The 144,179-nt window shown below is 40.5% G+C and overlaps 1 protein-coding gene across 2 annotated transcripts; it reads right to left on the bottom strand.

Moving 5' to 3' along the window:
* Window positions 1-55,064: 55,064 nt before the first annotated feature.
* ATP10B (ATPase phospholipid transporting 10B (putative)) lies at window positions 55,065-126,238 on the bottom strand. 2 transcript variants are annotated; one of them, XM_032794353.1, is made up of 22 exons: window positions 125,952-126,238; window positions 124,774-124,968; window positions 107,244-107,448; window positions 102,242-102,327; window positions 98,699-98,805; window positions 94,576-94,707; window positions 92,529-92,656; window positions 90,718-90,970; window positions 87,395-87,630; window positions 78,227-78,415; window positions 75,974-76,595; window positions 75,348-75,454; window positions 74,010-74,136; window positions 72,286-72,470; window positions 67,489-67,804; window positions 65,750-65,826; window positions 65,101-65,226; window positions 63,527-63,727; window positions 61,711-61,791; window positions 61,283-61,387; window positions 60,540-60,727; window positions 55,065-57,098 (listed from the first exon to the last, which is right to left on the bottom strand). In XM_032794353.1, the coding sequence occupies exons 1-22, from the start codon at window positions 126,224-126,226 to the stop codon at window positions 56,597-56,599; spliced, it is 4,443 nt and encodes a 1,480-aa protein (XP_032650244.1). In that variant the 5' UTR covers window positions 126,227-126,238; the 3' UTR covers window positions 55,065-56,596. The 2 variants fall into 2 exon arrangements, with proteins under 2 accessions (XP_032650244.1, XP_032650243.1); XM_032794352.2 differs by lacking the exons at window positions 124,774-124,968; window positions 125,952-126,238 and adding an exon at window positions 122,842-123,573.
* Between the last annotated feature and the right edge of the window lie 17,941 nt (window positions 126,239-144,179).

Raw genomic sequence — 144,179 nt, 5'->3', positions numbered from 1 at the left:
AAAACAAAGTAGTCATTAAGCACCTCTGCCATTTCCACATTTTCCATTATTATTTCCTCCCCTCATTGAGTAACAAGTGTGACAAAGTTCCTCCTCTACCTTGGTGGGTCCTGCGCTTATTGGCAGATTTGGTCACCTCACAGATTCATCCTGTGAGTTGGGAAACAGCCCAGAGACCTTCCCCTCTGGTAGAAACCACAGTCCAGGTTAATTCCTCCTGTGTTTAATCAGGAGTTGGGAGGTTTGGGGGGAACCCAGGCCCACCCTCTACTCTGGGTTACAGCCCAGGGCCCTGTGGACTGCAGCTGTCTAGAGTGCCTCCTGGTACAGTTGCATGACAGCTACAACTCCCTGGGCTACTTCCCCATGGCCTCCTCCCTACACCTTCTTTATCGTCACCACAGGACCTTCCTCCTGATGTCTGATAACACTTGTACTTCTCAGTCCTCTAGCAGTATGCCTACTCACTCTCAGCTTCTTGCATGCCTTTTGCTCCCAGTTCTTCACACACTTCCTCTCCTCTGGCCTGACTGGAGTGAGCCCTTTTATAGCGTCAGAGGAGCCTTAATTAGAGTCAGGTGCTTAACAGCCTCACCTGAGTCTTAGCAGCTCATTTGCCTAAAGCAGCCCTGCTCTGGACACTCGGAACAGAAAACTGTTTATTCAGTGGCCAGTATATCTCCCTTCTACTACTCTGATGTTCACAACTGGACTGGGTTTATCACATAGGCTTACCCTTTCCTTGGTCTTCCTCTTGCTTCTAATGTATTTGTAGAATGTTTTCTTGTTACCCTTTAGTTACACAGCTACAATTTTAATGTTTGAATGGTTAAGTAGTTTGTTAGTTAGTAGGGCAGTGATGTGGTGCAATCTTTACTAGTTATTAGTTATGAAATCATCTGGTACCCGGGTTTAAATGCTGCATTTTATGAAAGGGAGTGCCAGACTTCACCTCTGTTGGCTGCAATCAGTCTACACAACCTCCAAACATCACATAGACACTCCCCTCACCAGCCTACTATTGATCCTCTGTGCACTGAAATGGTGGAAGGAACCATCAAATACAAGCAAAGGGGTCCCATTCAGAGCACCTCTGCCTTCCCAAGCCGTCGTCTCAGACACATCTCTACGAGTTTGGGGAGCCCAGTGGGAGAACTAACTGTTCAAGGTCTGTGGTCTCAGAGGGAGAGATGAATGCATATCAACCTCCTAGAATGCCAAGCTGTATGGAAGGCCTGCAAGTCCTTTCTCCGTTTAACATGGGACAGTCCATCCAAATCATATACTATCAGATATTTGTAAGGCAGCTACTTGGGCATCAGTTCATACATTTACTTAGCAGTATGCCTTGACAGAAGCCTTTAGATGAGATTCTGCATTTGGCAAAGCTGGCTTTCAGTAATTATTTTGTTAACTATTTTGAACTCCCACCTCCTTTGTATGATAACTGCTTGGCAGGCACCATGAGTAGAATGAGCACATGGACAATCAATTGAAGGGGAAAGGAAAGTTACTTACTGTGTACAATAACTGGAGTTCTTGGAGATATAATGTCCATATGCACATTCCACATTTCACCTTTCCATCCCCTCTAACACTGAATCTTCTCCTAGGGGTTCTGGTATATGGCAGTAGGTATGCTTTGGCCTTTTATTTCCTTGTGGCAGAGCACGAGTACTGAAAAGCACATACACGCCCTACAGTATCCACAGATTCTGCTAGCCCAAAAGACTCTAATCTCTACCACATGAAGTGCATGTGTACCGTCAGTGGAGAGTGCACGTGGACAACATAACTTGAAGAATGCTAATTATTGCACGTGGTTCGTAACTTTCCTTTCCTGTCTGCTCTGTGTGGATTCCCATGGCACTTCTTATAAGGAGACTCTTTGGTCACAATTTTTCTGTTCCCACTGGTGTGCTTAGAACTAGGCACTAGTTAATTATCACCCTGCACCCTAGGTGGGGCTGCATTTCTGTAGTGTGGTGCATGTAGTTTGGGAGGAAAGGCCTAGTTTCTAGTGATCAGATGGACTAAACATTTCATGGGGCTTTCTGATAATCCGTTCTGACCTACCCTTAGCAGAGAGTAGGGGAGTAAGAGGATGCAAGATGCACCTTTACGCCACCCTCTGCACAGGCTACCCATATCGAAAAACCACAGGGTCAACTGGAGCGAAGACTCCCTGAAGCTGTGACTCCTTCTCTCACTTATATGGATGGGCAGAAGTGGGAAATAGCTGGGACCTTGGCCACAGAAACTCAGGAGCAAGCGGGGGAGGGACCAAGGAGAGTATAGTGGCTTAAACCCCTCCTTGGTCTCGTCTTTAAAGGATGAAGCTATATATTGCCTCAGGGTGCAAATTGTAATGTTACAATTGGCATTCACAGAGCAATAGATTTTAAGGCTAGAAGGGACATTTATGATGATCTAGTCTGACCTCTTTTAGTTATTGTTCACCTCACATCTGGAATTGAGTCAGTAGCTTCATTCTGCATTTCTGTTGCCTCTTGTCTTTTTCCTGGCTAATTCTTTTTGCCTTTTACATCATTAGGCAGTATAGCAACAAGAAAAGTTGCATACCAGTCGCGACAGCATTTAATCTTATTTTGTAGTGTGTCATCTGTGTGAGGGATTAAAACCCCCACTGTGATAGAGATGGTAACAGATACTGAAAAAAGCACAACACGAGTCCATTCTAGTAGCAAATTAAAAGGACCAGCACTGTGATAATTGAGAATTACAGTGGTGATACATTCGCACTAACATGTAATGAGTTTCATCATAATTTCCCAGGTGGCATTAATGACAACCTATTTAAGGGTTTGAAACTTCCCTCAAATATAAATGGTTGCACAGTGTCACTACTTATCACAGCCAATGCCAGCTCTGGTGAGCAGCCTCCACCTACCCTTTAGTGTAATGAACACATTAAATGCAAAGGGGGGGGGGAAATCCTTTCCCTTTGCTCACTGCTGTGAAATGCTTGTTTCCATAATTAGCCAGAATGGTTGAAAATAAAGAATGCTGATTATACATGATGGGGCACCTAAATCAAGTTCTCCCCTTTGCAGAGTTGTACTATGCTGTACATTAGCCAGCAGGAAACACCTAAACAATATTATATTCCTTGTGTAATAGCCACCACCATCAAAACCTCCCACTGCATTGTGGGAATCTCTCAGAGCCTGTCTTCAAGGGATTATTATTGCATATGCCACAGACATGTAGGGTAAGCAAACATTTCAAGTTGATGAACTTCACAGAAGCCCAATAAATTACAAGAAAAATCTCTCAACCATAAAACTGCTTATGGCTAAAATGCTTCAGTTTTAACATGTCACTATCTCATAAAGCCAATCAGCCTCATTATTTTAGGAGTTGGTATGTGTTGGTATGGCTGCTAAAGGGGAAAAAGAGAGAGCAGGAGATGGTTTCCCCTCCCTCTCCTCCATATTTAGAAAATATAACATAAGAATGGCCATACTAGGTCAGATGAATGGTCCATCTCTCCCAGTATCATGTCGTCTGACAGCAGCCAGTGATACAGGGAATAAACAGAACAGGGAATTTTCAAGTGATCCATCACTTGTCATCTAGTTCCAGTTTCTGGCAGTTGAATATTTAGGGACACTCAGCACATGGGGTTGTGTCCCTGACCATATAGGCTAGTAGCCATTGATGGAACTATCCTCCATGAACTTATCTGACTGAGGAATGGCCTTTTACCAAACTTAGCCTTGCTGCTAACTTTGCAATACTTAAGTCACTTGAACTTCCTGCCACTACTACAGCAATTAAAATTGTAATTACTTATTCATTTTTATTTCAGTTGCAATATAATTACAGCCATTTAATACAAAGTGTAACCCACAAGTGAAGATATTTTGCATGTTAAATGTTATAAAGGTTGGTAAAGGTTGAGGTATTGATATTCAGCAGAACTTGACTCATATCATAAGTGCTACACTAAGCTACTGCTTCCATGCACCTCCTCTAGATTATGGAAACAGGTCCAGGGCTGGATTTTGATTCTTCAGCTTCATTAAATGGTTGTTTCAATTTGGTATTCTCTCCTTTCATAGCTGTAATCACTTTAAGATTTTCATCTTATAATATTCACTTATTTAACTGCTATTTTCCTGCCACATCTAAAGAGGAAAAGGTTTTATTTCGTCTATTGGAGCTGCATTAAAAGCAAAATAGTTAAATCATTTCTATAATTAGATTCTAATAATGAAAATCTTGGCTCACTTTAAATGGTATGGGCTAGGGAATGTTATAAAGCCATGATTATTACTGTGAAAGGTAAGAAGCAAGGAGTGAATCCTAACAATGCCTGAGAGTAGGTGAGCAATTCTGTTACTCCTTTCTGCCAGGCAGGAGGGAATCTGCAGTGATGTTGCCCCACAAAACATTAGGAATGTTCCATTTTAGAACTTTGGTGCTCTGTGGTTCTGCTTCCACCATGTTTATGGCTAAACACCAGCAGATGATGTTAAACAAATGGATACACAGTATGGAAAGGTGGTGCGAATGGCCAGAAAGTCACACACTGAATAGCCATATCTCAATCACTCCCACACACAGGAGGAGGGATGGAGAACAAAAGAAAAAGATTCAGTGGGAAACAGAAGAAACAATAATAAAAAAAACATGTGGCTAGAAAAAAAGGCAGAACAATGGAGATTGTCCAAACACACCCCTCTCATCTTTTTTCATTATATAGTGTTCTACTTAAAGTAATTAACTATTTATTTCTGTGTAGATTGTCTCCCCCATAACACTGGTCTCTCCTTCACTCTGCATCTTTCCTGAGTGTTGTTTAAGTCCCCCACATCTCCTTTCTATTCCAACCACAGTTCTCCCTTACCCCTTCCAACCCCGGAGGCCACTTTTGCTTTCTCCAACCCCATGCTCCATCAGTCTCAGCCCTATCAAGACCAGAATGCCTTTAATCCATATTTCCGTGGACATAGTACCAGGAAAAACTATCAAACAATTTTTTTTAGAAATGTGTGAGAGAGAATTAATGTTTTTATTGGTACGGTTTTTTTATTTCTATTTGCCTGTAAAGCCAGGCTGCCTTAATACCATGACCCCATGTACAGGCCTCAGTGGGAGGGGAAAATGATAACTAATACTTATTTAAAGGTGCATAATCCCAAATAGCTTTCTTCTAAACTCAAATGCAATGAATTTAAGATCCAAGATATCACTAACTCCCCACACCACTGGAACAGCGTGGAGAGTGGAAGGATTCCAGCCCCCAGAGGCATAGTTCTAGCCCTGATGGTACTCAGGGTCTTGCACCTTGGGCCTATGTTGACTGCGGTGCATCTCAGACCACATCAGTTCCATTGTAGAGGTGGAAATGCCACAATTAGTGGAAAGGAGGAAACTTTTAAAAAACTTTTTATTTGTTCATTATTAACATTCCATACAAGTATCAACAAATTCTTATTCATAACCCTTATTTAAGAGACCCATTTGTGTTTTGTCAACCTTTTTTTTCTGATAAATGGTGTTTAAAAAGCTGCAGTGGTTTGAGTTGGTGGAGTGTTAGAAGTAGTCCTGGAGGATATTGCATAGTGAGGTGGGTCAAAGTTGCACAGCAAATGCTACATGGTGTCACCTGTTTTCAAATGGAGATCACCATCATCTGTCTATTTTTGTTGCTTGAATCACTGTGAAAGTGAAAGGGCAGCAGGGTAGTGGAGACATGTTGTCCAGTCATTTGGCAAGGCTTATGAACTGGTTTGGGATCCTTAGAGATACCAGAAATTATCATTATAAAAGCAAGTTAATAAAACTGTCCGTGCTGGCACACCCTCTTCTGGAACCCTAATGCTACAACTCTGAGCCAAGCCAAACTCAATGCTTGCCATTAGAAATTGGTCCCACGTGCCACAAGTGACAGACTACACAAATGCCATCTGCCTAGATCTGAAATCATTTTGCAGATTACTGTCCAAATTAGTGGGAACTGGACTCATCTGGATAGCCCCTCTTCTCCCAGGAATTGTTCCACTCTATAAACTGTATTTTCATCTTGGTTTAATTACCACATTTTAGAGAACTTGAACTGCTAAGGAACCACGTAACTGAGCCATGAAACTAGTTCCATGAAGTGCCACTAAGAAACATTTTCTCATGATCAGTATAACATTTTTTGCTATCTCGTGATAAGTGGCTTCAGCACACACATTAGATGGGGCAGAAGGAGCAGGGGCAGGAAGGCTGGCCAAATAGCATGCTTGCAGAAAATTTAATTGCACCTGTATATCTATAAAATGTGTCAGAGGAAAATAAATCTAAGACACAGCTCCATTGTGTCCTTTTAACAAACAATGGGGGCTTAAGTCTTTTCTCGCTTGTAGCAGCTTACTCTGCTGTAGTTCCATGCTGTAGTTACTCCTGTTACGTGTGAGTGTGGGAGAAAAATGAGGTTCTGCATACACAACTGGCACACTGAAGCATTCTCTCCTGTTGCTTTTTAACACCCAGAGGAAAAAAAAAAACAACCTGAAAAAATGAAGGAAACATGAACTGTTGGATATTTTAATTGGTTTAAAACTGGCCCACATTAGGAGAGTGGATTGCTCAGGAGATTCATAATAGAATACAAAGAATTCCACTGAGTCATTTACTGGTACAAATCCGATGTAGGCAATGGGAATGGATAGGTGAGAAAACTGTGTTTTCTAGTTGTTTCCTCTATATGAAAGATTTCTTCAAATTTTGTGTGCATGTGCATGTGTACACAAACACACCATGCACACACTCTCCCATTCATTGCTCTCATGCCACAAATAGCTCTAAACTGCAGGATTGTAGCTTCTGAGGTTTTTCTGTTCCAACTTCCTACTACCCCCAAACAATGATGAAAAGAAAGACCAAATGTGAAATTGATATTAGGAAGGAAAGTTAAAATCTACACTGAAATCTACAGTTTACTTAACAATAAAACAACATGCTGGAACATCAAGTTGCCTTAAAATGTCCTGTTTATCATTTCCTAAAAGGAATGGGGCATTTATGGCCTTGATGATCTCTGAGACCTGGAAACTCTTCCACATCCTTTGTATGGATTTCCTTTAGCCTTTTAAAGCTTAATGATATGAATCAGTCATTACCAAAAGCCTCTACAAAAATCTCACGTCCTTTCTACTATGAATTCCACCCATCACTCAATTTTTAATCAATAAAACAACTCGAACCTTCACCCATAATTGGAATTGAAACATTTTTTAAGTTTGAAAGGAGAGAGTTCTGTTAAATTATCTTTTTTTTGGTCCTTCTTTTTATCTTTGTGCATCTCCATGTTTCTGGATTCTGGCCAGGACCAGAAGCAGGAATGACTCAAATAAGATATCTTGAGAAAGTCTACTCGTGTGCTATTTCTGGAATAGCCAGGAAGAGGAAGTTCCTGAAATCTCATGAGATAGTCATAAATTCCATCCCAGTTTTGCAGACTTGAAGATTTGGGTGAACAATCAAACATCAGCTCATTCCTCTGAACTGAACCTCTAGATCTTCTGACGTTCAACCATCTCTCAGTCTAAATGGAATTTCCCTCTCACCTTAAGACTTTTTATTCTCCTGCTCACTTCAAATTCTATTTGAGTCCTCTCAGAGTGGAAAATGACTTAGCTACATCAGACCTCAAGTAATATATAATCTAACTCAAATAAGCTATAACAGAAAACAATTCATGCTCATAAAGGCTCATAGATATCCTTGGCAATGGGATCAAAGTGTTAAGGCTTTGTGATAGAAATGGGTTTTAAGGAAGGATTTGAACGTGGACGTGGAGGGTGTAGGACACACAGCCACTAGCACAACAGCTGGCATGAAATGGTAATTTACATTTCTACAGTGCCTTCCAACCAGAGATCTCAAAGCTTTTTTCAAACATTAACCCTCCAACTACTTCAGTACAGTAAACATGTATCTTTATAACCATTTTTTGAGAACGAGAAGAATGGTTTTGTGTTTAAAGCACAGGGACAGGGAGTAAGGAGATCCGGATTCTGTTCCAGGCTTTGCCACAGAGTTACTGTGTGATCTTGGGCAAGTCCCACCGCAAGTCTGCCAAACAGACATGAACAGAAGACAGGCTTCCAGATTCCCAGTCCTGTGCTCTGACCTGTAGACCATGCTTCTTCAGCAGGGGTGAAACTAAGAGTGGATGAAGGAGACGGATTGTGCAGAGTGTCTGGGGAGCAGTGTTGGGAATTAGGAGAAGGTGAAAGTGGTAAGAGAGAGGCGGTAAAGGCTGGAGTTGTGCAGTCCTGAAGATGCAACATAGAAACATCAGTAAAAAGAACAGAAGTACTTGTGGCACCTTAGAGACTAACAAATTTATTTCAGCATAAGCTTTCGTGGGCTACAGCCCACTTCTTTGGATGCACAGAATAGAACATCAGTGATATTTACATATTAAGTTTAAACCCACTTTGCCCTTGTGACGTTATTGATATAAACTGGGACCATATAGAACATGGTTTGCAACCAAGGTCCTGTAGTGGCATCAAATCCTATGTAAAGGGGGTCATATAAGGTGTCTAAGACCAGGTTATGGGTTACTGGTTATGATTATGCTGTCTGTATCATTATGTAGTTGAAGTTATAAGTATTGGCTGTATACTGTCTGTATTTCAAATTGGTGCTGCAGTTCTGGGAAACACCCCAGACAACTTGGTGTTAGTTCTGCTTAGCCTGTTTGATGGCCCATTAAGGACCATCAGCTACACAACTGACCCATTGTGAGAAGGCAGATAGGCCTTGTAACTCAGCAAAGTATGCAGGAACTTGCCCATGTGACTCCAAACTCCATTTTGCTGTAATTTTCCACAGTAAGAACAAAGAAGTATTCTTACATCTGGAAGTGCCTATATAAGGCTGATGCCTCATCTCCATCTTGTCTTCAGTCCCGCTTCCTACCTCTGGAGGGACTTTGCTACAAGCAGAAGCTCTACACAAGGGACTGATGACCCATCCAGTGGGGATGTTCTTTCAGAGACTTGATTTGAACCTGCAGTTTACTCCATCACTGCTACAAGCCTGAAACTAAGAACTTTGCCATTACTGTATTGTAATTGATCCATTTTAACCAATTCTTGCTCTCATCTCTAGTCTTTTTCCTATTTATGAATAAACCTTTAGACTTTAAGATTCTAAAGGAATTGGCAACAGTGTGATTTGTGAGGTAACGATTGATGTGATAATTGACCTGGGTTCTGGGCTATGGTCCGTTTGGGATTGAGAGAACCTTTTTCTTTAATGGCGGTGTTGTTTTCATAACCGTTCATCCCCCGGACGGATGGCATTGGTGTGATTACTGGGAGACTGGAGTGTCTAAGGAAATTGCTTGTGTGACTTGTGGTTAGCCAGTGGGGTGAAACCGAAGTCATTTTTGTCTGGCTGGTTTGGTTTGCCTTAGAGGTGGAAAAACCCCAGCCTTGGGCTGTGACTGCCCTGTTTGAGCAATTGGTCCTGAATTGGCACTCTCAGTTGGGTCCCACCAGAACCACATCGTCACAGCCCTTAACATGTGTTCTAAAAAAAATTCACTGCCAAAGATAACAGTATGCAAAATAGGTATGCAAATTATCACAATCAAATACAACATTAATGAATACAGTACATTATTCACGGCCTCTATTGTCCTCTGCCCTGTCCCATAATGAAGGCATCATGCTAAATTATATTATGACAGTCACTTCCATGGCAAGACGCTGTGTGAAGGCACAGACCCAGCATTATGATTTCACCACTTGCTCAGGAAGAGTGGCTTAGCTGGGTGGCAATGGGAGTGAGCAGCTGAGATGCACACAGATGGCTATCACAGTTGCAAATGGTACATCTACATTGCAGCAGGGCGCATGCTTCCTACTGTGGGTAAACAAAAATGTCCTAGCTTTGCTCAAACTAGCTCTCCACAAATCACAGTGTAGCTGGAGGTAGCACTGCCAGCAGCTTGGGCTAACTGCCTGCGTACAAACTGGCCCAGATCCTTGGGTACATACTTGGGCAGCTATCCTGAGCCACCACCCATGCTATCCCTGGCTATGTTGCTATTTTTAGAGCACTAGCTCAAGCAGAGGTAGTGTGTCTGTCTACACATGCTGGGAAGCATGCACCCAGCTGCAGTGCAGATGTAGCCAAAAGGAACATGGAAAATTACCAGCCAAGTCCCCCTCCAGAGTAGTAAGGCCTGTCTTTGGGTTTGGTAGTTTTTATATTTTATGCAATTTTTCCTCAAAGATTGATTTCTGTGAAGTACCTCTGGGTATTTGCTAACAAACGCTGCTCTAGCTGCACCAGTTGTTTGCTTATATTGATGGAAGAAAGAGAAACCTTCTGACTAGAAATTTGACCTCCCCCTCAAATTTCTTCTCCCCAGGAGCAAAAATACAGGCAATACTGATACTTGGTTTGTAATTCAGGGCCCATTTCTGTACAGATTGATGTGATGATGCATAAACAATCTGCCACTGCTGGATGGATTGTTTACTCATGAATTCATTGATATGCATAGCACGATAGAAAACAGAGTGCTTCTCTAGGAGGGTATTGTCAGATAAGTTGCCACATTAGTCCCTACAGAGACTGATCAGATACCCGGAACCCCCAGTGACAGGCAGGCACCCAAAATATGGCAGTGCAGCAGGGCTCAGGCAGGCCGGGTGCCTGCGTGCCATGACCGGTGGCCCTGCACTGCTCCCAGAAGCGGCTGGCTGTTGGCATGTCTCTGCGCTGCCTCCAGCCTGGGCAGCACATGGAGACCCACTGCCCCTCTCCCCCTAAGTGGGGCACAGAGATGTGCCAGCAGCAGGGCTAAGGAGGGTCGCTGCCCGCTCTGTGTCTGTCCCTCTGTGCTGCACTGCTCCTGGAAGCAGCTGGCACGTCCCTGTGGCCCCTGGTGGAGGATGTCTGCGGCCAGTGGGAGCTGTGAGAGTGATGCCTGCGGGCAGCAGCGCATGGAGACCTCCTGGCCTCAGAGCCACTGCCAGAGGGGTATACCAGTAATTTTGGGAGCCACCCCGCCCAAGGTAAGCACCCCCCCACCCCTCTCCCACACCAAAACCCCTGTTACCCCACACCTAAACTTTCTCCCAGAGCCTGCTCGCCTCACCCCCCCCACACACACACACCAAACCCCTGCCCCAATCAAAGTACCTCACTTTATTTTCATTTACTTCCTGTTACTTACACAATAGGAGGCGGATGAAGAAAAAAAGAATGAAAAACAGGGGGGAGATAGGAAAGAATGTTCTTTTTCTTGGCTGGGTCCCCACGGGGACCCCCCAAAAATGAAGCTGTGCACAGGACCTGACTAACTCTAAATCCATCACTGCGCATAACTGAAGTTTTTAAAGGGCTTTCATTTTAATCCTTGCTGTGCTCTCCATGCTGCTATGCTGAAGTTCAGGTTGAGTCGGCACTTCTATTAGAAATTCAAATTTTCAGGAATTTTATAAGTCATCCATGAAAAGTTGCAGGCCAGAATGTAACCTTACAAGGTTTTCACCCAGGAAATGAAGTTAGTTTCACCAAATTAAAAACAGAAGTTAGTTCTGGTGGCTTTAAACTGACTGGCATGAGAAGTTAGTTGCAGATGCTCCTTGTTTATATAAGAGTATCTGCATAATGTTCACAATGAAATTTTGGAAACTGCAGACTACTATCACTGGGTGTTTATGAAAATTAATACAAACAAGCAATTCAATGGCGTATTTAGAAAAGGGGTTATTATGCCAGGTGCACAGGGGAACATTTTCTCTTGAATTTGTACAGCATTAGGTGAAGGGAACCTCCCAGAGGCTATGTAGGCTACAAAGATTCAGCACCCAAATTCCATCCAGATAATGTTTGAAGCAGATTACTATGACAATAATGAACAGGAGATAGTAGTTACTCTAAACTCTTTATTTGAGCAACCTGAAAGAAGAGTTGTCCAGATATCTTCTTTTCTGCAGAGCTCATCCTGAGGCATAGAAACACCCCATTATGAAGGGGTTATGAAGAGCCTGATCTTCATCCCATTAATTGCAACATTCTTATGAATTTCAACAAGAGTAGGTCCTAAAGGTAATCTTTAGAACCTAGCTCACTCAACATGAAGTGGGACATTCCCACATCTAATACTGCAAGGATAACCCACTCAAACATGGCTTGTGGTGAGCTCACTTTAAAGCTCAAGCTAAATAGTCAGTTAGTTTTCTTGCTACAGGAAAGTAATCTGTACATTTCCCTCGCAGAAATGCACCATTAAAACTGCACTGAAATTTGTACAGAATTTATGATGCATGTGATTGGATTTCTGCCATAAATAAATTCCCCACCACTGAAGCCTTCTGGGACTTTAGGTTGGTACTAGCTGCCACCACTAAAGCCAGTTGAAATTTTCTGTAAATGAATGGAGTTTCATTTTTTGATAAAATTCATAAATAAAATTTTTTAAAAGAGGGGCAGAACCATTTTCTCCTTTACTCACCCTTTACTTCACCCTCCCATCCTTTTTTTACTGGGGAAGGGCTGAAAAGTATGATGTATGCTCAAATATGGAAATCAAAGCTAGCAAATTATCTCGTCTTGGACACAAAGCGGTCTTATGATTTGAAGGGCCACAAGCAACTAGGATAGGAGATTCCAGTCCCATTGCCAGAAGGAGTTGTGGGATGGGGTCTGGCAGTGAGTTGTTGGCAACCACTTTTGGCCCTATTGAATGGGATGGGAGGACCACCCACCAGGCAAACATTTGCTTTGCTCTGAAAGAAGTCGGGCATGTTTGGGCAGTTTCTGGATTTGGATGTTAAATCTTTATGAACAACAAAAACAGGGCCTTCTGAAGGAAACAGTCTATTGATGTTAGCAATAGGGCTAAGCAAATGTTTTAAAAAAATACGTAAGTCTTTCTAAACTAATAGATTTGAGGCAGCGAACATCTAGCTTTCCACCTGCTAGCTTGACAGACTGGATTCAGACTTTAGATTGCCAGGCTCAGCCTACTAAATATCTCAGTAGATTTGCCATGAATAAAAAGAAGTTCTGTACATACCCAATCAAAACTAGTCAGCACAACTTGAGTTTCAACCATCAGATACTTGCAACTATTCCGGAATGACGTGCCAACCAATTATTAGCCACAGAAGTTATTTAGTGAAGAGTATCAAACAACAAAATACAAGAACTCTTACTTACAGAAATGTAGCCAACAGCAAAAGAGGCTTCATTGAGTGAACAGCATGGCATTTGCCCTGCTCTGTGCAGCATTGTGAGAAGAACCCAGAAGACCCTTAAGCTCTGACAGCAGTTGTCCAAACTCCTTTTGTGCCCTCTGTGCCACATGCCTGGAGGATGAACTCTGCCGGTCTTGTGTGGTTGATGTGATAACATTTTCATTTCAGTGGATCATACATAGCATTGAGCAGAAATCACTTCATGGCATGACGGTGTTTATATATAAAACACTCTACCCCATGGGTCGGCAACCTTTGGCACACTGCTTGCCAGGGTAAGACCCTGGTGGGCCGGGCTAGTTTGTTTAGCTGCTGCATCTGCAAGTTCAGCCGATCGTGGCTCCTACTGGCCATGGTTTGCTGTCCCAGGCCAATGGGGGCTGCAGGAAGGGTGGCCAGCACATCCCTCAGCCCGCACCGCTTCCCACCACCCCCATTAGCCTAGAGCGGTGAACTGCGGCCAGTAGGCGCCGCGATCGGCCGAACCTGTGGATGCAGCAGGTAAACAAATTGGCCCGGCCTGGCGAGCCGCGTGCCAAAGGTTGCCGACGCCTGCTCTACCCTTAAGGCCCATCCTAAAGGGACACGAGAAGTCTCTGTTGTGTGCATGGTTAATGCCAAAAAAATGATACCCTAGATGATATACCAAAACACTATAAGCTAACCATAAACAAACAAAAAAATTGTGTCAGTTTTTGTTAAATTCCAGTGACACTTCCAGATAAGACCCAGTCCTCTAGCAATGCATCCATGGGCCCTCATCACAGTTGCGCTTATGCTGATTGTACTATGTAAATGAAGTTTTTCTGCAAGTTGCAGCATTTGTCTGCTCACCTTTTGGAGCAAACTGCGTGTGTACCCAGACAAAGTCAGAAGGCTGAGTTCAAGAGGCTGATGGTGGGACTCAGCATAATCTTAGCTATCATAGGTGAACTGCCTCAATTAGAGGATGTCATCAGCACATCAACAAGGGACAGCACCGAAACTGCTGCTCAGCAGTTGATATGGCAGACCAGATGGCACGCTAATGATGTACTGTCACCTTTCAGCTGGTAGAAACATCCACCTGTGCCTCCAGGGGTGATATCTTCATTTGGAACGCTACACAATCCACTGGTTTGCTAATGTTAAGCAGCGGATCATGAGGATAAAGGGATGCAAATATCAAGCTAGAGACATGCTTATCCAATTAGCCATTTGAATGGGAAAAAACGATGTCAAAAGAAATACTAAAGGGTCAACGGCCCCATAAAAGACAGTAAATTCATGGTGGCATTTTGGGCTGATGCAGTCTCCTTAGCACAACCTCATCTCTTCCCCGACCCCTTTGAATTAGTTCCGCTGGTGTTAAGGCCACTGAAGTACAATGGGACTATTGTAAAACTACCTGAATGATGTTACTAGGAAGGGATCAGAACATTTATTTTTATAGTAATCCCTCCACTAGGCAAGACTAGTTAGTATTTTTGTGATGCTTGGTTTCTGAGGTAATAGTGACTTGGCTTGTAAATCTGTGAAAATAATTGATTTTTTTGGTTCACTGCAGATCTGAAAAAGAATTTTAAAGAATAGTTTCAGCTCGCCATGAAACCAAAGTTTTTCAGAATTTTTGGCAAATCAAAAATTTGGGAAAAATGTTTGGGTTGAAAAAAATGAAATGAAGTGTTTATTTATATTTCAGGTGGGGGTGGTTAACCAATTTTTTAAAAATTAATTAAATCAGATTTGGAAACAGCTTGTCAAGGTTCCTTCCCCACTCTGAACTTTAGGGTACAGATGTGGGGACCTGCATGGACACTTCTAAGCTTAATTACCAGCTTAGATCTAGTATTGCTGCCACCACTCACAAGCACTACTTTTCTTCCCTGGGTAGTCTTGAGAGACTTCACCAATTTCCTGGTGAACACAGATCCAACCCCCTTGGATCTTAAAACAAGGAGAAATTAACCATTCCCCCCTCCTTTCTCCCACCACCTCCTACTGGATCCAGATCCAACCCCCTTGGATCTTAAAACAAGGAGAAATTAACCATTCCCCCCTCCTTTCTCCCACCACCTCCTACTGGATCCAGATCCAACCCCCTTGATCTAAAAACAAGGAAAAATCAATCACGTACTAATAAAATGACTTTTAATTAAAGAAAAGAAAGGTAAAAGAAAACCCTCTGGGAGAGATTAGCATACCAGCTACTCTCACAGACAACAGATTCCAAACATAGAGGATGTTCCCCTGGGCAAAAATCTTAATACACACAAGAATACCCAAATTTGATAAGTCCCTTAATGGTACCAAGACAAATTACAAAGAAAATAAACATAAACCTATTTATCCCTTCCCAAAACTTACTACTCTGATAAAAGACTGGTTCCTTGATCTTTTTCACTCCGGCTGAAACTGAAACTCTAAACAAAGGAAAACTTCCCTCCTTCCTTTTGAAACATCTTGTTCTCCCATTGGTTCCTATGGTCAGGTGTCAGCTAGGCTAGGTGAACTTCTTAACCCTTTACAGGTAAAAGAAGCATTAATCCTTAACTATCTGTTTATGACACAGCTAGATTCACAAAACCTGGGATGTGGTACTTTCCCCCGAGTGGCCAAAGCATTTACTGGGGATGTGAGAACTTCATGTTCAGATCCCTACTCTAAAGCACCAACATATCCTTCTCTGCCTTTCCCTCAAGTCTTGAATTTAGCCCAGCATTTCTGACATTTTTTGATCAAAACAATTGAGATGAATTTGTAAAATGTTTTGGTTGGCCAAATGCTGCATATTTCCCAGGAGAAGGGAAGAAGTTGAGAGCTCTATTAATTAGCAATTGGATTTGATGCCATCATTTGGTGGTGTTACTCCACAGTGCCTCTAGCTGTGGTGATGCTGTGTCCACAATATTTACAGCAATGTAAGTATTATTGGTGAGACTGTTAAAAAAGACAAAGTGATGCACAAGCTAAGAGGGTCAGGAGGAGCATGACATCAGACAAGTGGAAGGGGCTGAGCTAACATAGGGCCTTGAAGGTGAAGACAAGTAACATGCAGTCAGTGTGGTAATAGAGAGGAAACCTTTAAGAAGATCTCTCACTCTCAATAGCTGCTGTTCTAAATTAAGGTCCAAGTCTTCATTTGGTGTTAGAACTCCACTGACGTCACTGAAGTGAGACACAATGGCTGGAGCAAGGGAAGCTGTGGGGTGGGACAGGACAGGGAAATGGGTAGTGATTAACATAAAGAGGGCAACCAGGGGATAAGAGAGACAGACACAGATGATGCAACAGGAAAGAGGGTAAGGACAGAGACACTGGGGTTAGCCACAGAGGAGGGATAAGTCTGGAAAGGAGGGACTTAGGCAATGGAGTTGTGTTTTATCATGGAGAAAGAGACTCACCCAGGAGGAAAAATATTTACATATATATATAGGAAGACAATTATTTGGTTTGCCTGGGCAGATATGGTATCATCAGCCAAAGCAAAGTGAATGTAAATATATGCTCCAGTGACAACTGTGGGGGTGCTCTTTAATGATTGTTAATGCAGTGTCTGGATCTGTCACTAATGTGGTATGTCTGTCCCATAACTGGGAGTGGATATTTCCCCCTAGGAGTTTGACTGGGTAGCAGATGGAGGACATCTTTCTAACAGTCATTTAAAGCTCATAAAGTTATTAAGACACCATGCCAGAATGAGTATCATTGGCAGGAGGATTCTCTGAAATATGAGCCTGGTGATCGGGGCTTCCACATTGCAAAATGAGTGGGACTTGGACCCAGGCCACAGTGGGACTTGGGTTATTCTGCAGGCCTGTGTGGTTTCCAATGCAGGTCAGAAGCCTTTGTGTGTGGCTAGTAGGAGATTTGAGGCTTAAACCTGAGTCTGAACTAAACTGAGTTTACTATGCAGTATAGACATCCACTTAATGACTCTTGCTTGCTCTTTTGTGCAGAGCACCAAAACCTGTATGAATGGGGTGAGACAAGTAGAGGGAACCATACTGAGAGACTCACAAGGGATCTTGTTCCAGTGTATTTGAAAATTGTATTGGAATGGTGATTGGCATAGAAGGGGAGATGTACTCGGTCCTGGTCTGAGAGTGGAAGAATCACAAGATTCCACCTGAGACAGGTAACGGCAGAGACCCAACATTTGAGTGGGTGCCCTCAGACAAGGGGACCCAGGTGCAGCTAGTCTTGTAACCATGACAACTCCTAACTGAAAATCAGCCTCTTCCTGGGATAATCTTTTACACATAAGGAATTCTAAAAGACTGTATTCCTCTCCAGTGTGCTTCATCATTTTAATTTGTAAATGCTTTTGAAATGCCTGTTATTACCCTCCCCAAAAGGTACAAATGATAAGTATTAAAAATATAAGCTGCTTTGATGTCTCCATAAGGGTAAACAACACAAAGATATTGTGTTCTATTTACAGAAAAACTAATAAACACAAAAAAGATGAACTATATAGTCATTATCTGTTGTAAGTTATTTTTCATTGACAGAGCTTCGTAGCTTTCTTAGTTAAATTCTGGGATGAAGAAAATACTTATAATAGTTGACAGTAAATGAAAGAAAGAGAAATAACATGTATTTTATTTAATGAAGAATAATGAGGACAATTCTAATCTTTCTATTATAGTTTTCAACAAGAATATTCTAATTAAAAGATTACATTCATGAATATGAAATTTTCATATTTAAACCCCAAGAATGCTGGCAATATATAGATGCTTAAGATATAGAGTAGGACTAACCAGAAAAATCCAATTCCAATAAAAAAGTGATTTTTTTTCATGAAGAATTTCACAAAAAAATCCTATTATTGACCAGTGTACATTTCTACAGTAATTTTCATCTAGTATACAAACTTTATAGACTTCAATCATTTTACCCACACTGAAATGCACATTGCAGACACACCTGTGGTGGAGTACAGTAGCTGTTTGATAGTATAAAGGATGGTTATTGTCATTCCAACCAGTTGTTCCATACTTAGGAGTTAAACTCAATTATAGCCTGACATGCTGATCTCATCTGGAACACCAGAAAATGAAGATCTCTTTCCATAGCACCTTTTTATGAAAATGTTCAGGGAACCTGACCCTTTGGGCATTCATACATCTGTACTGGCCTTGGTGTTTACTCCAGCTGAATACTGCTCTGTGGTCTGAGGTTGCAGCTGCAGCACTCAGCTTGTTGACATGGAGCTGAATTTGGCCACTCGTATTATTAGTAGCTGCTTGAATTATACACCATCCTTCGGTTTATATGTGCTGGCGTGCATAGCTCTGCCAGACCTTCAACGAGATGCCATTACTGTTAAGTCTGCCTGGAGAGCTTTGACATATGAAACCAACCTATTACATTATCAGTTGACTGATGCCACGTTCACAGACAGGAAACAACATACATCACTAACAAGAAGGTGTACTTGTATTCAGGGAATGATTCCTACTCCTGTGCTCCACAGCTGATCTCTCAACACCAGTTTCCTATGGCAGCTCACACATTCCTGGACAAGAGTCCTTTACCATGCATAGACAATCAGCACTGCCAGAAAGCTACAAACTATAATCTTATAGAGCAGCAGCATTGGCGGGAAAAAGACTTTAACATGCTAAATACATTCAGGAGTCCATCGCTGCACCTGTCTACTTGTCCACTTGATTGTAGATCCTGTACCAGGCTCAACAGGCTACTCTTTGGCTTGTCCAAGGTTACCACAACTATGCACTGGCTTTGCCTAGTTCCTCTCCATGCTGGGACTGTGAGGTAGAAGAGTGCCAAGCTCAAACTCTGGAAAGTGGTTTGCAATGTCTCTGGCTATGGAACCTGGACATTGAGCTCTGATGTCTGCACAAGAGGAAGCATATAAACTACATACATGATTAAGACATGAAGCGGAGAAGTTTAAAATAGTGAACAAAATCTTCAGGGGGGTTTAGGAAGGTAGAAAGTGACTTCCTAAATTGGCATTTTTCTGGATCTCAAGTTTAATACCCCTACTCTTGTGAAAAGTCACCTGGGACCTTTAGGCCTCTGGGTATAATTTTCAAAAGTGCCTAACAGACAGATTTTAAAAGATATTATGGAGTCTAGAGGTGCAGATCAGATATCTACTAGGATTTCCAAGAGTGCCTAGGTGCCAAACTTCGAGGGCCAGGCAGATGCACAGTCTCACACACACTGAAATAACAGAGCAGATAGAGCGACAGTACAAAGAGTTTATGACTAGCATCACTCATGTCTCCTGCTGTGGAACTCTGAGTGCCAGTCATTATTTTCCTAATTATCATTCTCCTCCTCGTCAGCAGTGGTTGTCATCCTGCTGTCTCCCAAGGCATGCAAGCTGGGCTACAACTTTTATGATGTTGCATTGACACCGACTGGGTTTATACATATTTATGAAGGTTTCAGCGCATTTTTCTTATTTGACCTTCCACACCTCACTAATTTTGTGGTGCCCTATTTTTCATAGGCTAAGTTGTTAGTTCCTCTTATACTCATTAACATTTATATTGCTCAATGTTAATGAGCCTCACAACTGGTTGTTAGCACATTGCTAATACTCTGTATCTGCAAAAAATCTCCAAAATACTCTAACTGGCTTTTTGCAGTATATATTGCCTAAAAACCAACAGTTTAACACAGTTAATGCAGCATCCTATCTTATGACAGCTTGTGATATAGGGTTATTGCTATCTTGTAACAATTTGTGATTTAGGGTCACTTAGTTAGTTGCTTTGTTAGTTTCTCATGTCAAGTCTTTCTTTTGGCCTGAGGCCTCCTTTGGCTGAGCTGAATATCTTACAGGCTTGAGGCCTGTAGGCCCTGTCTTACAATATTAATTAATACTCACATTTCACCTCTGTTTCATAAATGTACCTGATAGCTTTTATCCTTGGCTACATGAGATGAGTTGTCTCCCATCATTTTTTATCTTGCTCTCTAGCTATTATCAAGAAAATAACTGCCAGGACTTGGTTCAGGGAAAACTTCAGCCATAAGGGAGATGGTACTTTAAGAAGTATTTCTTAAACAACGTAGTTTTTTGAATGGATAAACATGCGCAACATATTTTTTCAATAGGAAAACACTGGAGCTTTCCTTTATTACATAGTTACCCACTACTGGGGAAAAAATGTTGGTGTCCGAGGGCCTGATCCATAGGTGCATGGCCTTCAATGGGAGTACTCCCATGTTTAAAGTTAGGTATGTGCTTAAGTGCTTTGCTGGACTGGGGCTTTGCCACCAACTGGAGCGTTTACTGCTGTGCATTGTATCACTAATGCAAACGTTCCTTCCAGCAGTGTTTGCAGAATCAGAGTCATACACAAATATCTATAACGTCTGCCTCCATTTCAGTGACCATTCAAGCCATGCAATCGTCTCCATGGTTTAAAGCTAGAACTGAAACCCTGGAGATAAGAGGTCAGTGAGAAATCTCTTGAGAATCCAAGATCTATGCAGTTTTTAAAAAATAATATTTATATAGTAAATAATTCTGAGTTTAAACATGATTGCAAATAGACTGGAAAGAAACACTCCCTTCAGTGCCATGAATCCTAATGTCTCCTTGGGTTAAAAAAAGAGTCCATTCTGCATAATGTTTTTCCACATTCTTGCTTTTTCATCATTGTGATCCCAATGCTCTATTTTTCTTTTTTTGCTGGTATTGAAAACACAGAAGAAAATACAATTTTTGTCTAGTGCAGTGTTTCCTAAACTTGTTCCGCCGCTTGTGGAGGGAAAGTCCCTGGCGGGCTGGGCCCATTTGTGTATCTGCTTTGCCCGCAGGGTCAGCCTATCGTGACTCCCAGTGGCTGTGGTTCACTGCTCCAGCCCAATGGGAGCTGCTGGAAGTGGTGGTCAGTACGTCCCTCGGCCCGTGCTGCTTCTAGCAGCTCCCATTGGTCTGGAGCAGTGAACCGCAGCCACTGGGAGTCACGATAGGCCGACCCTGCAGACACAGCAGGTACGCAAATGGGCCCAGCCCGCCAGGGCTTTCCCTGCACAAGCAGTTGAACAAGTTTGGGAACCACTGGTCTAGTGGGTTGAGGTTTAGTGTATATAATCAACGAATATTAATAGGGCCTGATCCTCAGATGCCTCTCAGTAGCTGCTCAGCACTTTTCAGGATCAGGCTTTTATTTAATTTATTTATTTTTGTATATCTTAAAATGTGCATTGTAGTGTAACGAAATATAAATGCTTTGGGCTCAATTATGACCCTCACTTAAGCACATATAATCCGTTAGTCAGGGTGGGTTATGTTTTCCCCTCTGTTCCTGATCCAAAGAGGATGTAACTGTGTTCCAGACCCTAGGTGCAGCGTCTGGCTCTGTACTTAGTCTCACACTTTCAGCTTTGGAGGTCTCTGATTCAATCCTACTTTGATGTTGGCCAAGGTGGTGGCCATTACACACACACAGAAGCACTAGTTTTGAAGCAGTGGCTAACACAGTGAACTTCTGCTCAGTGGACCTATGTTTTATTCCTGGCCTGCTGGGGGATCTTGGACAAGTCAGTTGATCTCAGTTTCCCCATCAGTAACATAGGGATAATATTACTCCATTTCAAAGTGCTCGTGATCAGTATATGACTGCTGTATAATAGCTAAGTATTTATTTATTATTATGGTTGCGATGGTGATTGTTAATACATCAGGATTCAATTTCTGGCTCTGCCACATACTGCTGCGTGACCCTGGGCAAGTCACTCGGGGGGTCAGATTTTCAAATCTACCCCACAATGGAGGGAGCACTTTTGAAAATCTGGCCCCAACTGTGAGCATTGAGCATTTGAAAATCTGCCCATGGGCTTTATCAAAAGCTGATCCTGGATCTTTTTGTTGTGCTTGACTTTCCCCCTCTAAAATGGGAATGAAAATAATCCCCTTTCAAATCATCGGTGTGTCCAAACCTGTGGTGATGGGGACCATTTGACGATGTGGATAAGGAGGGGAACTGTGCTGCCTGGTTGATGTACTGGACACTGTACCTGGCTCTCACAGATCAACATAGCTCACACTGCACAGGCGCTCCATGTAGGGTGACCAGATGTCCCGATTTTATAGGGACAGTCCTGATTTTTGGGTCTTTCTCTTATATAGGAACCTATTGCCCGCCCCACCCTTGTCCTGATTTTTCATATTTGCTGTTTGCTCACCTAGCTCCATGCTCCATGGCAGTCTTTGATACAAATAATGTGTAGAAAGGCCTGTATGGCATTTATCCCAGCACTCCAAGGCCGAACAGAATATAGCCTCAAAGGGGCAATTTGGGAGGGCAAAAGCTAACAGAGCCTGAATTTAGCCCAGTGTTTTCTCATTGAATTTCATAAATAGTTAATTTCTGTCCTCCTCCACCCCCACATAACCGCCCCCCCCCCCGATTTTGGAGGGTTGAGAGCGATGTGATATTAATCAACATTTACATTTACCAAAATGGAAAAAAAATCTGCAGGGGGAGTGATGATAGAAGAATAGGCAAATATGCAGGAGAAGGAGTTAGCAAACGGAGAGCATCTGCAGCTGTAATCTCAAGTGCTGCTTACCTGCCAGTCCCGGAATGTACTCATCATCGTGCACGCCTAGGGCTGCCTTCTAGTCAGCAGACTTGCCAGCCTGGGTATGGCACAGAGGAGACACAGGAAAAAAAGACCTAGGGGAATTATTTACATGACTTTGATTTCTCCACAAATCTAGCCCTAAAAGGGCACAGCTGTTGCTCCATTTGCCAACATCAGCAAGTAATTATGTAAAGAAAACATCATTGTACATTGATTCTGTCCCTTGCCATGTCTTTAAGACACCAATAGATGGACCACTTGGACTGTGTACCCTGATAACAGTAATGTGAAATGCACAGACCTGAAAGTTCTCCTCCTCCTGCTTCTGCTAAGCTTGTTATTTCCCCTAACAATAGAGAGAGACTAGAGTGATCGAAAATTAGCAGTAGAAAAATTGGCTCCTCTTTGTTGAGGAGATGTTTTAATTTATTCCAGAGCACAATGTACCTGAAGGCTGATAAGAAAAAACTTTGATATCATGCTTTAAAAAAAAAAAAAAAAAAAAGGTTACATAACCTAATATTCTCTGGTTCCTGGAGCAGTCTCTATTTACCTGCTTTCTTTTAATCACATTGAATTTAACAATAGGAGAAAATAGGGGCTATCTGGACTTTGGCAAGACTTCTTAAAAAAAAATTTAAAAACAAACAGTGGTTGAAGCTAATTGTTTTCTGTTTAATTTTCCTTTGTGCTGTTTGAGGGCCAGAGCCTCAGTAAATTGTTGTAGCACCACTGAAGACAAAGGAGCAATGCTGCTTTGCACCAGCTGAGAATCTGGCCCTTGAAAATTCAAATCTCACTTGAGAGCGAGCAACACTGCACACACATGGCTAGCTTTCCCACAGTGCTGAGTGGATACTACTGACATTGGGGGGGAGTTGTGGGTGCACTGGGAAATCAGGCCACTCTGTCAGTCTCACAGAGCCTGCATGCTGCGGGGAATCCTGTCTGACACTCTTCACCTTATGAGAGTGTTCAAAGCTCAAACCACAGCTCTGCTATGTGGGAGCAGCCTGCAAGGAGGGAGCACAGGCACACACTTGCATGCATTGGATCAGTGCACCATGTTGGCTCGCTCCACATCAGCATGGGTAGAAGGTGGGACAGAGCAAAATCATAGCTAGTGGGGACTGGCCTGGGTTTGCAGTTCCACTGGGTAAGATTCCAAGCTTTGCACCAATGAGGAGTATAGCACCCACGGTGCGATTCCCCTCTTATTCATGCTTTATAAAATCAATACAAGCCTCTAATTAACTTTAAAAAAATCCCCAGTCTGCCATCATGTTATTCCATGGCTCAACAGAACCTGCAATTTTCTCACTAATCAGAGGCCTCCTCTTGCCAGATTCCATTGCTGGGGTCACAAATTCTGAAAATTTCCTTATGAATGAGATTATGGCCTCGCAGATATTGGATTGTGAATGGCACTGTACTGTGAATCAGTCAGAGAGAAATGGAGCATTGCTGCTGTGAGTCTATTTGAAACTTTGGGAGCCAGTTAAATAGGAAAGAGACATTTCTTCCGTTCACACACAAATACTTCAGCAGTCTGCAATGGAGGGGGATAAATTCCTAGAAAAGGGCATGACAGCTGAATAGCACTTAGAGAAAATAGTACATTCGGTGAAGCATGCCAGTGTGCAGCTGCAAATCTTTCTGTCAACTATACAGGAAGCTAATGACTGACAATATTTAGCAAGGTTGCTTCTGTGTTTACATGCTGAACAGGTGCAGTAAAATGTGAAAATATCTAAGATTTCAAAGACAATTGATCAAAATGCACTAGACTGATTCATTTACTTAGTACCACAATGAGACCTTTAGTTTTTTGTTTGTTTGTTTGTTTTTTACAAGAAAGAAAGGATGTGGTTAAATTGTTCAGTTTGTTTCCAGACTTTAGTTCTGATTGTTTTAGATCAGAATGAAGTAATCCAGCCATATGTGAAGACAATGCCACTCACAAGAATGAATTTTTCAAGCAGAAAGGCAGGAGCCAGGAGAGCTCATAAACAGTGTTATCTCCCACTAACAGTGTTAATGCAAATCTTTATCATTTCATGTCTGAATATATTTCAGCAGAGGAGCCTGGAGGGAAAAGCAAGGAATGGGGTTTAAATGCAAAAACCCTGCAAAAAGCAATATAGGTTTTGTTCCTCCTGTTGTCCCTTAAGAAAGAGTTGCTTCCATGGAGAAATGAAATGAAGATTCCTCTGCAGCTTCACTGCTCTGTGACTAGGGATATCACTTAAGAAAAAAAAAGGGATTGCAGTTTTACTTGGCAAGAATAAATAAAGTCATTAAACATGGGGGGTGGGGAGGTTGTGTTGCATTCTGAAGGGCAGGGAGGGAGGGCTAGGAGGAATATACATGCACAGAAACACTTGCTTGGGAAGCTGACCGGACTTCTACTGCAATGAGATGGAAAGAGTCACTTCCAGTAACATCTACTGGTGTATTCATAACTCCCCTGGGCAGAGCACTCCTCTGTACAGAGCTCATCCAACCCATTACTTGCCTTAATGAGCCTTCAGAATTGGCTTTTCTGAGGGTATGTCTACACAGCAATTAAACACCTGAGGCTGGTTGGGATCAGCTGACTTGGGCTCATAGGGTTTGGGCGGCAAGGTTGTAAAATTGCTGTGTAGACATTCAGGGGACCCCATGTGGGGGGATAGTCCCAGAACCCAGGCTCCAGCCAGAGCCCGAACATTTATACTACATTTTTCCCCCGGCCGATTAAGCCTTGCAAGCCCAAGTCAGCTAACCTGGGCCAGCCACAGCCATTCTGTGGGTCTTTTATTCCAGTGTAGATGAACCCTTAATATCCCATCAGTTTTCCCAGTAAAGGAGAAAAGTTCCTCCAGTCATATCGAAAGGGTCATTTGTCTCCCACCTATGCTTTCACTCATGCATCTGATTCCCTCTTTTAAGGCCTAATCTAAAGGTCTTTGTAGTCAATGAAAAGATTCCAGCTGCCTTAAATAGCTTTGGATCTGGTTCACACTTCTCAGAGAGGTACTGCTGGTCTACCAGAGAGGAGCCACAATGAGTATCTCATGCAAGGCCCAGTCTCAAACTACACTCCACATTTTAAATTTCCCCTCAAACAAAACACTCACACAAACATTGTGATAAACATGCTTCTAGGCGATACTGGACTGTACATAAATAAACACTAATAGTGAAAACATTGACTCATTCTTTCAGAGCATTACATTTGTATCTATATATTTTTTTCCTCTGGCAGGATAAGAGAACAAGAATAATCCTGCAGAGTAAAAGAGCTGGAAAGTTATTCAGTACTAGGTTTTTTTCCACCAAAAAGGCTTTAAAAAATGAAGAAGCTTGACAATTTTGCAGTGACAGGATATTTTTCTCACATTACGTGATGCTAGCCTTCAAGGACACTAGCCTTCAACGGGTGTTTTTGATTTGTTTCCTGTAGATGCTGTCTGCTGACATATATTTCAGCTGATAGTCCTGCTCTCATAGGGTTTTTAAGGTCCCTCTTCTTGAAGTCTAGCTTCCTGTGTTTTCCCCAACCCCAAACTGTCTTGCAATATACACACACACACACACACAAAATTATCAGTCTTTGATTGTGCCCTCATCAATATCAGGTTGAAATCAAAAAAATAATAAACATGGATGAGGTCAATTAAACTAAGCAAGGGACATTCTATATAGTAGAGTCATGCTGTTATGTCAACTTTTAAATCAAATCTTGCACTAATTTTACCTTAACTCTACCAATGTGCTTTCTGAACCAATGCGTTTCCATAAACTGACCTGCTAGGCTGAAGATGTAATTTACAGTGGATTGTGGTACGGAACTACACTGCAGATGGCATTTACTTAAAAGACAAGTAAATTCCTATTTTTGTCTGCACGAGAACTAAAACTAATTAAACACTAGGCAGAGTGCTTTCCGGCGACCTAAAAAATACAATCAGTGACAACATCTGTGCTATATAATTTATTGTTTAATTTATATGTTTATTTGTAGACTTTTAAAATGTACTTCTCTACCATTACCAAGTAGATGTACAAAAATAAAACACTTTAATTAAATATCATTCAAAAATGATCCCACTTCAATTAAGAGTTTCAACCACAAACCTAATCAAAGAATTCAGTATAATTCTTCCACCAAAAGGGTTCTTCCTAGTCTGCCCCAGCAAAAACCTGTGCAAACAGGGAAACACTATAGTGTGCTCCTCAGGTCCATAGACTCAAGCCCTGTCAGACCAGTGGGGCTCATCACCTGTTATTTACATCTGTGGGGTAGGGCCTCAGACTTCAGCTGATCTCACATGCTGGAACGTAAGAAGGAGAGGCAAGTGTGACCTGAAGGACCTCTGTATTCACACTCTACAACTATTGTATTAATTTTTGTACAAAATATGCATTGTGAGGTATCGTTTGAAAACTAATAACTCATGGATCATTAATGCTCTTGGATGATGTATGTACACAGTGTGTATTAAGAGTTATGCATACATGGAGGAATTATGACTGAAGTGTGTTTAGACTAGGCATGTCGGAGGGTGGGGGGATTGATAAACATGTCTATCCTAAACAAAGGCTGATGGGTTTAATCTCAATTTACACATAAGCAGTAAACAGAGGCATCAAACTAACAAGGAGTGGAGATTGCAGGAAACAGAACAATTGGCATTTTAGCAAACATTACTGGGGAAAGAAAGAACGCAGGGCTTCCTTCACCATCTGACTGCATGTCACCTTCCTCACCGCTTGAATAAACTTTATTTTGAGAGTACCTTTTAGAAGAATCAATTTCAAAGGGTCCCAGGACTATAAAAGAAAGGGGCAGAGAACTCCAAGTTATCTCTTTAAGCTTAAGGATCCAGCATTCTGGGTTTCTGGAGGAGATTCTGAGAGGGGTATGGGTGTCAGCCACCATCTTGCTAGAAGAAGGTGAGAAAAGCCATCTTTAACAAATCCTGTACCTTGCTAGATTACATTTTAGACTTTTAGATGTGTGCTTCCACTTTTATTTGCTTGTAACCATTTCTAACTTTGTTTCTTGCACTTGAACTGACTGAACATCCTATCTTCTTATGTTAATAAACTTGTTCTACTATTAATTTAAACCAGCAATGTTGTGTGTGAATTACAGTGAATGTTAACTCCAGTTAACGTGGTAAGCTGTTGTGTTTTGTCTCTTTAAATGAGCGAATGGTTCTTATTAATCCGCTGAATGTCGCAAAAGGGGGCTGAACACTGCAGAGTGCTTGGCTTTGGGAAAGTTTTCGACTGATGGTGTATTGGGGTCGCCGGCAACATCAACCAAGTGTGAGACAGACAGGAAAGCGTCTGTGATAACTGCTGGCAGGCTGTTGGATTCAAAGTGGTTGAATCAAAGCTGTACAACACACAGAACATAAAGTGAATGCTGGCTTCTTGCTGTGTGTCCCAGGCAGGGAGTCACAACTAACAGAAGCATTTTGGGGAACTCGAGATTATAATTCAAGGGGTGACCCAACCTCTCACTGGTTTGAACTGTATCCCAGAATATGACAGAGGGTCCTTCTAAAGTAGCCAGGACCTAGTCAAAAAAAAATTGCAGGAACCCAAAACAACATCTTGAATTGCACTGGAAATCTGGAGTCTATAAACAGGAAATGACAAACGCATCTCTAGGTTTGCAAGATTATATAGGAAGTAACACATTGTGCATCTTTTATTGAATCCTCTACATGAACTGGGACCTGGAACCAAAGTGCAAATTTCTAAGCAGTAAACCAAGAGTGATTCATTTTCTCCCACAGGTCTGTTGACACTAGTGTCAGATGATGCCGCTGATAGGGAAAGGGATGTTCGTACTTTGTCCAACAGGTTGGCTGCACCCAGGTGGTGTGAGCACCTTAGAATAGCAGGATCCAATGTGCCTGCTTAAAGGCCTAATACCATAACTGGGAATCAGAACAGGAAGCTGCCTTCATAGTTGTCTAACTTTGCCCTTCTGATTAGAGAAGGGGAGTGAATGGCAAGAGGTTGATGGTTTGCTATGGATAAGCAGCCATAAGCCAGTTATTCCAGATCTTGTTGGGATGGAACATAACATGGTCATCTGCCAATTATTTAGTATTTCTGCTTTGGCCCAAACTAGAAAGTTTAGAGGCAACATTTTTTTAAAAGGTCAGTCAGAGGTTACTGATGAGGGAAATTATATGGATGATGCTAGCAAGTGCTTATAGTGGCTAACGTCTTACTTCACCAGCATCCTGAAGTGGAGGGGAAAAAAAGATGGTATTGGACCAAAAGGAGATTACAAGTTGCTGTGAATACTGGTACCTGCGATTTTAAAATTCACACTTCCTGGAACAGTGCTTGTGTACGTGGCCATAAAATGTGCTTTTATTAGCAAATCTCGTTCACTCAAATGTCTCTGGAAAGTAAACATAGAAGGGATACAAGCCCACGTGAAGTAAAATTTCTGCTTAAAACGTTCGTGAACGCACAGGGTCAAGGTTTTGTGGTATTTGCCTAGCGCTACCTCGATGAATGAGAAATAGTAGAAATATGCCTTCGTCTGAAATTCATTATTTGTACCTTCATTTTTTCAGACGTGTCACAGTTATTTACATGTTTAGTTACATACAAGGCAAACTGGAAAGCCTCATTCCCTTGCACATAGGTTTTAGGTTTCTAGACGCAAGGTTCCAATGTTAATGAAAGCATACAAATAGTCCTCTGAAACTGCAGACATATCAGCAATAGGTCTCTTTGGGACAGAACAATCAATCCCTATCATCGGTGTCAGTACAAGGATGCTAGATGCGAATTTTACCACACTTTACTGAGCTTTTATTCCTTCAGTCGTGAATAGCTGTGGGCTTCTCCTTCAGCTTTGGGAATTACATTTGCCCAATTCTGCATAAACCTGTACATCACAGAGAAAATGTTCTGCTGCAAAACTTGCAGAGCAGCTTTATACTCCATATAACTGCTGATTCAATGACCTGCACCCTATATTCTGCATTGCCTTGATAAATATAAGGACTTTCATCCACTTCGGTAGAAAATGCATTTTTTTTGCCTATACAAAGTATTAACGCTATTTAATGTAATAATTTAATGTGACTTCAGCTTCAGAGAACTTTCTTACTGAACCTGGCAGGTCAGTGCAGTTCGTTAGATCAAGTAAAGACACATGACTGTGTAATCCTTTGAAGAAATGGCGATATATTCTCTTTTGTTTCAAAAATATTAGCCAAAGTTTTACAGAGTTTCTCTCCACTCTTACCTTCTTTTATTGTATTTCATAAATAAAATACAAGTATCTAACAATATGACAGACCTGCTGTGAAAACCATTAAAATGCAGATCATCCCATCATGGGCCTTAAAACTTATAACCACATATTTATGGAGCTAATCAAATTTCTTCCCTCCAAAATGAAACACCTTTGTTCCCCATACTGAAAAGCCAATTTGATTATAAAACCAACACATCCAGTTGGCCTATAGTTACATTATCAACATCAGGGGTCCAGTGACTGCAGAGAAACCTAATGTTAAAAAGGAACACAGTGGAAAATTATATTTTATTACATGGGTGAAAAAAATGGAAGTCCATTCAAAGGTGACAGGAATATTTTCTATTACAATCAGAAGGCAGAAATGAAATCTCTGGATCCCCAGATCAAACAGATATTGAGACGATGCCAAATTATTATGAATTGCTGTGATTGATATGAATAAATGTGGCAAGCATGACTTTGGTATGGCTTGGTATGTCTGAATTTGCTAGAGGATTCTGGGAGCAGGATTCTCTTAGCATTAGATAAATGATGTGGAGAATCACTGGAGGTGCTGGAACTGCACTGAAATGGTTAAAATGGCTCAATCTAAGTGTATGTTTCAACACTGAACTTTGGAATGTCAGCAGGGAACTAGCTCACAAAGTAAAGGAAATTTAATATCATGCGATCAGTGGAATTGGTGCAAGCTGACCTGGGTCAAAGTGACCAATTTGGATGGCATCACGCTAAGAGCTTAAGGGAATGATTGATGAGAGGGTAAATGATTGAGCTTTGGTCTGTGTCTGCTTTGCTGCCCCCTTCCAAAATATTAATCAGAGTATACCAGTAATAAATGCCCACAAGGCGTATTTCTGGGACATGTGACTCCTTTGAGAACAAAAGGTATAAATGCTAAGTAAAGTAAATTAGTTTGATTAATTTCCTGATTAACATCTGAAGAAGTTTGTGACGCTGTGACAGAGGGCTTGGAGCAGCCTAGGCTCTGCTTCGAGGGACATTTGCGGGATTCTAGAACCAGAGCTATGCCAATTTACAGCAGTTGAGAATCTGGCCCATTGCGTGTAAGTCTGAAACATATTAAAATAAGCTGGAGGAACAAAGAAAATAGAAAAGGATAAAGGGAAGGTTAGGGTTAGAGCCATTATTGAGTTTATGTAAAATATTTTTTTCACCTTCTCTGCCGTTAAAGTAATTTTTTTTCCTTTTACACTCATGTTGGGTTCATCTTTTTCAGATTTATATTTGATATTAAATGTGTTGGGCTGCTTAGAGCGGTTATGGTTTGCCTGTTTAGACATGCCTGTAGGCAGATCCCATTAGCATGCATACTTTCCCCTACATTTGCAAAATACCTTCTTATGAGTTCTATAACCAGGAAGATAATTAATGTCTAGAACTGACTAGCATGGACAGCAACAGACATCACAACTATGAACATACATTCAGAGACCAACTGGTTTGTACATAGGGAATGAATATAGAGAGGAAACGTATTACAGAGCATACTTATTCGCCTTATTTTTATCAGAGAGCTGAGTGAGCATCTTTGCTGATTCTCAAGAAGTCCCTGGAAATTCCTTGCTTATTTCCTAATATTTTGGCTTTTGTGGCTTGTCTGATAATTCAAACCAAAACTGGAAAATCACCACAGGCAACATGGCCCTTTTGTAGCTGTTCAGCATGGTGATTAGACATTGGCTAACTTTATCTGATAGATAATACATTAGGTAAAATAGAGAAATGGTAGGAAAGTGGATAGATGATAGATTGATAAAATAAGCTAAAAAATATCAACTAAACCTTACGTCTACTCAAAATTAAAGCACTTCCTCACAAAATGTTTAGAGAGGGAACCATCTTTTAATATGGGGTCAAATTCAGCTTTGGTGCAATTGCCGTTGACTTCAGTTGGAACTGCATTGCTTACACCTTAGCTGAATGTTGTCCCTAGTCAGATAAGTGACACTTTCAATGGACTATTCACCCTGGTGTGTCTAAGTGATATCTGCTCATTTTACTGAGAGAAAACAAGTATTCACTCCTGTTAACAATACAAATCTGATAAAATCTGAGACCAAGTCTGCTGTTCAAGGGCTAGAGTGGTTCTCAACCTATTTACCACTGTGGGCCGCATATGTGGCCCACACTGTGTTATGGGCTGCATCCAATACTACCTCTATGGCCCTGAGAATGTCACCTGGGCTGCAGCTCTGTGCTGCATGTGGCCCACAGGCTGCAGATTGAGAATCACTGGGCTAGACTAAGTGGAATGCCTCCCTGTACTCACCAGGAGTGTGCTTGCTACTGCTAATCCCTTTCTGGGATTCAGCCACCGCTCTCTCTGGGCTGGTTCTAGCTTTTCTCTGGGGCCAAATCGGATTAATAAATAAATATCTCGTATGTAAGCAGTGCCATAATTTTTGTGAGTGGCAATTGCTGCAGTGCCTTAGGAGTGTTCCTGTGGGTTTTATGTGTGTGAGAGAGAAAATACCCATTGCTTCCACATCACTGGGTTGTCTCCAGTTTGCAGGGTTGAATTGTCCCACAGCATTGAATACTCATGGAGCAATGACTTAAAGTTTAGATTTGCTGCTTGATTAGGTCAGACTACTTTGGTAACATCTGTAACTTGTGATCTTCCATGTGGATGTGGAGACTGAGCAGCAAGAGAGGGGAATTCCTGAATCTGCACCAAAACATCCCAATACTGTTGGGAGGTATGATTAAGTCATACAGTCCAGTGCTGGGAAACTGGAATCCCCCTTGTTTGTAGATAATTTAATTCATAGATATTGAGTATCCTCCTCTCAACCAAAATCAATGGTTTTCATGTATAATAGTAGAAGTCCCTGCTCACCCTTTTGTAGAACAGGTGGAATTTGCAGTATTGGCAGACAGGAAAAAAATCTTGTGACTTGTAACCAGGAAGTTTGGAGCAGATGAAGTAAAGAGAATCAGTAAGAAACTCTACATCATTTTTATACAGCCACTTTTATGATTTACTGTAAGCGTTCTCAGACTGTCTTTATGAATCAGTTTTCATGGTCATTTATACGGACTGCATCTGTGGCTATAGCACAAAGATGACTACAAAACTAATTTCAGTTAACTAAATCCCAGGGAAGTTCACAAAATCTTGACAGGTATCTCTCACTTCTCAAACTTTGGAGAGCTCCTTTTACTATGTTAACAACTGTGCTAGTATTGGAATCTGACCTTTACCGTGATGCAGCCCATTGTTTCACTCTCTAGGCTGTCTTCTGGTTCCAAGATGGTTCTCCAGCACACTTCAGCAAGTGATTGTGACCTGGGTCTGTTGTTAGATCATCTTCGTTACTTGTCTGCTGGCAGACAATTCTTCCCAAGTTTGTTTCAACTTTCAGATTTATCTTTAAACGCTCTCCAACACTCTAGACTAAATCTGACAATTTTGAAGGCCTGATTGGTATTATCCAGATTACCTATGGATTTAATCACCATGGACTTGTTTATATTACAAAATATTATTCTGTTCAAACATGATTATGAAGAGGTGAGTTAGATAGCATGTTGCTGACCACAACTGATTGATTATTGTAGTATACAGTGTAGTTGTAGTCATGTTAGCCCCAGGATATTAGATAGACAAGATGGATTAGGTAATATCTTTTAAATTGTATTAAGCATTGTGCCAGTCAATTGTGGTTAAACCCTGGTGTATATGGATTTGTGCTAGTGAATTACGCTAAATTTATGTACGTTTGGAAAGTATATCCCAAGAGGAAGTCACTGTAATACATTCCAGAACTAGAATTGTTTATAAAAAGGTATAGGTTAATCCTAGCACTGCCTGTGACCACAGTAAATATACCACCATTCTAAGAATGGACATTGGCTTACATGTACAGGATAACAATTCTTGGAGTGTTTGAAAGACAGTTGAAGAAGGAAAATAAAGGCAGAATCCAATTCTATTATATCTAGATGGAGGCTTCACAGTAAAAGAGGTGAATTAGAACCACATTTTTTTACATCTGATTTGTGATGCAATATGCAGGAGGTCAGACTAGATCAGTGGTTCTGAAACTTTTTTTCATGGGCCTCTTGAAAATTGCTGAGGGTCTCAGCGGACCACTTAATGATCTTTCCAAATGTTGTTTGTACCGTTAGCTAACTATTATAAAGTGCTTTGGATAAAAACGCTATATAAAAAACCTTTAATAATAATTACCTTTTTGTTCTACAAATAAAGGCATAAACTCATATTTTCATATAACTAGTCTTACCTTTCTAATGCGATGGATGTGCCCTCTCTCTCCTGCTGTGGCACGCCCTGAGCTGGGGCTGGGAATGAGGGGGGTCTCTCCCCTACTGCAGCAGCTCCAGAGCTAGAGCTGAGAAGGAGGCAGGTCTTTCCCTTGCCATAGCAGTCCTCAAGCTGGGGCTGGGAATGAGGGTCATCTCTCCCTGGCAGCCACAGCCCTGAAGCTGGGGAAAGTCACCTCTTTCTCTGGCCACTGCAGCCCTGCAGCCCCTTCACCCCCTCTTCTCACCCCACTGCCCCCTCCCACCCACCTCCTATTCCCCCCAAGGCCACCACCTTACCTTAAATGTGCGTCTTCTCCAGGGTCCACTAATTAGGTGGGTGGCCCTTCATTCTCTTGTGTGCAGCCACCCAGGCATGCACCCGAAAGGGAACTATCCGCGGACCACCTGAATGGAGCTTGCGGACCACAATTTAAGAGCCTCTGTATTAGATGATCATGATGGTCCCTTCTGACCTTAAAGTCTATCAATCTATGAGTGACCATCTGTAGGTAAATGACACATCTATCGAGGTGGACAAAGTAGTCATCAATCATCTAGCCTACAAATCATAATGGTATTAATTGAAATGTAATTATTCCATCAAACATTATTCTGCCAATGACCTGCAAAGCAGAGGAAGCTATACCTGTTTTTAAATGTAAAGAATTTTATATACAGAGAGGTAATACAAGCAAAACTCAGTATCCCTCTCTTAGATGAAGACTTCTGACTTTTGTAGCTGGAAAAAATGGGGAATATTTATAAGCAGAGATGCTGGAAATGCAAATTTCTGCTTCCATAGGGTTTGGATATTTCAGGGTTATTTAATTTAATTCTTTCCATCACCTAGTTTATGGGTGAGAATTAATTTTTGGTTCCTTTTCTCCTGCACAAAGTTGGTGGTTTCTTAATGTCAAATGTGATGCTCATAAAAGGGCTTAATATATAAAATGTAGAGTGGTCAATTAATCAAAGTTAACTCACGCGATTAACTCAAAAAATTAATTTAAATTAAAAAAATGAATCACTATTAATCACAGTTTTAATCGCACTGTTAAACAATAGAATACTAACTGACATTTATGAAATATTTTTGTATGTTTTTCTACATTTTCAAATATATTGATTTCACTTATAACACAGAATACAAAGTGTACAGTGCTCACTTTATATTACTTTTGATTATCATTTTTACAGTGCAAATATTTGTAATCAAAAGAAATAGTAATTTTCAATTCACCTCATACAAGTATTGTAGTGCAATCTCTTTTTCGTGAAAGTGAAATTTCCAAATGTAGATTTTTTTGTTATATAACTGCATGCAACAACAAAACGTACAAGTCCACTCAGTCCTACTTCTTCTTCAGCCAATTGCTAAGAGAAAAAAGTTTGTTTACATTTACGGGAGATGATGCTATCTGCTTCTTATTTACCGTGTCACCTGAAAGTGAGAAAAGGCATTTGCATGGCACTTTTGTAGCCAGCATTGCAAGGTATTTACATGCCAGATATTCTAAACATTCATATGTGTCTTCATGCTTTCAGCCACCATTCCAGAGGACATGCTTCCATGCTGATGATGCTCATTAAAAAAATAATGTGTTAATTAAATTTGTGACTGAACTCCTTGGGGGAGAATTGTATGTCTCCCTGCTGCTCTGTTTTACCTGCATTCTGCCATATATTTCATGTTATAGCAGTCTCGGATGATGACCCAGCACATGTTGTTCATTTTAAGAACACTTTCACTGCAGATTTGACAAAATGCAAAGAAGGTACCAATGTGAGATTTCTAAAAATAGCTACAGCACTCGACCCAAGGTTTAAGAATCTGAAGTGCCTTCCAAAATCTGAGAGGGACGAGGTGTGGAGCATGCTTTCAGAAGTCTTAAAAGAGCAACACTCCGATGCAGAAACTAAACTACAGAACCCAAACCACCAAAAAAGAAAATCAACCTTCTGCTGGTGGCATCTGACTCAGATGATGAAAATGAACATGCATCAGTCTGCACTGCTTTGGATTGTTATCGAGCAGAACCCATCATCAGCATGGATGCATGTCCTCTGGAATGGTGGTTGAAGCATGAAGGGACATATGAATCTTTAGACATCTGGAATGTAAATATCTTGTGACGCCAGCTACAACAGTGCCATGCAAATACCTGTTCTCACTTTCAGGTGACATTGTAAACAAGCAGCGGGCAGCATTATCTCTTACAAATGTAAAAAAAAACTTGTTTGTCTGAGCGATTGGCTGAAGTAGACTGAGTGGACTTGTAGGCTGTAAAGTTTTGCATTGTTTTATTTTTGAATGCAGTTATTTTTGTACATAATTCTACATTTGTAAATTCAACTTTCATGATAAAGAGATTGCATTACAGTACTTGTATTAGGTGAATTTAAAAAACAAAAGAAATAGTATTTTTAAGTGCAAATATTTATAATAAAAATAAATATAAAGTGAGCATGGTAAACTTTGTATTCTGTGTTGTAATTGAAATCAATACATTTAAAAATGTAGAAAGCATCCAAAATATTTAAATATATGGCATTCTATTACTGTTTAATGAGACGATTAATCACACAATTAATTTTTTTAATCAAGCAAATAATCTTGATTAAATTTTTTTAATCACTTGACAGCCCTATTTGAAATACAATGGCACTTTGCGATCAAAATGCCTTCAGTTGAGGGGTGTAGATATTTTCACACACAAAATAGAAGGCTGTTTTTAAAAATCAGCCCTCAAATATCTCATGCAAGATCATACTGAAATGCTAAAGGGAAGTTTGATTTTTATCGGTAAAGTTATTTGCATTTATATAAGAAGTCTCATGACCTGATATGCAAGTAATTACTCAATAAAGCTGTTACACATAGAGCTCAGGCCTGCTCCTCAGCTGTTGTAAGATGGTATAGCTCTGCTGATGTCAATGAAACGATGTGGATTTACAGCAGCTGAAGGTCTGGGCCAAAATTGCTTAGCTTCTTCCCAGGGAGTAAAAGAGGACACAAGTGTATCCTCCTGCACATTGGGGAGACTTTTTTCTGTTCACAGGCTAGAGATAAGAATGGTAAGGAAGCATAATTTACTGTAAACCATGGAAACATATTACAAGATATTCCTGCTAGTATCTTAGCAACCAAGGAGAGTAATAGAGAAACTACACAGGGAAATCAACTATTCTTGGCTCACCTTTTTGTTTAATATTTCTTACATGTTTCTGGTATTGACGTTTTAGCTATGGTATTGCATGCCAGGGGGTGTTTTTTTTGGATGGGTCTTTGTTTCCGCTCATTGACTGATAGGTGAGGCCATCTCTGCATTCATCAATATGTTGGAGCAATTCTGCTGACACATATCAGACTGAATTTGGGAACATCAGAAACAGAATAGAATAATGCAGCAAAACCAGGACTAGCTATATGCTTACCAAATAAGTATCATGGTGGATGAAAAGCACAGTAGCCCTGATCTTGTTCCCACTGAACTTAATGACAAAATCGTCATTGATTTCAGTGGGGTAGTTGAGGACCTATTTACTGTCAGATCTGAAAACCTTTTATATGGTATTCTTCAAACTTGTTTCACACAATTTTACATAGTGCAGTCAATGTAATTCTGTATAATTGTGGTATATGGAACTTACTGAAAATTAAACGTTACTGACTTTTTTCCCCTAAATCAGTAAAATTAGAACAAATTAATTGATAATTATTTCAGGTGGTTTTTTTTTTTCTTTTCAGTACATGTATTGTGAAGATGTATTCAAGAAGGCCAGCTTAGAATCTGTTGATTTCCTTCAAAATTGTTCTATAGCTCTCTCTTTCAGTTTATAAGCTACTACTTGAGACACTGTTGGTCCCAATAGTCCTGCTAGATACAGGAATTTTGAAACAAAACTGGATTTGGAAAGCTGGACAAATAGAAAAATAATAGATTCACGTTAATGTTTCAAAATCAATTTGCTTTTCTTTTTGGGACCATACTATTTGGTATTCATGAATATTCAGAGCACCACTGATATTCATGGCAATGATCACAGATTCTGAAAGTTTTACAACTTGTTATAGGCAGCAGTACATTATTTGCTATGCACTAATCATTGTGTTTGTTTGGTTTTTTTAAAATTCTCCTATTAAAGATTTTCAGGAACCCAATGAGAAAGCAGGAAATATGCCAACATGATCAGTGACATAACATGAACAGCAAATAGTCAGTGAGAGTCATTTGTGCACAACCGTTTGAATATTATTCATCTGGCCTGTTCAGTGTATACTTCTGAATAATGAAAAATCTTGCAGAAATCAGAAGGGGTTTGCAAATTTATTCACAAACTCCCCAAATGCTTAAATTCATCACATTTTGTTCAACTAATACTATTCTACCTGCTCTAAGAAGTTGTGCTCCCATATCTAAAAGGCTCTTCCAGCTCAGAAAAAAAGCAAACAAAAGATTTATAATGGAAATTCCAGTTCAATATTGGCTTCTGCATAGTTCATCCATGTGTTTAATGTGGGATAACTCAGGAGTGTGACACACAGATGCTTCTGAACCTTAGTTGCACATTATGACCCAATAAGCCTCAGGCTGTGCATATGAAGCTCTCTTATTATCATGCACAGTGAGGTCTAAAGGTCTCATTATTTACTGAACATCCCACTCCAGGCACTTTCAGGACTGTTGTATTACTTGACTGGGAGATGACTCAAGGGCATATTTTAATTAGTATCTTGAGGTTAAAAAGGCAGTTTCTAGTTAACAGATAGATCCTGAACCAACCTAGAGGAATGTGCGTCAGTTGGAGCAGCGCTCCTTAAATCAGCCATTGTTCTAAATGGATAATATGCTGCTAAACACAGACCAAATCAAAGTTTGAGAAAATGTGTAGAGTATAATTTCCTAGAGATTTTAACTATCCAATAGATTGTGTGAATAATTGCTTCTTTCTGCTTCAGGCTGGAGACGTGGCAAGCACTACATTCATAGGCAATTATGGCAGGCGTCAGGAGGTCTTGTAAGGCACGCGACCGAGGCTCCAGTCATTTTAACTAGTTGGGAAGGGCACTAATCACCTTGAAATGTGCTGCCTGTGGTGCTCCTTACTGCGAATATCAAATGGAATTTCCAAATAAAACATGCATAACACAACCACTCCTGTGCCCACACTGAGCACTATGACTGTGGCACTACTGACAGCCCAGGGTAAAGTTCTAATAATGGACAGCCTTTTAAGGCTGTTTTAAATTTTTAATTGATTTAATCTTTAGTTTGCTTGGCCCGTTTAATCGGTGCGTTAGGTACACTGCATAGAGAAAAGATGAGTTACTTGAAAAAAGGTGGTATGTTGAAAATACCCACCCTACCCCAGGAGTTGTCATGACTGGATATCATTCTCATAAGTATCTATCCACTTGTTTAAATTCCACATCCGCTTTATGGTCCTGGTAAGATTTTCAGAAGTATCTAGTGATTTGAGATGCATTGATTTTTAGGTGCCCAATTTAAGAGACCCTAAAGGGGCCTGATTTTTTCAGAGAGGAATGTATAGCTTTCTGGATACTTTCTGGATAGCACACCCCTTTAAGGAGTGTCAAGCTGGATATCCACAAATGGAAACACCTTAGACAGTTAGTCACAACTGAAAATCTTGGCTCCAGTTCTCATCTTCCTTGCTTTCAGTGTGCTAGTGCTTGGCTACCTAGGGCTTATTTCTCTTTGTTTCAGAATATTATTCGATCATGGTGCCTATCAACATGATAACCTAACTTCTAGTCGAGCTATGAGCAACAAGGTCAGTACTGCTGCTACAGGCCACGCTAAAACTCTCAGGAAACAGAGGCCTTTCCTGTGGAGGTTCTGGACTATGGGCCTTCCTATTAGCAGATATTGTCTTTTCTCTTTTTGGCTGGGTGTTAGACTGGGAACCAGGAGACCCACATGCAAATCCCTGCACCTCAGCTGACTTCCTGTGTGACCTTGCGCAAGTCACTTAATCTTTCTATGCCCTACCTCACAAAGGTGTTGTGAGGCTAAACATGTTAAAAATTGTGCGGCATTCAGATGTTACATTGGTGCAGGACTGATAAGTAGACAGATAGGACACCAGTCAAGCATGGTGCTTACATATATGCTTAAATTTAAAGCAGTAGTGGTCCTCTTGACTCTTGCTCTAGAGCATGATATGAGACACAGCTCTTTGTGCCGGACTGAAATAAGGGACGACTCACAATTGGTGGAAGACTTTTCTTCCCTTAGGCACCTTAGAAAGATCCACAAGACTATGAGCTAAGTGGAAAAAAAAAGGAGTCGAGAAGATGCTCATCCTTAGGCAGAACTTCATTCAGTTGTTGAAGTAAAGGCTTAGATACTATAGCACTATACAGGAGCACCAGAAGCTCCCTAGAAGTGTGTGTGTGGGGCCACTGGCACCCAAACCATGGCCACTGCTTTGCCCCTTCCCCCAGGGCCCCGGCCCCACTTGCTACTCTCCGCCTCCTTCTCCCATCGCTTAAGGCAGGAAAAAGTGATGGAGCCGTGGCCCCTGGCGCCTCCTGTTCTAGTGCCCCTGGTACTAGACACAGACAGACGAAGGCAGTACTGAGATATGTAATTATCTTACTTAGTATATTCATGATCTTTATTAGAGCCGGTTGAAACCTGGGACTATATTTTTGCAAACTTCAGCAATTTTATGGAAATGTTTAATCTAAGTTTTGAAATCTGAACAATTTCAGTCTGCTCTAAATATTTGTGTGCTCATATATTTGACCTTTTTTATCCTCTGTGTGTTAAAGTTGAATTCTTTTCTTTCTTGAAATTGATTTGTTACTGTACTTGTGCTATTTCTTGTTTCAAAACAAAGTTCTGAAAAAAATAGAGTTAAAAATTACTAAAAATGATATAATAGCAGCTGGCCCCTTGTTAGTCTTAAAATGGAAAGGTGCTAAGCTATTTTCTATTGAGGAAGGGTGGTGCAGTGGTTAGGGCACTGGACTACTAGTATTTAGAAGACCTAGGTTTAAAGTCCTTGCTCTGCCACAGATATCCTGTGACACTTTGGGCCAGTTATTTAACCTCTCAGTCCCCCATCTGTAAAATGGTAATAATAGTGCTTCCCTACCTCACAGGGGTGTTGTGAGAATACACACATTGCAGATTGTGAGGCACTCAGACTACAGTGAGGTTGGCTTTATAAGTACCTCTGATAGATAGATCCCTTCTGGGCTTAGAGCAGGGGAGTTCCCTTCTACAATCTTATCCTGGTTCACAATCATACCTTCTTAACTAGAACTACCAGGGAATTCTGATGTGGATGTCAGATGCAAGTTTAGTGATGTGCAAGTGAGAAGCAGAATAATATTCACGTTAATGGTTATCTCAACACTTGGAGAAATCCCCTAGAATTAGCTGCTTGTAAATGTAAATATTTACCAATAATGTTTCAATTACTGTCAGGCTAGTGGATGACATCCATGCCATTCAGATTCTTTGAAGATTTGCAGATCAATACTTATGAGACACTAAAGTCTCAGATTACACCTGTCTATTAGATTAAATTGACTAGTTATTGTTTTAACAGCCTTTTGAAGAATGATAAGCACATCCTTAAACAACTGCTCAGAGAAGATTTCTTGATTATAACCTTTGAGTGAGTTATGAGAGGAAGCTGACAGCTGTCCTCTCTGGTTTGGAAACAATGACATTAGATTGAATGCTAATGGAAAATGCTACTCAAAGGATAAGCCTATAATATGAGATAACAAATGATGCCTTAATGACCTTTTTCGTTTTCTGAAGTGGAAGGAAAAGATTGGCATGAGTAATTAGCAGCAGAGGTAAACGCCTGTGTTATTACTTGAAGAACAGTTCAGTATTAACAGTGATGTTCTAGTGTGGAAGATGTAACAACGTCCTCTTTTGAAATTATTTTCTCAAGTCTTCTCTTGCAGGGATAAACACAGACGTGAGAATATTCAAGTTAATTTAGTGGGCCTGTGCTAGTAGAGACGTTTCTTTCTTTTGTTTCAGGGAAAACCTAGGAATAGCCCATTTTTCAGGGAGTAAACAGTGAGCAATAACTTAAATTTAGTATGCTATATAACAGTTCTTTTTTTCTCTTACACGACCCACTATGATGGAGATGGCTTTGGATAACACTTGAGAGCTTGAATGGTAAATTACCAGTAAGAACGTTCTCCATTTTTTTTATTATTAAACTGATTGCTTCATTTTTAACAAGACGCTGGATTTTCAGAGACCTGCTGCCCCCAGATGCACAAATATGAACTTACCTAACATCCTGGAGAGGCAAAGAATTCAAGAGTTCCAGGTAAACCCATTGTCAATTACTATGATAGACAAGAAAAGTACTCCAGCGGCTTTCTTCATTGCCAGAGAAAGGTTGATGTTATGAATGGATGGATGGATAGGTCTGATGCCCTAAAATAGACTACACAGGCCATTCTAACGGAACTGAACACTTTCTCTGAGTTCAGATTCAGCACAGTAGGTGGCAAAGAGCCTTTTAAACTTTGCACGGTGCTGAGAGCCTTATTCCCTGAAACACTAAGCTTCAGAGGAAAAAATAGCAGGTTGAAAGTGAAAAAAGATGGGTTCTATACAATGTTGTGTGTGCTGATACATGTATAGGTGTGACAGAGAGTGACTACTAAACGTTTCTGCTGTTTGTACACCTAGTTCCTAATTCCTTAGAAAGTTCTTTTTGCTGGGTCCCTAGTCTGTGTGTGGGGAGGTATCATTTAATTTATTTTTCAGTTGTTATCCTTAGCTACTGCTCTTTCTTTGCCTTCTGATTCGTATGCTTGGATGTTTTCCTTCTGCTTCTTTAGTCTGAAGAAGGTATCCAGACATGAAAGACAGGAGGAGAATGGTGCCCAAGCTAATTAACAGCTGCTTGAAGCCAGGGCAGGCTTTAGGAAGTGCTATTTGGACAATTTTGACGGGGCCCTGGCAGGGATGACTAAACACAAAAAAACCCCCACACATCTGGGGCTTGTGGGGCTTGTACTCACCGGGAGGTGCTCTGAGTCTTTGGTGGCACTTCGGCGGTGGGTCCTTCACTCGCTCCAGGTCTTTGGCAGCACTGAAGACCCAGAGCAAGCAAAGGACCCGCCAAAGCACCACCAAAGACCCGAAGCACCTCCAGGTGAGTAAAAATTGAAAAGGCGTCTCTAGCCAGGGAAGGGATTCTCACTGGGCGCAGGGCCCTCTTAGGCGCGGGTCCCAATTTGGGGCAATTGGTGGAATAGGACTAAAGCTGGCCCTGCTTGAAGCTATTGTTTGCCATACACAGTAACACATCTCAAATCATTGGCTATTTTGCTCCTGAAAATTTTGCTAGACTGCCAAAACAAAATCTTGAAAACCAATAGCCCCTCCACAGTCCTCTTCGGGGTGTCTTATTTCCTCATTAGCATCAGACAGGTGATTTCCCAAGTCCATAGATTTTGACCTGCTGGAAGATTTCTAGGACATGTATCACCCCAGTTCCATGCAGGCAGAAATCTCTTGTTAATTAGCAAACACACAATTTTACACTCTGACTGTTTCAGAAAAAACACAGAGTGTGAGGTGAGGGTGAAGAAAATTAGGAAATTGTTGTTTGAATTAACTTGTTTCTGAAGACCAGTGAAGAATATAAAGCAATAAGGGGGTGCTCCCCCTCATCTCCCTTCCTTCATCCTAGTGTAATAGATCTGTTAACTCTAGTTATTAGGGCTTCAGGGATGCAAGAAGCCAAAATGAAACTTTTGGCACTGATCAATGAACTATATTTGAGAAACAAACTGTGGTTTAGGCAAGGGCCATAGACAAAATCAATGCTAAGGTTAGAGGTCTGGTTTGGATCTGATGGCCCAATGATGTCAGCTGTTCTTGCACTAGTGGAAATCTCATGAGGTCAGTTCTTTTATGGCCAAAAATCTCACAAGAATAGCCATTCTTATGAACTTTTGCATGCAAATGAACCAAAAAAACAGACCACCCTCCATTCTGATCTTGAATATGCTGGGGAACCAAAACCATAAGGAATGCTTTGACACCAGGGCCTTGATTCCAAACCTGTCTGAAAATCAACAGGTACATATTCAGGGTTCCAGTTTTGACTCTCTTTTAAAATATTTGTATCTGTCAGTACATAGGCAATTTTCTATCTTTGTGTCTGTGTGTGTGTGTGCATATATCTATATACACCTCACATACTATTTCTATGTCATTTGAAGGAATTAGGGCTCAATCCTGCAAAGTTACTGCTGTGCAACTTCAGACATGTTGGTAGTCCCATTGAGGTGAATGACGCTAGTCATGTACCTATACGTGCCACATGTGTAGGGACTTGTCTACACTGGCAGCGGCATGTGGGGTATGTGTAGCTACATTCACAGTGAAAAGCAGGCTGCACCCACAGCGTGGTGTGTAGCTACACGTGGGAATGAAAAGCTCTGGCAGGCTGAGGTGGGAGCGGAAGGCAGCGGGACACTGTAGAAGCAGCAGGCAGAGAGTTGTGTAGGGTCTGGCATATCTTTACTGTGCTCACATAAGCAATGCTATTTATACCTTTGCTGGGGATGTGTGCAGTGTACATATGCTATATCCCACGGTAACTGTGGCCATAATCTAAGTGGCTGCAGCCTCAGGACCTCAATGAGCTAAAAGCAAATTTGAGATGATTGACTGCTTTACACACTTCCTCCAGTTGGATGGAATGAGGAGCAAACAGTAAAACTGAAATTTTTCTTTTAATTCACATCTCATAAGTGTTCGTCAGTTGTATGGTGTTGATTTATGCCTGTACATTTCTTACTTTGTTTCTGTCTTCGGTATCCGTACTGTGAAAATCAGGCAAACACTACCGCATATAAAATTAACTCCCGGCACTCCACCAGCCACTCACATCTGAATTCTGAAACTCCCCTAATATAGTGCCTGTGTACTGCAAGCCAGGGAAATGTTAATATAGACCAAACCATTCTTCAGTCAAAACATGGACAGCAGGGGTTCTCCTTATATGATCATCTCTCAGTGCTCACAAGAGGAACACTTTTACCAATATTGCACTGAGTGTACACGGTGCTTTACACAGACTTCTGTATATACGGATATTTTCCTATACATGTAGTCCAGGAGATGGGCATAGAAACTAGCGTAAATGAGAAGATTACAGCTCTGACTAATTTCATAATGTGTCAGATTCACTAACATATAATGTAGTACACACCAATAATATCACCAGGGATACTACATATTTTTATTTATGCTCATGAATATTCATACCTAATATTTAAATACATGATGTTTGTTTCTTCATTTGCTTCTACATGCAAGCAATCAATTAAACACACAGGCACGGGGGAGAGGAAAAATCAGAGCAAAGACTAGAGAGAGAATAAATGACAACCATATAGGTTAAAACCTCACCTCCCTTTAAAATATATTCCCTTCCAAATTTGCAATTGGATCCTAAATATTTTTTTCTTCTCCCAGAAAATAGTATTTGTCTTTATTCTTTGAGAACCTCCAGAGGAACATGCTATGAAGATAGGAAGGTTAGCTGAATATCTGGGGCGGGGGGACTGAATTTAAGCCTGACCCTAAGTTGCAGGTGAAATTTAAGTCATTTTGATGTCCATGTACTTGTTTGTGCCTGCAAAATTGTAGGTTATGAAGGAGGAGCCCTGGTTAAGGCTGGGCTGAGCACCAGTCCCCCATGTTTTTTTGGGCATCCAGCAATTTTGAGAGAGAGAGAGAGAGAGAGAGGAAATCACCCGTGACCCTCTTCAACTCCTCTCCCCAAGGTTAAGATGTTAAACCAAGTTATTGCCATCTCCTATGTGCATAGGGATGCACCTTATGGTCCTTCAAACTTAAGCTGGTATGGAATGTGGATCCTTGCTTAAGAATGACATCACACAAAGCACATTACATGGGTACTCCACTGTCATAAACAGATAGCTAAGGGTTAATGTTTCTTTCACCTGTAAAGGGTTAACAAACAACACCTGACCAGAGGACCAATCAGGAGACAAGGTACTTTCAAATCTGGGTGGAGGGAAGCTTTTGTGTGTGTTCTTTGTCTGTTGTTCTCTCTGGGTTCTGAGAGTGACCACACGTACTTACAGGCTCTCTAATCTTCTGTTCAAATTTAGTAAGTATAAATGTAGAAAGGTGGTTTAGTCTTTTTGATTGTTTTCTTTACTTGCAAATGTGTATCAGGCTGGTAGAATTTTAAATGTGTATTTTGCTGGAAAGATTTTATTTTGTATTTGTTCTGGGGAGGAGGCTTCTCTGTAGTATCTATAAGCTGAAAGACCCTGTAATATTCCACCTTGAAATTACAGAGATTATCTTTACTCTTTCTTTCTTTTATTAAAAGTTTTTCTCTTTAAAAGACCTGATTGATTTTTTCCCCTTGTTAAGGCTCAAAGAAACTGTATTCACCAGGGACTTGGAGAGAGAGCAGGGGGTGGGGGGAAGGTAAATTTCCTCTTTGTTTTAGATTCACGGAGCTTGAATCTGTATTGCCTCGGGGTGAGGGGGAAAGGGACATTCCTCCCTGTTTTAAGATTCAGGGAGTTTGAATCACAGTGATCTTTCAGGGTAACCCAGGGAGGGAAAGCCTAGGAGAGGCACTGGTGAGGGAAAGAGTTTACTTTCATTGTGTTAAGATCCAGGGGGTCTGAGTCTTGGGGGTCTCCAGGGAAGGTTTTGGGGGGACCAGAGTGTATCAGGCACTCCAAGTCTTGATTGGTGGCAGCGCTACAAGATCTAAGATGGTAATTAAGCTTAGGGGAATTCATGCTGGTACCCCATCTTTTGGACTCTAAGGTTCAGATTGGGGAATTATGCCATTACATCCACGATGTGCAGTGGCCTCTGGGTGGAGTTTAGGGATTTGATCTATAAACCACTAAATGGCCTTGGCTACCTAACAAAGTGCCCCTCACCTCTTGTGATATTCTGCAGGCTTGATCAATGTGCCACCCACCTTTATTCATCACCTCCTGCTTTGCATCAGGGGCACAAAGGACAGGACTAAAGATCTACTCCAAAAGAAATCCAAAATTTAGACTCAAGAAAACGAGATTCGTGGCCCCTGGGTTGCTGGACACAGCAAGGGTGTGGCTGGACACAGCAAGGGTGTGCCTGCTCAGATGACAGGGCATGTTCATGCTGGGAAACCATCCCGGCAAGCTCCTGTAGAATTAACAGATTAGAGGAACAAGATGGCCTCTAATAGAGTTACACTGAATTTAACTGCTTTTAATTGAGCCCTATTCACTTGACCTCAGTCTTATTGGTTTACATGTGTGCTTATTTGTTTTAAATAAAATCAGTACATGTAGAGGAGTTTGTACCTGATTTCTTTAGAGCTAAGTAGAATTGAATTAGTTCTACTGGTAAGAAAAGCAGCACAAAAGATGTGAAGCACTGGCTACACTACCACTGACCAAGCAACAGAGTCACCTATTTATTTAAAGGTGAAAGGACCCAGTGGAGGAAGGAAGGAGAGGAAAGAAAGAAGATGCTAATTGGAAGGCGATGGTGTCAAAAGGAACAGGCCAAAGGATTAGGAACACAAGACATGGAAGACCTCCGTCAAGGTATTTTTTCCCCAGTTTGAACTTTAGCATCCAAAAGTGGGGACCTGCCTGGACCCTTCTAAGCTTAATTCCTAGCTTAGATCTGATAGCGCTGCCTCCAGCCAAAATATAGTGTTTGGCACACTTTCTGTTCCCCCAAAACCTTCCCTGGGGAACCCAAGACCCAAACCCCTTGGGTCTTAAAACCAGGAGAAATAAACCATCCCCCCTCCTTTCCCTCTCCCTGGGTTACCCTGAGAGGCTAGACTGATCCAAACTCCTCGGATCTTAAAACAGAGAGGAATTAACTTTCCCCTCCACTCCTTTCCCCCCATCAATCCCCGGGTCTGGTGAGTTCAGACTCATGAACTGTTAGCATAACTGGTGAAAAGGAGGTAAAGGTTTATGAATCATCACAGTGATCAGTTATATAAAACTGTTTAAGAGAAGAGGTGAGGAGACAGAAAGACTGAATATATTTAAACAGAAAACCACTCAAAGACTGTGTTAAGACTGGCAAACAAGAGGAGCAGAGAATCGGAAATCAATGAACCAAAACTGGTGCATTGGATATTAGGCTTAATTGGTGAACAAAATAACAAGAGGATATGTTATCCCAGCCCTTGTCTTTCTGGTGCCCTTAAGAAAGAGATTGGGGCGGGGGGGGGAGCGGGAAAGGAAGAGAAATAAAACCTTCTTACCAACATTGCAGCTGTGGCAGAAGAATTGTTGCCATGACAGCAGTCCTTGATACTCCAATGGGGACATCTGACCCTCATCATGACAGCAGCGAGGACCCCAACGTGACACATGTGAGATCTCCCCTTGTGCTCTCCTCTCTCTTCCTCTCCAATTTTCTCGTCCTTTCTGCTTTTCATCTGATCCTGAAATAAACTGTACTACATGGCACCAGCATGGTGAGATGAGATGGCCCATTCAGCTCTGCCTGGCCTGAGGAGGACCAGTGAAGGACCTGACCAGACCAACCAGCTGATGTCCTTTGACTGGGAAGTAAACCAGGGTCCAGAGCCACACCCGTTGTTGCCAATTTGCTGGCTCAAAGTATCTAACCGTGACCGACCAGCCACACTGCAGTCTGAGAACATTAACAAAAACTGTATTTCCCCCTTTACTATCCTGTTTTTCTTTGACTTCAGTGTCTGTCGTCTTTGCCTAAAGCAGGAAAGTGACTATCATTCCTGATTCAGAATTGCTCAACATTAACCCTTTCTTCCACACCAGGAAGGACTGTTTGGTTGAATAAGAGACTGTAACCAATATTCACTGTCTCTAGAAAGGGACTTTGCTAGGTTTTGATTGTTTTGTATCAGTTATTTCAGTTTCAATGCTCTTTAATTTATTTTGATTCTTTTCCTTTTATTTGCATCAATCAATAAATTTCTAACCGTAGGCATGAATTTTATAGCGTATTTGCCATTGTACTATGCAGATTGAGGTCTCTATTCTAAACCCTGGACCTTGTTTAACACTGTGTAATGTTGGCCTGTGACTGGATTATGTAAACAGTTTTAGCCCATGTATTCCATCTAAATTAATAGAATAGAGAGCAAAACGGTGCTGAGTCGGCAGGGAGAGCCTGGTTCAGCCAGCACAAAGAGGCTGAGTCAGGTGGGGATCAAGGGGTTGTGCATCAAGCTGAGTGTCTTGGTTGATGGAGCAGAAGTCGGGGTGGCAGCAGGGGAATGGAAGCATGGAAGGGTATATAGGAGGGGTGTGAATTAGGCTGGCAAGTGTAGAAGGTGGATTCTTCTTTGTAACACTATGAGATTAAAACACATTAGGATGGTGTCCAGTGAAGGGGCCATTGTTGATATCAAGAGAAGCATTTAGGTCCTAATTCTCAGTTAGACCATCTCTGTGCTCAGCCACGTGCCTCCCATATTTGGGGGCGGGTGCAGGCCCAGGCAACCCGTGGGCCTTAGAGCATTGTGCTAGGGGCCACGTTCTCATCTTACCACACCCTGGCACGTCCCTCCCATCCCCCCTAGTGCAGAAACTTGGAGTGGGGTGGCAAATGCTGCTCTAGCAGCTCTATGCTCAGGGGGAGGGGAGCTGGCTTATACAGGAGCTAGTTCCTGGGGCTTTTAAGGCAACAGAGAATCAGCTCCAAGTCATTTTCATTTTGAAAGCATAATAAATTCAACCTGTTTTCCATCCCTGGCTTGTCTACGGAACTGAGAATAATCAAGTGTGAGATTATAATAGTTAGACAGCAAGTCCTATTCACATTTGGCTCATGTACTGATAATTGCTGAGAGTTCCAATCATCAGCAACGTTAAAAGTACTTTACAGATAGTGTTATTTGGTCAGCCCTCTATCTCCCACCCTCTGGGATCATTATCTTTAAGAGTCTCTTATCTTATCTTAGCATTTATATTTTTAGTCATCAGCATCGCTTGCAAGTATCTAATTCACACCGCATCCTGTCTTCAGTCATCTTCCCACCCCACCCCCCGGCCGCCAAAGCAAACAGCTTCGTATTTCTACAGTGCCTGGTACTGCAATCAAACAAATGAATTAAACATTACAGATGTAGCACACAAGTTGCAAAATATATGGGAATCTATCCTTTAAGCAAAACAGACATTCTTTGCTGCGGTGTTACACCCGCCTCTCTGTACAGAATATTACTGGCAGTGTTCTGCTGAACAAAAAACTGTGTCCTCCCCCCACCTCTTCTTCTTTTGGGCTTTTAATCCAAACAATTACAGCCAATATCTAGTAGGCCAAAGGGCACATTCCAAAGAATTGCACTAAGAGGTACAAGCACAAATTCATTTAAAGTATAACAGGAGGTGTGCACACCTTCATCCCCATGCACTTAAAAAGTCCCCATCTCTAACAGGATGGATGGCTCTTCTCTGATCATTGCAAGCAGCTTGGGGGTAGCTTGCATTACTTTGTGGATAGCCTTGTGTGGTAAGCGTCTGTCTCAAATCTGGACCTTAGCGTCCAAAATCTGGGTGCTTACTATGAACTCCCCCAAGCTTTTACCAGCTTGGATCTTATCTCCCTGCCACCATCCAAAGTTTTTCCAGGGTTTCGGCCCCCTCTCGGGTTCCCCAACCTTTCCTTGGGGGACCCCCTCTCTGGTCTCCCCAACTTCCCCTGGAGAGACCCCCAAGACCCAGAAGTCTGAGTCTTACCGAGGCAAGGGAAATACCTTCCTTCCCCATTCCCCCTCCCCTCTCAGCCGTTCCTCTCTGAGCAACCTGAGGGAGTTGATGAATACTCTTTACATCACAATACCAAGAAAACCTGTCTCCTTTCTTCCCCAAAGAAAACTCAAGCACAGGAAACAGAGCTATCCTACCTCTTTTCCCTATAGCTTTTTCCGCCTGGGACAATAGGAGAAGTAAAACCACAGAGCATAGGGCTCCCTCCCCTTAGCCGGTCACAGAGATAGACAGGCTCTGGCACAGAGTTCTATCCCCTTGCCTATACTAGAAAAAAAAACTCCCACAAGTTTTTAAAAAGAAACTTTATATAAAAGAAAGAACTTACATATAACTAAACACTGCATTAAAGAGATCAATACAGGGATATGGCTTATAAGAAAATAGGAATAAACAGTCTGATTTAAAAGATAGCCAATTTAAACCAGTCCAGCAAAACAACACACATGTAAATACAAAACAAAGCATATAACAGCCTATTGCCTTGCTACCTTTGTACTCACACTTTGGTAGTAGAAAGTTAGAAAAAAGATCGGAGATAGAAGAAAAGCTGCTTCACTCATAGCCGGGAGAAACAAAAGACTCAGAGTCCCCAATTCCCGCCCCTGACTCTTAAAAATCCAGTTTTCTGATTGATCCTCTGGTCAGGTGTTTGGTTCCCCTTTGTTCACCCTTTACAGGTAAAAGAAAAATTAACCCTTACCTATCCATTTATGACACCTTGTGTAAGTGAACACCTGCTCACTTATATAAGAGTGAGCTGGTCACTTACATAAGAGAAGTCACCTTCAGTTTGTCCCATAGGTAACAGTGCCTCCTCTACGTGGCTTCAAGCATTGATGTTTGTGCAATTACTTTATTATCATAAAATGTCACAGACCAAAAGAAGATTATGTGGCAATTTTAATGAGACTCATTTATTTTTAATATTTTGTGGCCGAACTAAATGAAACAATGAAGTTGATATCAGCAGCAGGCAAATGAAAATGCTAGAGACCCACTTTGCTTTTCGACCGTTCACACTATAACGGATGGTGTGTGTCCTGAAAAGGACTCATTTAAATAAGCCACGGTGCATTTAGATTCATGAAAATGAGCAACATCTGTCAAGCAAATAAAACAGCCCCAGGGGAAATAAATCCACTTTGGGCTTGATTCGGTTCTGAGCCTAAGGCAGGATAGGTAACAGTGTTGCCACCATTCTCACCCAAAGTGGAGAGCTGCTAAAGCACTGCTTTACTATCCAGCTAGTATCCTGCTACGCTTCTGAGGCCTGCTCTTGCCTGGTCCCTGGCCTTTTGTGGGCTACATCAGTTCACTCTGCTTCCACCCCCAAATGGGTGGGTGGTTTACACTGTTCTGATGCTGCAGAGCTTTCTGATACTGAAGACCACAGTCGATTCCACAGACAGAGATGTAAATTGGGCCATTTATTGTAATCATCTACCACTTGATGGCGTTAGCAGGTAGCTTGTTGACAAGCAGATTAAAAGGCACTACACATGTCTATGCATTCGTGGAGTAAATACTTCTGTTTTTAAGTTCGTTGGGCAGGCACAGTGTCTCTCTCACTCTGTATAATAGGTGGTCCTAAACATCATGGAACCTCTGGATACATTCAGACAGGTGAGCACATCGCAGGGAATCCTCCCTCTTCCTGTTTAACAGAGAGCTGCTATTCACTGCACTGCATCCTCAAACCAGTTCTGGAGACATTCCCTCCTAATTCTCTTTGCTTCCCAGCTCAGAGGGCAGCCTGTATGGCACAGCAATTTTTCAGGTGGTGTGGTGAGAAGAAAAATCACACATTGATTCTTGAGGCTTGTAGACAGAGGACTCAATTAAGAGACTACACAGCTGTCCCCAGGTTTGCTTGAACTGGACTTGGCTGCTCTCTGCACCCTCTCCATAAACCCACACAGACCTACAAGGTATCCATTATTTTGCCCTTAACAAGTTGCCAGTGTGATGTGGTGGATAAAGTACTAGACTAGGACTCAGGAGACCTCATCTTGGCCACTGGGTGACCTTGGGCAAGTCACTGCCTCTCTGTTCCTCAGTCTCCCCATCTATAAAATGGGGACAATGATGCCAACCTCCTTTCTAAAACACTTTGAAATCTGCTGATTAAAAGTGCTATATAAAAGAGCTTGATATTATTACCTTTTTCCCGCTGTCAGGTAAGGCTCATCATGAATAACACTCTGAGTCATAAATGTATTAATTTTATTAGAGTGGAAATATTCCACATTTTGTCATCATAAAATACATGAGAAAAAAACTGGTGAATGGCACCTCATTTCCCCAAGTTCAGAGAAAATGGTCTAGATCACATGAAACCACTGCTGGGAGTGGAAAAGTCTTGATATCAAATATAGTCACCGAAGGATTCATTCTTATCCAGTGAGCAGGTCACTGAGCAATTTCACATCCCATTAACAATAACGTCAGCTATACCTAATTCCCTCCATTTATACATCACATACAAAAAAATCTATTTCTAAATGGGCTTCTACTTCCATCAGAGCAGACAATATTGTATTGGTTACAGTTATAAATGAACTACAGTTTTAGTACAAATCTAAGTGCTAGGTATGATATTCAGTCCTGCCTGACTTGTTTTAAAGTAACCACAACTTGAAGATATTAATTACAGTAGTCCTCAGAATACATTGAAAGCCAAATGAGTGTTTGCTAAATGGCTTATTAAAAAGGGGTCACACATTCTGATGTGTCATAATAAATTAGCTAAAATAATATTTTTATTATATATTATATATATATATATATATATATAAAAAGGCGGGGGCGGGGCTTGGTGAGCGTCAAAGCCACTGTCCTGGATGAAACCCGGAACATCCAGGAGTACATCAGTAAGATGGCCCCCAAAGATGAGCTGCTGAGAGAATGCCTGAGGCAGCAGCAGAACATGGGAGAAGACCCAAGCAGAAGAAGTGCCATGCAAGACAAGACCTTCATGGGACTGTCCATCGACAGTATAGCTAGGTGGCTGACATTGGAAATCCTACCGTTGGCTGTAAAGGGCTGCGACTAAAAGACAGCACTGAGGCACTTGATCATAGCAGCACAGGAACAGGCACTGAGCACCAGATCCATTGAAGCAGGGGCTCTACCAACTAGGAGGACCCAAGGTGCAGACTGTGCAGAGAGGCCTCAGAGACAGTCCAACACATAGTGGCAGGAGGTAAGATGCAGGCAGGAACCGGCATACACTGAACGGCACAACCAAGTGGCTGGAATTGTGTACAGGAACATGCACAGCGTATGGCTAAGACCCTCCCAAGACCAGATGGGGAGATTCCACAGAAGCTTGTGGAGAATAGCAGGGGCTAAGATTCTGTGGGACTTTCACGATCCAGAGGACAGGCAGGTACTGGCCAATCAACCAGACATCGTGGTAATAGACAAGGACCAGAAGACAAGCGGTGCTGAGTAGATATAGCAGTAGCCAAGTGACAGCAACATCAGAAGAAGGCAATATGAGAAGCTGGAAGTACAGGCCTGAAGAGGAACATAGAGAGATTGTGAAGGGAGGCCAAAGTGGTCCCAGTGGTTGGTAGGGCAGCACTCGGGGCCTGTGACTCTAGCTGGGTGAGTGGCTCCAACAGATCCAGGAGCAACCATCAGAGCTCTTCTGTCAGAGAGTGCAGTGCTAGGAACAGCTAAGATACTGCGCAAACCCCTCAACATCCCAGCTCTGGTAAGGACCCGAGGTGAGAAGACAACATACCACAAGGGGTGAGAGGGGAATTTAATAAATTTCTAATATATTTTATCTATTTATATATGACACATCACAATGTCGTGACCCCTTTTTAATATATATATATAATATATATATATTATATAATATATAATAATATATATATATAAAGGCTAAACAAATTTCTAAAATAGAGAGTCAGTGATTGAGTCACAAGTGCCAGGCAAGATAGGTTTAGTGCATGATTGGGTTCAGTTTAAGCCTCACGTTGTGAAGATTTTCCTGTGACATCTTGCAGCCTGACATAGTGCTAATAAATCAGTATTTCTATGAGAAACAATAGAGACATCATTCACTGCATTGCACCAGCTAGTAATGTTGGAGTCATTTCTGCTTATTCTTATTTGTTATTACTTTGAGGTATTGAAAAAGATCTAGAGATGTATTTTTTAAAAGTCGTGAAGATACACACTTCATTTTAGTCACCATTTGTTACTGCAACTATAATGTGATTAGCAGCCTTTATAGGTTGTATATCTGACATTCAAAATAATTTACTTGCCTGACTCTCAAATCTGGTATAGATTTGTATAGTTCACTATTAAAATATTTTCCATCTCTTCAGCAACTTTCATCACAAAATGATCCCAAGAATATTGATAAACATGTAGTGATGTCCACATCTATTATTGAATGCACCCAGCTCTGGGGTAGAACATGATATGTGTCTGCCAGAACACAGCAACACTTTATAAAAGCTAGGAGAATTCTAGTTAGGTTGAATTGAAATTCGGCCAGGGTTAACATATTTCTATTTCACTTTTTGGTTTAAATTAGGTAGTTTTTAAAAGTACAAGTCCTATACCTTCCCTGAAGTTCTCCAGCAAGGTGTTTTTGTTTTTGTTTGTTTGTTTGTTTTGTGATTTTATATGCACATTTTGCTGTTTATTAAAATCTTTTCTTCACTGCCCTCTACTGCCATGTAGAAGATCAACCCAGACAAAAAGGGTGAAACTGACTATCGAAGGGAAACAGTGAAACTGACTATACACATAGTATTGTTACATGCATAAAGCATACAAACTGAAAAAATACCATTTTTCTAATTTCTTTCTGTTACAGTCACCTTAGGTATCACTTGTAACAGTAGGAGATTACACATTGTGTGATTTATAAGTTGCTGGTGCCTCTTGAAAAAGCAACAAAACGTGAAAGGAGCTGGAATGGGATTTGCCGCTTTAAGGCAAGGCCTAGAGACAGTTCCCTCTTACTGTAGTTACCATTTAATCAACACACAAGGATTCAAACACCATTATTGTGAAGGGAAAATGTTCCTTGGTGGGCAACATCTTTGATTTTCATCCATATTGTGCATTTCACAGTGACTGACTGATGCTCATGTCATATTGCCCTAGTTAATCCAAGCCAACCAGCCAGTGACTCCCACTTCCCCAAAAAGACACATGAACATGGGCTATGTAAGTATTAGTGATTATATTGCACTGTTCCAGCAGGTTTGTAAATTTGTGTCTCTATCTGTCTAGAAAGCTTCACAGTTGAATATAAATAGAAACATTATCTCTCGGTTCTGTATTCCCTCTCCATGTGGGCCGCACAGCAGCAGCACAATATGTCCAGAAAAGCAGTCACATGACAAGTTCAAACACTCCCCCCTCCCCCCCAATCTTTTACAGTGTCACTGAGCTCACAGACCTCCTATGGCTTCCAGGGGTAAGTTCTTCAGCATTATCACTTGTCAGATGGCTAGTGAACGGCTCAGGAGATGCTGTCCTAGTGGGCTCAAGTAGATCTCGCCCAGGGCTGGGTCTTGCTAAGGAGTTGGCAGCAGTAGTTTCTTCCCCTGCCCACCTCCTGGTGGAAGAATTACCTTCTCCATTTAGTATCCAGTCCCTTAGGTGATTCATTTCAGGAGTGGAGAGTCCCTGGGTATCGTTATTCCCATGGGGTGTAAACGCTGCTTGGCCCAGAAACTGTGACACACGTAAATTGCTGTTGGTTCGGTCAACCTCATCGCTGGGTGATACCATAGGTGTGCTTGGGGTGGCTTGTTTTCCTGACCTCCACCTCTGGATTTCCAAGTCTCGTTGCTCTTTAGGAAGCTTATCCAGCTGCTGAGCTTTCAGAATCGGAGATGCTCTGAAGGTTCCTCGCACAGCCAACACAAGATACCTGGTGAAAGGTATAGAAGAGTACTGCATTAATAATGGACTTCACTAGTAATTTACCACAACATGACAAAAATCTAACTCTGTTCTTTCAGCTTCCACTGTTCTGCAGGTTTCTGGCAGAGAGGTGTAATGTTTCTAATGGAGGCACTTAAATACACACAGTCCTCCTATTGTACAGAGTCATTTACACTTATGATGCTATATAAATTACGATATTACAGGTTGTGCAGTCACTGCATAGGGCAAGGAAAGTCAGACCCAGATCTGGTTTCACTGAGAGAAGCACTATCAGTCAGGACACTGGGGTTATATTCTCCCATATTCAGAAAGGGGGTGGGCAGAAAGGATCTTAGTTTAACATCTCATGAGAGTCTTGGAAGTAAAAACAATCCCAGCTTGTGGGTGGCTCGGCAACCAGCGAAACGGTCTCCCTAGAGAGATGGTGCCTGTCTCTACAGTACCAGGACATATTTGAAAACCAAAGCTTCACCGTACGGACAGTTTCTGAGAAGGGTTTGGAGCATGATTTGGCCTCTGTCCATACGGCTGGCCAATATATATCCTAAACCAACTAAGAGGAAGTGCTGTTTGAAACTGTGTTAAGAAAGGATCCAGTTCCCCTCTCCCCCATGCAGGAAGGGATCTCAACTCTGAAGTTCCCCTCACACTCAGATCAGGTGCTGTGTGGAGGCAGAAGTGGGACAGGGAGATAGGGAAAGGTGCAGGGCATAGGGATTTTCACCCTCCCAGTACAATGAACAAGGGATTCTGTCCCAAGAATTTGTGGACTGTTGGAAAATTGCAGAGGCTAGGGCCAGTCAGGCAGAGCCTCCTTGCTTTTATACTGCCTCCACTGCACCCACTCTTCTTCCAGCTCCCTAGCAGTGCCTGAAAGTTGAGCAAAGTTGCATGAAACTGGGAGCTCACAAGCAGCGACATTCATATTCTATACATAACAGGAAAGCATAGTCAGTTTTTTTTGGTCGTGTGCATGGGTAGAACTACCATGCAGAGCTACTACAAAAACCCTGCACACAAGCAAGGGCAAATGGGCACGTCCTTCACTGAACACTAAATGACTTAGTAACTCCAACCTGTAGAATCAATAAATACAAGAAGTTGTGGCCACGAGGAGGAATTGAGGCTCTAGGACTTTAATCCTACCTCTTAGAGATAGTCAGGATTCTCAAAGTTGTAAACTCCAGGTGGGAAACAGGGGAGATAAGGATCAATCAGCATGCCAAGTGGAAGAAAGTCACAGAAAACTTAATTTGAGTGTGAGGCTGTACATAACAGGAAGCAGTGTTTTCGATATAACGGAGTTCTGGGGGGGGGCACTTCAAGCTGAATTTTATGTGAGCAGAGACTCCTAAAGACAATATTCTGGGATGCCTGCAAGAGGGAACAGCAATGATACAAGAACACAAATCCTTAAGGTCAGTATCCTGCTGAGGCAGCAATGATCTCAACCTTGCTGAATCCCCAAGATAGAGACATGAATTCTTAACTGTGTGTTTGATCTAGCTCTTCGTAGAAAGCTCAGGGTCAAAAATGACAACAGGAATATGGGCTTATAGGACCCCAACCATCATATAGGAACAAAACAGACAGTAAAAGACGCTGTACCCCAAAGATGTGGCCTCCACTGAAATATGAGGCACTTCATCTTTACCTTATATAGCACAGCACATAAACAGAAGTAAATCTAAAAACACATGGAAAAATAGTACTCATTGGACAGGTATTATCTGAGGAAAAAAACTTATCTAGTCTTAAATGGTCACCTTTCTGATCATTTAGACCCATATTTTATAATGTGCTTTAAAAGCAGTCTTACAGAATACAACTTTAAAGGAACTGTTTTCATAACTAGTATTTACAGTTCATGACAACCATAAACGTGAACCTGACTAGAAACAAAAAGTGAAACAAACTAGTCTTATTTCATTGTCCAAATTGAACGTAGTGCAAAAAATAAATTAGCAGCATAATTTGGGAATAGGAGATTTGTTTTTATAGACTATTTCAGTTCTAATAACCTAAGGTGTTAACAACAACACACATAAGGAAATGAAAGTATATATTTTTAGCCTGTCACCTATTAAAACAATTGCATTATCACTGAATATTTTCCAATACATCCATTATTTGGCATATAGTTGTGACCCTGCGAGCCCCTCCATACCTGCTGGCAGAGGGCACACTATACTGTAACTCACAATAGGTCTGATATACTCAGTGCCCTCAACACATCATTGACGTGATATTCATTTAACAAGTGTCATGTAATAAGAAAACCACCACCATGTGGTCATTAATCTCACCATGAAATGTATGTAACAGAGTTGTATGTGAAATTACGCATGCCCTCTCATATTCTTTTGTAATCTGTAAACAGACATAGGAGGCAAAACAGTTTCACCCCTTTTTTAACTTGTCTGACCAGTTTGATCACAGGCAGAGGACTACGCAGGTACATTTACATATAAGGTAAACAAAGCCATCAAGCAGGGGAAAAGACCACTTAATGATCACAACCACAGATGAAGTTTGTACCCCTCAGGAAGCCTTCTTGGCTCTTGAAACAGAGACAATGGACTTTGGGGTAATACATGTGGGAGCAAAGAGATATTTGAGTCATCCATCTCCTGGGAGAACAAAGAAGCCAATTCACTGTATCTACAAAAGATGGGTCCTCCTACTAAACTAGTTGGAGAATGCTGATAACTTAGTGTGAGTAATAAACCAGGGTGAGACCATTGTGCTGTGAGCATGCTGCTGGTGTCAGGGCTCCGAGTCAAAGTTGCACAACACAGAGGCAATCAGGGTTCCAAGGCAGGTGGTGAGAGAAGCCCTTTTTGGTCTGAGTGAACCCCTAAAGCATTACAATAGTAAACTAAGATTTTGGCTGTACAGAGATGTTTATATATAAAGAAGATATTATTAATGATCCGCAGTAACGCACTGCCAAATTTTAAGATGTCAATTATTTAAAGATGTAGTATAATATAGTGACATGATAGAAGTAGATATTTTTCAAGATTTTACTGCATTTGGGGACAATACAAAACTTATACCTACCCTTTACTGAACAGTGGTACAATCAATATTGCCGTACCCATAATACTGAACACTTTTATAGCAGCTTTTCACTTGAAAAATCACAAAGCACTTCACAGAAGCATGACCATGTCCATTTTATAGATGAGCAAAAGGAGGCACAAGTGACTTGTCAAAGATTAGATCATTGTATGAGCCAACGGCTGAACTGAGAATAGAAGCCAGGGCTCCACGTTGGACCAAACGTGACTCTGAGACATCTAAGGACAATATTGTTTTTATCTATACAAGGCATCATTTTCATCATCACTATTATTATTTTACCCTAATGCCCTCAAATCCCAACATTGGGAAGGAAAAAAAAAAAATCAAACGTTCAAACCTTGGTAAAAGTGCTATGACTGGTGTAATGAAGCACACTAAATAAAAGCTAGGATCTGACAGCTGATCCTCCATAAGCCAGAAGGGGCTTGTGGGTTCATTACAAACAACGCAGACAGCATTGTAGATAGCTGAGAAGGTGAAGTAAAGCAGAACACTTCCAATCATTGTGATCCAATGGAAGCATGTCTATGAACAGAAGCAGAGAACACATTAATGGCACCAAACGCTGATGCTAGATCCCATGACTTTAATTTTAGTACAGAGGAACATATAAGGATATTAAAAGGAACATACCTGTACAGATCATGTTATTGAGAACTATCACATAATGCAGTACATATATATTACAGAATAAAACATGCCCTCCTCCACATAACTCATTCAAAGGACAATAACTTGCAAGTAACAAAGACTAATCTCTAAGAGCATGGCATAAAGTCTCCTATTCTTATGCCTAACTGCAAGAATTCTGCGTTGTTCTGTCCCAAAGACCTTGTATGAGTAATTAAAGGTATTCCAGGGAGGCAATTAATCTAGGCAAATCATCCATTTTTGTTGGCTCACTGATGATACCTCGCTGCATATAAAGAAACTTATTTCCTTTGTGTGATCCAGAGTTAAAAAATCACTCAAAGACAATTGCATGGCTTTCTATAGGCCCTATCTACACTATCATATAATCATATTTAAACACACAAAAACTAAAATTGTCATCTGTACAAATCACATTTACAGACATACCCAAGTTTTCATTTCTAGAGCTTGGTGCAAGAGAATTGTGAAGAGAGAGACGGTATTGATGGGGGTTCCAAATGTGAAGACATCAATGTCAGAGTCCCTGTACATCTAGAAAATAGACAAAAATCAGATATGCATTCTGACTAGTCAAGGTTTAAGAAAACACTGGTGTTTTGTGTTGCTTTTTTTTTATTTCTTTAAAGAAGTACACCTCTACATCGATATAATGCTGTCCTCGGGAGCCAAAAAATCTTACCACATTATAGATGAAACTGCGTTATATTGAACTTGCTTTGATCCACCAGAGTGCGCAGGCTGCCCCCTCCCCCCGCCCCAAGCACTGCTTTACCATGTTATATCCAAATTTGTGTTATATCGGGTCGTGTTATATCGGGGTAGAGGTGAAGTGTTTAAATCCTTTAAGTACTTACCAAATAAGGGACAAAGAAGCAGATGAGACTCTGGTAGAAGGCATCCAACATGGCAATACTAAAAGTTGACAGCTTGTAGGTCTGTAGGAAGTGAGGGATAACCATTATCACACTGTTTCTGCTAGTTTGTACTGCATCCATTAACTCATCTTTAAGAGCCTGATCCCGCAGTTCTTATTCAGGCAAAAATCCCATAAGGGCTGTATGATCGGGCCAAATGTTGTTCTTTAAAACTCCTTTCCATGGAACAGTAAGTTTAGGGGAATGTAATGTGATTGCGCATGTTGACATTTACGCCTTTATCATGACTTTTAATGCAAGAGCTGAAGTAACAGATAGGGTCACTTGGGAGTGGCAGGCTGATGTTGTTGGAAGAGGGTAGGACCTCTTCAGAGAGTCTGTTGGCAGCAGAACTACCTTCCACACTTTGTATTCCAAGAGCTGGACTGTCAGAACATCAAAGGGAAACTAGTCTGAGTCATGGGTGCTCAGCACCACTGAAAATCATACCCCAAACTAAAAATGTGGCTGTTCCAGAAAATGGAGGAGCCCTGGCTCCTCGTGTATTCCACTGTTCTGGGACCTGAAAAGGGCAGGTCAAAATCTGCCCTCAAAAAAGATTAGAAAAGAACAGTTGAGCCCAAGCTAGGCTAAGGATTTTAAAATGACAGAGAAAAAACATGTGTGCATTTGTAATAAATAAATAAAAGATCAGCCTGGTTCTCTGAACTTGACAGGGAGGTTTGAGAAAAAGCTTAATATAATCGCTTATACATATTCCCTGATTTTTATCAATTTCTGAGTATTCAAACGAAAAATGAAAGCATCCAGGTCTGGAGAAGCAGGGACACCAAATTCTTATGGTGACAAAAGTAGTACTTTGTATATTAAAATGACTATTTCTAAACATAACAGCAGGAGCACATACATGCATTGCCAGCCTTTTGTTGATCTAAAGTCTTAAGTTTACGTGTCACTTTCTACTGCCATCTTCACTTTAAAAGCTTTTCCTTTAGAACTCCTGCTTAGGTTACAAACACTCAGACCCCATTAGAATTTAAATGAGGAGCCATGCTGTTTTTACACTCAGCTGTTACCTTTCAACTCCACTCATTTATTTCTTGCTATATCCCCCAATAATGAAAAACAAAAAAGTCTTTACAAATTCTTCCACTTCATCTTTCTTCAGGTCAGAGACATTACACCTTTCTGATGTTAAGAGAGTCTTCAGGGTTTCAATGTATAGGGCTTGATTCTCCAAAGCTGCTCTCCACTGACTTCAACGGACTTACGTTGTTTGCAGTGTTGTTCTTGATGTGTTGGCCCCAGGATGTTGGAGACATGGGGTGGGTGAAGTAATATCTTTTATTGGACCAACTTCTGTCGAAGAAGAGCTTTATGGAAGCTCCAGAGCTTGTCTCTTTCATCAGCAGACATTGATCCAGTAAAAGGTATTACCTCACCCACCTTTTGTCTTCAGTGGACTTACACAGGAGTGAAACTGGAGTGACTCAGTGGCCAGTCAGGCCCAGGAGATTTGTGACCGCACAAATCCTCCAGTTTACATGTTCCAACCCAGCCCCATCATTAGCACCAGCACCCAGCCCAGCTTCCACAACCACCTCCATTCTAAGTCCTCTCACAGGTACTTGTCATGACCCTAGTTACACAATCCTTTGGGTGGCTGTCAGTAGAAGAGAAAGAATAGGTGGATAGTGGATACCAGGAAGGGGGAAGCACGAAAAGAGTTGAGAACCACTGCTTTACCAAACAAAACAGCAGATCTCATACAGTTACTCCAGCAGCCAAGACCCACCTCTGAATTTTGCCCGCTCTTGTATAGTTCAGGCAAACTTAGGAGTGTTTCTGCAGATACATCTTTATCCAGGATTCCAAAAAGGATGGGGGGCATTGAGGTGAAAAAGAGATTGAAGAAGATCATCTGCCAGTAATCTATCATAGTGGTCCCTGAGAAGCCACAGAAGAACTGGTACCAGAAGAGCAGGCTGACGTAGCTCTGTGAGAGAAATGAACAAAAACCACCAAACGATGCATTATGAATAGACACAATCCCAACATTTCGAACTTGCAAGAAAAATTGTTTTTGGTACGTATAAATTTCATTTTACTTTGAACTCCTGAAGCCACAAAGTCACAGTTCTCCTGTGGCCTCTTCTTTGGACCTTCATCAATTGTGACGGTCTATTTGGGGCTGGTATGAGTTCCTCATTTTGCAGTGCATGGTTAATTCCAGCCAATATGTCCACCAATGGGGTTTAAATAGCATGTAGAGCTCTGAAATATCCTTCCACATCACATATCCGTTCCACCTTTAGCTACTTGATATTCCACACCACACATCCATTTCACTGAGATCTTAAACTGATAGCTTTGCATTCCTACACTTAATCAATGCAGTGTACCTTTAAGGAATATTTTGGTTTTAAATCAATGCATCACAGTGGATTTCCTTTAAGAAAACATAGCAGAGCAATTCAATTATTCAGTTCTGAACGCCAAGTTTTAAATCTTTTTACAAAATTGGTTCTGATTGTGAAATCAAAAGGTCTCTCCCCACTCCCAAATGCTAGCGAGGAGATAATGAACAACAACATTCCAGTTGAGAAAACTATTCCATGTCGCAAATAAATATCATTTAAGCTTTGAAAGCATGCCCAGACCAAAAAAGTTTTCCATTACAAATTTTAATATTGATAAGACATGATCCTTAATTAAAATGATGACTTTAAAAAAATTTAAAATATGAACACTTTGAATTCTAAGTAAATAGTCTTTCATGCCCAGAATGTATTTCAGGTCAAACAGACTTGTTTGCACAGGCTTGCTGAAAGTGTATTACTCTCAAGTTTATCCACGTTACATTATTCTTCAACACACAGCTTATTTGCATATACATTAAACTTTTAATAAAAATGCTAGATATGACCGCACCAGTGCTTGCAAGCAATTGCTATAAAATTAATAACAAAAATTCATAAGTTTCACAGGCAATTCTTGCCTAATGTAAAGCTATCTTCTAGCACTGATCTACCATTCCTTATGCAAATAGGCAGCAAATTTTATTTTGAGGCTCATGAGTGTTACTGGAAAAGTTTCTGAACTAATAAAAGTCACTAAACTGAGGTATTTCCTCTTCTGGGACAGTACTATTTTCAGCTTGTACAGTGAAATATCTAGATGTTACTGTTTCTGAAGGCTTTAGGTTAGTAGAGTAGTAAGAGTGAACTTGTGAGTAACCATGAACTGTTCAAGTGAAGAAAAAAGAATTTCAATTCAACGAACGTTAAAGAAATATGGCCTACAAGAACTGGTACTTTAAGCCAGCTTGAATAAAGTAAACTAAGGCATACAGGATCCTTTGCATCTTACCACATTTTTGTAGAAGAAGTAAATCACCATCTTTGCCAAACGAGAGTAGCACCAATGTCCATGGACCAGAAGCAGCTTCTTGAGATGTTTAAATCGAGATATTGCAAAGTCACTGGCCATCACAGCCTTAAATAAAAAAGTATTGAGATTATTTATTAAAAATTTTATTTCTCTATACAACATGATCTGATTCAAGAATGAACAATGAGGCAACCACCCACTATTGTAATGACATTTTCAGGCTGGTTAACTAACTAAAAAACCTTCTCTCAATCTTCCCAATATGAACCTGCACCCTTCTGCTTTCCCAGGATGTGCCATAAAAATGTATTAATGAGCCCAGAATGATGAGGGAGGGGGAACATCTGGGAAAAAATTAGGGCAAAAAGCAGCCCTGTACCAGAATCTTGGGGAAATTCTACAGAAGAGGTGATCAAGAAAGCAGGTGTTATTCCACCGATGGATATTCATCTGCAGATTTTTCAAGCTTAGGATAGACAGTTAGCCCCACATGATGGAAAGGGTAATGTCAGGATAGCAATAATGCCAACTTGTATCTTAATTTTAGAATAAAGGTCCTTCTATAAGTCCTTGAAGATACTCAAATCTACTTCACAAAAATAGAAAGAGGAATAAATTGAAGGGATACCTGCATGCCTTCTTGGCCAGAAATTCCAATCCCAACATCAGCTGCTTGAATCATACTCACATCATTTGCACCATCACCTTGAAGAGAAAAAAGAACGGATTTCCAGAAATATGAGAATACAGGATAAAATAATGCCAAGGTTTGGTTTGTTCAGTGTTATATGCCTGTATCTGAGAGCAACATCTCAAAGTATTGCTTATAGACAAGTATCTTTACAATAACACATTTAGGGTTGCAGGTGCCTAGCCTTGCAGTCAGGTGGACTAGGATTAGGTCAAGCAGTCAAGAAACTTGGGTCTGATACCTCCTTGCTGTGAGCCTTTGAGTCACAAACTCTTGGGATGAAATTCTGGTCCCACTGAAATCAATGGCAAAACTTCCTCTATAATACTTGCAAGCATGAAGTATTAAGCAGAGTCAGTGACCAAGGTGGTAATACATGAACTCATGTGTTTTAATGATCATATTTGTTCAAATTTCCCAAAGTACGTGCTATTGTTTATGGACTTTCTACAAAAATAAATTTACTTCATGAGGTTCAGCTTATTTACTCCATCCATCATCAAAACCAACAAGCCAAACAAAAAAAGCCTTCGAGAACAAGTTGTTCCCCTCTTCCTCCTACGGCAAAAAAACAATTTTTCCCCATCTTATCGTAACTCAAAAATGGCCTAAAACATTCAGATTCAGGCAGGTACCATGCATGGAAAAATTCAGCCCGAAGGTGTACATTTTTAAAAGTTCTGAGTGAAAGAAACAGGAGTTATAATAGTTTTAGAATGACTTCCTTCTCACACACTATCTGTATCACCTGATACCAAATATAAAGCATATTAACAATCACTGTTATGTTTTTTCTTGGTGGCACCCAAATGATCAAAAGCATGCTTTTGTAGTAATTCATTTTGTAGATTTCTTTGACTTAAATCATAAAGGATAATGTAAATTATACAGTATAACAAGCCACTTTAAAACCACAATTCTACCCATCATAATTTTGGTGGCATTTTCAAGATCTTTGACTACAAAGAATATCCCTGTGGCAAGAATATTCAAGTTTGTATGTAAACATGTAGTCTGTGAGCAAGGTAAACTAGTGAAGTGGCATAAAAACAATGGAAGTGTGGTAATATATATCTTGCTTTTACATTTTCCTTTTAAAAATGATGCAAGTCTAGAAATGTCAAAAATTATCAGACCCTTCCCTTCCTGTTAATATTTTGTTTGGTCCCTGCAGGCCTTGGTTATGTTGTAAGTTTTTAAGTCAGTTCTGCAACGATTTTAGTAGAATCGCACACACTGAAACTTGCCAATTTCACATCAACTAGTTTACTTGCAGGTTAAAAGCAAGCATGTCAGTGTCTAATGCTGCTCTGGGGATATGACCTATTTTAACAAATTGGGAAAAATCAAAGAGTAAAAGGGAGATGTTAACACAACAAGCAGAGTAATTATTATTATGATTGGTATTCCTGAACTGAAGATTTTGGAGGGAGGAAGAACTGCTGATATTCAAAGTTGCTGGGTGCCCTCATCTGATCTTTGACTTTAATGGGAGCTGTGGTTGTTCAATGGTAGCAGGCTCTTCAAGAGGAAATTTCACCTGCAAGCATATAGCTATTGCTAAGGAGAGAATATTTAGCATCATCTTTTTCCCACATGCTCATAACTCATGATGAATAGAAAAAGCATAAAAACAAAATAATCTAGAATTGCAAGAGACTAAGGCAGTTAAATACCTATGGACAGTGTGATGACTTTTAGTTGTTTCCGCACTAGTTTGGCCACCATGCTCTTCTGCAAAGGAGTGGCACGGCAGCACAAAACTGAGCGACAGTACTTGGTCAGCTCCAGAAACTTCTCTTCTAGCTTTCCTTGGAAAATGACGTTCAATGTTTTTCCATCAACTACCAGCCCAATGTCAGGACTGGAGGCCACAGAAGCTGGTAAAGATGATGATAGGCTAATGCCAAAAAAATTCGATTTTTTTCTTTCAGCATTAGAATTCTTCCTTACTTCTTCCAATGTTAAATTCAAGAGGGAGTCACAAGTTTCCTGGAGGGAGATGAGATCATTATATAATGCTTATATGTATCTTCCATTACATCACCCCCCACTAGTATGTCTACCCAGGCCAGGTGCATTAGAGGATGTCACAGAAGCATTAGGAACAATTAACAAAGGACAGCAATAGTTTACCACACTGGAGATGACATCAGTGATGTTCTTAGCTTCTCCACCCATAAAAAATATGTTGAAAACACTGACCATTTTAACAGCTATTTGCTTCCAATATGACCTTTCATTTTAAAAGAAAGTCTAGCTTTACAAAGAGAGCCTATATTTGCATATGCAATGCTAAGAATTTGGGGAAAGCAACATGGAATAATTGTTTTTAATAATAAATTGCATTGTCATAGTCTTTTCCATGCAAGGATCTTAACATTCATTCCTAACAATAACGTTAGTAATAACAACAAACATCCCTGTGAGGGACAGTGAAGTCGTGATTCATATTTCTCTTCCAGGCATGTACACATGGAATCTGACAACTCCCATGTGAGGGATGGTGAACGCATGATTCATCTCTCTCTCTCTCTCTCTCTCTCTCACACACACACACACACACACACACAGAATCTGACAGAAAAATCAAGGTCCAGATTTTTAAAAGTAGCCACTGGTTTTGAAAATTAAATAAATGTGTTGTGACACATCAAGAGCATGGCATAGCTAGGAACTTAACCCAGGTTCCAACAGCACCTGCTTCTGTGCTTTAGCCACAAAACGATACTTCCCTCATTAGTGCATTTCCCCATTTTGGACTGAATTCTTCTTTTGGAGGCACACAGTCCCTAGAGTGGCTTAAGCAGGAGCTGGATACAAACATATCCAAGAATGGATAACTTGTTCCAAATTGCCTTCCTTCCCTTAAGATTCCATAAGGGCACAGTGACAGTGTGACATACGGTGTCACCCAAAGTTCTTCTTGCTGTTAGTTTCTGTGGCACGGCATAGAATACCTGCAGAGCTAATCACTCCCCTTTTTCGCCTTCTGTCAACCTGAGTGATGATTCAGCTCTAAAATATTATTTTCATGTTATGTTGCATGAGGTGCACCCGTAGGATGCTGTAAGATTTAAATTACACTTAAGTGGGAGGTTCTGAAATCAAATGTACCTCTGATATCTAAGAGGAAGCTGCATCACTAAAATGTTCTAAAAATGTTCCTGGGGAACAGCACCTTTCTATGTGTAAACCAAGAAATATATACTGAAAATTTAAGCTATTTTTTAATTAACCCTAAAGAAACTGGCTAATTGCCTAGTGCTGGTCACGAGGGTTACATCTAATTTCTAGGGTTTTGGTGAGTCTTTGCGGGTAAGTGTATCCCGGAGAAGAAACATCTGAGACCAGTGGGAAGAATGACGGGTTGGGGCCCCTTCTTGCAGTATGTCCATCTGGTTTCATTCCCCACCATTCCTGTCAGGGAACCATAGTCCTTACTGACAGCTGCCTACTCCTGCAGCTGGGCCTCACCTCTTCCTCAGCTCAGGAGGAAGTTGATGGTGCAGAACAGTGACTGAGGGTATAGATGCCCTGTCATGGAGCCAAGAAAGATTTGATGTTGTAGCCCAAGCTGGGCAGCAAGTAGAGTAGGTAAGAAGAATAAAGTTCCCTGCCCACTTGAAGGGTGGCAGTATCAATGAGTATGGTGGACTAGAGATTTGGGGGAAGTTTTCCACCTGTATAGAAATGGGTCATGTGATTTTCAGGAGTGGGGTGGAAAACAGTGCACCCCATGGTGCCTAAAATGGAGATACCTATCTTTAGCACCCTTGTGCACATCACTGAGTATGTGTGTTTTTGTCTTTAAGGAAAAGTGAAATCACAAATACGGTAAAGGAATTTCCATTTTAAAAGCTAGAACTTTACTATAGCATGTGTCCACCACTGCCCTCTGCTGGATGGGATCAGAAGGCTCAGCTGTGTCATGAGTCGTACACTGCCAACAGTTAAAGAAGATTTTCCTTTAGTTTAACTGGTTGGGAATTGTACTTTTGGAACATGAGGATCTGAGTCATATCCCAACTGCTGCCATGTAATTCTTGGTAGTCATTGTGACAACTATGAAGTTCAAGGTAATCAAAGATTTGTTATATTTACAATTTCACCAGTAATTTTTTTTAACATTAAAAAGTTATTTTCAGACTGCTAAATATAATTAAAGCAGGGTGCAAGTTTTATTACTCCCAGTATTGGGGTTGCAGAATCACTGGTGATTTTCAGTATTACACTGAATGCCAAAAGGCCTCAATACACCCATCTGAAATCAAAAACTTCAACTTAATATACAAATGAAAAGTTTGCATGCACTAAGTGTATATCCCATCAGGTCAACCAGGGTGCTGCCCTTAGTAAAATATATACCCCTTTTCTTTAAAGCAGACATGTATCAAATCAAATTTACACACTGAAGCAGAGAACGTATTCCATGCCAGATTCTGTATCAGCTTTGCATGCTTTCTATTTCCAAAAAGAATATATTTAAAAAAAAAGACATTTGTACAGAATTCTGTTCCTGTCTAGGGAGCTGCTAGCCACAGACAAAAGGAGCTACAAAGTAGGGCATCTAACTGCTCTATAAAAGTGTCCATCACAATAAAATATTCAACACTTATTCATTGCTTTTCATATTCAAAGCATTTTACAAACCATTTAGTTAATCCGCACAACAGCTGCATGGAAGTAGGTGTGAAACTAACTTGGCAGTCACTTGGGCAGATAAACCACGTGATCCTGCCATATGCCATCACAAGCGTCACTCTTGATCCCAAGCAAAGGCTAGAGATGACTTGTTCTAGCCCACTTATGAGCTGGTCCACAATTCTGGTCAGGAGGAGGGGTAATGTTCAGGCTCTCTTTTGATTGGGTTTGGCTAGCTGAGCTAGGTCTTGGAAATGAACAGGCCTACTGAGTGGGTCTTGGGTTTTAGTGGATGGTTAGAATGCTCAGGATGTGAGAAATGAAAAGTGAGGACGTGGGTGGCAGCTGCCTCTCCCCCCTTTTAGGGCTGCCAGGGCAGCATGGCATCACATGACATCTTATTTTGTCATCTGAAGTTACGAAAAAGTTGTGGTCACTTTGCCAAACTTGCGTCTATCCTCATTGGCACCTTCCATTTGCAAGAGTTCATCTCACTCTGCTCTGGTTGTTTCAGAAGTTATAGCTCACTCCATCAATTGCTTGCTGTGGCTTCCCTTGTGGTGTACTGAAAACTGTTAAAATTAAAAGCTAACATTGTCAGAGTAAGAGGTTTCCTGGTCCTGCTTGCAAACTCACGGGCTCTAGAAGGAAGCATGCAATCTGGGTCTTGTGCAGTCAAGCCAGTGTAGAGCAAGGCGGGTTCAGTTATGACCCCCTGCTTTAAGGAGCAGCCAGCTTTGTCTCTGGTTTTCGGTTAGTGTGCGTTAGGGTTCTGGACTTTAAGAAATAAAGCAGTATTATCTTGCAACCTTCCAGAAAGAGTATTTTATGTTTTTATCTACCTTCTCTGTATGTATGCTGTGAAACATAACATCTCTGAGTAGCAGTGGCTGAGAACGATAACCCAGAAAAGTTACTTTACCCACAATTTTGCGAACTATGCCTGTGCTACTCACTGTATGAACCTCTTACTACCAGTGAATTTACAGGTAATATTTGTGCAAAAATCAATGCTAGACACACCACAAGGAGTACCTAGGAAATGATCTCATTATTTTTACAGGACCATGAGAACTATTATGAGAAGGTTAAACGGAATATGCACTGCTGACCCAGACAAAGAGGCGGTGCTAAATGTTCCCTACTAAATAATTAATTTCTTTTGAAGCCTAACTACCCTAACTCCATTAAGGAGCATGCACAACACCTAGGGTGACCAGATGTCCAGATACCATACGGACAGTCCCGATTTTTGGGTCTTTTTCTTATATAGGCTCCTATTACCCCCACCCTCATCTCGATTGCTGTCTGGTCACCCTAACTACACCTTGCTATAAGGTTTTGAAGGGAATGGAATCTACATCTGCACATTTTCCCCAAGCTGACTCATGCAGTACTTCAAAACTGTCCTCCTACAGAAATCACCAGGAGCTAAATTATCATTGCAAGTGAAAATTCCATTGCAAGGAGCAAAGCCAAACATCAACACTATTATGTGATCAAGCACTTGAACTGCAAATTATCTTTTCTCAAAAGCATAATATTCAATGCCTTCTTTTTCTTGAAAAAAAAAAGATTAAAATATAATGAATTTCCACATGAAAATAATCTCATAAAAATAATCTATAAAACCTGCTTGGACTCTGAATCATACCACATGATGTGTGATCTAAAGAGTCAAAGGCCTTTTTCCGATAGGCCTTGAGGGATTATTTTTGTTTTGACTTTTCATGAAGCATTAATACAAAATGAAGCATTTCTAAACCCCAAATCACTGAAGGAAATGGAATGCACTTCCCAGCAGGCTTTTCTCCCTTTTCTGGACGTACCTTATTTTCAGTATTAATGGTAAACACAGTGTCTTTTTGGTCCAGAAGTTTACAAGAATATGCAATATTAACTGCTGTTTCCTGCTTGTCTCCAGTCAGCACCCAGATTTGTATCCCAGCCTCCCGGAGAGCTGCAATAGTATCAGGCACTCCTTCTTGCAGCCGATCTTCAATCCCTGTTGCTCCTAGTAAAAGAAGAAGATGAGAAGTGAGTCAATTTATTTCCCTTTGAAAGCTGTGGTGAGATGGTTTAAAAAAAAAAAAAAAAAAGATATCAGGAATCTTTAATTATAAATAAATAAATAAAGATCCAGCTTGTATCAACAGCAAAGCCAATGCTACCGTCCAGTGGTTGATACAGACGTCAAAAGGCATAAAATTAAGCTTGCATTGAGGGGAAAATCTTTTTGTAGATTCCCTATATTTTTGCATTATCTCAAGCCTCACATCAGTCCTGTAGGAAATATATGGATGAATACTGAACAGTTCTAAGTGATTAACATATACAAAAATCTGCATTTAGATTGAGATTTAAAAAAAGAAACATAAAACAGCAATCAATGACTAGTGACCATTCATTTTACTTGGCACTGTAGTGACTCATTTCATTTCTTTTGAATACTTCAAAATGACAATGGACTAGCCAAGGAATATACTACATGCATTTTTTAAAAAGTATGGTATCAGTTCCCATCACAGGAACTAGAAAGGATGCAATTCTATACTGAATCTTGGCTGTTTAATTGAAAGATACTCTACTGGCAAGTCAGATGCTTCTTCCATCAAAGGAATGAGATAGGATACAACAAATTTCCTCTTTGGAAATGTGAAAACTTAGGTGAAGAAGCCAATACTTATACTGAAGTTAAATCACCATATGAAAGAGTGATAAACAGTCATCTCTTATCTCTTCCACTAGAGGCCACTTTGAAGTTGCTGTAACAGTGACACTATACATTAAAGATCAGTATTACTTAAAGCAGAAGAGGATATTTTTTCTCTGAGGAAAATTAAGTAGGAATGCATACAGAAGGTTTGTAGTTGGCAAAGGTGAGAGATTCTGACCGCTGCACTAGCTCACCTACAGCTCCATTTAGAGTACTGTTATTATCCTAATTTTTACAAACATCATTGCAGAGATTATGAAAAGCCATAACAACAACAGGCTGCTATTATATAGATCAGGATGACAAAGTACTGAACATAGGTAAATAGGTTAAACCCTGGGCTTCTTTGAAAAGCCAAGCCTAAAATAGCAAAACATTTGGACTCAAGATAGAGAGCATTAAACTACTCTCATGTTTATGAAATCATGATGCTTCGATCCTATAGGGATGGGTGCTGTATAAGTACCTAGATAGATAACTTTTTGCATGATGTAGTTTTTTCAAAGTGGAGAAGACTAACAGCAGAACACAGATAAATCATAAACCCATTGGTAAGCACGTATGTATGCAGAAAAGGCACACAAACCTTAGGTACCAACATAAAACACTGTGCACCAACGTTAGTGCTCTGGACACAGCTTATACATATAAAAATATTTGCCCTTGGAAGCTGCATCCAGCGCTAAAGTGTTTGATATTTGTACCAAAGAATTGCAACGGGCCACAGCAAGACCTTTTCATATAAATTTGTCTAAGTCATTGTTTCTTTGGTTACCAAGAACATCACTTAAAAGCAAGCAATATTTCACTCAGTAACAAGTCTTTATTTTTAGCTACCTAGCAAGGTGAGTTTGGTCTCCAGATGCTGTGCTGTGTCCATTAGCAGCTCATCTCTGTTGTCAATCGCTGCCTCTGCCTCACAACGAAAATTGGCCCATTTCCGAAAGTCATCTTCACTCAAAACCTGTGCAACAGGGATACAGGTATGCCACATATTCAGGTTTAGGTAGAGCAGTTGCTCAAACTATGTGTAGTCTGTGGCTCACCATGGCGCAACACGACCCTTTCCTGGTGGTTCACAGAACGAAACAAAACCAAGAATCAAGCAGTGGGGAAGAATTGGGGAGTTGTGAGAGGAAAGGTGCACTCTCTCAGCAAAGTAGTATGGATGCATAATGGAAAGTTAGCATGGTTCAGACTATTGTTGAGGTAGAATACTGAGTAATAGATTTTTTTAGAGAATCCTCAGCTACAATTGAAAATGCTTATGTTTTAAAAATAACTTCTTTCTTTCTATTTGAATCTTATCCTGTAAATCACAATCTTGCATCTATTACTTCAGTTTTTTGGAATAAAATATTTTGATGCAACAGTTTCTGCATTATGTCTTCCCCACTGAACCTAAGAAGAGCTCACCTTGATCTAAACTGGTGAAATAGAGCAGCAATATTTTGGATCCCAGAGTGGTAATTACTACCCCAGAGTCCATTTGCAACATATCACATCACCTTTAACCCTGCTCATCTGAAAGCTTCATGGACAAGTAGCAATGAGGAAAAACAGATTTGCCTTCTCAGTTTGCATAAAATGGGATAGACAGCTGCTGTCACATCTTTAAGAGAGGCAAGGCCTGGAAAGACAACAGGTCCCAGTGCTGCTCAACAAGGATCAAGATAGAGAACTGCATGCTCGGACATGTTGTTTCTGAAGGTTGGACTCCAGACTTCCATGGGTGGATTTTACCTATAGGCTGAACTTTCATCACCACTGCATTAAAACCCTCAGGATAAAGCACAACTGCTCCAAATTGAGTACAAGATGTTCAAAAGCTGAATGCCAAATACAATTTAAAAGAACAGCTATTAATTTGTGATTCTGTTTGATCTTGCCTGGAATCACTAACTAAGAATAGATAGGGTAGTCACAGAGACAGATATTGCTGACCAGTGACCCATCTAGATAAAAGATCTTGTCTCTGACAGTGACCAAATACTTCAGAAAAAAGTGTAAAATCAATTTGTCTGTAGGAAAAGTTCCCTTCTAATCCCAGGCAGTTTGGGTTTGGCTTGTGACTTTATGCATAAGTGTTTATAATTCTCACATTTCACAAGTCATAAATCTGTTCACAGGTACAGGACATTGTTAACAAATAGCATTAGTCCAAATACTTCTTACCTTCTTAGCTATGCACAGGGTTCGCAGGCCATATCGTGCATACCAGTCCAGGTGTTTCTGTGTTTTAGCATGTATTCTTCTCAGCTTCCTCCCCATATTAATGTCAGCTGTGAAAAATAAGCAGTCAGCTACTTATTTCTAGGACAGAGCATTCCATACCCAACAGCCAAAATAATAATAATAATAAATAGGCAACACAGGAGCTGGTGTACTAACAGAACAGCAATCCCTTGCAAAGCCCGTTAATATTAATTTGTGTTCCATAACCTCACAAGCATATGCTCAAGGATGGCATTTCTTGGTCTTCTTTATGTCACTGCTCCATTGCTGCCAAGTTAAAATACACTGGTCGGGGTTGTATGACAATATTATTGCGGCGTATACCATCCAGTTAGTTTAGACTGCCTGGGAATCCTAATTAGCCTTTTCCATATTTCAAGCACTCTTCGGGTTAAATAAATACCTTTATTTTGATCTGCAGCAACACTACTATACTAAGGGACTTATTCCTGTATAATCCTAAAGCTTGGATATAATATTGTATGCAGGAAGAAGTAATGTAAACTTCCAGTACTTATTAACAGACAACATAACCATAATAGTTCACTAGCTGGTGCACTAATTACCTTTGGCAGGGTCTTCCAGTAAATCCATTATGACAGAGTCAGCTCCCTTGGTGTAGACAATTATCTCATTGGTAAAGGGGTGCCTCACCACCACAGACATCCTTTTCCTGACTGAGTCAAAACCCAAGGTGCAGAGTATGTCAAAGGTCAGGAGGGTACCTTGTGGCAACCTCACAGTTACCTGCTCAGGGGTCCTGGACATTAAAGTGAAACTGTAAGCCCGGGCAGCATGGACAAGGGCTGCCTCATCTGGGCTCTCAGCCTCGTAACAAAATTCTAGCTGCAAATGGGCTTGACTAACAGACCCAAACACCTCATCCAGGGAAGCACCTCCCATCTCTGTGCTGACTTTCCTGGGCATTGCATCTGCTCTATCATCAGCATCGTAGTCCCCATCTGTTGTGTTGGAGCAAGTGTGGGTGGAAATGTCATCTTTGTTATAGGAGTTTGTGGCAGCTGGATTCTCTTTAATGTTCTTTGCATTAACACTTGCTTCTAGGTCTGAACTGGACTGAGTCAATGAGAAAGATTGACCAAGGTTTGCTAATTTTAGCCGTTGGAGCAGCTGGTGAATCCTCTCCAAGGAGATCCCTGATGGTTTCATCAGTGGAGGTGCTGTAACCTTGAAACATGAGAAGACATTGGGAACATTACACCTGAAATAAAACAAGGTGAGCCACAAGAACGTTTGCAAATTCCCAGTGCAGTGCTGTGCATCAAAGTAATGATTTTTTAAAAAATATGTGGCTGTCCTTTTTCTAACTAATTATGTCAAGGGATTTTCAGGACAACAGTTAAGTTGGCTTCTAGATTCATTGATGGTCTATGGCAGAGACAGAGTGGTGCCCTAAAAACCTCACCAACTATCGATAATTAAGCAAAGTTTTACAGTGAGAACCTTGTAGCATTCAAAATATTTCCTAAAGTATAAGGGGATACTGCAGACACTGAGGTAGCCATATTGATTTATCTTACTTAAGATTGGCAAGTTTTTAAGGGTCACCGTGGTAGAGAGGGAGATATGTAGGTAGGGCTAGAGAGGAGTTATTTAGTTTAAGAGCCAGTGTGGACACAAGACCAAAGAGATATAACTAGCCATCAACAAGTTTATGCTTGAAATAAGGCAAAGGTTTCTAACAATCAGAGGATTGAAGTTCTGGAACAGCTTTCTAAGGAGAGCAGTTCTGGCAAAAAAGCTAACTGGCTTAAAGACTGAGCTTGATATGTTTATGGAGGGGATGATGGCATGATCAGACTGCCTACAATGGCATGTAGCTGATCTGCAACTGCTAGCAGCAAACATATCCAGTGGCTGGTGATGGGACACTAGATGGGGAGGGCTCTGAGTTACTACAGAGAATTCTTTCCCAGGTGTCTGGCTGGAGGTCTGACCACATGCTGAGGGTCTAGCTCAGGGGTCACCAACCTTTGGTACACAGCCCATCAGGGTAATCCACCCATGCCAGTTCCCACAGCTGCCATTGGCTGGGAATGGCAAACCATGGCCACTGGGAGCTGTGGGGGGCTGTGCCTGTGTATGATCAATGTAAACAAAATGTCTCGTGGTCCACCAGCGGATTACCCTAATGGGCCGCGTGCCGAAGGTTGCTGACCTCTGGTCTAACTGATGACCATATTTGGGTTGGGAAGGACTTTTCACCTTCCTCTGCAGCATGGGGCACAGATCACTTTCAGGTTTAAACTAGTGTAAATGGTGGATTCTCTGTAACTTGAAGTCTTTAAATCAGGCGTTCTCAGACTTTTGTATTGGTGACCCCTTTCACATAGCAAGCCTCTGAGTGCGACTCCCCTTATACATTAAAAACACTTTTTTAATATATTTAACACCATTATAAATGCTGGCTGCAAAGCGGGGTTTGGGGTGGAGGCTGACAGCTTGTGACCCCCCAATGTAATAACTTTGCAACCCTCTGAGGGGTCTCGACCCCCAGTTTGAGAACCCCTGCTTTAAACCATGATTTTTGGACTCCAATAGCTCAGCCAGGGGTTAGGAGTCTATTACAGGAGTGGGTGGGTGAGATTCTGCAGCTTGCAATGTGCAGGAGGTCAGACTAGATGGGCCCTTCTGACCTTAATAGTTGAATAGCAGTCACTGGAGTTATTGCAGACAGAAGATAGAAAACCATATGGCAGTTCCAAAACAGTGCTTTTTTACTACAGCAGATAGCTTTCAATTTTAGTAGACAGATTTTAAGCAAATCAGTTTCCCTTATGTATTTAAAGTGAGATTACCCTTTGTCTTGGTTCAGTTGCTGTGGAGACCACAACAGTATTACAGATAGCCAGTGCAAGAAAAAAGTCAGTAACGGACGTGGTGGAGCAGGTGTCCTTTGCAGATGGAAATGATGCCAAAGACTCTATCTGGAGTGCAGCATCTCTCACTTTCATCAACAGCCTGTTATCAGGGGTCACATCCTTTTCCTGGAAGAGAAGTTATTCAGTAAGGACCACATTTGAGATTGTGTACGACCTGCACCTTAGGTTTTCTAGAGTTTTCAAGGAAATGCTTGTACAGCAAATAGAAAAAAAGATAGAATTCCCACTGTTGCATAAATAGATGGTCAAGGTCACACATCATCACTAATGAAATCTTCAGGGATCTTCCTGAAGAAGAAAAGATTCTTCATCTCAGAGACTATGCAAATGAGGTGCTCAGATATGATGATGATGGAGGGTAGAATAAGAACCTACATAGAACAAAATAGGAAAGTGGTCACTTTGCTGGGCTTGGAAAAAGCGCAAGTCAGGCCAGAATCTGAACCTAGATCATTAAAATTCACGTTATACAATCTGCACTATGGCACTAAACCCATACCCAGACCTAAATGGGCAGATTCTTGAAACCGCTGATCACTGAGTTAAATGGAATGCTTAATAGGGACAAGTGACCACCCAATGAATTCAGGGCCTATGTTTAATTTTTGCTCTTCACTCTGTATGGCCAATTTCACATCTTGTTCTCATACCATAATGTCATTTCCAAAAAAAAGGAAAGAAATGAATCACACCTCTCAAAGTGTTTTCACAGAATTTTTTTTAAAGAAATCATTAATTCCTGTGACGTGGTATTGTAATCCCTAGCCCCCACTTGATTTTTAATACATTTGAATTTAGTTCAGGCCATATTTAATAAGATCTTCCAGTTTTAAAATACGAGCCTCTGTAGGACCCAAGGCATTTTGATTTCTTCTTCGAACTATTGCCAAAACAATTTAGCTTCCTTCTCAGTTCATCTCTGCCATTGCCATCTCCTCCTTCAATCTGGCACAATTATTATGAAGTTCTCTAGTATGCAACAACAATAAATCAATAACCTTCAGGCTGTTTTGTGCTGAGCTGAATGTGTTACATTTTAACTCCCGCTTGCTAAAGTGAATAGAGATTCTTAAATGATCTAATAATTGAAAATTGAAAAATAAAATCTATTGCTAATTATACTGGACATATGCATTCAGCTCTCAGCTACAGGAGACCCTCTTATGTCTCTGGGGTTGCTGATTTAAACTAACATTCCTTTGAAATAAGTGAAAGATTTAGACACACCAAGTACCAGCAAAGAAAGTGCGTTTGTGTTTACTGGCTGCTATAGCATCACGCAATGGAAAACAACACAACCTGAGGTCCTCTATTACTTGCATAATTTCAATGAAAAAATACAAATTGTACGTACAAAATCCCAAAAGCCAAAGCAAATTTCTCCAGGATCCATACATATTCTAATACAGTAACTATTAATTACTGATTACTGAACATCTAGCTATTTATTCCGTATCTGTGCTCTTTTCATCAAATCCACCAACATGTACTCATGCAAGCAGCAAAGCACAATAACATACACCTCTCTCTTGCTCTTGTCCATCATCCATCCATCCAGTTTCTACTGCATCTATATCATTAGTATCCAGTACTGCAGCACCATGCAGCAGATGAAGAATTATTTAACCTAAGGTATGCTACTAGTGCAGAAACTTTCTGTACTATATTCTGCATATTACAATTATTGAATATTGAGGGGACACTATCAGGTCTGAAAAGCTTGACAGTGCACAACTGAAGCTTAGAAGAAAAATTTTCATTATCTTAAAAAATGACAACAGATGTTGGCTTGGATTTATATGTTTCCATGTAGCTGGATGCTAATGTATAGGAGACAGATGGTGAAACTGACACATCTATTTTCACTGACCAAGCTGAGTGAAATGCAGAAATTAAACAATCAGCGTTAAGAATGAAAAATCAATTAAAATTTAAAAATCCCTCCATTGTTAGTAAGCTAGTTAGTTATTTATAAAATGGGTAAGGCTATTTAAGTTTTAAAGGGTAATTTATTAATAGTTTTCATTTAAGTGTCCCTTTAAATAACACAAAATTAAAAATAAGTTATTGACTTTAAAAGATGTTAACTATGAAAACTGCCAGTCTTCAAGAAATGCTTCTAATAGTAGTGATATTTATAAGACATGTAATAGCAGACTTATAAAATCTAGATCAAGAGTAAGAACCTTCGTTTAAAAGACATGGCAAATGGAATATAGACAGTGATAATCCTCTATCTTGTTCCATAATTTATTCCTTTTCGTATTGTAAGGTTTTTCTTTCCATTCTTTTATAGTACAAGGAAGTCTTCTCCCCATCCCAGGGTCTATTTTTTATTTTGTAGTATGTGATTAGATGCAGCCTTTTTCGCACAAAGAAGTTGCAGCAGCAGCAGCAGGAGACAAAATTAATAAAATAAATTGGCTCTCTCTCCACTTGAGACACAAATAGAAACCATGAAGCTGGCCAACATAAGGGAACATTTGTAGGTCCCAGCATGAAATGGGTAATTCTGATTGGGCTGCAGGCTATTTCTCAGTGAAGCTGGGGTTTGATGGATACAAGAAGAATTAGTTTTCATTTTCATCTGTGGCTTGAAGGAAAGAGAAACCTGATTTCTCGCCTATAAACGTCTCAATAAGATTGATCTTTCACCTTCCCCACCCCGCCTCTCTATTTCCTCACTGAATCAGGGAGAAATTAATGATACAGAAAACATTCTCTCTCTAGGGCTTTCTGAAATACAGCTTTTTTTACCATTTTTTATTCTTTTCCCACCCATATGATCTTAAGTTATGCAGAGTCAATACAAATTCCCTGGCACTGGTATAAACACTACAAACTTGACAGGTATTCTCAACTTTAAATAATCTCTTTCTTTCTTCGTGCGAATTGATTAGGTAGACCAGGGGTAGGCAACCTATGGCACATGTGCTGAAGGCGGCACCCGAGCTCATTGTCAGTGGCACTCACGCTGCCTGGGTCCTGGCCACCGGTTCAAGGGGATCTGCATTTTAATTTAATTTTAAATGAAGCTTCTTAAACATTTTAAAAACCTTATTTACTTTACATACAACAATAGTTTAGTTATATATTATAGACTTATAGAAAGAGACCTTCTAAAAATGTTAAAATGTATTACTGGCATGTGAAACCTTAAATTAGAGTGAATAAATGAAGACTCGGCACACCACTTCAGAAAGGTGCTGACAACTGAGGTAGACTGATTTTCAACCTGGATTTAACTCAACCTCTAATTATGCAGGGGTAATTGTTAATGGCACCAGATACAGATAGCTTGGTATCCAATTGCTGTCATTTATGCTAAAACTTACTATGAGGTGGAAAACATGGGCACAACTATTTGCAGGAGCACAAATCGAGGACACTACTGAAAAGTTAGACTATGCTGCTTCTTGCATCATATTTTTGAAATTTCTATTCCAGAATGGATGACACAGTGCTGCTTATATTTTTCTCCAGGATCAGCAGGCTCCATTTTCAATAACTCCATCAAATGACAGGAAAGAAACATTATCATCTGCTTCCTTCTCAGAATGACACTGACAGCAACATATGAACTGATGAAACCATCTCATATTTCAACAAAACAGAAAAACCTCTGAAGCATAGATGCACTCACAACACATTCAAGCTTGGATAATTCTTGTAACCATCTAGCTCCATAATCCTAAAATCTATCAAGATATAGCGATAAAGTGTAAAACCCATATAACAGGACATTAGGAGATGTCTGGGAACCCAACTGGGTTTGGGGAGGAGACACTCAAGCTAATGGTTGGCACCTCTTTGTGGCGGATGTCCAGTGCAGGTACTCCATAGGGAAGGTATACAGTGACCAGATAAATGGCTTGGAAAAGGACTTAAAAAGAGGCGTCAGTAAAGGTGTGAACGGGGAACAGTTTGGGACCCCCCAGGAGCTAATCCCATTATTATAGTCCACCTTAACCCTCCTATGGGGTGGAGATGGGAGTGGAGGGTGGTAAGGTCCTCGATGGATTTGCTTGAGTGACCTGGATGGAAAAAGAGGGGGAGCTGGTAAAAAGCCCTCTTGGTAGTTATGATATAAACATGGGTTTACCTGCACTACACACTTATCTGCCAGGTAGTCCCAGACATCTAATAATACAGTTGTGGCCTGATTAAACACATGTCAAATATCTGCTGTCTTTCTTTCAGTATCGCCAGACAATAGATTACTAACAGTACAAAAACACTTAAACGTAACTAATGCAGATGGCTTACCACCAATTCACGTAAGACCACTTTCCAGTTGGCTTTGCAATAACTGGTTGGGAACTTTTTGACAAAATTACTTTTTGTTGGAAAATGCTGATTCATTACAGAAATGTGTTGGTTTTAATTAAACTTTTATCAGGTCCAGAAAGAACTGCTGATGCGTGAAAGAGAACCATTTGCCCCAGAATAGCCTATAGTAAGGGTGGCCAACTTGAGCCTGAGAAGGAGCCAGAATTTACCAAGGTACATTGCCAAAGAGCCACAGTAATACATCAGCAGCCCCCTCCACCAGCACTCCCCTCCACTCCCAGAGACTCCTGACCACCAGCAACCCCGCCAATCAGCGCATCCCCCTCCCTCCCTGCATCGCCCGATCAGCTGTTTTGTGGCATGCAGGAGGCTCGGGGAGGTGGGGAGAAGGAGTGAGGGCATCGCAGAGTCGGGGAGGGGGTGGGAAGGGGTGGAGTGGGGACAGGGCCTGTGGCAGAGCCAGGGGTTGAGCAGTGAGCACTCCCTGGCACACTGGAAAGTTGGCGCCTGTAGCTCCAGCCCTGGAGCCGGTGCCTATACAAGGAGCCACATATTAACTTCTGAAGAGCCTCATGTGGCTCCAGAGTCACAGGCTGGCAACCCCTGGCCTATGGTCTGTTGGAGAGTGCCAACAGAAAGTCTCTCTCTCTCTCTTTCTCTCTGAGTCAACAAATATTTAATTGAGAATGAGGGAGACTAGCTTTACAGCCAGATGGTGAGAGCACTCACTTGCAATGTGGAAGACCCAGGTTCAAGTCAATGGTACAATTCAAGGCAGATGAAGAATTTGAACCCGGGTCTCCTGCTTCCTAGGTGAGTACCCATAACCAGTGGGCTGTTTTCCTCATGCAACAATTTGAAAGATCTTTGCTTTGTCCTGCATCAAAATGAAAACAGTGTTAAAACCTTGACATTTTCTGCAAAATTGAATTGGTGTTTTCGAGCCAGCCCTACCACACACAGAACATTGCTTAAACAGAAACAAAAAAAAAAAAAAAAAAGGAACTCTTTATACTTCCTTTTGGTGCCACATCTATTTGGCATTTACAGAAGATTATCTCTTGTTCAGCACTATTACTTTCCATTAAAGCTCAGCAAATTCCATAGCATACTATTATATTAGCAGCTCTCCTACTTTAACACTTCTCTTGGCAACAGCCCCACCAGGCAGGTGCTCACAGCAGATGCAGTACTAACCTGTATCCAAAACCCACTCTTCTCAGCATTGCAAAGATCTTAAATTTTCCTTTTATCATGGGCTACCAGTTTTCATAGCTGGTACAACACTTGGAAACTTGGCATTTAGAAGCCAAAAAAAAAGAAAAAAAGTAGAATCCCAGCTTGTGGCCCTTTGGACACTCCTGTCTACTATATAGAGAAGAATTTTTTTCTTTCCCTTTGTCTGTTTGATACAAAGATTCAGGAAAATGTACATGGAGAATCCAAATTCTAAAAACATAAGAATGACCAGTGGTTCATCTAACCCAGTATTCTGACTTCTGACAGTGGCCAATGTCAGACGCTTCAGAGAGAATGAACAGAACATTGAGTGATCTGTCCCATCATCCACTCCCAGCTTCTATGCAGTCAGAAGCTAAGGACGCCCAGAGCATGTGGTTGCATCCCTACCATTTTTGAGTATAGCCATTGATGGACCTATCCTCCTTGAATGTATCTAGTTCTTGTTTGAACCACGTTATAGTTTTGGCCTTCACACATCTGGCAATGAAATCAATAGGTTGACTGTGCATTATGTGACAAAATACTTCCTTATGGTTGTTTTAGACCTGCTGCCTATTAATTTCACTGGGTGACCCCTAGTTCTTGTGTTATGTGAAGGAATAAATAACATTTTTTAATTCTCTTTCTCCACACCTGTCATGATTTTATAAACCTCTATCATATCCCCTCTTAGTCATCCCCCTTCTAAGTTGAAAATTCCCAGTCTTTTAAATCTCTCATCATATGGAAGCTGTTCCATGCCCTTAATCATTTTGGTTGCCTTCTCTGTTACATTTCCAATTCTAATATATCTTTGAGATGGGGTGACCAGAACTGCATGCAATATTTAAGGTGTAGGCGTACCATGGATTTATATAGTGGCATCATGATATTTTCTGTCTTTTTCTGTCTCTTTCCTAATGGTTCCTAAAATTGTTAGCTTTTTTGACTGCTACTGCACATTGAGCAGATGTTTTCAGAGAACTATTCACAATGACTCCATGATCACTTTCTTGCATGGTAACAGCTAAATTAGACCTCATCATTTTGTATATGTAGTTGGGATTTTGTTTTCCAGTGCGCATTACTTTGCATTTATTCACATTGAATTTTATCTGCCATTTTGTAGGCCAGTCACCCAGTTTTGTGAGATCCCTTTGTAACTCTTTGCATTCAGCTTTGGATTCAACTATTTTGAGTAATTTTATATTATCTGCACATTTTACCCCTTTTTTTAGATCATTTATGAATATGTTGAACAGCACTACTCTTAGTACAAATCCATAGGTGACCCCCTTTTTCCACCTCTCTACATTCTGAAAACTGACCATTTATTCCTACCCTTTGTTTTCTATCTTTTAACCAGTTACTGACCCATGAGAAGACCTTCCCTGTTATCCCAAGCTCTTAAACAAACTAAGAAAACATAAATGTGGGACCTTGTCAAAGACTTTCTGAAAGTCCACTGTATCCACTGGGTCATGCTTGTCCTCATACCTGTTGACTCTCAAAGAATTCTAATAGGTTGATGAGGCATGATTTCCATTTCAAAAGCCGGTTTGACTCTTCTTCAAAATATTATGTTCATCTATGCCAAGGGTGGCCAACCCGTGGCTCTGGAGCCACATGCGGCTCTTCAGAAGTTAATATGTGGCTCCTTGTATAGGCACCAGCTCCAGGGCTGGAGCTACAGGTGCCAACTTTCCAGTGTGCTGGGGGATGCTCACTGCTCAACCCATGGCTCTGCCACAGGCCCTGCCCCCACTCTACCCCTTTGTGCCCCCTCCTCTGAGCCTGCCATGCCCTCACTCCTCCCTCTTACCCCCTGAGCCTCCTGCATGCCACGAAACAGCTGACTGAGAGGTGTGGGGAGGGAGGGGGAGGTGCTGATTGGCTTGGCTGCTAGTGGTCAAGAGGCCCTGGGAGAGGAGGGGGGTGCTGATTGCGGGGCTGCTGATAGATTACTGTGGCTCTTTGGCAATGCACATTGGTAAATTGTGGCTGCTTCTCAGGCTCGGGTTGGCCACCCTTGATCTATGTGTCTTTACTACAGTTTCAACCAATTGACTTGGTACTGAAGTTAGGCTTACTGGCCTGTAAGTGCCAGGATCGCCTATTGAGTCTTTTAAAAAATTGTTGTTATATTAGTTATCCTCCAGTCATTTGGCATGGAGGCTGATTTAAGTGACAGGTTACATACTACAGTTAGTAGTTCTGCAATTTCATATTTGAGTTTCTTCAGAGCTCTTGGGTGAATACCACCTGGTCCTGGTGGCTTATTACTGTTTAATTATTCAACTTGTTCCAAAACCTCCTCTACGGCAAGTAGATCAGGAAACCCTATTTCTAACGGAATTTGCAGTGTGAAGTGAGAAAATTTTTAACTCTAACCTTTAAAAAAGATGCAAAAAAGAACTGGAGAGAGCAGCAAGAAGCTATAGATTCTGATTCAATGATTTTATGATAATAGGAAAAGAAGTTGGGGAAAAATTCTCTTGAAGATGTTTTACACACCTGAAATGTCATGATCCATACAGCAAATAGATACAGAGAAGTTCTCAATGTACTATGTGGGAAAACGGGATGCAAGACAACAGAGCAGCAAGGAATAAGGTTATCATGAAATAAACAGATTCCAGAAGTTAACAGACTTCTAACTGATGTCCACTTCTACATAACAGAGATACTAGTTAGCAAGGCAGAAGCTTGTAATAAATGCATTCATAAGCCTAAAACCTGCAAACAAAAGTCACTGGGAATCAGTGGGCATAAGAGATTTCCATCCGGAGCTTCTTTGCTTAGAGTTTGACCCCCTAAAATGCTGAGCACTCTGGCTGAAATCCAGTAAAGCACTTGAGTATGTGTGTAACAGAGCAGAGTGAAAAAGTAACAATATTTGGGAAAATTTTGTTTCTGTTTTCAAATTTCAAAAAAATAATAATCAAAATTCTGAATTTTGAAAATTTTCAACCTGCTGTACAGCCGGTCACAAAAATGGGACAAAATTTTTACAAAAATTAGAACTGAAAACATTGACCCATTTTTTCTGCTGAAGTTCTGACAAACTTGTGATGAAATTCTGCAAGTTTTCGATCAGCACCAGTGTTTAGTTTTAAGCATGTGTACTTGAAATTAAGGATGTGCCTAAGTATTTTGCTGGACTGAGTCCAGAGTGCTCAGCATTTTGTAGGATTACAGCCCTATTTTGGAACTACATTTTATATAAAACTCAAATTTTATTTTTTTAACTTTGTACTAAAAACCATACTAGGTTCACTGTATTTTATCTGTAGTAAAGTAAGTCCTGTCTTTTGACAGAACAACAAGATACTGATAACTCTCCTGGTGGCTCAATTTGTCACTTTTACATGATATAGTGTAATAGATTGAGATTCATCTTGGGTGACCACGTAGCATTCTCCAGCAAGTAGCAGGTTATCGTTTCCTTGCTCCCAACCTAGGAAATGAGTGCTGTTCCATTGACTATTTTCTCCTTCGGCCCCCTCCTCCCCTCAAAAAGTTGCTTGAAGCCGAGATCCCCAAAACGTATTGACCGAATCTGAAGTTACTCACTATGGTACTGCTGAACGCCACTTGAGACTGAATGCTGTCACAATGCCCCAATGATTTCTTCCTTGCATGTCCCTGAAAACGAGCCCGGGCACTTTGGCATCTCCTCAAGGGCTTAGAATTTTTCTGTTTTAAAGTTTCTGGTTTCTCGATCTTGATAACAGGAAGAGCGAAATGCTGATGTCTTGCCCAGTCTTCGTCATCTGAGTCCAGTTCCTTATGGGTTTCCAGGCGTTTGGCTGGAAGAGAGAAACCAGGATCTTGCCTAGTCTTTTCTTGTTATTAGCAGTATTATTGAGAAGATTTTATTATTATTATTACTAACTCTGATAATCTGTGACGCTCTGTACCTCAAAATAACACCCTGTATTCAAACGTATTCACCACTGTTATATGATTGTATGTTTTGTACAAACTATTCCTTGTGCGGTTTCATTTGAGAAGTTATGATCTGTGGAACATTATTATCCTGTTGAAGTGTATGCACTACCATTGTATGTGAAGTTATGGAGTTTGCTATATGTTTGTTACTGAAATATGTTGTGTGTCTGGGAGATTCCCACAGCCTGTCAGTAGCAACAAAGGAGCAACTAACATCTCCAAGCCAGATTAACACTACGGATAGCCAGCCAGATGTTGATGGCCCATTAAGGAGAATCCACTCTCCCAGAGAGCCCCTCCTGAAGCACATAGATGGAAGCCTAGTGTGTCCCAGAGCATTTAGAACATGTGACCTCTGATTCCATGTTTGAGACACTCTCTTTCCATGCACATGGATTGAGGGAGGGAGGTATCTAAATTTGGGATGGTGACATCAGTCCCCATCCTCTCTCCTCTCCCACCTACTCTGAAGGCAACAAGAACACTGGGAAGACAAAGACTTTGAACTGGGGAGATTGGTCTCAGGATGAGAAGGGAATTTAGCCTGAGTATTAAGAACTGTAACCTGCCTGCAACCTCCAAATGGGGTAAGAAAAACTGATTAAAATCTTGCTTAATTTGATAAAGTTTAGAATTTAGACTGTGATTTTATTTTTATTTCTTACGAAACCAACGTTGATCTCTATGCCTAACTCTTATGATTACTTAAAATCTTTCTGTAGCTAAAAAAACTTGTTTTAATGTTTTATCCTTACCAGTGAATTTGTCTAGAGTGCTTGGGGAATCTGCTCAGACTATAAGGGCTGGTGCATGTCCACTATCCTTTGATGAAGTGTCGAACTAATTTATAAGCTTGCATTGTTCTAGAGAAGATCTAGAGCAGGTACATTTCTAGGGTGCAGGGCTGGGGGGATTTGCTGGTGTTTCCCTGTATATGGTTCATGAGTGGCTTAGAGCAGTGGCTCTCAACCTTTCCAGACTACTGTACCCCTTTCAGGAGTCTGATTTGTTTTGTGTGCAAGTTTCATCTCACTTAAAAACTACTTGCTTACAAAATCAGATATAAAAATACAAAAGTGTCACTGAAAAAATGCTTAATTTCTCATTTTTATCATATAATTATAAAATAAATTAATTGGAATATAAATATTGTACTTACATTTCAGTGTATAGTATATAGAGCAGTATCAACAAGTAATTGTCTGTATGAAGTTTTAGTTTGTACTGACTTTGCTAGTGCTTTTTATGTAGCCTGTTCTAAAACTAGGAACATATCTAGATGAGTTGAGGTATCCCCTGGAAGACTTCTGCATACACTCAGGGGTACACATACCCCTGGTTGAGAACCACTGTCTTAGAGAGCATTTATGCAACTTATCTAGCAAAACATCATGAGAGACAGCCCAGGCTGGAGAGTTAAGAGGACACAGCAGTGCCACAGTTCCAGGTTGTACACTGGGGACTCATCACACAATCTCTAAACCATCACCAGAAAAAAAACTTCCATGCAGTTCAGTTTCTTGGCAAGCCTCCCTCTGAAATGTTTATCACTACAAACCAAAACAACAAAAAGCTGATTACTTTTATGGACTTCTGTTAACTAACGTCTCTTTAGTTGCACTTCCTGCAGTTCAGTGGAACAGAAGAATGAACTATTGTAATTCACAAATTTGGTACTGTTTTCACTCACAGAGCATGAAAATCTATTTGGCAGCTGCTGGCCAGCTTAACGACATTCTAAATATAATGTAGATGTGGAGTAGTTATATGCATAGTAAAGCACTTTGGGCCTAATCTTGCATTACCTACAGGAAAAACTCCCACTGAAGAATACAACATGAAAGGGAGTTGCAGTCAAATGGGAATTTTGTTTTAGCAAAGACTGCGAGATTAGGCCAATAATATTGTTATCCCTTTTTGACCCAAGTGGCTTGTGAAAGTTTGCCGCACTGTGGGGGCTGCAGTTGGGTATAAAAATTGACAATGAAGTCTGGTGTTTTCTTTGAGACAAACATTTACTTAAAAGGAACATAGGGAATCTTGCATCTCTGAATGCAGAAGGAATCAAAACAAGACAGATTTTTTGCTTACAGTCCCAAGCATCTTCAGTCAGCACCAGACCCAGAAGCCCATTCTCTAGCTTCTTTCATGGCCATAGACTGTGCTTGTCCAGGCTCTCTCAGTATGTCTTGCTTCAGTTTGTCTGTCCCTGTGTGCTCAGTTTGTCTGTACTTCAGCTTCTCTCTCTCTTTCTTTCACTCACACACACATTATGCCTTCCGCCTATATGGTGTGAGCTTATGCCTATTTTTAGGTGGGGCTCCTTAACTATCTCTTACAGCTATCTTAAATGAAGACAGCATTCACACTCATCAGTTTCAATGAGGTTTTAACAAAATCTATAACAGTATTTATTAATGAAAAAGTAACTATCCGCAATGGACCTAACCAAAAAAAAACCAGATTCAAATACCCGCAAACTTTGGGGAACTTCTGATATGGACTTTGTAGTTTAGGCCTGTTTCTAGCAAACACATAATTGTTCCTACCTTCCGCATTACTCAGATGATCGTATGGTAATTACTTTTGGACCCACTGAGTTTAATTCCCACTTATCTCACTTAGTAAGAATCAGGGAAAGGTAGGACTGGCAGTTACTACAGTGCAGTGATTTTAAGAGGATATTTCTTCCTTGCAGTCCTGAATTGTTGATCACAATAGAGCAGAGGCTGAGATGTTTGATGTAGGAATATGAAGATTAGTTATGTGGCTTCAGAATAATTTTAAAAACTTCCCTCTCTGGTGAACCTTTATAATAAAACAGTCACCAAAGAAAACAAAAACGAACCCCAAACAAACCACAAAATGGAATACTAAGCCACATTTAGCTAGCCAGGAGAAGGTATAGTAGGATCATAATACAATAATATTTCTTTGAGTTTTACCATTTTCCTGATGTGAAAACTCATTTCCATCGATAGTACAGCGCCGAAATACCATCTTGTTCTCTGTTAGTGTCCCAGTTTTATCCGAGAAGATGTACTGGATTTGCCCCAGATCTTCAGTGATATTTAGGGCTCGGCACTGTATGGGCAAATCTACATCCTCATCATACAGGTCGATATCATTGTGAATTAAGAAAACTTGGCCCAGCTTGACGAACTCGATGGACACGTAGAGAGAAATGGGGATTAAAATCTGAAAGAAGAATGTTCCACAAGATGTTAGAACCTCAGTGGTGGGTCTTTTTTCTCTCTGTACTTTTCACAGTCAGACAAGTTCCATGTCAGCTGCAGTCATGACACTTTATGGAGGAGAAAAAGAACCAGTTCTTTCTGGAGTCTGAGTCTAGTTAATTCAGTGGCAGGGAGATTTTCACTGTCCCTGTAATTCACAGGGAATGTATAGGTCATGGTCACCCTCACAAAAGCTCTGTGATCTCCATGATGTAACATCTTGACCATAAGCACATGCATCTCCTGATTCTCACTAAACATGTATCTATGGGAATGATATACTACCAGGAAATTCATATTCTAGGACTGAGGCTATGGTGCCAGAAACAGTCATCCAGAAGTGGAATGATGCTGTACACATAATAGCACCCTATGGATATAGCAGTGGATGTGGGTCAAGAGGTGCTATATTTGGAAGTGCTCAGATGGGATTCACAACACTATCCAAAATGTGTTTCTAGGCCAATGTGCATCTTGCGCATATTGCTCCTAAAATAGGATGGACTAGCATATTTTTCAATTCTTAATATAAATTCCTTTGAATAAGTAACTGCTTTTATTTACCATTTCTCCCTCTCTTGTTATCCCCAAAAAAACCTCTAAATTCCCAAAATGTACAAGTATTCTGTTTCAGAAATAGTGCATAGCTTTCCTAGGAATTCTACCAACAGCTCAGAAAATTGTCCTCATATTTTATTCATATTAATCAAATTCTGTCTCTTTAAATCTCAGTGGCTATAATAATAAATATGAAAAATAAATCCCCATTCCATAAAATGTTCTCAGTTAGGCTTAATCAGATTCAGATATATGGTCTTCCAGTTCTAATTTATCTTCTTTTTCCATGCCAGCACAGCCTTATCTAGTTATTATTCCCTGTTGGTAAAGTGTACAATAATTTTTGTTTCACTGTTTCTTTGAGCTACTAAGTAGAATTCTCATTCTGAATCAGGGAGAAAACACTGAAAGTTCTAACATACTGATGGAATTGTCTTACTCTGTGTGAATGCGATCAATTCTGGAACTAGTTTAATGATATTACCATCTCCTTCATATCAATACACTGGGGAAGGGTCAGAAAAAAAATCTGTATCATTCATGTTATATATATATATATGTATAATTGTGTGTGTGTACATACATATATTCATACCCATACTATAGTGATTACTGTGAATTAACTATAACAATGTATGGGTTTTCAGATGCTGTAGAACCCTAAAACTTAAGAAGCTTTCAAGATAAAAAGGTGCTTCCACCTGATGTATAGCAACTGGTTCTCTACCATGTGATCTTTATTTACAAATACAAAAAAGGCTGTTATCACTTAAGCATTCTAGAATAACATCCAAAATATTGCACTAACTGCTGTACACTAGTATTTTGGACCATTTCTGTAAAATATCATAGTATTTTTACAAAAGTTTAAAAATAAATTCAACTATCAAGAGGCTAGAACTTGACATCTGCTTGCCAGCCATTATATCAAAGCTATAGATTTTTTAAAATTTCTTTTTTACCTGTAACAGGATTATCATTGTCAAGAACATGTAGAAACCAGCAAGAGCGGAGGAAAGGTAGTTGCCATTTGGGTCTGGGACTTCGTATGGTGGGCGTTCTGAAAAACTCCCATTCCAAATGCCATGACCTATATAGAATCAACACTATTTTAGTGGCCTAAGCTGAGCAAAACAGTCTTGAAAGGCCCCACCTCTTCTCATTGAGGCCATGCCTCTTCTGGTTGAGGCCACGCCCCACTCAGGACTCCGGCATACTGGTAAGTCCTTTAAACTACTTTCACCCCTGGTCTTAGGCCACATCCAGAAATGGATGATTCTTCCTCCTCAATTTCTCCAAGATCTCTTTCCTTTTCTTTCCATCCCTGAAGACAAATCTCTTCAAGGTTTCATTGCTTCCTGCCATTACTACTGCAACATTGTTATTTCTGGCCTCCCAGATATGCATGTTGCTCAGGAATGCTGTTAGCTTAACAGCACTGGAAACTGAATTTCCATACAGAACTTGTGTAGTTTGATACTGCACAGGCAGTCAGCAGGAACACAAGCTTCCCCTGCACTGTCCTGGCCTCTTTCCTGACACTCTTGAAGAAGATGCTATTAAATGCCAATTGTGGAAGCAGTTTTTGTGATGTGGACATCTGTCCTACTAAGAACTGGACAGAGACTCCCAAATTATTTCATGCTACCATGAAAACACCTGTCAGATGACAACAGCTTTTGGCTGCTAGAGACCTTATCGTATTTGAACAAGGATGATTATCCCACTACCACACTCATGAGATACCTACTCCCCCAAGTTTTGCTAATATTCCATTATCTGCAAGCAAGATACTGATCATTAAGTCATCAGTAATATTTTTTTTTCTGAAATCCTATATTAAAACAATTTTATCACGTGAAACAAACCACTAAACCACTGTTGGCGCCAAAGTTCATTTTAAAAGGATGAAATCTAGTGGATTTATTACTATTTTACATGTTTCACTGTATGAACATTTCATGTTTAAGTCTTCATTTTTTTAAAAAGATAAGCAGATAAATTGGGTTTTAAATGTTTAATTTTTGCATCTGTGTCCACACATCACATCTTAACGTAAAGGATTTTGCTACTCAGGGATACATGAGCATGAAAAATACACGAGAGTCTAAATCTAAATGACAGCAGCCCTGGAACAATGAAAATAAAATCTCTCTCTCCCTCTCTCTCTCTCTCTCATATGCATACAACTCAGCTGTCAAACTGAAATCCCATTTCTAAGCCAAAAAAAAAAAAGAAAAAAAAAGCAAGCTCATTCCAACATGAAGTAGCAAAATTAAAAAGGGATTAACTCAGTTCTACAGTTCAGCTTAAACAGATTCCTCTTTTCTGATGCTCCCTTACTTCTAGAAGTACTAATCTAATGGCTTGCTGATATGTCACATTACAGCTCTCATGGGAAACTACCTGGAAACTTGTCAGGGCTTTAGTATGGTACGATACAACTCTCTGTGAGTGAACTTCATCATAGCTGTAGCACTAGGCAACTTCATGGCAGTGCTGCAAATTAGTGAAAATGCTTCAAAACCACAAGAAACCTACAGGAGCCTTTGTAACCTCTATAAAGTCATGGCCCATGGAAAACTCACTGGGCTCCAACTTTGACCCTTTCTTCATTAGAGTTAAGAAAATGTATTGATCCTGCTCTGACTAGGATAGGATCACAGTCACTACTGAAATGTAAGCCTGTGCTGAAGCTTTCTGCAATGCAATGGAGATGACCTCTTCCACGATTAGCATTTAGCAAATCCTACTAGAACTGGAGATGAAAATTCTTACCCACAACTGAATTTCTTCCCACATTTGGGATTATTCAGATTTGAGATTTTGATTCAAACCCATTATAAAGATAGTGTCAACCCTGAACTTTCAGTTAAGTTCCCCAGAGTAAAGGTTTTTCAGATCTAGGTTTTGGAACAGACACACGCCTAATAAGAACAAATCTGAAATCACCTCAAAGAAAACCAAACATTTCAAATGGAAGAGGAGATTTTCACTGTTGCTCCATACCTAGTGCTCCGATAAGACACATGATGAACAGAAGTCCCACACAAAAGAAAATATCAATGTTCATGCGCCGTTCTATCTTGCTGCGTTTGTAACGAGGCCCACTGTTATTCAGCATGGCCTTGGTTTCATGACCTTCAAAAACACAAAGGTAGAGAGATTTGTTTATTTAGTTTCTTACCTGGGGGAGGGGACAGGGAACAGAGACAGACTTAATACACATCTATACCCAACATGCTGGTGATCACAATCTTCACTTGACTCCAAGCATTTTACTCGGGGATGGGGGGGGGGAGGTGGGGAGGGAGGCTGGTGCCCACAATCTTCACTTGACTCCAAGCATTTTATTCGGGAGGATGGGGGGCGGAAGGGCACGCAGAGGAGGGGGGTTTCAGATGGGAGTGGTGTCAGGGCTGAAGGATCACAGGAGCGTTTCCCTGCCTTCTCCACCTGGTATAATTTACCAGGAAGGAGCGTTCCTGTGTCCTAAGTCACAGCAAATGCATTGCAGCTGGGCATTTTACCTGTACAGCCTAGTGGGGCCCAAGCCTATCACACACCATTTATGCCACTGTCCCAGGCATTCCTATTTATACTAAATTGATGCATTTAGGTGGTAAATACAAGGACCCCAAATTCTCACTTACACCAAGGCCCCACAAGAATAGCCGTTTGCAAGAGGTCTCCCTGGCCAGCATAAGGCATATGCCAGCTCTGGTCCCAGTTCCTGCAATACAGGGCATGTCAAGGGCTGACTGAGGTTGTGGCTGGAGTATAATGTACAATGGCTAATGTCTGCTTTCCGGAGACCAACGGCAGTAGAGCATACATTAGAGCAAAACTGAGTGGACTTAACTTACACAGTGCCAGGCAGGTCTCGCCTTCCCCAGACCACAAGGGTGGCTTAAAAAGCTACTTTTCCTTCCCAGCCTCACTTCCTGCCTAAAACACTTTATTCCTCTAACTGAGAATTGGGGCCAAGAATTTGAATGCTGCTTTAAAGCGCAAATCTGAATACAAGCTTAACTATGGAGTTGTTTCTGACACCTTCATGCTATACACACAAATAAATACACACACAATGTAAAATGTATATGTTTAACTACAAACAGAAGACACAGAGAAACTTTTAAGATGAAGAATTTCTATGAAACAGACGTTAGGGGGAGCATGTTTCACATTAGAGTCCAGCTTTACAAGCACTAGAAGGAAGTAAAGCTTCTAATTAGGTCTGGAAGGATTCCAAAAACCAATTACATTACAGATTTCAGCTGTCACACACATTTCACTCTCACAAGGGCAGTAGAGTCAGCAGGACCACAAGGCTTATACCAACATTTGAAGATCCAGGGAAACGTACGTGCTTCTACTTAACAGCTAAATCTGCTTGATGTGAAAAGGAAGTAAAGTAAGATTTGGAAAACATAAAAATCTTATACAATAAGATAATATACATCTTATTTTACTTCCTTTTATATATAGAAATAAAAACTTTGATTAGGTGGTCTACTGATTTCTAACTACTTTTGAATATCTCAGCAGCTAAACTGGCTTAATTAGAAGCTGTTAGTCACATTTGACGTGTACAAACTTACAGAAAACCCAATATGTCAGATCCAGAAGTGAATTATTTTAATGTTATTTAGCTCTTCATTATATGATTGTAAAGTATGAACAACACAGTAGGATAGAAAAATATTAAACGTATTAAATTCGAATCAAGTTACTACATTTGTAATGGCAATAAGAGACTAGTGAAAGAAGTACAAAGATGAAACCTGCATGTAAGAGCCTGCTTTTTCTATCCTATTAATTTTTCATACTGCACCTCTCATTCTGATAGCTAAATAACTTCCAGTGGTGCTTTAAATGATGTCATATGTGATTCTTTCTCCATTTATCTCTCCAAAGGATAAACTATGTATAGATTTTTGTTTGCAACTGCATGGTATATGGGAATGATGGGTTGTTTTTTCCTTTGTTTTATCATATGCTAGATGCTTTTATTTGGGAAGACAAGGTCAAAGAAGCATGCCTTAAACAGGAAGAGGAAGTGATCAGTAAGTGGTCCAGCAATGCCACTAATGCTGTTGCTGTTCCACATCGTAGCCCAAATTCATATTGCACAGCATCTATTATTACTCTTTGTTCCTATTTCAGTAGTGCTTAGAGGCCCCGATCAAGATGACGGCCCCAATGGGCTAGGTGTTTGACATGTATATAGACACACCTCCCTGATCCCAAATATATTAAAATCTAAAAAAAATATCTCAGCAAGCTCAGAATGAAAATTTGATCTCGACATCATCTTGTGACAGGCTAAGACTATGAATTAGAGGCATGAATTACACTGCATTTCTAGGCCCTCCCCATAACTCTGAACATGCTGTTTTAACTCACTCTCTTGCTTAGCTGCAGGGGGTGGCAGGTGAATACTTAGGTGACCAGACAGCAAGTCTGAAAAATCGGGACAGAGCATGGGGGGTAATAGGAGTCTATATAAGAAAGAGACCCCAAAATCAGGACTGTCCCTATAAAATTGGTCACCCTATGAACACTAATGTCTCACTTTCTAGTTGCTGAATGAAGGGAAGAACTTCTCTTGGCTGCAGGATTGAAGTTTCTCTCTTGCTTCCTACCACCTTCATGTCTGGGATGAGTGCAATTCATGTAGCCCCTCCTCTATCATGGTTGGAAGAGTGTATCGCCCTGTGCTGGCTGAAGCTTCAGCTATGAGGCCTGTATGCCCTTTTCCCTTAGCACAACTGCCTCACATTTAACCATCTGCGTAGACATGGAAAGTAAAGTCACATACCAGTGAGATGTGAGCCACACAGGCTAGGCAATCACTTTCAGCGATTGCTCCACAATTCACAGATGTCTCCATTAAAGGTAAGTTTAAGAGGTAACCGAGTTATACAAATGGAGAACATGTCATCATATAAATATAACATAAGTGATAATGGTGATTCAGAAAAAGAGGTTACAGACCCTGATTAAAAGTCACAGTATAATCAATGTCAATGAGTCCCAGAAATGAAGCTAGTGCTGGCTCAGAGAAGATGCTGTAGGTGAATCTAATTTTAGAAACAAAAAAGTGAGAATAAACTCTTACATTGACATTAACAAGTGGGTCTCAGCTGAAAAAATCATATTGAAGGCATGCTCAGGTCACAGTCACCATGGCACAAAAATGACTTTGATACTCTAACCTTCAAAATGAGTGGAGGAAGCAGTGAATAGACATTCAAGTAAAGAGCAGAGATGCAAACCATATTAGGATCTGTGATCAAAAGAACACACCAAAAATGACTGCAATAGACATGCATTGAGAAAAGTAGGATTCCTAAAAGGAGAAGTGAAGAGAAATGATCCCAACTTCACAGTGAACAGTTGCCCCAATTTTTTTTATAGTAGCTATTTCAAGGAGGTGAGTGATGGGGCTTGGCAGTCTGTGCTGGAGTGGTACAAAGGTTGCCATAATAGAAACAGGTATTTCTGTTAAATGGACATTGTCATAGCATTTGGCATCTAGCCAGGGGTGCAAATGAATGACACTCACAGTGACTGTCACTTCACATTTCAGCTAGCAAGTGTTCTGGGAGGAATGGCCATTGTTCTTCCTCTATAGCCCAACAATCACCCATGAAAATATTTGAGCTCAATAGAAGGCCTGACTACAACTGTGAACCTTGTGATGCTGCTACAGATCTGGGCGCTGATGTCTTTATGGCTTGTATAAGTATATGAGGTGTCTCTAAGCTCTGTTCCCCACCACCTGTACCGGACTCATTCCTGGGATGTGGAGCAGATCACTTTATGCCTTCTTCACTCCACCAATTTTTGAGTAGCAGGACATCTGAAATCAACTAACAAGCAGGATCATCTACCATCACTATTAGCCATCAGGCACCAATGGGCGGAAACCTTAGCTTCAGATTGGAACCAAACCCTTAGAGATAAACGGCCAGTACTTTCACTTTATCAACCTATTTCATTCCCATAAACTACCACTTCTTAAAGTAAAGTATTATGGCTCAGTATCAGACTAGACATATTCATTGTAAGATATCTCAAGAGCAACTCCACACTTAGCTAAATGAAAAGGTAAAAAGTGAGTTGTTACCTGCATAAATGACAATTCCTATTGCAATCTCAGTATTTCTGATTGTACAGCCACGAAGCAAAAGGCTTTCACTGCCAAAACCAATCCGTTTGTGATCAGGCTGCTCCCTACAAAGAAGAAAATAAAATGATAAGATTTGCCTTTTTGTTCTGTTCTATGCATTTTTTTCCCCTTTGGGTTTGAATCAGCAAATTTTGAGGACTGAGAAATGTTTCACTGTATCTGGCTTCAGTCAGGGATCCACACTGGAGGTGTATAGAAGTCTTTGTATCTTATGATACAGAACCTGTCTGTATGGACTAAAGCATCAAAATTTAAATCTTAAGATGATTTATGTGGTTGAAGCCTCTGATTGTGTTCTTTGCCTAGCAGATTCAGTATTTAATAAATGAAGATAAGACAGACTGTGCAATTTAACTCACAATTCAGATGGAATTATTAAAGAAATCTTATAGATGTTCTCTCTCTGAGGTTAATGGTTAAGATTAATAAATTTTGTAAAATTGTAGAAGCACAATTGTACAGATACCACACGTGTATATGAAGAATATCCTTTGTCTGCTGTGTTTACCATTCAGGGGCTCATCTCTGTGAGGCACCAGCTGGGGGGAAGAGATTTTTCAAAGAAGCTTGTGAGTTTTCCCCTTCACTGTATTATTGATCCCAGCATTCTTCCTCCTTTACAGAATCCCAGTTTAGGACGCACATTCACAAGACAGACCTCATTGCTAGTAAGATGGGCAGAAGCGGAGGTTCGATTTACATGCTGAGCAAATCACTATGAAGCTATTCCTTCAAGTAAACAAGTCATTATCTGCCTCCAGCAACACAACAGTGAAAGTCTGATGTTTTCAAAGACTCTATTACACACCAAGCTAGGTTCCTGCTGAGGTCATTCAAGTTGGGATTTATGATGTGGGTCAGTCCTAACATGGTGGAACTGATATTGCTACTTTAAACATCAGCATTGAACAGGAGCTTCCCAAGTGTTCATGGCTTCCATTTAATTTTTTAACTTCTCTTGGTGACCTATGGTATTATTCATACCTGATTATACACTACCTCTCACCTTACATAATCACTTATACCTGTGCAAATGAGTGCAAGGTAAACGAGTGCACTCAGTGTTTTCAAGCCAGTTTGCCCATTTGTAAATGACAACACAAGATGCAAGACAATGAAGAATTAGGTCAGAATGTTTACAAACAAACTCCATGGACTGTTGGAAACCACTTTGCTCTTAAGTTTCATGAGCTAGGCAAAGTAGCATACGCTCCAGTTTGCAATGTAAACCCACGAATCAGTCATGGGAATGAATGGGACAGATTTTCAAAAGTAGCTTGTAATAAGTGCCCAAAGTTTCTCATTTGCTCACAAAAAAGCAATTTGCACATGAACATCAGGCAGTCAGACATTAAATGCTATTTGTACATGAAAATCAGTTTATGGAGCAATAAAGATTAAGTGTCCCAAAACTAGTGACATAGCAGTATTGTATTGTATTGCACTGCTGATGTGTTAGTTAAACTGCATTAATTAAAATGTCTTCACTAACACACAAAAAACTCCAGCAACCTCTTTTTTCCCTCGTCTAGATAAGGCATTGGTAAGATCATATCCTAAAAGCCTCTGTGTGTCCCTTTGCTCAAATTTCAATCCAGTAAGGAACACTTTTTCAAGCAAGTCAAACAGGCATTGTGATTTCAATAGAGCCAGTTCTTAGGAATTACTATAGTTTTATAGTGAAGCTACAGAAAATAACTGTACAACTTAGAAACAATTCTTGGAGGAATCTCAGTGACTCTCAGCCTTTCCAGACTACCGTACTCCTTTCAGGAGTCTGATTTCTCTGCGTACCCCTAAGTTTCACTTCAATTCAAAACTACTTGCTTACAAAATCAGATAGAAAAATACAAAAGTGTCACTGAAAAAAATGCTTAATTTCTCATTTTTATCATATAATTATAAAATAAATCAATTGGACTATAAATATTGTACTTACATTTCAGTGTATAGTATATAGAGCAGTATAAACAAGTCATTGTCTCTATGAAATTTTAGTTTGCACTGACTTTGCTAGTGCTTCTTATGTAGCCTGTTGTAAAACTAGGAACATATCTAGATGAGCTGATGTACACCCTGGAAGATCTCTGCATACCCCTAGGCATACATGTACCCCTGGCTGAGAACCACTGTTCTAGAGCAGATTCTTTGCTGGAGACATTGTGTTCATTGTGTGCTGGGTCACACTCATTTGTTGGAATATCAACTTCTGTTGGAAAATTACTTAAAATAATGCTGGTTTCCCCTGACTAGGCTTCTAAATTGTCCTAACTAATAGTAAAACTAGAGGGAAGAACTCAAGCCTCATTGATCATTAAATGCATTAAACTACAATGAATATTTTTTTGCTGAAGATTCTTTCTGCTGTCCTTGGACCAACATGATGAGAAACATTGAATGGATTCTGCATCCACTAAGCTTGGGAGATAGTAAATATTTCTGGAATGGATTTCTCATACAAAACTCCTGTCAGAGTTCCAAAATTTGGTGTCAGATCTTTGGTTCCATCTGATGGCACACAGTGCAGTCTGTGTGCGCGCATAGGTGATATACAGTCCATCCTTGCACACCCAGTATCCTGCTGCAGCCTCTATGTAGGGCAGGTTGCCCTGTGCCATAGAAGCCTAATTGAGAGGGCTGTCATAGTTTATGTTCCAAGCAACTAGTCCCAGGAGGCCAAAACTGGATCAATATTAAATAGGGGTTTCCTAGCAGCACCCCTTGACTCTTCTAAGATGTCAGATGGGAGAGTAAGTGGAGGATCACCTTACACTGGGTAAATCTTCCAGGCCAGATTCATATGGGTTTACACCAATGGAGAACAACAAAGTGAATACACCACAACAAAACCTGGCCCATACTGTGTCTTCCAGAAGTTCTAATATTCTCATTGCTCCTATGAAGAGGCATTATGTATGCCTCTTATAACCATTTTACAAAAGGTAACTGAAAATAAGAGGCAGATTCTTTCCTCACTTGCACATATTTTACATTAGTATAATCCCATTGACTTTAATGGAATTACTCTTCATTTCTGCTAGTACAAGAAAATCAAGCCACAGTAGCTCATCCCTGGATGCCTTTTATTTCCTGTGAACATACATATAGAGAATCTAGATCTTTGAACCTGAACCCCTTTGAACATTAGGAGAGATTTAGATTTAGACCCTGGCCCAGACAAGTCCTTCTGGTGTTGGTTTCAGGTCAGATTTAAAATTTAAAGGGACCTATACCTGGATTCAGACATAGCTGAAGTCTCATGAGAAGGGCTCATGTGATTCAGGCAACACTGAATCCAAACACAAGTATTGGCATTGATTTAGCTACAAACTCCAAATCCCATCTATGCTGGACCTACAACACAGCTTCCACAGCTTAGGAAGTGGTGGAGCTATTAAACCTATTACTTTCTGTTAAATACTTAGTTCTAAGCTCAGAGGGGATTTGACACATTTATAGAAACAGATAGCAAGTACTTACACAAAACCGTTGAATTTATTGAGATCATTATTTGGCTTTTCACAGACTATGGTATTTTGGAAAAGTTCTGGATCAAATGGAGTGTTCTACAAAAGAAAATACAGTGGGGATTAAGTCCAACATGTACTTTAAAAAATGTAACAATCAAAACATCTCACAGCAGTTGTGACTGGCAAACATGTCTATGGTTGCTAGCATAGGAAGCCTTCTGTTGGAAGGGTCATATAACATTAGATTGAATGCAACAATCCCAACAGATCCACCTCACTACTGCAAAATAAAGAACAATGGGCAAGAGCTGCTGAGGGCAAATTCATGGCTTGCAACATACAGACTCATCCAGCCTTTTGTCTCCCATTATTGTATAAAATATGAATTCTGACCTTGGATTTGCATCCAGAGCTTTTATTGAATTCAGTGAGCTGTGGATGCATTCAAAGGCAGAAGTTGGCCAAATTTGCTGCTAGCTCCTCCAATAATCTTGTTTTGATGAGGTATTTACAAGATAACCAATCAATCCAGGCCTTTTCTTTATGCAAATTAACAAAAAGTAAAACTGACCATACTTAGATTTAACTGAGCATTTTCATCCCATTCAGCATAGCAGACATTTCATTCAATCTCTGGCTTTTCTGGGAGCACTAGCTCCAGTTCTATTGTTCCAACATTTATACAGTACACAAATACCCAGTGACATATGGTCACAACATGATGTGGTGCTGACAACAAACATACAAACAACAGGAAGTCAAGGGAACAAACTGATTAGTTCATTAAACTCTAACCTCTAACACTACTAGACACCACCACAATCCAAACTGCTTTCCACCAAGCTTACTGAGGTCAACATTTTATACATGCAAAAAGCACACATTAGGGCATGTGGTTTGTTTAGGTAACTTGAAGGTAACAAGGTAATAACCAAGCTAAATAATCTGAGCTCAAAGCACATTTAACTCAGAACACAACTGATACTGAGTTAATAGCTGATGAATTGAGGATGGCCTCCTATTAGTGCAGAATTTTGTGTTTTGTTTAACATTCAGGTTGCTCAGTTATAATATAAAAAGGTAGGAAATACAAAAGATGTAGTTCATAAGGTATCAGTAACATGGTAACATCACACATATGTAATATTTTCTATTCCTCTTTTTCCTTGTTAAATATGTAGTTCAATACATTTTGGTTTATGTTGTTAAATCTATAAAATAAAATATACAGATTTCAACTATGCTGGGCAGAAAACTTAGTTTCATGAAACATTTTGAAAATTTGTTTTCATTTTGATGTGAACGAAAATGAGACTTTTTGAAATTTTGTTGTGAAAAGCAGAGAAAAATAAACCTCTTCAAATAGCCAATAATCCTGATACAGAGCAGGGACTTAAACCCAAGTCCCCCATATCCTAAGTGAGTGCCTTAATCACTGGGTTATTGGATATTCTGGGATGGGCTGATTTCCCTCTTACACCTCTTACCTTCCATCCTTTAGTCAAGACAACTTCCCAGCAAAATTTTTGTAGAAATCAATAAGATTCTGTGAAGCATTTCAGTTTTGATGAGATAGCATCTTTCAACAGAAGAAAGTTTCAACCACCATTTTTCAGTCAGCTCTAGTTTCAACTCTTTGCACTAAGAGTCTCTCCTACTTATTGTTACAAAGCTTAGAGATAGTTTGAGGTTTATGGAACTATAGACTTGATCTAGCAACGCACTTAAGCACGTGCACGAGATAAATTCCAAGCCATGGGTGAAGAATGTGTAGAATTATGGCACCTGACTGCAACCAGTGGTGGTGGTGGTGGTTTATCCTCATTTAAAGGATATGACAGGTTCTTCCTGCATCTTCCCTGTCTGTACCTACATTCAGAGGAGTGAACTCTGAACTGTGAATGGGTGGTATTGATATTCATATTTAAAAAATATAATAAAAATAAACCACATGCAATGAACTAATAATGTTGTTTGGGAAAATGCAGACATTTTCTCCCTTTTTCCATCAAAAATTTGAAGTGTTTGAAATTTCCTAACTCACTTAATGAACTAATGGTGACAGATATGGCAATTTCCTGCAATATGCTTGAAAAAAACATGTTGAATTAAGTTTAAGTATCTTTGGGGTCCACTGTACTCAATGCAAAGTTTAGGTACTATTGTGGGCTGAGACTTTATGAAACCTCTCGGGGCCAGGAGGAAGAGAGATGTGATTTAAGGCGTGATTGATCAAAGGACTATACTGAATGACATACCAGATGAGAAAAGACTTTTGGGACAACACTTTCAAAGTGGATTTCCTGGGAAATGCCTAAGGCGAGGTAAATGCAAGTTCCCGACCTCCAGTTATGCAAAATTCCTCCCTTTTGAAGCTGCTCTCTGAGGAGAGGTTCTTTGTTTGCTGATTACCTGTTCCTGGACACTAGACATCAAAGCCACAGCTGTATAAAGAAACAGATGAACTGCCCGGCTGCTTTCTCTTGTTCTAAAATCTGAGACAGTTATGAACTAAATCTGAGACCATTGTGGGTTTTAGAAGGCTGACACCTACCAGCATCTGAGTTTGGATTTAGAGTGACCTCTCGTAGGCTTATTAGCATGTGTATAAGTTCTTTTATAGTTGTTAGTGTTTTCTGTGTAGTGCTTTCATCTTAAGAATAAATGTCTTTGCTTAGAAAAAGTGGTGTAGTAACTTATGACTGTTGTCCATTACAGTTGTTCATAGCCTTCAGAGAGAAAACAAAGAAAGTACAGACATTGGCCTGTTTAGGCAGTCTGGCTTGCTGGGGATGTCACAAAATCTAGGCAGGGGACTCCGCAGCTTGAAAAAATCCCAGTCAGAAGGGACATAGACTTGGGTCTCTGCCCAAGAAAGGCGATGGCTGAGGAGCAGGGAGCTTAGAGTGGGTCCCCTTGAGGGACCACAAGGTGGAAATACAGGTGCAGTTGCCCTGAACTGTGACACTAATGATGATGATCTGTTGTTTCATCAGAGGATCAGTTGTGCTGCAAGTAACCTCATGTTTAATGTAATAAGGTAAATATAGTCTTTCATTTGAAAAGAGGACTAGCTACAATTTTGGACTGCTATAATCAATTAAGTAAATAGTTTTAAGAATGCAAACTAACTGTGGGTTGCAAATCTATTCAATAGGAATTTTAATTAGGACAAATTTTAAACAGTGAAATAAACAGATGAATAAAACTATTAGATTAATAAAAGATTACATTAATTGGAGCATTAGGAGATGAACTGAAGCCACAGATCCTCTCACATTGTAAACAGAGTGGATAATTCAGAATGTGAAGCAGCTAGATAAATAGTTACAACACAATGCAGTTTATTATCCTGTACCTTAATAGTCAGAACAAAAGCTAATGGGAAGACAAGTTATTTGAAAGACACAACAGATCAGTGCAATGGGCCATACTGATTTAGGCCCTGATGCTGGGAGGTGCTTATTGCCCTCAACTTTCATTTATCTTCATTGGGAGGTAAAGGTGCCATAGCCTTGGAGGAGAAAGAGCCTCGCAGGATTGAGTCCATACATTTTAAAGACCAGTCATCTGAAAAAATGGAATTTTATTGTTGTTCAAAATAATAGCATGGGCTCTGAACCTGAAAAGCACAAAACATAAAACCTACCGAGTAAAATTATTTCTTAGTTCTCTCCCCAGTACTCATATGATCTTATGAGTATTAACTTACTTAGACTCTAAAGATCTCTGAGAAATGCCTTGTATGACAGCCATAGGAGTCTCCATTGAATTAAATGAGGTGGGTGGAATAGGGGATGAACTTGCTGCCAGATTTACCTAACTACTGAACTGCTGAAGTGAATTAAAAATGGGATTAAAAAAATGAAACATTTTTTGTGGTACAAATATCTATTTGGAGATTTCTGCAATAGTTGTTCCTATTTTTGTGCCTTATGTGTATTCTCACTTCCTGCTAACTAAAACATTGATGTTTAATTCCAGGAATTATCTACATGTTCTTTATTTTTGCCCTATTTGCAACTCTGGTTCCAATGGTACAAATTATTCCATTCCTCCTGATGTAGCTGATTAAACTTGTTTTGTCTTATCTGACACCTGTCACTAGTATATTTGAAAAGTCATTCAAGAGTGGGATGAATATAACTGTTCTAATGTCAAACTGTCTCAATTTTAGGATTTCTCAAAAGGTGGCACCAAATGAATAATTCAATCAGTTGCTTTGGAGAAAGGAACAATATGAATTATGCAATAATATCAAACATCAGATATTTAATTTCTCACTGCCCAACATACAAACTGATGACTAGACAGCCAATCTTCAATTTTAATTCAAATTTGTCCTAATAGCCTACACAATAATATATTGTATTTTCAAGAAGGGCCATTCACAAAGTTATTTTCAGCTTACTGTGCACTGGAACTATTTATCCACAAGTTAATATATGCCAAAGTGTTGCTTAGGAACCTAACAATAAAAACTCATGGGGCATAAGAGTGGCTGGGAATGTGGTGAAAGCTACACCTCAAATCTATGCACAAAGACTGAATTAGAAAGGGTGTAGTGAATTGAATTGCTAGTTCTACGCAGAAGGCAGGTCACCCTTCACCCAACTCTCTTGTTTTTGTCTTGTATCCCTGCACAGTCTAAAGGAGATGGAATTCCTTGGACATTGGGAAATGGCCACTGCAGATTCTGCCCAGTGGGAAGCAAAATACCACTTGCAACCCAGAAAGTACTGTCATCTGGTCCTACAAGCAGGAAACACGGTAATATAAGCACTTATTTGTGCCAGATAATATTCATTTATAATTGTGCATGTCTGTAACACACCTACACAAATCTGTTGCTTACCATACTATACATTCATGGCATGCATCTGTGGCTGTATGAGACTGAGTAAGTATTATTCAGACCTTCAGAACAAGCTTATATTGCATTTCATGGCACCAGTTGTCATGGAAACAGAGGCAGAATAGCCCGAATATTGTCACATTTCCAGCAGGCCTACCTGATTAGAGAACCCTTTCACAACTTGTCTTTGTTTAAGATTGGTCTCCCCATCGAGGTTTGCAGTCTCCAAGTGACAGATCCCATTCTGATCGGAGGAGTACAGTAACAGGATATCAGCAGGGATGATCTCGTTACATTGCAGCTGCACAAAGTCTCCCACTCGCACATCTTTCCAGCACTTCTCAATATAGTCGCTTTCTTTCCTGTTGTGTTAAAGAAGTGCCATATTTGAATAGCCACATTAGGAAGAAAAGTCTATAGCTACTGGTTCTTTAAGAAAAGAAAACTGGGGTATTCCATAATTTAGGTTTTGGTGCATAGGAAAACAGAGAGCACCAATCTATAGTCTCATAGCATCACTTCTACACACCTAACGTTGGAAAGCAAGTTGTGTAACGTACACAGTAAGATCTTTAACCGAATCCCATTCAAAGTAAAATGATACCGTGGTGATAACTATCTAAGACACTAGCATCACCCCAGGTTATGTTTAGTCTCTTACGAGAAAATATTAAGTCTTTAAGCCTCACAATGGTGGGCACTTTTAAAAATATCGCATTTTAAGACTGAAGCCTGAAAGATGCACTGAATAGAACTTCTGTACTGAGTTTCAAACATTCCACAGAAAATGCTACATTACTTGAGGCTGGAAGGCTACTTATTTGGGGTTTCCCAACACCAAAAAGAGACACTTGAACAAGTCAGACTAACTTCTCAGTTGCAGTTATTTCAGCTCTCCCTGGTTATTAAATCTTGAAAGGTTACGACAATCCTCAGGCTTAGCCCATATGCATGATTTCAACACATGCAACAACTGAGAGGTACCACCTTAAAAATAAGTAACATACTGTGATTTTTTTTTTTTAAAGGGCAATGAAAATCTCAAGGTGAAGAACATTTACAGGTTTTGAATTAGTGAAAACAGAAAAGAGTTATAGCCTCGGGACTTAAGGAAAAGGAATATGGTTTGTTTCAAAGCATAATAAATAAAATAAGAACTAGAGAACAGACTTTCCCTCCATGGTTCAAGGAAGGGCAAGCATTTTTGAAAGTGACTGCAGACTGCAGCTTTGGGCTTTAGAAAATCTGGGGTCGCTGGAACACTGTCTGCTGCCTCAAGCTTCTCTGGCTCTGATACTCAGCTGCCTGCTTTAGGTCTTATTCCACACAGATTTCCTTTGGATGTGTGAAACTCTCCATCATATCAGATTTTTCCCTGAGGCCTGTCTCTAGACCCTTTTACCAGACCTATCCCCAGGCCAGTCATGTGTCACAGGAAATAAATGGAAGCAGGAAATGGCTGATTTGGCTGCTGCACTTTGGCCAAACTGTGTCATAGAGCAAAGTATCTATTGCATATGCAAATATTTCATTAGTGTGCTCTGACACAGGAAACTTTTTAGTTCCCTCATAAAAACAGAGGACACAGGGCAGGAATTAGCTAGAACTCTGCTTATTATGTTTGCGACTAAAATAAAGAAATATAGGGCATGTTTTATATATAGCATGTGGGGGGTATGGTCTGACTGACAAGATGTGACAACGCCATTTAAAACAGTGTGATTCATTGGCTGTAAGTCCAGGGGTCACCTCTCCCCAATAAGGAGTGCTTGGACTGGACCGTCCTCAACCATGGGCTGGAAAGAGGGATTTGGGTGACCAGACAGAAAGTGTGAGAAATCAGGACTGGAGATGGGGGGTAATAGGTGCCTATATAAGAAAAATTCCCCAATATTGGGACTGTCCCTATGAAATTGGAACATCTGGTCACCCTAAGAGGGCTCCTTCCACACAACTACACAAATGCAAATCAGTCCCCCATCCTCGTGTCTGCCTCCTGGATACCAGAATCCATGGATTGTCCCCAGCTCCCAGATGACTGAAATGATCCTGCAATCTTTGCCCTAGTCAAAACAGGAAAACCAGAGAATCTTCCATTGCAGAAACGTATTAAGTAGTTATCTTTCTGCACAATAGAGGAATCTTCTTCACAACTGTGATATATTTGCTATATTTCCACTGCACTCTCTATTACCCAGTCTGTCCTCTCTTTTACCAGACTTATCTCCCATCTGAATCGCCTCCTGTTTTGCTAGTTTACCACCAAGTTTGTGTTCTTTGCTTGCTCCCCAGGTGTAAACGATTTTTTTGCTCTGGAGTAGCATGTGTATCCTAACACATCAATTTTCATTTAACAATTATATCCTATTTAACCCTTCATTTGAACAAGTTTATTCATCAAAGCTCATCATCTGCATATCCAGGCAATAAATACAAGTCACATTCATTTCTCTGCATAATTTCTTCATTTAGCCATAAATTAGTAACGGGATTTTCCCCCTCTTTTCTACTCCATGCCACTCAGTTCTCCGTCAGCTAGTGTTAGTGGGAAAAACTTATCCAAACTAAAGAATCTTGCAGAGAAAGGTTACTTTTGTAATGTGGTTTGTTGAAGTATCCTATTTCTGAACCTACAATAGGGAAAGATACTAGAATAGATGTTTGCTAAATGATTTAAGTGGCAATTCAACACCCCAGTTTCTCTTCACTGTTTAATTACCAGAAAGGCTATTCATTGCCTTGTATACTTCTCCACCTGGAGCGTTATCCCTTAATTAATAACTATGTCTCATTAGGAAGTTTGGAACAGATCTTTTATTTGTGGAGGTGACTCTCTTTTCAACGTGATCTGATGTGCTCACTGAATTCTCTTCCACACTTTCTGATTATCCAGCTCTGCACCCTGGCATACAAAATATGGTCATGCACTTTTCTGCTGGGTTCTCTCCCATCTTGGGATATGGGCTTCATTTACCACCCCAGTTACCCTAGAAGAATATTAACAGCTCTGAAAGATCAGTGCTAAACTAATAATGCAGCAGCACATGACTGAAGCATTCCAGAACACTGTAACTTGATTATGCATCATATAGGGTGAGATCAAAAAGCACTCAGCATTGGCTTACCTCTACTCCTATTGAAATCAAAGGGACTTTTACATTTGAATATAGTGGGAATAGGGTTAGGCCAATGGTGAGTGCCTTTGAAAAACCTTGCGTTAGACTTGCTGGGGCCCAGGGCAGAAACTACAGAGTGTGCACACACCCCACCTCCCTTACCTGCTCACTCACTAGATTTCTGCAATGTTTCTGAAGTCAAAGCCTGAGCCCCACTGCACAGCATCCCCTGTGGCATGTGGCCCTCGGAAAATGCCCTGCTTTCTACCCACTAATGCTGGCCTTGAACCAACAAACACAACCTGTCAGGCATGAGCCTAACAGTTTCTGCAGCTTGATTTATTTTTAAAGGTCTTTAAAAAAGGCCACAGAGCCACGCCAGATATTTCATTCTGAGGTCCCTTCCCACCCCCTTTCATCTTCACATAAATATCTGAGTAGTACTCCACTCAAGGCTTTTCCAGAATTTAACTTTCATTTTCATTAAGAGAAGAATTGATTTCTACACCAGACTTGGAGTCAGGACTCCTAGGATTCTATTCTATAGGTTTACTAGGTTTTACTTCTAATTAGATGATCTCTCAAGTTCCCTTACAGCCCTATATTTCTTGGCTTCTATGACACCCAAGTTTTAAAAATCAGCCTATTCCCATAACTTTTGTTTATTCCCCGTAACACTCTCCTCAGTTCAACCATGATTTTAACAGCCAGCATGTTTCACGAACCCCAAGAGCTAGAAATAAATGTTTTACATAATCTGAAAAAATCTGACTCAAGAGTTCAGACAGGGTAAAGTACTGGCTCTAATACTCTTGACTTACTCAAAATTAGGTCAGAATTGAAGTGGGAGGGGAAAAATGCAATAACAATTGGAAATATGTGATTGTAATGTCTAATATCTCTCAGCTATCAGGGCTAGTAGTGAATCCTATATCTAACTAGCTATAAGCATTAATTTGTAGCTCTGAGCAGTCACGAACTTTCAGGGCATAATAAAAAAAAGCATGTCCCGGATGTTGAACAAATATAAAGTTTGCTCCACCTACAACACACATAATTACTACTGATTTTCATGAATATGAAGATTTATTGTCTGAAAAGATAAATAACTCTGCAGCCCAATAAACCTGCTTACGTATTGACAGATAACAATTTATATTTCTACCTCTAGATGTTTAAATACTTGTATCTAAAAAGGAAGAATATAACATCCTGCTACCCAGGAACCTCTTGATGCCAACACATACCATTTTCTGATAACAATTTTTAACGCAACACAACTGTGAATCATTTCCTCATTGCATCCACTCTACATTATTACTTAAAAACCCACCTTGTAAGAATCTTCACAAACCTCTCTCAGTGAATATACTGGGTGTGAAATGTGTTTAAATATTGCTAAATATTTATAGCAATAATAGTTAATTCTTAAATCTTCCCTCATTTCTTCTTTTGTCCCCTTCTACTCCGATGTTTTACACACACTTCTGCTTTTTGTATCCTTCACCCATTTCTGACTTTGTGCCTTCTTTTCATGCCATGCTGCATGCCCAGAAAAACTTCTCAACTAATAGATGTCAAGCTCTTTTCCTACCCTCAAAAAAAAAAATACTTTCAACTTCTCAGAAAACTTCCAATTCACCCACCAGCTTCCCAATACCTTTCAGTAGGAAGGAAACATTAGAGAGGATGTGGTAGTTGTTTAGGTCATTTTTATTATTATTTATCATGTTTACTATACCCGTGCTTTGAGGCCAGCTGAAAACAGGGCCCTACTGTGCTAAGCATTGCACAGATATAGAAGAGGAGACATCTGTCATGCTCCCATGAGCTTACACTCTAAAGAGACAAGACAGACAAAAGGAAGGGGAAAGGGATAGAACATATAAGCAAAGCAACAATGCAATGGTGGCAAATGTCATGTCAGTTCTGTAATTTTGTTTTGCTATTTAAAATCATTCCAGTGGGGTTTTGTTGGGGTGTTTGAGAAGGAGATTAGTTATCTGGAAAGACAAAGGAAGAGAGGAGGTGAGAAAAGTTTGGTACAAGAAGCCGAACAGCACAGGGGAGAGGACGTTCAGAGTGAAGACTGCAGGTATCAGTCCGATGATATCATCGGTGTCCACGGCTCCTTGCTCAAACTACTTTCTGCTGATGCTTTTCTGGATTCAGTCACTGGGCTAGAAACTGCAGGGAAGAGTCAGACAGAGGCCACATGGCTTGGGGAGGGGAGATGCAGCACAGGTCCTAGTGTCCCCTAGTGTCTTTCAGTTGTCTCTTTTGCTTAGTTCTGGATCCAAGGGGTCTTTGGGGAGGGGAGGGGGGAAAGAGGGGTTGGGTGCTCTGCTCGGGCCCTATTTTGCTTCCCCACTCCCTGTGCATCAGTACCATCTTAAATTGCTTTCTGAAGCTGCTGTGCTGACTTCAATGCTGCAGGAAGTGCTGTTTTCTTGAGCAACATTTATTTTTCAAGGATTATGAGGCACTGACAGTCCGGTCAGCCACTGTCTCAGTGATTCCCCATTCACTACAGGGGAAGGGGTCCATTTTGTATGTGGCAGTACAGGTTTTCCTGGCATGTTTATAACCTTTGCTTGTGACCAACTCTGTTGTGATCACTCACTTCTTCCCTGACTCCCTCTCTTCAGAGTTGGAAAGTCTCTCTCAAATTTGGCTAATCTAACTATATAGACCCAAATATTAGTCACACTTAATGAGCTCTGACTGAAAGTAGTATGAGTTGATTGGAGGGCTCTAGAACTGTTACATAAATCAAGATTTTGCAGATGCCCCATGACAAAGAAGAGCTCTCACCATCCTGCATAGCTAAGGCATAAGTTTGCACTTGAACCCTGAACAAGTTTCAAGCCACCAACACTGTAGTTTTCTGCTCTTATGCTTTATCTGGTACAGCACACTGGTGAACAGAGTGATTTAATGGGGTGATGTAAAGGACATTTATGAAACATGTTGTTGATTGTGGACAAATTATTTAGTGTGATACCAGTTCAGCAATCCACTGGTCCCACAGACCAGTGCTCTGCTAGTATCCTGAGTGTAAAGCCAATGTCCAGGCTACATATTCCTGGCCAAATGAGTGGGCCTGGAGATCGCATGGGGAGAATATCATGGCGGTCAGGAGGACTATAAACTGCCTTTATAAACAACTGACTCACTTCTTTAGGCTTGTGCCTGTAAGGCTTGTGCTGACAATGGAGGTATGCAGAGCTGCACTGCCCCAGCAAGACCTGGAGGCATTGTGTTTCCAGGAGCACCTGGGGATCATGCTCACTGCTGTCTTCCTAGCAGGTTGTGGCATGTGCCCCATCCACAGTTGGCTAGTCAGGGTAGAGGGGGAATGGGGCTATGAGTACACTTCCCCCCTACTCCCCCATTTGGGGTGGGTAATGGAACTAGCAGCACTAGTCAGGGAACAGTCCTTGAGCCCATGCAAGCCAGAGACATGCAACCGTGGCTAGATCTGCACAGGGAGCAACTCCTTACACCCTCATCCTCTGCATCCCTATGCACATCCACCTAGGGGCCTGACAGAATCTGACCCTACATGTTAATTCTGTTAGCACAGCTGTTCTCAGAAATCCATCCCATCTGTGAAGCTGGTTGCTAAGAAATATTTCCTTGCTTACAGAGCTCTGCAACAATGAGCTGAAAGCCCACACCCTAAGAAGTCAATTCTATTTTCAGTTAAGCTGATGTTCAATGTTATTTATATATTAAAAAAATAAAAAGGTTCCATCTCAGCAACTTTGACAAATTGCCCCTTAAAAATATTTAAGTAGCTGTGCATTAAATGCTTCACAAAAGTGGGGATGGGTATTAATAAGACACAAATGCAGAGTGACCTTTAACACTAACAGCATTTAACACCTTCCTGGTAAAACTTTAGAATCTGTTTGTACAGATCATAAAAACAAAAGGACAGAGGCAGCCGACAGTAAGCAGATGATGTGCCATAACCTTTATGAGACATACTTGGGCACAGTGCTAGAAACTGCTGCAATGCAGTCCTGTCGTTCTCTCTTCCCACCTCTTGTTTAATTCCAATATCTACCAAACTCTTTTGTTCCATTCATCTTGCTCACAAAGATCTTTAGAAAAACCTGGCCCAATTATCTGACACCTAGACGGGTCCAAAAAGCCCATGTAAACAAAAATAGCCTATTGAAAGAATGAACTTGATTATGAATTTCAGTGAAACATACACAAAATTACAGGAAAGTTGTCTGAATAATAAAATTGTTGAGAGAGTAAACTGTCAGAAAGAGCTAAGGTTTATAGCCTGATTAAAGCATTTATGATGCTTAATGCCTTTCACCTTCAAGGAGCTTCAAAACTTTAATTTTACTATACAGAGTATTATTTAACTCATTTTACAGAGGGGAAACTGAGGCAGGAATGCCAAGTAATCTGCTCAAGGCCCCAATGACAGTCATTTTCAAAGCTGGGATTAGAATTCAGGAGTTCCCAGCTTCCAGGTCAGTTTTCTCATCACTAGACTCTTCCTCCCTTCATAGAGAATTAGAGCTATTAAACGAACATATTTGCTTTGTATCAAAATACTATGTTTCCCAAAAAAACCTGTTATACAGTTGTTGCAGTGAAATTAACAAGTTTCTTCAGTACAAAGAATCAGGTATGTTTTAACACGTTGTAGTGCCTTCTCTATGGATACAAGGCAGAAAGGAGCTCTTTACAAGCAACCCCTCCCGCCCCGACCAACACCACCGCCCCAGCTATCAGCTTTGAAACCACATAAGACCTTTCAAATGAAGCAGTTTCCTTTTAGAGATTCATATAGACGGGGAGCAAGGTCCATTTGCTATTCATGGATTTAAGTGCATAGTACAATCCCAAACTCCCCTTGCTAAATAAACAAAGTGATGTTGCAAATCTAGGCAGTTCTGGCAACGAACAAATACAAAGCAAACAATTATGCAATTTAAAAAAAAACGTGAGGTGATTTCTGATATGTGGGAAACTTGAAACCTGAGCTACTGGTTCCAATAAGCAGTGTCAGGACATTGGAATCAGGAAAAGCAGCACCCAATTAAATAAATAAGAAAAGATGAGAGATGTTAGTGTGGAGTCTCTGCTCAGAGAGAGAGTTGAGGGATGGGGTCAGGAGTGACGCCAGGGTTTTTGGTGCCCTAGGTGGGGGTCCTTCCGCGCTCTCGGTCGTTGGTGGCAAATCTGCAGCGGGGGGGTCCTTCCGCGCTCCCAGTCTTTGGGGCACTTCAGCGGCGGGTCCCGGAGCAAGTGAAGGACCCGCCGCAGAATTGCCGCCGAAGACCAGGAGCGCGGAAGGACCTCCCGCCACCGAATTGCCGCCGAGAGCGGCAAACTGCCACCCCCACAAATCCTGGCGCCCTAGGCAACCGCATAGGTCACCTAAATGGAAGCGCCGGCCCTGGGTGGGGTACAGGAAGAACAGGAGTCTGTAGGCAAAGAAAGTTGAACAAATAAAAAACAGGGCCTGGATCTTTCAAAATTAGGGATTTTCAATAGAGTCATTCTTGCTCCCACCTCCCGCTGATGGGCCTGCATATCTCATGCTTAGGAAAATCATTTCCTCTTCCTCCCAAGTTGTCCCAAGGCCCACCCAACAGTCAGCCAACAGCAATCAGTTGTGCCCTGGGCCACTGTTACTGTCTGCTGCTCTGATCTCTTTCCCTCTGACACATCTATTTGTGTGGATCACAGGTCCTTTCTGAATCTTTATCTGAGAAGAATGGCTCACAAAAAAATGGAGTGGCTGCAAATTGTTGGATATGGGGACGTGAATAAATGATTTGCATTGTGTCAACAATGTTCTCACAGTTTATTTCTTGGATTCAAACAAGACTGGAATTTCCAAACCAACACTGGGATAGGGAGGAAGGTGAAGGGGTGCAAATGGGTATTAAGAAAAAATAACATTAATCTGTCCAAGAGAAGACAAATCAAAGCTAGCCACACTGGAGCACTGTAATAGCAAGACCTTACCTAGAGGGTGCCTCTTTGCGCCTCAATGGGGCGTTATAAGGGTCATCGCCTCTATTCCCCCCTCTTGATCACCTCCGCCCGCTGGCCAGGTCAAATTTACATTCAGTCCCCTTTCAGAGTAACTAAGGTCCAACTTTAAGCTGACATAAACAACCACACTAGTAATTCTCATGCCTATTTTGGGCTACTCAGAAGTTCTGTGCTTTTGCCCCTATTCCTGAGCCCTGCAGAGTTTTTCTCTGTGCTTCTTCCAATCAGAAGTTTTCCCCACTGACTCCATTCCCTGCGGACTCTGGCCAATTCCATTAGAGGTCTCCCTGTTCCTTACAGGCCCTATTTCAGAGTCCTTTCCCATGGAACCTGACCTGCTTTCTGTGGGTCTCCTCCAACCTGACTTCCCCAGGTCAATCCCCGACAAGGTAACTTCTCTTGCTCCGCTCTCCTGGGTCTCTTCCTTAGCAGAAGTTCACAGCTGTGTTTAAGTACTCTTCTCCCTGATCCCCTGCAACTGGAGACAGTCATAATTAAGACTCCATCACATTCAGCTGGGGGATAGCTGTCTGGTCACCAGCAAGGCTGAGCCTGGTTTGCCTTAAAGGGCCAGCCGGCCAGCCACAGGCACAAAGAAGAGGATTTATCTGTGATTCCTTCTGAAATAGTCATCTAGTCAGTTCCCTGAAAAGAAGAGTCTTCAACTATTCATCATTTATAACTTCCAAACCACGTGTATTTTGCATCCCAAAGTCAGCTGCTTTTTTTCCTCCTGTGACCGCGTCACCCTTGAATCCTTCATTCCTTCATCCCAGAATCTTTTGCAGTGTTTTAAAAAAACCTTTCCCTCAGTCCTCCAGCAAAATGATGCACGTTACACCTTTTTAAACAGTTACTGTGCCACATTTTGGCCCAAGGCAGACATTTTTATTTATCACACATACATTTGATAACATTCTACATTTTAAAACTATATCAAGAAGCATCATCTATAGCTTCTGATTGAAATTTTAATCAAGTCTACATTTGTCAATGCTATATATTCAGTAAACAGAATTACTGCAGTTATTTATTCTTCGTAGGTTACCTTTGCAACCAGAGAGGCTAGAAAAAAAATTCAACAAAAGGACAGTTCAACAAGAAAGTAGCTAGGTCCCCATGCTGCTCCATTCATTGGCTACTCTCACAACATTGTCACCCAGGTGTCAATTAGAGTTGCATGTAAGTGATTTTTGTGAGGCTGACACATGTCTGCTTGGAATGAAGAGACCTACTTGTTTCCCAGAGGTCAATTCTGTACCAATCTTTCATTCACTACATTTTAGACTGGATTCAAACCTGTGACCTAGAGGTGAAAGTTCTGTACATCATTTGCAGTTTGTGCAGCCAGACAAGTCCTAATTTGCGAAGAGATATGTATGTTCTTCGTAACTGGAAACTCTTAGGACTGGCCTTGAATGATAAGATAGCAAGGTAGCAATGAATGCCCCTGATATTGCAATGACATGCAATTTTCTAGAAGGTAACAAAGTATGCAGTTAAAATAATCCTACTGTCTGGGGATTGAATGATCCTTAACGCCACAGAAAGGACCCTACGTTTCTACTTGCTAAAATAATCTATTGCCTTCTATCATGGGTACTATTCTCTCAGTGCTAAAAGATGCCTATATTCTTAACTTATAGACTAACAATACCAAGTCTGTACTGACTTAGAACTGGTACTAGTCAGGAACACTTTATCATCATATAAATGTATTTTTTGACTGTTGTTCAAACTCTACTGTCCAGTAACTTTGAAGTTCATTTTCTAAACGATGCGTTCATTTGACAGTTTTCTGATTTCACACCTCAGTGTTTCTGGTGCCAGGTTTTTTTTGTATTAGCATTGAGAGCAGAACGCTGCTGCTAGGATACTGTCTGACAGCAGATGGAGTGAGCACAATGCCACTGAAAGCTTGGCTACTTAATGATTGCTAATCAGATTCTGCATTAGCTTCCAGTTGCTCCCATTGACCTGTCAAGCCTTTGGGAAGCTTACTCCAAACTACCTCTGTCACCTCCTGACACCTCCACGCACAATTCTGAAGGCACCGGACTGTGGCCTGCTGCTTGTCTCCTTGCAGCATCTCAATAAACTGTTCACTCATTGTTTCAGCCTCTTAGCACCTTCTCTGTGGCAATCCTTGCCACGATGTCAGGGATTCTGCTGTTCATTAAACCAGAAACATGGGCTTCCATTTGCCCTTTGCCTTTAGTCATTAGTTTGGTGTTGCAGTCTGTTAAACTACTGCACACTTTTTTTTTGGGGGGGGGGGGGGGAAGCAAGCTTGAGAGGTCTTGGTACAATAATGCAATAGACCTTGAAGATATTGTTATTAGAGCAGTGCACAAACAGGTGATGGCGTTAGCAATGTTATGGCAAGTGTTAATTGAAAGAAGCCAAGAATCATGACTACAGTGATGTGCATTGACTGGCAACGAGAATTGCTAATTCACTGCTCCTTGATTTGCAGTGCCGTAGCTTGGGCCTAACCAAAGTAAATGTTGAGAATCTGATGTTCTTTTAAATTTAGTCAGCTGAGCAGGTTAGACATTCTTTTACCACATAGATTCTCCATGGTATGAATTCAAATTTTTAAATTTTTCCTTCACAACTTTGATACCACTGGTTTCAATAAGTTGCTTGGCAGCATGTAACACAGACCTCGTTTATTATGATTCTAGAGCCACATTCACAACTTGCTAGAAGCCAAAAAAGTACATCTAGCTTACAAAATAGGGACATGTTGTATGCACCTATCCAGACCAGACAGGTCTGAAAATTCCAGAGAATCTAAGTTTCATCTAAACAGTTTTTAAAGAACAGTAGAATGGACCTATATTAGCTAACTAGTATCTCTTTGTTTTTGGTGTGCCCTTTCAGTCTGAAAGATGCTAGATCAGTAATACTCAACTTGAGATTTTAGAGCAGTATGCAGCTCTTGTAGCATTATGGATTTCTTTTGAGCTTCACAGGCATATGAGCAGAGAACCAATCACAGGAGTGCTCACCACACTGGCACATCAGGCAAAGTGGTTAGTTCTTAGCAAACAGACAGGATTTGTCAGCATCCCTCCCTGATGCTTTCAGTATCCAGGAAATAAAAAATACAAGGAGGGAAGAGAGAGTAGATATTATGTCAAATGGAATTACAGATTCATGAGATAATCATGGAGCGATGTTCTGACGTTGCACCAATATTTGATGACACTAAGTTGCAATGGGGCATCTTCGTGAAATGAGCACTAAAATATGATGTCAGAATTATCTTTTTGCAGTTAATGTAAAATTTCAAATTGATGTATATGCTTTTATTTAATAAACTTCAAATTTTAAGATGATTCAGTTTAAATGACAGTTCATGTGCTCATGCCTAATGATACTAGGGAAACCCCATCATCAGTGCGGCATGCACATGTGTTGACTGGGATGAGAGGGTAGGAGATCCTGCATGAAGGCAATCTGTGTATATGTCACAAGCAGAAGGCCTCACTGGGGAGCAGAAAGCCAGTTGAAAAGTCAGTGAGAATTTTGCCTGAGTAAGGACTGAGTAAAAATCATATCAGGACTCCAGGATCTGTTCCCTACAATATAACGTTTAAAGCAAATGAAACACTGATTTTCCTTCAAAGCAGCAAATATACCAAAATTCACATTACAGCAAAGTTCTCCAGTAGCCTGCAGTGTCCTGTTACTTGACTTGATGAAGAAATGAACTCTAAAGCACTTCAAGGTTTGCTATCATGGTTGTATGTCCAATGTTTGTTGCAGATGTAGGAATTTTGAAACTTGCTTTTAAAGCTGATGCTAAGTAAATTTGACAGTCACATAGACAGCTACCCTGTGTTTATCATAATGCAGACATTCAGTGAATCAGCGGAGAAACAGCTGGGGAATGCTTGTGGAACCTAGCCAGAAATCCCTGGGGATTGAAAGTGACACAAAAGCGCTCCAGTTTCAGTCTCTTTGTGTGTATAGCAAGCTCACATATGTACTCTATGCAGAGTGAATAACTATGCTTTCCTGGATTATTATTGCTCTTACTGGGTGAAAGGATACCATCACCTTTTGCCTGGGACTTTTGGTATTTGAAATTAATGGCTCATCTCCTCCTGCCTCTTTTGTGTGTGTGTGGTGGGGGTGGGGGTGGGGGTTGGAACAGGATTGAACCATACCATTTAATATTTTGGAATGCCACATTCCGTTCTAGGCCCCTATTCTCATAAAGATGATGGTGAATTGGAAGGAGTTCAGAAAAAAGCAACTAAAACAATGAGGGGGGCTGGAGGAACTGACCTATGAAAAAAGATGAAACAAATAAATGCAGCATATCTTTGCCAGGAGATAGCTGGCAGTGTGGGGAAGGGACTTTGATCACGAATATTTAAAGGATATAATTAAATACTAAGAATAAAGAAGAATTAATCAGACTTATACAAAGGAGTATAGCTAGAAGAAAGTGAATGCAACTAAGAAAGAGAAAATATAAGCTGAGTATCATAGATGACTTCCTGATCATGAAATTTAGAACTAGGCAGAAAATGTATATGCAGGGACAATCCTGTACTGGCACAGGGAATGGAGGTGACTACAGATAGGTCTGATCAATCTGCAATTAGAGTATTAACTTTTTAATTTATCTGGCAAATTAAGATGCTACAGTTTATAAACCACCATTACTATGATTCTGTGAACCTGCAGCCTACAGGTGCAAGTCTTCATAACCAATTACTAAGCCCATAAACCAGCCAATAGAGCCTAAAACATTTTTCAGTGATTACTGCCCTCTCTCCTGTTCACAGCTGAGTCTTATTTAAATATGCTATAAGAAAGGTTTTCTTACCAATAATGACTTTACATGTCAGTTTATCTCAGTTAAAGAAGGCAAAATGAAAAGGGCTATGTTACAAAATGCTCTATTTAAATTCACTACCCACCTCCCCAGTGATCTAGGTAAAGGCAAGATGGGAGATTCCCCCACCAATCTCCTAGCAAGTTTTTTGGAAAAGCATCTTTCTATTAGAGATTTAAAAAATAGAATTCTGCCCTCATATTTCCATTAAAACTGGGAACCAGAATTCATTATATTGAAGTCTGAAACAACAGCGATAACACAGTCTCCAATTCAGTTTCTCCTAAGGTAATACTGTAAATCTGATGAATGGTTCACCTTTAGATGGGAGATCAGTTACTGTATTAAAAGACAATGCTCTACTGCAACAAGATTATAATTCAGTTTTACGAGGCTTCCAGTGTCTAGAAGAAGAGTTTCAGGTACAAAATAACCTAGGCCAGATGATTCATAGGAAGGAAGAGAAAACGAGGAGACACCAAGCTCGTCCAAGAAAATGCAGCTAACAAGAAGAACAAGAAATGTCAGCTTCCCATAGAATTAAAATTATTTATATTAGTTACAGCACATAACAAGTCTGATGGTAGTTGTATTATCTACCGTTTTTTCCAGGAGAAGGGAACCTCTATTGTCCTGAAGACACCCCACGTCCTTTGGCTTTACACTTCCTTTAAGGCCACAAATACCTGGTGAAAGACAACTGGAAAGGGCTCTTTTCAGAGCCTCATATCACATCACTGCAAGCCAAAATACCACAACATATTGGGATAGCCCAAGGACTATTTTTAATGTTTAACTGCTTACGTATCCCATGGCTGGAGAAAAAGTGAGCCAGAGGCATGATGTTCACTTCTGCAAAGCATTCATAGGTCTATCTGTAAGTTGGTAGATGTTTTTCATATACAAAAAAGTTAAACACATATACTGGATATTTGGGAAAACCACAGACACGGAATTTTCCAGGAACACAAAGACAGTTCATTACTGTACAAAGGTTGCTAGATTCAGAAAGAACATAGAGCAATACAAAATGGCACAAGAGGAAGGGTGAAGAGCAGAAAACAACTTCTGTGCATTCCCTGTTTAGCACTTAGAATTAGCCATCTCTGATAAATGGTTCTCAGAAGCAATTTATCATGCCTCTTTTGTGCAGAAGGGAGATAATTAAGATTTCCGGCACAGAATCACTCAGCTAATGTCTAACGTATTTGTTATTTCTCTCTCTTTCCGTCTTCTTTGTCTGAGCAAATGTAAAATTAAACAAATAAAAAACCAACTTTTAATCATTGTCTTACCTATAAAGTTGTCAATATTTTTTCATTACCTCTGTTACAATGTGTCATTTTCTTAAATACTATCAATGCTACAGTTTGAAGGAAAACAGAAAGCAGCAGTTCTGCAGGCAATCCAGGAAACTTGGATCCTGGACAATTTTGGTGGTGGGAGAGAGACACTTTTTAGATACGGTCACATACTTTTATAAGCTTCTGGAATTAGTGTTTTCTTAGTCAATCTAGTAGGATAATCATCCTAATTTGCCCCTTACGAGGCATTATTTGTGAAGTTTGTTTTGTGGTACCCCTTTAATTTAGCTATCAAACATATGGATTCATTGGTTTCCTCTGTGGAAGAGTTCATTCCCCAGTAGTTATTTTTTTGCCCCTCAGAGACTCCTTCATTTTTTAAGATGCTTTTGAAAAAAAACTGAAGCAATTTTTGGTTTATAAAGAAAAACTGTATGATTAATTTACCTGCTGTAAATGAGGCAGACCATATTATTGATCTCTTTGTCCAACTGGTATCTCCGAAAGTCCTCCCAGGCATCTTTAACTGCTGTAATAGCCATAATAACACAAATTGGGATCAGAGAAACTGCTGGCTGAAAAGCATTTACCACTGGCACAAAGTTCAGTGCTGCAATGGCCACAAAATATAAATTGGCAAACCGGTGAAACTGCTCAAAGATATTCTTTGGGATGAAGGATACGAAAGTGTATTTGGTGGTCTTGATTTTATTACAGTCATAATGTCTGTTTGGGTTCTCTTTCCACTTGCAGCTTTCAAAGGGCAAGTTGGATACAACCACCCATTTATTTTCATTTTTCTTCTTTCTTTTCTTTCCTTTTCCTCTCTTCTCTGACTCCTCGTTTTGTGTCTCAGAATCGGAAGCAGCATGATGGCAGCAAACTTTCTTGAAAAAAAGTTTTTCCCTTATGATCTTCATAGAACAGCAGCCTAGAGCATATTTCCTTGACATCTTACTTCCCCTTAAAAATGTCGTGTCAAATAATAACAAAAATAAAGCACAGTGGTTTAAATAATCCAGAAGAATGCAAAGCCGTGGAATGAGGATTTGAGTTTCCCTGAAACGACTGCTGTCTTTCTCTTGATAGAAAGCTACACCTGTTGGAATACAGACGTCACAGGAACAGGTAGTATCCTCCTCCTCGAAACCAGTTCTGCCACTGTCAGTCAGGCTGACTCTGGGTCCTAAAGTCTGCCCTGTTGCAAGTCACTGATGACAAAAGCACTCCTGAAATGTGCTATTATTTGTGTTACTGTACTTCCTGAAGCTTGTGCCAGGCAATCTTCTTTCTGCATCTTATTATAGTGGATGGATAAATTTGAAGACATATGCCCAGTCCTCCTCTTGAGGCTTTTCTGAAGCACTCTTTTTAAAGTTGTTAGAAGCTAAAATTATTGCCAGTAAGTTAGTTCAAAGGGGAAGCCCTGATCTCACTGAAGTCAGTGGAAGGCTGCTATTGATTTCAGTAGTGCCAGGATTTCGTCTCCTAAAACTCTCTGTCTGTCATTTGCTTTTGTCTCTACAGAATCAAGTTTAAGAGAAAAAAAACAAAAACCTCTTGACCAAAGGACCCGCAATGTAATCATCCTCTTTTAATGAAAGTTTATCACCTTGTCATGTAGCCCCATCAGCTGTGGCAAGCTAAGAAGGGCAGTACTTGGAGAAGAGATCTCTGATGCTGTGAGAAGTCTTGCTAGTAATTAAGAAGGCAGCAGAAGCCATTCTCCTCCCTCTGAGTCAGTACAGGCAAATGCCCCAGCAGAAATATAAAGGATATTATATTTCTGGAGGTGCAGTCATTCACATGAAATTTGGAGGGACTGGCCACCTTTGGTTATTGGAGATCTGATGGCAGAGATGAAGTGTTAACACATATATCCTGGTCACATTCTAGTCTACCGATGAAATTTCCCGCTCTGGTTTCAGTTGGATACAATGTTCTTCCCTTCCTCTTGCCAATGAGCAGTGTTATGCCATGCTGTTAAGCAGCTGCAATGTTCTATTCCAAAGTTGGCTGCATTTCAATTGTGGGTGAAGGATCCTCACCATTCCTAAGATCCTTCACCTACTGAGAAGGGGTGTTCAGGCTTAATTATCTGGTTTTGGTAAAGTGGTTGGAAAACTTTAAGAGAAAATGCTATAGCAATACAGACACCCTGCGTGGCGGAATAAAGGTTACTGACATCAGTCTGGGCTAAAATTATTTCCCTAGCTTTTTATCATTAATATCATTAGGAACCAGTCCCTAGATAAAAACCTTTCCAAACGTATTAATTTCACTTATTGTGATCAAATGGGGAAAATATTGCAAAATTATGTGGTTAAACTGCACAAAATAATGTAATGTAAAACATTGTCATTGTTTCATTCCACTTACTCATCATATGCTTTGGTTTTAGAGGAGTTTATTGCCTTATCAAATCTGTATCTCCTGCAGTCTTCAGTGCCATCCTTAACCATGATTACTAGCAGCACCACACCCAAAGGTAGCATCGTGATCTCCCTGTGGAAAACTTCCACTTGTGGGAACCAGTTTAGGATGAACAGGAAGAAGAAATAGAGATTAGCCAACCTGAGAAGGTCAAAAACAAATGACAATAGCCAGAAATTAAATGTGTCCTTTCCTGATTCACAACACTGTTTGTAGGTCAAAACAGCTCTCTCTCTCTCTCTCTCTCACACACACACACACAAACACACACTTCTCCTCCCCCTCCTTCTCCCTTCCCTCCTCAGTAAAGGACAGAATATTTCCTGACTGCATTGTGATGTCTCCATTCCTTATGAGGATTCTATAGGAGATATATTTTCATAACATTAAAAAGAATTTCATTTAATTTGTGTATTATACCACTGTTTAAATCCAGAAACCTAAAAACTGTTTACCTCATGACTTCCCTCACATTAAGGTTCCCATATTTGCATTCATTTTTGATTCAAGGATTGCCAATTTTAAAAAGCAACTAAGTATTTAAAACTCATATTCAGAAATTTATGGGATTGTTTTTACAAGAAGCAGACTAGGCTCTCTAAGAATTTATAGACATAAGGTAAAGAAAAAGATAGGCCAAACCATGGGATGACAGAACCTGGCACCATAGTACAGAATGTTTATTTCAAAGTGAAAGATGGATGGGAAAATTTAATCTATCTTGATCAGAATGGCATTTCCCACTGGTTGCTCTTGGCAGGATTCTTCATGCCCAAGTCACTAGTCCTACAACCAGTAGTTAATGGGAAAGACTGAACCACACAAACAACTCAGCTTTGACCACCTTTTATGGACAAGTTCTATATAACTTAATATTGATGACATCAACACGCTTATGTAAAAATTAACATAATTTTATAAAATTACTCTAAAATCCTATAGAATCTAAGAGAATAATTTGCTTTCAGCATGTTGTTTTGTATAATTCTAAATCAGGATATTAATTCTCTTATAGGATTATTCAAAAACCTATAGAAACTTTATACATTTCTATCAAAGATCACTTATGATGGGACAGATCTTAAAGCTGATCAATCATTTCCTTAGTTTTGGCAAGTGTATACCTGTGAAACTGTTCAAAGAGATTTCTGGGCAAAAAGGAGAGCAAGGTGTATTTCGTGGTCTGTATCCCATTTTCAGAATAAAATCTAGAAACTTTCTCCCAATCTTTTTGAAGGCTCTTGTTGTTGGGAAACACAATCCTCCATTTGTTCAAGTTGTATCTCAGCCTCTTTCTGACAGAAGACAGCAGAGGTGTTGATTCCGACTGAGTCCAGGTGGATCCTTCGGCAGCCAGCCGCTGACAACGATACAAAGCTGAGTCCACTGACAAAGCCATCCATAGAAGCAAGGTAAGGCTGAAAGAGAAATGCATTACAAGGACTGAAAACCAATTCCATTATGGTAACAAATTCACTTTGTGTCTTTCCAGTGATTGTTTTAAAGCAGCAAACAATACAATTCAGCATATTACCTGTTCAGCTTCACGCTCAGTGCTTTCTGTACAGAAATTAACTAGTACAACAAAAATATTTAATATGGAAAAAATCTATTTCTAACTCTATGAGAAAAATGCTTTATGATCTGTGTGTTCTAACTGTGAGTTAAGGCAAATAAAGCAGATTCAAGCTGATTGTTCACAAATGAACTTCCAAGTCTATATCATTTCTTTATCTATATTATTTTATCTTTATCCAAGTCGATATTATTTTCTTTAATCAAACTGCCACAACCAAAGCTGTTTGGTAGTTTTTCTTTGACTGCCTCAGACTTGTGCACGATAGTTCTTCTGTTCATGTTCTTTTACAAAGGTAATTGGCTCAGGTGCTGAATCTTAAACCACGCACAAAGGCTATGATGAGAATGAACTACATGGTCATTTTAAACTCATTTACATTCACAAAAGGAAAAACATTCTTCAGTCTCCATAGAAATCTGATTCAAATGCAGAACTTAACAAGGAACAATGGGTATTTTACTGGTTGAATAGATCTAGCAACTTGATTATTAAAAACTAGTACCCTTATATAACGTAATAGTACAGCTTGAAACACAATCATACAGAAAGACCCTGATCCTGTTCCCATTGAAACTAATAGCACAATCTTCTCCTTGGGCTGCCAACTTGATGTGGTGGAGAAGCTTGCATATATTTAAGACCTTAAGAATTATGCTGTCAGGAGTCCTGTACTCCTGGTAGAGTCACCCATGGCGGTAAGGTCGAAGGTGAGGTACCAGACAAAGTGCAGCCCAGCACAACGCAATCCAGTATAAGATCTCAATGACAGAATAGGTGGATGAAGCTGGATCACCTCTCAATGGCTGTGAAGGTGGACAAAGGCTGCAACAGAAACCGCCAGTTGTCTTGGACCTGCTTGCCACCGGACACTGGTGCCTCTTTTGCCAAGATTTGTGTGGCTGCTGGTGAGCATCAGCTCCCCTACACTAAACTACTCATGTGCAGGCTTCTTTCATAGGAGAATGTTTTCCTACCCATAGAAGTCCTGTGGCAATGGGAGAATCCCCCACACACTGGGAGACAGCAGTCCAGGATAGGGATAACAGTTGAAGACTTGTCAGAGAGGGAACTTCCACTTTTGAGGAAAATTGTTTTGCCTAGATCTCTGAAAAATGCTAGAAAAGAAAGGAAAGACAACTGTCACGCAGCAATCACGGCCCAACCCTGTCTTCCAAAACCACCTACAATGTCTTCCAATGAGCCTGTGGCTCAAGAATTGGACTCCTCAGTCACCAAAGGACCCATGAAAAATAAAACCCGTGAAAGAGATTATCTTCGACCTCAAGAGATTGCCAATAAATAGCACAACTTTCACTGACTTTAAAGGTACAGCACTGGGCTCTATACTATTATGCCCAATTTAAACCACAGTAAACTACATGAGTGTAGGGGGTGGAGGGAGACACAAAACGAATGGTACAGCACAAATAAGAAAAAGGATAAAGCTTTGTCTATATTCAAAGCTGTACTGGTTTAACTTAGTTGTGATTTGAAACCAATTTACTTAAACTAGCAGAACACAAAATATGGACTATCTTATTTAAATTATGTTAATATTGATTTAGTTTAATTCAGTAAAGAATCCACTTAAGCAAATTTGATACCAATCTCGTTTAAATAGGATTAAGAGTACCCACATTATGTTTTGCACCAGTTCAAGTACGTTACATTTTATATCAATTTAAAATTTGACGAATCCACATTTAATATAGACAAGTTCTCAGTTTCCCTACACTTGCGAAGCTACTGCCTATGTTGCCCCCTTCCAAATCCCCTTTCCTTTTAAAAATTGTGAACAGCCACACATTCTCCTTAGGAAGAGCCATATATAAAATATTTATATTTTAAAAATTATTTTCAAAGATGTGTACAACTGAGTCATAAGGAGGAAAAATAATACACTGTGACAGTTTATGCAATGTGCTACGCTGATATAGTGCTCATAGGGATGCAGTTACAGTAACGTAATGCAAGTCATACGTACGTGCTACTATTTATTAAATACTTAAAAATGTAGTTAATGAAGAGTTAAGATTGCCCAGTGGTGTCTTGCGCCTTTGCAGAATGTGGAGTGGCTAACTTGAATCTCTGAAAACCTATTTATCTCAATGTGGCTGACCACGGAGTGAGATACTGTTCAACATAAGTGAATATGAAAGAATTGGGCTCTTAGTTGTTCACTGATTTTTTTATATTTTGACTCCAACAAAATTACATATACACTTAGACTAACTTATCAGAACCTCAAATTATTAATACTCCTAGTTTTTCAACTAGTTAAAATAAAAGTAGGTAAAATAAAAGTCCTCTACGCTTACAGATAAAAATGAAGCAGAGTTGGTCCTGCTTTGAGCAGGGGATTGGACTAGATGACCTCCTGAGGTCTCTTCCAACCCTAATCTTAATCTTCTAATCTAATTTTCATTCACAGAATCATAGATATTTAAAGTAGAAAATATATATTAAATCAGAGCCTCTCCTCCCACCAATGCAAGTTTGTTTGCCAGTTGTCTGGTCAGTCTCGCTTTAAATTTCTAAAATAATGTCATCCACCACTTCTTTTGGGAAACTATTTCACAGCCTTACAGATCTCACACCTATGAAGTTTTCGTGACATTCAGGCTGATTTCTTTTCTTACTATCATTCTATTTCATTAAAACAAATTAATCAAAGAATAAACTCGCCCTACTTAGCTTGATTCAGTTTGGAAGCAATGTTCTCATCATGGCTTCCTTTGTACTGAGGCCGTAAATAGTGCTGTATCTACAGAGAAGGAAGTTGACTGATGTCAACATACAATTAGCTAGGTCACAGGAGATGTCAAAATGTCATAATACAAACTATGCAAAAGGACAGTGGCTATGCAATGAAAAAATTATACTGATGGATATATAATTAAAGCAGAAGTTAATGATTTCCTTGTCACAGGTATGAAATTGTTGGAAAAAACAAAGCTGCAGAAAGCAACCAATATATTTTGGGATCATTAAGAATAAATATGAACCTGACTTGGCATCTCAGTTAGGAGATGACTAGGGGAAAGGACGGAAGATCTCATAGAGACATTATTCAGTATCACCTTACATCAGCCAACTGGTATCCAGAATCTCCCAAGTATACTAATTGCATTTCAGTGTGTTATCTGGGTCACTTTCTGAAGGGCACGGAACCCATTTCAAACGTATACTTCTTAGTTAAAGCATACTAGCAGTTCCCACAGGATTTCTCTTTCTCCTTTAAAAGGGTGAGGTATAAAGCTAAAAAAAAAAGCAGAGAATGCCACCTCTGCAAACCAACAAATATAGTGAACACATTATTTATAGCTCTATATTATGCATATATTGGTGGGGGGCTATATCTGATGAAAGTAAAGAGCAGATCTTTTCAGCATATAGTTACCAAAACAACCAAGCATCTCCCACCTTGAAGATGATGCTTTTGTACCACCAGAGGCACCCCTAAAGAAAAAGAAGGGAAGATGCAAAGAGAGTGGTGAATTATTTTTCCAGATGCTGTGATGTCACTTGGGATTTGCCTGCTACATTACTCCAGTGTTAGGGGGTATAGCATGTGTCGATTCCTATCCCAATACAAGAAAACAATTGTGTTTTCTCAATGCTCACCCCAGCTATCAGAAATTTAAAATATTTAATTGCTGTTAAAAGGCAATCAGCAGGCCTTACCAGTGTGCTTTATGGCCAGGTACATGCAGACACACAAAAAAGCTGTCCACAGATGTCTGAAAGATGTTTCACTTCCTTTAGACAGCTGTGGAAAAGATTTACATATGAGAAAATTTACCAGAGATACTTTACCTGACAAGACAATGGAATAAGAAGCCAGTCTACAAACAAAAGTTATAAAATTCTCAATCAACAGGAAACGTTTTGAAAAATCTGAACTTCTTTGCAATATAAGGAGAACTAACATCGTGCTATTTCTTCAGAGATTGGCAATAAGCTTTGGGGTGCAATTTGCTAGCATTTATTTCCAGGCATTTCAGAGTGGCTTCAAGTTTACCTCAAGCATGTCAATGCACAACAAACTATTCAAAGAGAATCACATTAAACAGATTTCTCCTTGCCATTTTCACATAGATTCAACTACCAACATCTTATTAACTTCAAATGTGTGTCCCATGCTATTATTGGAAAGGAATACAATTTGTTGCCTAAAGGTTTCATAATACTACTATAGAAAAGACATTGGTTGTGAAATACTATTGACTATACTGTCACAGTCAGGGATTTTACATATGGCTCAAAAACAACAGTAATGTATTTACTGCAATAAGCTGCCACGAATTACAACTCATAAAGCCCAAGGCTGCCATTCCTGAACCCATTATTTTAAAAGACTCATCTATTTTCCCCTCATTTTATGTGTGAGGCGAACTGTCAGCACTGTTAAGACTAACACTACAGATTCGCTATATTTGCCTTGCACATCTCATCCAGAAATGAAATGTGCTCATGCCCTGTGCCTTATTAGCATCTCCTAGATCATTCTCACTGTGTTTTAAGGCATGTGCTCCCAAAAACTGAAGTAGAATTAACACACGATCCTTGAGATTCAAGTCCCCCAGTCTGAGGAGGGTTCTGAACACCTTCAGAAACTAAAGAGCCCCAAGATTAAGATTTACTCATTTTACTGGAGGGAACAAGTCAGGTACCATGATGGAACAGAAGCTTGTGGTATGTTGGCTAGTCGTGGGGTGGAAGGGATGCTGTTCAAATTCCCCAAGTAGAGGTTTGGCTCAAATGGTTCAATATATCACATCAATTCACGAATCACTGGGTGCTGGTCAGTACCAAACATAGTCCATTTGTAGAATACTGCCCTTTATTGTGAAAGGCATGCTGCAACTCACTGATGCCAAATTCTCTCCCGTTCCCTCCTCACTACTCCCAAAATAATGGGGAGATTCTCTCTTGGTTCTTCACTTCTACAGGAATTTACAGTTCCTCATACATAGTCAGTGTGACTATTAGACCGGCTATGATGGGGTCGGCAACCTTTGAGAAGTGGTGTGCCGAGTCTTCATTAATTTAAGGTTTCGCCTGCCAGTAAAAAGTTTTGCATGCCAGACCGGCAGTGCAGGTGGCAGACAGAACCCCAGACCGGCAGCGAGCTGAGCTGCTCAGCCCACTGTTGGTCTGGGGTCCCGGATGCGGGCCCCACTCAGCCCGCTGCTGGCCAGGTTCCATCCATCCAGGCTGGCAGTGGGCTGAGCAGGACCCCAGCTGGCAAAGAGCCAGTGGCCAGGACTCCAGACCGGCAGCAGGCGGAGTGGCTCATCCTGCTGTTGGTCTGGGGTCCTGGCTGCTGGCCCCGCTCAGCCCATGGTTCCACCCATCCAGGCCAGCAGCGGGCTGAGTGGGGCCGGCGGCCAGGACCCCGGCTGAGTAGGGCCAGCAGCAGAACCCCAGACTGGCAGCGGGCTGAGCAGTTCATCTCGCTGCTGGTCTGGGGTTCCATAATCCTGGCTGGCAGCAGGCTGAGTGGGGCTAGTGGCTGGGACCCTGGCTGGCAACAGCGTGCCACTAAAAATCAGCCCGCGTGCTTCCCTTGGCACGCGTACTGCAGGTTGCCAAACCCTAGCCTATGATCTTGCAGTTTTCTCCCTATCTGCCACTAATGAGAATCCTCTTCCCACTCTTCCTTATATTACATGGACAGTTAGCATTAAGAGACTCACACCTAGGGTTGCCAACTCTGACTGAAGCTATACAGGGTGATTTCCACCCCCCCCCCCCAAATATGACAATGTCATTTTCTTAAAATATCCTATTAAAATCTCCTGGATTGCTTTCAATAGTTACTGGGAGATGGATACTGATTCCAGGCCAATCCTGGAGGATTCTCAACCCTAAAGTCTACAAGCCCTTACGAAGGAACAAGGCCTTGTTGTGCTAGATGCTGTATAAACATCCTGTCCCTGCCTGTCTGTCCCTGCAATACAAAGGTAAAAAAAACAGGGGCAACATTTTCAAAAGTTCCTAAGTTACTTAGGAGCCTACACCAATGGGATGCAGGTGCTTTTGAAAATTTTACTCCAGGGCAAAAGCTTAGACAGAATGGAAGTTTTAAACATAGCATATTAACAGGAGCAATTTCGGTGAGGACCTTTCACTGGGATGTGTGCATTGATCAAATGTTACTAAGAAAAAGCTATTTTTTCTCTCCAAACTATTACCTTACATTTCCATATTGAAAGAACCCATAAACTATGAGAATACACACACACACACACACACTCTCTCTCTCTCTCTCTGAAAAACACTTAATTCCACTTTTTTCAAGTTTTCTCTCACAGTTCGTAACTGAAAACAGTAGCAATTATTCTTTGTGTTGCCTTATATGAAAGAGGTGGCACCCATTCAAGTGAATCATTTTCCGGACGGTTTGGTTAGGGAAATAAACATCATTGAGTGAGCAGAGCACTACAGAAGGCTGAACTACACTGTTTTTAATCTGCATTGCAATTATCAGCTAGGAAGCAGCCTGGTTTTTTTTTTTGTAATGTTATATAAAGCCTCTTGTAATCAGGACCCAGTCAAACCAATCTTGAAAAAAATATTTGGCACGTGAAGGCTGATGAATATATTGAATGGAGCAAGAGACGGAGGCTATTGTCATTCATTAGGAGCATATAAAAGGCTGTCTGGAATTATGTTACACTGTATTGAAGAAATAATGCATGCGGCAGGGCATCAACAAGAGTTAAAAACAGGTCCTAAAGAAATGATTATCCAAAAATGCTAGCCATTGCAGGCTGCCCTGTCATTCATTGAACAGAAATGCATTATGGATTAAAATTTATATAATGTTTCTTTTTGCAGTATAAATAGAAAGGAGCTTTACATAAATCTAGTGCGTCATTAGACTACAGTGTATTGCTATTCTATTATTATTCTATTAGATTATCACAGGCTTTTCATGCAGTGACTAAATTGTGTTTCCTTGTGGGAGAAATCTGTCCTGAAATCTCACAACAATGGGTTAATTATAACAGTTTTCCCAAGGCAGACAGAAGATTTTAGTGCCTGACAGAATTTTCCTTCAGCTTCAGCAGCACAGCAGCATGTTCAGAGAACCTGATTTTGCAAAGGGCTACAGCTGCATTATTAAGACTTGCTCCAAACAGATGTGCTCTCAGCAGATGCTAACACACAGGTCATAAAGACAACTATAATTATCAAAGGGCTTTTTCTCAAGTAGGATGCTGTCAGTCTGAATGTAGTAAAACTGGATGCTTGGTTTAGCTCATTTTTATGGAAGAAGTCAGATACTGCACAAGGAAAGAATTCTGCCTTGCTGCCAATATTATTTGCCTGTCCATATGCAGTATTACACAGAAATTAACTATCCTCTTGTAGACCTTCTTGCACTGTGACTATCAATCTGCCTTTCTCAGACAGAGCAAAGGATAAGTAAATAAATCCTAGCCATACATTTGTTGGTGTAAGAAAATTCTGAGCATAGCCTATCTTTAAAGATTAATGTGCTATTTAAACATACAGTATTTCTCTAAAATGAATGGTCAACCTGATAGCCAACAGAGTGATCCAGCTCCACTACACTCATGCTCAGGAAAGCTCCCATGGCATTTTTCACAAGCACAGGGTGTGTTAACCTTGGTATCCTAACCTAACTCCAATTCTGTAATTATATCTGGCTTACTGACATTTTTCCTGTCATTTCAGCTGAGTAGTAAACAGGAAGAGAGAATATAACCGTGGTTCTTCACAGCAATTACAGAGGCAACTGGTTACTAACCTGAGCCTAGAGGTGGCTACGACCAGAGTTTTCAATGATTGCGGACTACAGGTTGTTTTAGTAAGTATTTCACTAATGCACTAGTGGCTTGATCCCACAGTTGGGCAGTGATCTCTAACAGGCTATGCTAGAAGATTACTAGATACACGAATCTCTTGGAATGAGCCCGCAGTCTAAACTTCATGGGAAAGAGATCTCTGGGTACAGACTGGTGTAGACTTTGAATTAATCACTATGGAAAACATGAGTGTTCTTAGGTTGTCCTCCAAAAGCACATACCAAAAGCATAAATTAAAGCTGGCTGTAGCAACCATAACTGACTTACATTTCACTGTATACATGTGTACACAAGGCAGGTTTAAGTCTCAGGTTAACCAATTATTAACTATCCTCACCCATGTATTGGAGGCAAGAGATGAGTACCAGTCAGAGATATAGATATGTTTGTGAATAAGTAACCAGACACATACACATCCCAACTTATAAGAACAAGTCAACGTAAGGTCAAATGTAATTTTATTGTACTGGCAGCCCATTTGATTGGAAATAGCACGCTAGTCTGCAGGTCCACCCTAGACTTATTTCGTTAGTATCTGTGTGTGCCCATTTGATCATCAGCTAATTACTCCTCTGTACATGAAGAACATCTGCACTGGTGTGTTTTCTCCTGTTTTCTTATCTGGCTGTTCGCAACCTTTTTCATGTTCTGGCCAAATCAGGCGTCTTGCTGCTCTGCTATCTGTGTTTCATGGGTGCTCAGTTAAAGTGTGGTATGGAATTCTACTGTCTCATTCATGTCCTTGCATCTTTTTTGTATTATACAGTCCCTGCAGGTATATAGTGCCAGTTTTCCTAAGCAGTACTTGCTTAGAAGACGATGTATCTCACCATGCCGTTGTGGAATCTACTTACTTCTTAACTGAGAAAAAAGGACACTGGAATCAAAGCAATCCTTTGAATAATAAACTTCTTTGCTCCACTTAATTTTCAAAATCAAAGTAGAGTGGCATTTAAAAGACAATCTAATATTTATAGCATGTACGATCATAATGCTCTGGTGATCAAGATTATTATGTTGCAGATGTACAACACTGCTTAGTTCCCATATGAACAAGTCCAGAAGGAAGCAGAAAACTTGAAAATAAATTGGGAACTGACCAGAAGATCCTCTGTGTGTAAAAACCTTTTATGTGAGGATTTTTGTGAGAACGTGTTGATTTGTTTTGATCTCAATTCCCCATATCTGTATAGTAAACTAAAATGCCCCAGAGAGAATAGTTTTTTCTTTATGTTAAACCGAAAGAGACAACAAAGTCTAAAAACACTGCCAAATTATATAAGCCACAGTTCCACGTCATTTGATCAGCTTGGAATAATCTCAATGAGAATTTAATCACACAATCATGTGAAAGGAATGTCCATTAGACACCTGAGACAGTGAACTGACTGCTTGTATTTAATAAACATATTTAAATCCTTGACCTTATTAAAGTTCTTTGCAATAAGGATTACCTGAAAATGTATGTGATCAAAAAAATCCAGCCCAACAGTGGTGAATACACTGCTTATTTGATGTATCACTGTTGATTATGCCAGGCAGAGAGGAAGGTCGGCGCAGCGATAACCAATAACATCAAACATGCCCATCTAAAAGACCCTATCTAACATCCCCTGCACGAAACCCATATTGAAGATAATTCTCAAGAATCACACTGTTGGATTGTTGGCTACAATCTATTTATCACCTGAAACAAGGTCTTTCCACATCTATCAAGAAGGGCATTAAGGAAGACATGACAGACAGCAGGACCAAAATCCACTTCAGAATCCCTCAGAATGCCTCCAGAACCATTCTTGGTATCTTTTCATACAGTTAGCATTAACTGTTGATAATCCTTGCTGGGACTGAACTTCTAGTAATCTTCCATGAAAAATATACATGAGAACAAGACGCATATAAATCTTGTCCAGAAACTGGGAGGAACAACCTGCAGAGCTGATGCAAAAACTCTTCAGATCTCTATACTGGAGCCTGTCCACTCTACTACAGAATACTGCTCACCCATCTGGACACATAGCTCCCACACATCACTTGCCAACTCTCAGTTTAACACTGCCATGTGAATCATTACAAGGACAGTAAAATCAATGCCACAACCATGGCTTCCCATGCTGGCACACATCCATCCACCTTAAATTTGCCATGACATGAGAATCCTTGGATAGTCCCATCGTCTTATGAAGACCCAAACAACACACCAAGATTTTGACTAAAACCCAGAAAATTTTTTTTTGGCTTATAATGCAAGAGCTCGAAGACTTAGGGTTCTTCCCTGAAAATTAATAGTGAGCAAAGTGGAAGGACCCCAGCGTCCTTAACAAACACTTCATCAAGGACCCAACTGAAGAACCCAATGGCTTTTCACTTCCATGGAAAATATGTCCCATTCTGAACTGCAACCACAGATGATGTGACAGATGTGCCTACTTTTTCCATAAATGGGGACTGAGACACAATCCTATTTGTTACTGTAGAAAAGGACTTCAAATTATGAAATGCCTCATCAACCAAAGTCCCAAACTATTACATCCAAGTGGTATCCCAACCATCAACTCTACGATACCTGAAGCAATTAACTGGAGTACAAACTTAGACATGGACATCTAACATTGCTGGTTTTAAGCCACAATAAAAATGAAAATATGATGAAGGGCAATAGCCGGGGACTTGGGAAACCTATGTCCAATTCCCTGTTCAGCCAAGTGTGACCTCAGGCAAGTCCTATAACCTCTCTGCAGCTCAGTTCCCCATTTGTAAAATGTGAACAATACCATTGCCCTACCTCACAGGGATGTTGTGAAGATAACTGTACTAAAGATTGTGAGGCCCTCATACTATGGTAATGAGTGCCATGTAAGTACTTGACATGGAGATTACTACTTCTCCCTAGGAAGCTAACAGTGGTATTCGCTAAGGGTGTATCTGCTGACTTGGAAACTAGTCAGACTCCATTTTACATTTTTGTCGTAGACCAGGATATAGATGATCAGAGCAGTGAGAGCAGGAGTCAGGGCTCAGAGACTGAGTCAAGTATCAAACCAGATTCAGAGTCAGGAATTAAGCCAAGAGTGTCAGATGTAGTGTACGAGGAGAAGAGATCTGGAACAGGGCAGAAACCAGGAACAGGACAGGAAGGCAGGAATCAGGAATAAGGCAGTGCTCAGGAGGAAGTGAGAAGGGAGAGTCCAATGTAGTAGCCAGATGGGGATTCACCTAGTTACTCTGACAACTCCCTGTTTCTTCTTCTGGCTTAAATAATTAGTCTGAGCCAACTGGAGAGGCTGGACATCTCCTTCAGTTAGGAGCTTTATGGGCATACCTATGGTGAGCCAGGATACACCAGCCCACATTACATACTGGTAACGGTAAGCTGCTGGATGGTGGCTGAAGTCTGATTTTTTCCTATAGACCCGCAGACCTTGGTTTGAGACCTGCAATCCCTTATAATTTTTCCTGTCACAGAACTCATTTATTCAAATTGGGATTTTTTTAAAGAAGAAAAGCACACACAAGTTTAAATGCAGTTAAAATCTACTAACAGCTCCTCAATCAACTCAACAAAAGCCCCATTTAAATTAGCAGTTTTGGCAACAGCTAATTTAAATGGGGGCCTTTGCAAATAAAACCAACCTCCAGGGACTGTGGTAAGAGTCCAAAACTGCTTAACATGTTCCAGTGCCAACTGTCTGAAGTGATGGAAAATATATTGAAAAAGGTTTAAAAACTAGGATCATTTGTATATGGCTAATGAAGTCCGTTCACTCAATTAACTGTTCAGTAATACAGCTGTGTTTCTCCCTCTGCTGGAACAAAAGTCCAAAGTAGAGGAAAAGACAGCTTTAAGGTTTTCCTGTGAGAGGGAATACAGTAATTGTCTCCATTGCATATAATCCTACTTAAACTCTAAGCCTCAATATCTTGTGGCAATGAATTTTACAGATTAATTATGCAACATTTAAAAAGTATTATATAATAAATTTATTGCTTTATATTTGTTGCCATTCAATTTAGTTGAATGCCATCTGGCTCTGGTATTATGAGAAAGGGTAAAAAGGAGCAGGTCAATTTATTGGTTCTATACTGTTTGTCATTTTGCACTCATGAAATTGCACCAGCAGATACCTTGATAACTGTAAGTACCTAGGGTCCCGTGAAAGTGTTGAAAATTCTTCCAGCTACCTTTCCTACCGTACTTTGTCTTATTTCTTAATTTCGCTCTGGCTAATTTGGGATGCCTTGTCCTTTGAGTCTGCAGAGAGCACAATATGTGAGGTTCACATATACCCACGCTAACTGGTGCAAGACAACTACAGGAGGAGGAGGAGGAAGGAAGAGTATTGGATGTTCCCATTTAAGAACTGAAGTCCTATGCCCAGAAGCAGAGTTGGTGAGAAAAGAATGCTATAGAGCTCTAAATTAAAAATCGCAAGTCTGCTCTTTCTGGAGTTCAAATGCTGATTTCTATTGTCTTACTTTTAAATGAAACTGCTTGTTTTTCATTGCATATGATTTAATGCACATTTGTAAAAGGTTTTCACTTCGTCCATTTGCTAACATTGTAACGACAAAAGATTTAACCATCTGAAAACAAAATACATAGTGACCTAAATACCACTGAAAAGTCCCATGTTTTACTTACCACAGAAGTTCTATACACTGCTTAAGGTTTTCAATCTGCTTTAGGGAGGAGATAAGGATATTCAGATATTTTAATGCATATTATATTTATTTAACATAATTGTGTGGAGTAGGAGGGATCAGAACTTCATAATGAAGAGAAACCCATGTTAAAAGACCACAAAGAAAAGCATTTGCACCGAAGTTAGACTCATAGACTTTAAGGTCAGAAGGGACCATTATGATTATCTAGTCTGACCTCCTGCACAACGCAGGTCAAACAATCTCACCCATCCACTCCTGTAGCAAACCCTTAGCCTATGTCTGAGTTATTGAAGTCCTCAAATTGTAGTTTGAAGACCTCAAGCTGCAGAGAATCCTCCAGCAAGCGACTTGTGCCTCATGGTGCAGAGGAAGGCGAAAAACCTCCAGGGCCTCTGCCAATCTGCCCTGGAGGAAAATTCCGTCCCGACCCCAAATATGGCGATCAGTTAAACTCTGAGCATGTGGGCAAGACTCACCAGCCAGCACCCAGGAAAGAATTCTCTGTAGTAATATCAGATCCATCCCATCTAATATCCCATCAAGACCACTGGGCAACTTAATCTGCTGATAATCAAAATATCAATTTGCCAAATGGAAATTGCCCAAAATTAGGCTATCCCATCATGCCATCCCTCTATAAACTTCTCAAGCTAGTCTAAATCCAGAATATCTTTTTGCCCCCACTACTCCCACTTGGGGGCTGTTCAGAACTTCACCCTTACACACGTTACGACAACTTCGTCTAATTCTCAAGACTAACTTCCTAGTCGTCCAGTGTAAATCCATTTGTTCTTGTGTCCACCCATTGGTCACTAGTCTTAAATAATTCTCTCCCCTCCCTAAATATTTTCCTCCTGATATATTTATAAGAAATCACATCCCCGTCAGCCTTCCCTTCTCTGATTAGCAAAACAAGCCCAAGCTTCTTGAATCTCTTCCACTAAGATGGCTTCCTTCATCCTCCTCGCTCATCCTAGTACCCTTTCTGTACGTGTTCCAGTTTGAATTTCACTTCTTAAACATAGAGACCAGAATTGCAGCACAGTACTCCAGCTCGAGCCTACTCAGGCTCTGGTATACTTCGACTAGACACCTCCTTCACCTCTTCCTGCTGGACCATACATCGCCTGACGCATCCTAAAATAGCATTAGTTTTTAACGGGCCATATCACATGGCGGCTCATAGCTCATCCTATGATCAATCCAAATACTCTGAAGGTCCTTCTCCACTTCTAACTGATGTTCCCCATTTACAACTAAACATTCTTCTTGTATCCTAAAATGCAATGACCTTGCCTTTTACTAATTTAAATTTTTCATCCTATTAGAATTTACTCCAATTTACAGGTATTCCCAGGATCTTCCTGTATGATATCCTGGCCTGTCTCATGTGTTAGCGAATTATCTCCCAGAACGTTGAGTTGCTCTATCTGCAAACTGGTATATAAGGTTTTGAGGAATTATAACCTCTTAATCATAACTTTTTTGCATGTCCAAGGTCAGTAAATATAGACTGGAATTAAATGTAAGATTGAAATTCCAAAACTGCAGTTCCCCTGGTACTCTACCTAGTGCATCCGTCATTCGCAGACCTCTGTAGAGTTCTAACTCTGTCGAGTATGGGCACATGTTGTACTTCCTTTAACCAGTTATCTATACTCAGGGCATGCTGTGTTATCAATATTTGCTATATTTGATCCCATCTTAGGTATTCAACTAGATATAAGTCGAAAGATAAGGTGCTCGGAATGTGGGAACAGGGTTATCAAATGACTTAGAACTGATATATTCTTAGTAGGTGTTATATGATGGCACGCGTTTCTTGTCTAAAAATTTCTGTTCACTATCTCAATAGGAGAGGAGATCAGTTGGGATGTGGCATGATATACGTTTGTAAATACCATGTGTGTAATCTTTGTGTCCTCAGTTGACCATTAGGACTTCTCAATGTTCCTAACTCTCATTGACTTCAAGATTATACTGTTGTCGTCTCAAGGACCGATTAGCATAGTCAGTACATCGCAAATATGAGCAGACACTAAAGCCTATTAAGGGATGTACGTCGTAGGATCCGCTTTATATTTTAGTCCTTGCACTGGCTTAATTCACAGCCTCTCTAGATGAGAATCGAGTGTGCAGTTTGCTTGAGCGATTCCCAATCATACGTCGTATATGCTCTCACCAGAGTTTTACTGAATTACATTAACAAAATACCTCTGAATCAGGACTTGGCAATTCATGGCTGCCAGTTCTTAGATTCTTGATGAAGATTATGCGCAGGCCATCGTGAATTTTATATTGTCCTCATGTAACGTTCGAGGTTCCTGGCTTCTAACTTGGAATGGTGGTAAATCTTGACCTTCAAGAGTCTCACATTCCCATAGTCATATACCTAACAGGGATTACACGCTGAAGGGCCTCATTACGAACATGAGAGGCTAAAGCTATTAGTTTTAGATAATTGAGTCACATTGCACTAGGAGTGCTTAACCGTACATTACTATCCTACAGTGTTTAGTGTCCACTTCTTTTTCCTTTGTTTTTTCTTATTTATATGGCTATAGAACCTCTTTACTATGGTTTTAATTCCAAGGTTTTAATTTGCAAGGTCAACTCTACTGCTTTTGGCCTTTCTCACTTTAATCCCTACAGTTCTGACCTCAGTAGGTACCTTACTTTCTAATCCTCCTATCTTCCGCCCTCTTTGTAGCTTTCTGTCTTTTTCTTAATCACCTCTCTTAGTGCTTTGCTCATCCAGCTTGGTCTACAACTCTGCTTATGAGTTTTTTCCACTTTCTTGGAATGCAAGCTTCTGATAGTTTGCAACGTTGACATGAAGTAATTCCAGGCTCCTCCGCTTTAAATCCGCAAGTTATTCAGTCCAATCTACTTCCCTAACTATCTTCTTAATTCTTTAAAGTTAGCCCTTTGAAGCAAAACCTTAGTCCCAGATCTGTTTTTGTTTATCCTTCCATCTAGCTTAACTGAATTAACTCATGACTTGCTTGAACCAAGTGTCCTACAACAATTTCTTTATGAGGTCGCTCACTACTCACCAAACAAATCTAAAATGGCAATCCCCTTTTGTTGGTTCTTCAACTACTTTGGTGAAGAAATCATCAGGCTATCACACCCAGAAAAATCTGGGCCCTATTATTATTACTAGCATTTGTCCTCCAGTCTATATCTGGGAAGTTAAAGTCTCTCATAATCACACAATTCCCATTAGTGTTTACTTCATTAAAAACATTAAAGAGGTCTCTATCCATATCCAAATGAGATCTTGGCGGTCTGTAGCACACCCCAAGCACTATCTCAGGGGAGGCTCTAGTAGCTTTCTTTCCCAAAGTGATTTTTGCCCAGATAGACTCTGTCTTATCTATTTCATCACTTATTTCTTTACAGTTAACCTCATCACTGATGTACAATGTTACTCCACCACCTTTGCCTTTATTTCTATCTTTTCTAAACAGCACATAACCTTCAATAGCTGTACTCCAGTCATGACTACTATTCCACCATGTTTCTGTTATCCCTATAATATCCGGTTTCACTTCCTGCGCCAGTAGTTCTAGTTCCTCCATTTTGTTACCTACGCTCCTCGGATTAGTGTACAAACATCTTAATTTTTGCCGTTTGGCTTCATTGACATTATTAACCCGGTTAGGCACAGAGATTCTACCACCAGTATCACCAATTAGACTGGTATCTACACTACCCTTCCTCCTTATGTCCATTTTTCTGCCCACAGTTGTACCCTATCTTACTTAGTTTTCTTCCCTCTCAATGTTAAATTCAGGCGTGGAGATTACCTGGACATCTCCCAACCATCTCCCCCAAATTCCGAGTTTAAAGCTCTCTTAATCAGTTGTGCCAGCCTCTATTCTAGAAGTCTATTTCCCTCCTTACTCAGGTGAAGTCCATCGCGAGAGAACAGTTCTCTGTCCATGAATGCCTCCCAGTGGCCGTACATCCCAAAGCCTCTTTATAGCACCTGCCTGAGCCATCTGTTGATTGCCATAATCTTGTCACGCTTTTGTTGACCTTCTCTAGGAACAGGCAGAATCCCACTGAAGATCACCTGAGCCTCAATTTCCTTAAGCATCTTCCCTAGTCTGGCATAGTCTCTCTTGATACATTCCAGCAAGAATCTAGCCGTTTCTTAACATCCCTGCATTAATAACATCTTTAGAAGGACCAACGTTTATTGTCAATCAAGACCAGCTGTGTAAGAGGTTTCTAATACTATATTCCATTTAAATTTCACATCCTCCGTGTCCTTTCCCTTCCCTGCTTCTGCCAGTGCACAGTGACAAAGCATCAGTCTTGGAAATTACACCATTACCTATCAAAAAGCAACAACAAAAACCAAAAACTTCTTACAGGCAGGGAGTCTTGCCCTGTATTGTCGTGACAGTAGGAAAGGTGTTTACACTGCAGCACACATATTATTTTTAAATTGCTGCAGGTGCCTGAAATTAATTACACACATATTGGACTCTCTTTTAAAAGCAGGAATTCATGACGTGATGGCTTTTCAGGCAACATTCCACAGAGAAGAAGGTGGGGAAAAAACCAGGTTGTGAAATGACAAGCTAGGGCAAGTCGAGTGAGTTATACTGTGAGCTAGTGTGAGCAGAGATTAAGAGAGATATAGAATAATTAGTTTTATATGTTTATTTAGGGAGTACAAAGATAGAAAAACATTTAAGCATGATGGAAATGTTACATATAAATTTAAAACCAAAGGGGCAAATTCTGTCCTCTTCTCCCTTCCCTTTATACCACTCTCATGGTAGGAAGAGGCCAGGTTGGTACAAGTTAGCACTGTGGGAAAACCATTTTTGTTAATGGGTGTATCTGCTGATATAGAGCTGGTGGAGTAATTCTAGATTACTCCACAGTGCAGCTCTGATGTAGAGGCCTTGGGAAGGCTGGTCCAAGAGGAAGTTGTTCACGAGGACAGAGTATGGCTGAAGTGCACTGTGCTCAGGCTACTCTGGAGCACACAGTGATACATAGGCAGCCCTGTAAGGCTGAGGTAACAGAGCAGGGCCAGCTTTAGGCCGATTCCTCCGAATCCCCGGAATCTGGACCCGTGCCTAAAAATTATTTTTTTAATTTTTTTTTTTACATATATGGCAGCGGTCCAGGTCTTGGGTGGCACTTCGGTGGCGCGGGGTCCTTCACTCGCTCCAGGTCTTTGGTGGCATTTCAGTGGCACGGGGTCCAGAGCGAGTGAAGGACCTGCCACCGCCGAAGTGCTGCCA

This window comes from Chelonoidis abingdonii, chromosome 7 (genome assembly GCF_003597395.2).
Source record: "Chelonoidis abingdonii isolate Lonesome George chromosome 7, CheloAbing_2.0, whole genome shotgun sequence".
Lineage (NCBI taxonomy): Eukaryota > Metazoa > Chordata > Testudines > Testudinidae > Chelonoidis > Chelonoidis abingdonii.
The sequence above is the reverse complement of the archived record's forward strand: the minus strand, read 5'-3'. Positions and strand labels throughout refer to the sequence as shown.

Excerpts from the sequence above, each read along its gene's own strand:
- ATP10B (XM_032794352.2), bottom strand. The coding sequence starts at position 123,347 with ATGTCAAGGAAATATGCTCTAGGCTGCTGTTCTATGAAGATCATAAGG. Across the intron at positions 65,827-67,488 it reads AGTCATCACACTGTCCATAG|GTGATGGTGCAAATGATGTG; the intron begins GTATTTAACTGC and ends TTTCTCTTCAAG. Across the intron at positions 61,792-63,526 it reads AGAGCGGGCAAAATTCAGAG|ACCTACAAGCTGTCAACTTT; the intron begins GTGGGTCTTGGC and ends CACTTCCTACAG.